Here is a 144,179-nt window from a genome sequence, read left to right as displayed (position 1 = left end):
TGGATATCACTTTGTTGTTAGTCAAAACTCACAAGCGCTGCACGAGGGACGGGCGCGAGGGACGGGGGTTGCGCTAGAGTGAAGCCTCTACCCCCGCGGCCTCTCACCAGGCAAAACCGCGGCTTCACCAGGCGCCTGCGGCCTAGCGGAGCCGACGCAGCACTAACTACACAAGCGCTTCAGAGCAGCGGACTTTTGGACAATTGAAACCACCGCGCCGATTTTATTTCACCAGAGGCGAAGGCAGCAAAACAAAAGACTGATAGAAAAGCATAATAGAAGAGAAAAGAAGGTAAACTGGTATGCAGCGCTGCATTGACAGTCAGTAGGATATAGAGAGTAAACACGATTCTGCCTGACCAATCAGTCGCCTACAATGTTTTCACGTCACGGTATGGACCCGGGTTGGCAGAATAGAACCCCGACGAGGCAGGTACTAAAAGTAGCCCAGCTCAGCCCCAAATCAAACCGAGCTGGGCCGGTTTATACCGGTGGGATGAGACCAAAAGTCGAGTCGAGCGGAGCGGGACCGCGCTACTAGCTGCGGTGGGATTGGGCCAATAGAGCCCAACTGGGGACCCTCCTCCAGGACAGGCTGAGATGCAATCGATGTTCGGCTAAACATTTGACTGTTGCAAATATGGAGATGAAATTGCCACAAAAAAGAGTTGGTTGGTAGTTGAAGGTAAATAAAAATAGTACAGTGGATAACCACAATAATTTTGCACTGTTTTCTTTTTAGAGAAGCATGACATTTCTCACATAGTTATTGAATACCATAATGCTTATTTTCAGATGTGGAGGGAAGGGAAGTAAGATTTGACCTCAAATCCAAGATGGCCGCTGATCCCATGGGTCTAATGTTCAAATGTGCTCATACCAGTTGTGCACTTTTTGAGAAAAGCATGACATTTCTCACATAGTGAGTGAATATCCTACCATAAGGTTTATTTTCAGATGTGGAGGGAAGTCAGATTTGACCTCAAATCCAAGATGTCAATCCCCCGAGTCTAATACCGCATTCAAGACAACTTGGAACACTGGAAAAATTAGCTCTGACCTGTAAAAAATGATTTGAACGCTTGTCGAGGTCGGAATTACATGTCAGAAATTCAGGTATCATTTCAGATCTCCAGTTTGTCTGAGTTGACATCATCAAAGTGTTTTTTTACCTAATTTGAGGTGCAATTATGCAATATGTGTTTATATTGTTTATATTTCGCTCTGATTATAGCAATATGTTGAATTCAACAGCTATTTTACCAATGAAATTAGCTAGCTGAAGTTAGCTGTGTATGTTTTTGTAAATGTATCCTGTAATAACAGCTTGTAGTTATGACTGAGTGCAGCTAACAGCATGTTGGTGTGTTTGTGTGAAGGTGTTGTTGGCTCCACTATGAGTCAGTGTGAGGAGAGAGAGGAGGGGCTCTCTCTGTCTGAGGAACATGACAGCCGGACCAAAGCTAAGAGGTAAGATGAGATAACTGTTCTCTATCTCACAGCTCAGCAGTGACATCATTACAGCTCAGCAGTGACATCATTACAGCTCAGCACTGACATCATTACAGCTTAGCAGTGACATCATTACAGCTTAGCAGTGACATCATTACAGCTCAGCACTGACATCATTACAGCTTAGCAGTAACATCACTACAACTCAGCAGTGACATCATTACAGCTCAGCAGTGACATCATTACAGCTCAGCAGTGACATCATTACAGCTCAGCAGTGACACCATTACAGCTCAGCAGTGACATCATTACATCTCAGCAGTGACATTACAGCTCAGCAGTGACATCATTACAGCTCAGCAGTGACATTACAGCTCAGCAGTGACATCATTACAGCTCAGCAGTGACATCATTACATCTCAGCAGTGACATTACAGCTCAGCAGTGACATCATTACATCTCAGTATTGACATTACATCTCAACAGTGACATCATTACAGCTCAGCAGTGACATCATTACAGCTCAGCAGTGACATCATTACATCTCAGCAGTGACATCATTACAGCTCAGCAGTGACATCAACAGCTTTGTCTTTATACTGTAGTTTCTGTGTGCTTTATACTTGTGCAGAATTGTTTTATTTTGAAAATATCCGACTGGACGTCGTATTGTTATTATCGCTAACTAACACAGGAGTGCAGCCGGTCAGTGCGGTCTCTGCTTCGTGAGCTGGATTAGCTTGCTGGCATAACCAGACGGACCAGACTCCAAAACAGATGAGATTAAAATGTGTCAGACAATGGTTTTGTATGCAGGAGACAAGGCTACAGCTGCAGGATCAAATGGACAAAAAGACTGCAACACCACAAACACGACCAGAGCTCAGACAACAACTAACCATAAAGCACTATCCAGTGGCAGTATGGCCGCCTGTCATTCAACCGGGCCACGCCCTTAATTATGCATAACTTTAAACCTTTATTAAATGTAACCTACTGGTCAAAACCCTGCTTCTCTAACATGTTCACTGCCACCACCCTGTTTGATCAATCCTTAGCAGGATCCAGCAGAAGAGAGCAGACTCCCCTGTACCCAGCTGTGTGGCCATGAAGAGTGACTGGTCTATGGATCCTCCTCATCACTTCAAACATGGACAGCAGTCTACTGAGCAAAGGTAAGAACTGAAAACAGATGAGTTTATTTGATTCTACTGAACAGAGGAAAGAAGTCATGATACTCTGTTGATTTAGTTTCTTCTCTCAAAACATCACATCCAATAATCATAGCAGCATTTACAGTAGGAATGCACCATATTTAACGGACCGATACATTATCATCCAATATGGCCATTTTGCATGAGCTCGTGACGTCACAGCTGCACCTGGTGCCAGGCGCACTAGAGCCAAACATGGCTGCCGGCAGTGTGGCTGTTCCACAGTTTCAGATGATAACAACTAGGGGAAATAGCAAAAGAAAACGTTTTCAATGGCTTCTGTGTGCTTTATACTTGTGCAGAATCGTTTTATTTTGAAAATATCCGACTGGACGTCGTATTGTTATTATCGCTAACTAACACAGGAGTGCATCCGGTCAGTGCGGTCTGCGTCTCTGCTTCGTGAGCTGGATTAGCTCGCTGGCATAACCAGATGGACCAGACTCCAAAACAGCTCAGCAGTGACATCATTACAGCTCAGCAGTGACATCATTACAGCTCAGCATTGACATTACAGCTTAGCAGTGACATCATTACAGCTCAGCAGTGACATCATTACAGCTCAGCAGTGACATCATTACAGCTTAGCAGTGACATCATTACAGCTTAGCAGTGACATCATTACAGCTCAGCAGTGACATCATTACAGCTCAGCAGTGACATCATTACAGCTCAGCAGTGACATCATTACAGCTCAGCAGTGACATCATTAACCCTTCATTATCCAGAGTCAAAGCTCTGTCTGTCTCTGTTGTGTTGAAGGCCAGTCCAGCAGGAGAGAGCAGACTCCCCTGTACCCAGCTGTGTGTCCATGAAGAGTGACTGGTCTATGGATAATCCTCGTCACTTCAAACATGGACAGCAGTCTACTGAGCAAAGGTAAGAACGGAAAGCAGATGAGTTTATTTGATTCTACTGAACAGAGGAAAGAAGTCATGATACTCTGTTGATTTAGTTTCTTCTTTTTATTACAATTAACTATCCAGATTCCAGAAGGGTTTTGCTGAACATATTTTCTTTTGCAGCATTGCTCTGCCTCACATCCATAGTTACATATTCATACCAGAGCTCCTCAGTACAACAACAGCCTTCTGCTGTTGGTCACTGAGCAGCTACCAGAACAGTCTGGGGGTTGAGATCTTTGCTCAAGGTCTAATTGTTGGTAGTTTCACAGGGTGGAGAAAGAGTTACATATTCAAAGTTTACTTTCAAAGTTGTTACTGGGATTCAAACCGGCAACCTACTGGTCAAAACCCTGCTTCTCTAACATGTTTACTGCCACCACCCTGTTTGATCAATCGTTAGCAGGATCCAGCAGAAGAGAGCAGACTCCCCTGTACCCAGCTGTGTATCCATGAAGAGTGACTGGTCTATGGGTCATCCTCCTGTGTTCAAAGATGGACAGCAGTCTACTGAGCAAAGGTAAGAACTGAAAACAGACAAGTTTATTATTTGATTCTACTGAACAGACATAGTCTAGTCAAGTCAAGTTTATTTGTATAGCACATTTCATACACAGATGCAGTTCAAACTGCTTCACATAAAATGATGATGAGGATGACATAAGAAAATAAAAAAAGAGGATAAAATAGACATTTCACAACAGCTTTGTCTTTATACTGTAGTTTATGTGTGCTTTATACTTGTGCAGAATTGTTTTATTTTGAAAATATCCGACTGGACGTCGTATTGTTATTATCGCTAACTAACACAGGAGTGCAGCCGGTCAGTGCGGTCTGCGTCTCTGCTTCGTGAGCTGGATTAGCTCGCTGGCATAACCAGACGGACCAGACTCCAAAACAGATGGAATTAAAATGTGTCAGACACTGGTTTTGTATGCAGGAGACAAGGCTACAGCTGCAGGATCAAATGGACAAAAAGACTGCAACACCACAAACACGACCAGAGCTCAGACAACAACTAACCATAAAGCACTATCCAGTGGCAGTATGGCCGCCTGTCACTCAACCGGGCCACGCCCTTAATTATGCATAACTTTAAACCTTTATTAAATGTAAACGGCTGAGTTATGCAAAAATGTACCCCCCTACAGTTGTTATGAAAAGGTGAAATTAGCTATATAGACCAAAACCGTGTTTCGGTCCAGGCTGTAAAGATGTTTAATTACTGTTGGGGCATTTTAACAGGAACGACAGGACTTCTGAGTCCTGCCTCAAGTGGCCATTCGAGGAATTACAGCTTAAACAAAGACTTCCGCATCTTCAGGGGAAAGGTGGTGGGCTTGCCCCTTGGTCAAACCCTGAGCTAGCCCCCTGGTGGTCACTGAGCAGCTACCAGATCCGTCTGGTAGCCGTCTATAGATCTTTGCTCAAGGTCGAGTGGTGGTAGTTGCACAGGGTGGAGAAAGAATCATTCACTCTGACTTTGAAAGTTGGTACTGGGATTCAAACTGGCAACCTACTGGTCAAAACGCTGCTTATCTAACATGTTTACTCCCACCACCCTGTTTGATCAATCCTTAGCAGGATCCAGCAGAAGAGAGCAGACTCCCCTGTACCCAGCTGTGTGTCCATGAAGAGTGACTTTTCTATGGATCATCCTATTAGTTTCAAACATGGACAGCAGCCTACTGAGCAAAGGTAAGAACTGAAAACAGATGAGTTTATTTGATTCTACTGAACAGAGGAAAGAAGTCATGATACTCTGTTGATTTAGTTTCTTCTTTTTATTACAATTAACTATCCAGATTCCAGAAGGGTTTTGCTGAACATATTTTCTTTTGCAGCATTGCTCTGCCTCACATCCATAGTTACATATATTCATACCAGAGCTGCTCAGTACAACAACAGCCTTCTGCTGTTGGTGACTGAGCAGCTACCAGAACAGTCTGGGGGTTGAGATCTTTGCTCAAGGTCTAATTGTTGGTAGTTTTACAGGGTGGAGAAAGAGTTACATATTCAAAGTTGACTTTCAAAGTTGTTACTGGGATTCAAACCGGCAACCTACTGGTCAAAACCCTGCTTCTCTAACATGTTTACTGCCACCACCCTGTTTGATCAATCCTTAGCAGGATCCAGCAGAAGAGAGCAGACTCCCCTGTACCCAGCTGTGTGTCCATGAAGAGTGACTGGTCTATGGGTCATCCTCCTGTGTTCAAAGATGGACAGCAGCCTACTGAGCAAAGGTAAGAACTGAAAACAGACAAGTTTATTTTTTTATTCTACTGAACAGACATAGTCAAGTCAAGTCAAGTTTATTTGTATAGCACATTTCATACACAGATGCAGTTCAAACTGCTTCACATAAAATGATGATGAGGATGACATAAGAAAATAAAAAAAGAGGATAAAATAGACATTTCACAACAGCTTTGTCTTTATACTGTAGTTTATGTGTGCTTTATACTTGTGTAGAATTGTTTTATTTTGAAAATATCCGACTGGACGTCGTATTGTTATTATCGCTAACTAACACAGGAGTGCAGCCGGTCAGTGCGGTCTGCGTCTCTGCTTCGTGAGCTGGATTAGCTCGCTGGCATAACCAGACGGACCAGACTCCAAAACAGATGGAATTAAAATGTGTCAGACACTGGTTTTGTATGCAGGAGACAAGGCTACAGCTGCAGGATCAAATGGACAAAAAGACTGCAACACCACAAACACGACCAGAGCTCAGACAACAACTAACCATAAAGCACTATCCAGTGGCAGTATGGCCGCCTGTCACTCAACCGGGCCACGCCCTTAATTATGCATAACTTTAAACCTTTATTAAATGTAAACGGCTGAGTTATGCAAAAATTGACCCCCCTACAGTTGTTATGAAAAGGTGAAATTAGCTATATAGACCAAAACCGTGTTTCGGTCCAGGCTGTAAAGATGTTTAATTACTGTTGGGGCATTTTAACAGGAACGACAGGACTTCTGAGTCCTGCCTCAAGTGGCCATTCGAGGAATTACAGCTTAAACAAAGACTTCCGCATCTTCAGGGGAAAGGTGGTGGGCTTGCCCCTTGGTCAAACCCTGAGCTAGCCCCCTGGTGGTCACTGAGCAGCTACCAGATCCGTCTGGTAGCCGTCTATAGATCTTTGCTCAAGGTCGAGTGGTGGTAGTTGCACAGGGTGGAGAAAGAATCATTCACTCTGACTTTGAAAGTTGGTACTGGGATTCAAACTGGCAACCTACTGGTCAAAACGCTGCTTATCTAACATGTTTACTCCCACCACCCTGTTTGATCAATCCTTAGCAGGATCCAGCAGAAGAGAGCAGACTCCCCTGTACCCAGCTGTGTGTCCATGAAGAGTGACTTTTCTATGGATCATCCTATTAGTTTCAAACATGGACAGCAGCCTACTGAGCAAAGGTAAGAACTGAAAACAGATGAGTTTATTTGATTCTACTGAACAGAGGAAAGAAGTCATGATACTCTGTTGATTTAGTTTCTTCTTTTTATTACAATTAACTATCCAGATTCCAGAAGGGTTTTGCTGAACATATTTTCTTTTGCAGCATTGCTCTGCCTCACATCCATAGTTACATATATTCATACCAGAGCTGCTCAGTACAACAACAGCCTTCTGCTGTTGGTGACTGAGCAGCTACCAGAACAGTCTGGGGGTTGAGATCTTTGCTCAAGGTCTAATTGTTGGTAGTTTTACAGGGTGGAGAAAGAGTTACATATTCAAAGTTGACTTTCAAAGTTGTTACTGGGATTCAAACCGGCAACCTACTGGTCAAAACCCTGCTTCTCTAACATGTTTACTGCCACCACCCTGTTTGATCAATCCTTAGCAGGATCCAGCAGAAGAGAGCAGACTCCCCTGTACCCAGCTGTGTGTCCATGAAGAGTGACTGGTCTATGGGTCATCCTCCTGTGTTCAAAGATGGACAGCAGCCTACTGAGCAAAGGTAAGAACTGAAAACAGACAAGTTTATTTTTTTATTCTACTGAACAGACATAGTCAAGTCAAGTCAAGTTTATTTGTATAGCACATTTCATACACAGATGCAGTTCAAAGTGCTTCACATAAAATGATGATGAGGATGACATAAGAAAATAAAAAAAGAGGATAAAATAGACATTTCACAACAGCTTTGTCTTTATACTGTAGTTTCTGTGTGCAGAATCATTTTATTTTGAAAATATCCGACTGGACGTCGTATTGTTATTATCGCTAACTAACACAGGAGTGCAGCCGGTCAGTGCGGTCTGCGTCTCTGCTTCGTGAGCTGGATTAGCTCGCTGGCATAACCAGACGGCCCAGACTCCAAAACAGCTCAGCAGTGACATCATTACAGCTTAGCAGTGACATCATTACAGCTTAGCAGTGGCATCATTACAGCTGTTGTGCTCGTTATTTGGGTGAATTTAGTTAGGTAAAATAAAATATTAATAATCCGAAAATTATTAATATTTCATAAAATTATTAAAATCAAATATGTAATCCTTGATAAGGATTAACCTAGGGGCACCACCGGCTTAATCACCGGACCTAATCTGAATCACCTTTAGTCTAATCTGAAAGGGGAGAGTTCTTACACCTTAGACAATAGTTTACCACAATTCCACAAAATCACTCTGAAACAGTTGAATTCTAATAAAAGTTGACAATATTTATTATATATAAAATAAAAGAGAGGGATTGGCAATACAGTCAGTGAATTCAAGTTGTAACTGAGTTACATTCTAAACATTTCAATGCATGGTCGATAAATGTGAGGTAGGGGTATTTATCTGCATCAAAAGTGTAAAGCACCGGATGAACACTAGAGGGAGGCAGAGTGTGTGTGTGTGTGGGTGTGTGTGTGTGAGTGAGGGGTCTCTCCCCAAAATGGCCGACCCGGAAGGACCGACTAGACACAAAATGGAGGATACGGGGGTGTGCTTTCGGGCCAAAATAGCGATCGGCCCAAGATGGAGACTAAGGGAATGTGTTCTCGGCACAAAATGGCGGTTAGCCGACTAGTAGCTATGTGTGTGAGTATTTAGCGAGGAAGGGTCCGTTCACGCGCTTGCGCACGTGCCCGTGAGTGAGAAATAACACCGTCTAGATGAAAATAGGGCCGCGAGGCTCTTACTTCGCCACGATTAGTTAATCGACTTTGAATTGGCGAAACAAGTTCCTCTCAGCTCGTTGGCTATATTAGATCCACTCCGTGGATCGGTGAAGAAGTAACTGGCTAGCGTCTAAACACTCGGATTCAGTAATGCATGTATAACCCACAGTCACAGTCAGACATAAACAGTCACAGATTCATTCACAGTATCATATCAGTCAATCATGTATATCTAAAGATATATATATCCTCTAACTCTAACAATTCTAAGCCCGGACTTGAGTGATCAATTCAGTCTGCTTACTTGGCTTGTTCGTTCAGCTCTGCAAACGCGGATGCAGGTTTGTTGCGGTCGGACTCGCAAGGTTCCTCCAGCGGGGAGGAGGGGTGCTCGTGGAGCGGGCGGCCGCTTGTCCCGAAGAGGAAGAAGTGGAGGAAGGAGCGGGGGTTTGAGAATAGGCAGTCAATCTCAGCTGGCCACGCTGGGTTCTTGCATCTGCTGTCGTCTCAGTGGAGAAAAGGGGGAACCTCACAGCTCGCTTCTTCGGGTTGAGGGCACTCAGGCGATGCGGGTCGGTTTCAGGATATCAGAGCTGGCTTAGCCCTGAAGTGGAGGTCGTCGGCCTGGTTGCGGCCTTGGCTGCTCGGGTCCGGGCAGGGGGGAAGGGCGGTTTGTCTCGGGATACAAACGCACGTCCTGTCGCGACGATTAGTCACTTAGAACTTCTCAGAGGAGGACCTGTCTGCAGCTAGGCTGCTTAGGAACTGAAGTTTTCAGGCTCCAAACCTGTATATGTTTTGGGGTGCAGGGCGTGTCTTTGCTGTGGTTTAGGCACACCGATTGGTTCCCCTTATCTCGCTGCTGTGGGACAAAGGAATCGGCTCGCATCCCTGTGGTTTTTATCACGGGTGTGGTATTCAAATTGACCCAGATGGCCAGGTATGTGGGGGTTGGGTGCTCCCACTGTCTCCACTAGGACCAGCCAGTATTCAAACAACATGTCTCTCATTCAATGTCAGTGTTCGAACAACATGTCTTTCATTCAATATCACTGTTAATTCAATATCAATGTTAATTCAATATCAATATCAATACTCCAATATGTCTGGCCCAACATCCCCCCGATGGTTGAAAGGGGGTGTTCTGGCACAGTCTTTAAAGCATCTCCAGGGCCATGCGGCCTGCGGGTGGCGACCCATTGGTTGCCTAGTCCGTGAGGCTGAAAGGAGCAAGTTCGTTAGGTCCTACGCTATGTGGTCCTATGTGGGCTCAAGTCCGGGCAGATCACCTGTGTCCGGGCAGGACTTTTCTCAAGCTATTCTATCATTCTATATCACACAAACAATACATTCAGATTGTCATCCTATACTATATCACACAAACAATACATTCCGATTGTCATACTAGTCTACATCACACGAAGCAATACATTCAGATTGTCATACTTCAAGTTTCTTAGGCAGGGCCTGGGCCCGGTTCTCTGTCTTGGTCACTTAGCTCTTCGTGTTTACACGATTTGCATAAGGGGAAGGGAGAGAAGGAGTGTGAGGTAGTGTAATGACCTGGTTACATGTTTGGTGAATGGGGCTCCAGTTGCCTTGGGGCTGAACTAGACTAGTTTGGTCCCTCGGGGGACCGTGTAGAACACCGTCTGATTCATAGGCTCAGTTTAGTGACCATGTCATAGCGGTTGTGTGACAGTGTTTTAGCCTACATGTTCTGCGGTTCAATGATTAGTAGGTTGACAAGGAATCCTATTTCTAGATGCGGTGGATCTATGAAAATTGGGATTGCACTGCCAAGACTATATGCCAAGTGTACCTGAGAGGGCCAGGCCACGGTGGTCGTGGCGGATTTTAAGATTTGTTCAACCAGAGATAGGGAGACTAGGTAGGGGGGTATGTTACCCCCACTCAGACTGGTGACTGAGGAGGATATCTCCCTGTAGGGTCTTGTGTCAAGTCTCTGGTCGCGTGCACATAGGTCTTGTCCTCTCGTACTATGCTGGTTAGAGTCTGTAAGGCATGGAGGTTGAGTCTGAGTTACTGGCAGTAGGGCTCTATGTAGCCTAGGTTAGTGGTTAGTGCATACTGGCGGAGTGAGTGGACATGCACCTATCCTGGCTACCCTACTAAGTCTCGTTCACTACCTCTGTGGTGGGGCTTGCCCCCCCCCCCTTTGGAGGTGTGTACAAGCTGTTAACTGACACTCCCAGTGGCTGCCGCATCAGCGCTGGGTCAGGTGCATGCGTCGGGTTCTGCACCAGAGTGTTGGTTGAACGATTGTCCAACTTAAAGAAAGGAGTGCCGCGCATCGTCACGTTTTGTTCTCTGTGCCGGGGCAACGGCTGGGAGAATGCCTGCCTGCCGGGCAGTTTCTCTCCCGGGCTGATGGCCAGGCGTACGGGAACCTTCGCGGTTCGAGCGGGAACTGACGTGCGGGTTTCGTTTACGGAGAATGCGGGGAGCAGCCGCTCCTGTTTGCACAGGCGGCGGTACAGCTCGGGGCTAGCGGTGGAAACGTTGCGTGCCGGCAGCGATGTGCCAGCTTCCTTGATGACAGCGACTTGTCTGTCTGTGCTAGGCTGGCGGCCAGGTGACGCCCATGGCTTTGGCGTTTGAACCTGAGCCCAAATGCGATTGCTGGAGCAGTCGATGATTGGGACTAGCCGGTCCAGGAGATCCTGGCCAACAGGGCTCGACGTTAACTTTTAAAAGTGGTTGCCGGAGGGGCAACCTGGCAAGAGCTTTTGGTTGCCCGAATAAAAATATGGTTGCCCAATTTTAGTCGCTTTATATTTTGAGTAATTAAGATACTATGCAGTCATAAGCCGGCTTAATAATGACGATGTGACAGAAAAGTAAGTATAATAATCTATAGTATAGTATAATAGGCCTATTCAGTGTGCGCACCGGGTGTAGTAGTAGTAATAATGATAATAATAATAATAATAAATTTGTGTCATTTCGTTTTCTAAACAAATCTTATTTTTTGTTTTTATAATGCATTTGCACTAAAAGGATTTAACTAATATTTGTGAACTTTCATTTTCATATATTTTTCAACAGTTATTGTTCATATTGTGCTTAATTTATTAATTAAAAGCGTTATTGATAATTAAGTAGCCTACCCTCCTCCAGGCCCGGCTCCAGACCCAAGTTACAGAGGGGGCCTGCCCCTAGCTTGGGGGGGCCAAGCTACCCAAGGGGCATCCGGGGGGATTCTCCCCCGGAAGAAGATTTTGTACATTTTAAAGTAAAATTCGTCAACCTGGTGCATTTGAGAGCAAAATGAAGAGGCTAAATCTGTGAAGAACTACACACATCTCTAATGTGTTGTGACTTTACAAATAATTAGGCCTAAACAATCAATATTAAGTGTATTTACACATTGTGCACAAATTGCATTCATTGTGACAAATTTACAATAGTTAATATCCAGCCAGAATCATTGCAAATGGATGTTCAAAGTAACAGTTAGCAATAGCATTGAGTTAATCAATGCCTAATGACAGCCAGATTCCATGTTAAACTTTAAAACAGAAAAACGGAAAAACGTTTTTAGCAAAAAAAAAAAAAAAAAAAAAAAAAAATTGAATGGGGGGGGGGCAGTTTGTTAAATGGGGGGGCCCAGCCCGGTCAGGCCCGGCCCGGTCAGGCCCGCCCCTAACGCCGGGCCTGCCCTCCTCATGTTCATTCAGGGATACTATGATGACAGTGGTTTGGGGCCCCCACTCTGATGTTGCATAGGACCCCAAAAGGCCCAGAAGCGGCCCTGCAATCCCTCTCTCTGTCACCCCGTATGAGAGGCTGACAGGCCAGGGATGCAAATCATTTCTCAGCACATATACGCGGTGGTAAAACGTTTTTGAAGGATGTCCTGATCGAGGTGTATGTTGTAGGCTTGTTGTAGGCTACATGCTTTGCAGTATAGCGTTATGCTGGAATTATGCTTGAAGTTTGGGCTGTCGCACGGAAATGAGAGACACTGAATCTTGACGAGGAAACGTGTGGAGCGTTTATACACTGTGTGTGGGTTTCTGCTCGCGGAAGTGAGCTGGAGTCTTGAAAACTCCACTTTGTCCGCCCAGCCGCGTCCACGTAGTTACACAATTCGGGGTGTGCACAGCCAGGCGAAAACCGTCTGCACAGCAGCCTTGTGGAGGGGCGCGTCTGCTGATTTAACTCACTTTTCCGTGTGGACACTCGCCGATGCGGGAAGCATATGAGACCTAAGCGCTTGTTGTAGGCTACATGCTTTGCAGTATAGCATTCGTTTTCCGTCCCGTTCAAAGACGCACGGGTATTTCACCTCAATGACAATTTCCTCGTCCTTTGTTTCTGTGCGGGGCTGCGGGCGGACGAGGTTCTTCTTGCGTCTTGCAGCCGCTGTGATTGTGTGCGAGCAGCCCCACCTGTCCCAGTCAGTACTCGTTAAACATACCGCACGTGCAGCATGCATCACGTAGGTTCCGACTGGTAATTAGTAACATCGTTTCGATTGTAACAGCAATAAAATGTCACATATATGTCACTCACAACAAGTATTAAAACATTCATTTGGTGTATATTTTGCTGTTTGCTGCTGTACATATTTTGTTGCATGTTAAATCGTGGTTGCCCCTGGGGCAACCAAAGACCGAGAAATGGTTGCCCCATGTTTTTTTTGGTTGCCCGGGGCAACCGGGCAGCCGTTAATGTCGAGCCCTGGCCAATGAGAAGCGGTTCGGTATCGAGAGGGCTGACGTGAATGGGGTGGCGTATAGTCATCCCCTGGAAGGTGATGTCCAGCAGAGCACGCTCAGCAATGGGGGTTCGGTCTTGCGTGTAGCTGGTGATGCTAAAATCACAAGGCTCGATCCGAAGTGGCCTATTGGTGGTGTGCATGGCTTTGCAGACCTTCTCGAAGGTGTTGGCACTCATCAAGCTGATGGAGGCTCCTGTGTCCACTAAGGCGAGGGTGCGAGTGCACCCCCCTACCACCACTGGGGTGTAGATGTGATGGGCGTTGCGGTGATGGCGGTCATCATGGCGTGGCGGCGGCGTGTTGTCACGATTGTGATCATCGCGGCGGCGCCCCCCCTCGCGCGTGCGTGGTGGGGAGTCGTCGCGGTAGTCACGTTCGCTTCTCCTAGTCTCCTGGTGATCGTCCCAGCGGTCGTCCCCCCCCCACCCCAAAGGTGGGGGGCAGTCGTCGCGGCGACGGTCATCTTGGCGACATGGCGGAGAGTAGGCACGACGGCGGTCAACATAGCGATGTCCCCCCTCGCTCTTGCGTTGCGGGGGGTCATCTTGGCGACATGGCGGAGAGTAGGCACGACGGCGGTCAACATAGCGATGTCCCCCCTCGCTCTTGCGTTGTGGGGGGTCATAGCGGTCGTCGTAGCGTCGTGGCGGAGAATAGTCACGATGGCGTTCACCATAGTGGGGCTCCTCCCTGCGCCTTGACGGCGGGGGAAAATCGTCACAGCGGTGGCCGCCATGGTGTTGTGGCGGAGAATAGTCACGGTGGCGTTCACCATAGTGAGGCTCCTCCCTGCGCCTTGACGGCGGGGGAAAATCGTCACAGCGGTGGCCGCCATGGCGTTGTGGCGGAGAATAGTCGCGATGGCGTTCAGTGTGGCGTTCGTTGCCCCAGCGGTCGTCTGCCCGCCGCCCTGTGGGCGGGGGGCAGTCATCCGGGCGTGGGGGCGGGGAATAGTCGCGATGGCAGTGTGGGGAAGCATGGTCGCGGCGGTGGCCTTCGCGGCGAGGCTCCTCCCCCCGCCGTGACGGCAGGGAGAGGTCCTCACAGCGGCGGCTCTCCCAGCGGCGGCCATCGCCTCTCAGCCACGGGGGAGCGCGGTCGCTCCTGTGTCTATTCCCCCCCTCCTCTTGTGGAGGGGAGACTTCGGTCCTACTGTACTCGAACCATGGTTGTTCAAAGGTGGCCTTTTTGTGGCCCCTCTCACGGGTTAGCGAGCCCCCTCGGTCGTCCCTATGCGATTGCCTTAAGGACGTGGACTCGAACGGGGGATTGGGTCCCCTGGCCTCACTGGGCTGGGACCCGAGTACGACGGGCGTGTCGATGTCGTATGGCGAGGGTTCGGCTCCACTACCGAGCCTGTTACGCAGTGCAGCCGGCGTCTGGACGCCGTGCGATGAGGACGCTTGTGGAGGCAGACTTACCTGCCTCTCTTCTCCTGGGACCTGGTGGGGGGTGGACGAGAACGGAGGCTTGTCGGTTTCACGCTTACCGTCATTGCCTCCCTCTCCATCACCCTCTTCCTCAGAATCTGCTTGGGCTGCTCGCAGTTTCCTTTCCAAGTCCTGGATTGTCCTCTCTTGGTCTTCGTTTGAGACCTCCAGGCACGCATTTTGCCTGTCCAACTCAGTTGCTCGGTTATGCAGCTGTGTGTTGGTTTTTGTGTGAAAGGTTTCTCTGTGGAGAACGAGATAAAGCAGCTCTGACAGCATGGTGCAGTTTACCGTATCTGCACTTTTCATGGCGGCTGCTTTTCCTTCCAACATTTTCTCACATTCTTCTTCTGTGAGCTTCCGCAGATGTTCGATCTGTCCTCTCTCAGGAGGAACCGCGTTCATGAGCGCTTCATGTAACAGCTGGTCGGGCGAGGCCGAGTGCTCTGCAGCAGCACTCTGGCCGTTGTGCTGTGACATCTTACCTGCTAGTCATTGCACTTCTTAAGCTTAGGTGGAGCTCGTACCTGTAGCTTGAATGTCAAATAACTTGTATTTGAGAGGCAAACGTAAAATAGGCTTGTGGTCAAACTGTGTTTGCGAAAGTCCTATGGTTGAATTTTAAATATAAGCAGGTTTTAATTCAACTGTCGTTGCCTAATGTTAGGAGTTAGTCGCTATGCAAGCTTGAAATAAGGGGTTCTTAAATCAAAACGATTGAACTGTGTTAGATTGTCCGTGTCAGTCTGAATCTGTGTCAGTCTGAGCGGTGGTAGCTCTGTCTGGCTCCGCTCGTTCTGGCTGGAAGCTGTTTGGGAGGTTATTAGCATTCAGTGCTTGGCATGCGCTTCAGTGGTTACACAATGCAATTTAGGTAATTCAGTGTTTCAGTCAAAATTGTGATATTTGTGGTAAACTCTGCCTGAAAGATGCCTCGGGCGGGGCTCCAAATGTTGTGCTCGTTATTTGGGTGAATTTAGTTAGGTAAAATAAAATATTAATAATCCGAAAATTATTAATATTTCATAAAATTATTAAAATCAAATATGTAATCCTTGATAAGGATTAACCTAGGGGCACCACCGGCTTAATCACCGGACCTAATCTGAATCACCTTTAGTCTAATCTGAAAGGGGAGAGTTCTTACACCTTAGACAATAGTTTACCACAATTCCACAAAATCACTCTGAAACAGTTGAATTCTAATAAAAGTTGACAATATTTATTATATATAAAATAAAAGAGAGGGATTGGCAATACAGTCAGTGAATTCAAGTTGTAACTGAGTTACATTCTAAACATTTCAATGCATGGTCGATAAATGTGAGGTAGGGGTATTTATCTGCATCAAAAGTGTAAAGCACCGGATGAACACTAGAGGGAGGCAGAGTGTGTGTGTGTGTGGGTGTGTGTGTGTGAGTGAGGGGTCTCTCCCCAAAATGGCCGACCCGGAAGGACCGACTAGACACAAAATGGAGGATACGGGGGTGTGCTTTCGGGCCAAAATGGCGATCGGCCCAAGATGGAGACTAAGGGAATGTGTTCTCGGCACAAAATGGCGGTTAGCCGACTAGTAGCTATGTGTGTGAGTATTTAGCGAGGAAGGGTCCGTTCACGCGCTTGCGCACGTGCCCGTGAGTGAGAAATAACACCGTCTAGATGAAAATAGGGCCGCGAGGCTCTTACTTCGCCACGATTAGTTAATCGACTTTGAATTGGCGAAACAAGTTCCTCTCAGCTCGTTGGCTATATTAGATCCACTCCGTGGATCGGTGAAGAAGTAACTGGCTAGCGTCTAAACACTCGGATTCAGTAATGCATGTATAACCCACAGTCACAGTCAGACATAAACAGTCACAGATTCATTCACAGTATCATATCAGTCAATCATGTATATCTAAAGATATATATATCCTCTAACTCTAACAATTCTAAGCCCGGACTTGAGTGATCAATTCAGTCTGCTTACTTGGCTTGTTCGTTCAGCTCTGCAAACGCGGATGCAGGTTTGTTGCGGTCGGACTCGCAAGGTTCCTCCAGCGGGGAGGAGGGGTGCTCGTGGAGCGGGCGGCCGCTTGTCCCGAAGAGGAAGAAGTGGAGGAAGGAGCGGGGGTTTGAGAATAGGCAGTCGATCTCAGCTGGCCACGCTGGGTTCTTGCATCTGCTGTCGTCTCAGTGGAGAAAAGGGGGAACCTCACAGCTCGCTTCTTCGGGTTGAGGGCACTCAGGCGATGCGGGTCGGTTTCAGGATATCAGAGCTGGCTTAGCCCTGAAGTGGAGGTCGTCGGCCTGGTTGCGGCCTTGGCTGCTCGGGTCCGGGCAGGGGGGAAGGGCGGTTTGTCTCGGGATACAAACGCACGTCCTGTCGCGACGATTAGTCACTTAGAACTTCTCAGAGGAGGACCTGTCTGCAGCTAGGCTGCTTAGGAACTGAAGTTTTCAGGCTCCAAACCTGTATATGTTTTGGGGTGCAGGGCGTGTCTTTGCTGTGGTTTAGGCACACCGATTGGTTCCCCTTATCTCGCTGCTGTGGGACAAAGGAATCGGCTCGCATCCCTGTGGTTTTTATCACGGGTGTGGTATTCAAATTGACCCAGATGGCCAGGTATGTGGGGGTTGGGTGCTCCCACTGTCTCCACTAGGACCAGCCAGTATTCAAACAACATGTCTCTCATTCAATGTCAGTGTTCGAACAACATGTCTTTCATTCAATATCACTGTTAATTCAATATCAATGTTAATTCAATATCAATATCAATACTCCAATATGTCTGGCCCAACACAGCTCAGCAGTGACATCATTACAGCTTAGCAGTGACATCATTACAGCTCAGCAGTGACATCATTACAGCTTAGCAGTGACATCATTACAGCTCAGCAGTGACATTACATCTCAACAGTGACATCATTAAAGCTCAGCAGTGACATCATTACAGCTCAGCAGTGACATCATTACAGCTCAGCAGTGACATCATTAACCCGTCATTATCTGTCTCTGTTGTGTTGAAGGCCAGTCCAGCAGGAGAGAGCAGACTCCCCTGTACCCAGCTGTGTGTCCATGAAGAGTGACTGGTCTATGAATCATCCTCTTCAGTTCAAACATGGACAGCAGTCTACTGAGCAAAGGTAAGAACGGAAAGCAGATGAGTTTATTTGATTCTACTGAACAGAGGAAAGAAGTCATGATACTCTGTTGATTTAGTTTCTTCTTTTTATTACAATTAACTATCCAGAGATCAGAAGGGTTTTGCTTAACATATTTTCTTTTGCAGCATTGCTCTGCTTCACATCCATAGTTACATATTCATACCAGAGCTCCTCAGTACAACAACAGCCTTCTGCTGTTGGTGACTGAGCAGCTACCAGAACAGTCTGGGGGTTGAGATCTTTGCTCAAGGTCTAATTGTTGGTAGTTTCACAGGGTGGAGAAAGAGTTACATATTCAAAGTTGACTTTCAAAGTTGTTACTGGGATTCAAACCGGCAACCTACTGGTCAAAACCCTGCTTCTCTAACATGTTCACTGCCACCACCCTGTTTGATCAATCCTTAGCAGGATCCAGCAGAAGAGAGCAGACTCCCCTGTACCCAGCTGTGTGTCCATGAAAAGTGACTGGTCTATGGGTCATCCTCCTGTGTTCAAAGATGGACAGCAGCCTACTGAGCAAAGGTAAGAACTGAAAACAGACAAGTTTATTATTTGATTCTACTGAACAGACATAGTCAAGTCAAGTCAAGTTTATTTGTATAGCACATTTCATACACAGATGCAGTTCAAAGTGCTTCACATAAAATGATGATGAGGATGACATAAGAAAATAAAAAAAGAGGATAAAATAGACATTTCACAACAGCTTTGTCTTTATACTGTGGTTTCTGTGTGCAGAATCGTTTTATTTTGAAAATATCCGACTGGACGTCGTATTGTTATTATCGCTAACTAACACAGGAGTGCAGCCGGTCAGTGCGGTCTGCGTCTCTGCTTCGTGAGCTGGATTAGCTCGCTGGCATAACCAGACGGACCAGACTCCAAAACAGATGAGACTAAAATGTGTCAGACACTGGTTTTGTATGCTGGAGACAAGGCTACAGCTGCAGGATCAAATGGACAAAAAGACTGCAACACCACAAACACGACCAGAGCTCAGACAACAACTAACCATAAAGCACTATCCAGTGGCAGTATGGCCGCCTGTCACTCAACCGGGCCAAGCCTTAATTATGCATAACTTTAAACCTTTATTAAGTGTAAACGGCTGAGTTATGCAAAAATTGACCCCCCTACAGTTGTTATGAAAAGGTGAAATTAGCTATATAGACCAAAACCGTGTTTCGGTCCAGGCTGTAAAGATGTTTAATTACTGTTGGGGCATTTTAACAGGAACGACGGGACTTCTGAGTCCTGCCTCAAGTGGCCATTCGAGGAATTACAGCTTAAACAAAGACTTCCGCATCTTCAGGGGAAAGGTGGTGGGCTTGCCCCTTGGTCAAACCCTGAGCTAGCCCCCTGGTGGTCACTGAGCAGCTACCAGATCTGTCTGGGGGTTTGAGATCTTTGCTCAAGGTCGAGTGGTGGTAGTAGCACAGGGTGGAGAAAGAATCATTCACTCTGACTTTGAAAGTTGGTACTGGGATTCAAACTGGCAACCTACTGGTCAAAACCCTGCTTCTCTAACATGTTTACTGCCACCACCCTGTTTGATCAATCCTTAGCAGGATCCAGCAGAAGAGAGCAGACTCCCCTGTACCCAGCTGTGTGTCCATGAAGAGTGACTGGTCTATGCATCATCCTATTAGTTTCAAAGATGGACAGCAGTCTACTGAGCAAAGGTAAGAACTGAAAACAGATGAGTTTATTTGATTCTACTGAACAGAGGAAAGAAGTCATGATACTCTGTTGATTTACTTTCTTCTCTCAAAACATCACATCCAGTAATCATAGCAGCATTTACAGTAGGAATGCACCATATTTAACGGACCGATACATTATCATCCAATATGGCCATTTTGCATGAGCTCGTGACGTCACAGCTGCACCTGGTGCCAGGCGCACTAGAGCCAAACATGGCTGCCAGCAGTGTGGCTGTTCCACAGTTTCAGATGATAACAACTACGGCTGTCAAACGATAAATTTTCTTAATTGCGATTAATCTTGCGATTAACTATAGTTAATCGTGATTAATCGCATCTTTGTATCGCATCTTTAAAATGCCATTATTTTGCATTTCAAAGCATTTTTAATTAGATATTAATCATTCTTACCAGTGTGTCGTGATTGGGAATCAAATGAATGCAAATAAATGTACTTCGTGATCTTGAATTTTAGATTTATTTTCAATTCAAGAGAAGTGCAATGTAGACAGGAGGTAACAATGTCTACGAAATATATCTTGAATAGAAAATAAATGCACAATTGTAAACAGTGGAGTACACGCTCCAGAACCGATACTTCTGGCGGCGGCGCTGTGGAGCAGTTGAAACCCAAAATAGCGGCAGGCGATTAACGCGACAGCCCTAACAACACTATTGCACTATTGAGGGGAAGCATCTGAGCTGGCATTACGTTAAACCAAAAAGTATTGGAGGCAGTCGCGCACATCCAAAAAACGTAAAGCAGGTGCAGGAACCAAAAAACAGTACAAAGTGAAACACTGGAGCTCCAATTACCTTTTTATTTAGCCATCCAACATTGACGTTTCGAGCTACTGCTCTTCCTCAGACATAAAAATTGTTACAAAGACGCCATGTTTAAATACACCCGTCATGTGATCCAGAAAAGAAACATAAAAGTTACATAAAAGCCACAGATGCACAACAACAGACACACAGTAGACAAATATGTTTACATAACCATCAAGTATATATACAGGGTAAAAATACATATAGATCAGACCCTTAGGGCCCTATCGTTGTACGGCGCTATCGTTTGCGCGCCTCTTATTGCTATCTTCCCAGCGTCTTAAGCTATCGTCTGCCTCCACCGTCCAGTTTTGCGCTGTGATGACACAGGTGTAGGCGTGGCCCGGGCGTGTCGGTGTAGCCTAGGTAAACCCAGCCCCCACGTGACCCAGGTCACGTGGGGGATGGGTTTACCCAGGCTAGTGTCGGTGGCCCTCTACCCTATCATGTGTCTCGCGCAAGTGTCATTTAGCGCTGTGTGGAAGATACCGTCGGTATGTGCCGAGCGCAAAGAGAGGTTTGGGAGTTGCCCGTTCCAAAATAGGCGTTACAGAAAATGTTGGTGTTGGTGTTAGAAAAAAATTGCATTACATTACATTACATTACATTACGTCATTTGGCAGACGCTTTTATCCAAAGCGACTTACAATAACACCTATAAGAAATAAGAAATCGCCTTGGGTGCTCTCAATTTTAACGCCAGGAAATAGCTGGTCTTAGCGCAAATGCAGACGTACGCCTGAGCACAGACAGTCTCTACATCTCCGTGCAGTGCAGGAAGTCCTTGCTTGGATACATTTACTCACGGCCTGGATGTCACTCTCCTCGCGCCTGCACACACTCTTCTCTCCTCGGAATGCCACGTTGAGTTTCAACTATAGCCTGCATTCCAGAAAAAACACACCTTGATTTAAAAATAAGAATTCCTTTGTCATGGTTTTATTAGGCTACATAATTCCCAACCATACAGGTCTGTGGTGTAACATTAGATTACTTTAGGTAGGAGACCACATGCCACACCTCCACAATACTTTTGGGCATAAACACGCCTATACGGAGATGTGCGCCGAGATGACGTGAATCGCAGCGGGCCGACACGCCCACAATTAGGGCTTTGCACGGCGCTATTCCAGCGCAAAACGGGGCGCTAACGCAAAATTAACGCAGTTGGGAAGATGGAGCCCTTAAAGTACATAAGGAAAACAAGATCAGGCCAAAAGGCCATCATACCTTGGGAATGGTATGGTCTAGAGTGGCGCTTCTCAGGGGCGGAGCGACCCTATCAGCCCAGAGGGGGCGAAGCTTTTAGGGGGGCCCACGCCGCCGGCCGCAATTTTTTTTTTGCCTTTTTTGCATATTTGAATCTGTTTTAGCCATATTTAGGGGAATATCTCATTTTAAACACACCAATGTTATTGTCTATTGATTGAATTCCTCTCACACTCACACCACTGACTTTATTAAATAAAGTCATTTTAACACATTGACTGCCAGCCTTTTTTCAATGCTGTCGGTAGGTTCTGCCAGGGGGGTTTTTGAGGATTCTAGGCTCATTTTACAAGAGCCGAGGATTATTTTCTGTTAATACTTCGTGAACACCAATCATCTAAAAATAACTAATAGAATGTGTGCTTTCTCTGTCTAAAAGAGTTAGTTTGTAGAGTTAGTAGTTATGTAAGCATTAGCAGTTGAATACAGCATGGTTTCAGCGTGAGAAAAATTATTCAGAGATAAACGGCTTTTTGTGAAATTCGATAGAACAGTCACTTTAACCATTCATTTTTGGCATCAGTAAGACCTAAACAATAGTTTTGAACAGTAATTTCCTCCATAACAGCAGGAAACTCCCCTCTGCTCAACTCCTCCCTCCGTGGGCGTTCTTCTTGGCTGCAGCGCCATGTCACAAGCACTTTCCTACCTGTGCAAATGCACTTTCTCATACTCTCGACCTCTCAAATAAATTTCTGAATAGAAATTAAATTACTCTAAATTAGAGCGAAAAAGAAACAAAAAAGAATGGGTTGAAAATCCCATTCTAAAAGCCTTTTATGGCTGTTTCCAATTTGGTGCTATTTTGCAAGGCAAAATGGCCTGCTGCACCACAAGCTTGTCACAGTCTCACTGCCCCGCTGCCGCTGTGCGGCTGTGCCTGGCCGCTCCCCGAGGAAGCCCGGCTGGACTCGCCCGCCTCCCGGAGCCCTGGCCGAGAGCTCCGATGAAGCCCCTGCGACTCTGGTCATATTTACGCTGCGTGCCTCAAAGTGTGCTCCATCCGCAATCCACCATGCAAGTTTGCAATCCCCCACAGCCAGGACCCAGGCGAAAGCGAAAGCGTTTTCGCCCCATCCATTTTCATGATAATGGCTTCCATGCTGCTGTCTTGGCTTGCTTGGCTCTCAATAGTCTGAGCACCGTCTCCACTCAGTGGGTCGGCGGAATGGATTGCACACGCCCGGCGGCTCTAACACTATAATAGGAGATGCAAAAGGGCCAGATCAACGATCCACCGTCAAAAAAAAAAAATCGACACGTCGTTGGCAGTCAACAGCTGGATATTGAAAACGTGTTAACACGTCGTTGGCAGTGAATGTGTTAAGTCCGTGAATATGTATTTCTCCACTCTTCTTCTGGGGGCGTGGCCGCGTTTCAACTGCACAGCAGCGCCACGCCCCCAGAAGAAGAGTCTCTGAAAAGGGAAAGATACCGTTTCCGGCTACACAAATAAGCATAGTACTCGTAAACTGAAAGGTAACAAACATCGTTGCCAGACCGGAGTGAGGGAAGACACCCGTGGCTACGTGTGAGTACTTTTGTCTTTGTGATTCGTGCATGTTTGAAGCCAGCCGAGCTTGCTTTGGGTCTGACTTCCACGGAGAAGGGCAAGCCGTGCGCAACTCTAAAGGAGAATCCATTTAGAGTTGCGTGTCGCGGCTACTTGGACCCCATGGCCACTCCTGACACCTGAAGAAAGAAATCAGCACCATATAAACAATAATTAGATGTGAGCACACTGTACACACTCAATGAGATCCAAGATGCACTGGGTGCTACGGGTGTCCTCCTCCCTTGTGTATAAAGGGAGGGCTGTCACTAAGGGCTGAAGAGAATGATCCACAAAGGCAGAGATTCTTTCAGTGACAGAACCCATAGCAGCAATTATGGGGCGTCCAGGGATTGTGTCCACAAATGATTTATGAATTTTAGGAAGGGTGTAAAATACAGGTGTGATTGGATACTCAACTTTCATAAATGCGTGTTCAGGTTTCGTGATAAGTTTCTTTTCAAGGAGCTGGTTGAGTAGACTGTGAACCTGTGTCTTAAAGACAGAAATGGGGTTGTGATCCAACTTTCTGTAAAACTTAGAGTTGTTGAGTTGTTATGGATTTCCCTGTCATATGAGTCGTGGTTGAGGACCACGATAGCACCCCCCTTATCTGCACTCTGAACCACCAATGTTTTATCATCCCTTATATAGCCTTAAGTTCATCCAGTTGTTCCTTAGATAGATTATTCCTCACTTTGTACTCCTTTCTTTTACTAAAGATAGTAGACGCATCCCTCTCAACCAGTCTACAATAAATGTCCAGAGATGGGTTTCTGTACTTGGGAGGTATAAAGTAGGATTTACCTCTAAACTTGCTAGAGGGTTTCAAAGGAGTGGGACTGCTGTTAGGATCATGTGGCTCTGTGTTCGTGGTGGGTTGAAGCGGGACATCCTGTGTACTGCTGCTGCTGCTGCTGCTGCTGCTGCTGAGGACAGAGTTAGTAACCTCATGTGTATGAGCAGTCTCAGAGTGGCCATTACGTTACGTTAAACCAAACCTGACGAGGATGCATTTGATTAGTGTTCATGTTAGCTGCTGTGCCTAGCGAACACTAGCTCAACTGGCGTGGCCTGCTCTCAGGCACTCAGGCTGATCAAACATCCCCGTATTCAAAGCACTTAAACACACAATCCCTGGACGTTTAATTTCAGGTAAAGATGATTCTATATGGTTTACTCCAGCTCTGGGAGTATGAACTCCAAAATCCAATCCACTAACATTATTAAGCTAACCAGGAGTCCCACTATAAACCAAATAGGGACTTTTGAGTTGAGCTATATGCAGAACTGAACAGAGCCATCATCTGTTTGGAGACCAATAATAAGGAAAACAAACACACACATTACCGGTACATTAAAAAAATCTGTCAACATCACATAGTGTCTTTTCTTTCATCTTTCATCTTTCCATGTCTTCCCCATTCACTTCAATAGAACTGGCCCCAATGCAAAATTCAAACAGATCAGTAACATGACAATAAAAGTCTAAATTACTAGGCTGCCTTTTGTCATTGTGTTTTATCTGCAGACTAAGCGGTTCAGTTCAATAAAAGCCTTTATTTTTTGTATTGTTTAATTGAGTGATACTTTACTAAAACAATCATATATATTACCGTAATTCTGCCAATAAGAGCCCGGGCGCTTATTCAATTTGGAGACGGGCGGTAAAAGGAAGACAGGCGGCAATTAGAGTCAGGCGGTTATTTCCATTTGGGCATAATTGAGCCAGGCGATTATTATTTTTTGAACAGAAATGCCTGCTCAGCAAAAATGGAAAGTATCAAATTGCTTATTTAAACCAGTGAGATAGTACTTAGTACACACAAGAGGCTAGGTACAGGCAGTTTAAACCAGTGAGATAGTACTTAGTACACACAAGAGGCTAGGTACAGGCAGTTTAAACCAGTGAGATAGTACTTAGTACACACAAGAGGGTAGGTACAGGCAGTTTTGAACATGCCTAGTATTGTACAACGGACTGGAATGAACTAAAACAATTGATAGCCTTCGTCTTCATCGCCATCATCATCATCATCATCATCATCATCCAACTACTGTATCAGTTCATTGCTCTCCTCTTCCTCTGCCAAGCAGCCATACCATATTTTAAACAAGTAACATTAGCCACCGCTCACACATTCAGTTGTTTGTGTTTCATTGGAAAGAAGTCATAGCAACGTTATTAGTCTCGCTTGCCAGACACTCCCAGCAAAGCAACATAGAAGGCACGGGGTTCCTCTGCCTTTCCGAAGCTCTGCCACTCCGAACGTTAACTGCCATTATTCGGACTGGCGGTCGTTCACCTTAGAAGCCGCAATGCTGACCTTAGGTTTAGGCGTGGGGGTGGGAGAGGTTAGGTTTTGGGTTAGGGTCTGGGGGAGGTTAGGTTTAGGCATGGGGGGAGGTTAGGTTTGGCGTGGGGGCCTGGAGAGGTTAGTGAAAAACGGGGAATATAGACCCCCTTTCTGAGTGCCGATATTTCGGAGTGGCAGAACGTCGGAGTGGCAGCACGTCGGAGTGGCAGCATGTAACCAGAAGGCACGCTAACGTAGCTAGCTACCAAGCTAACGCCAAACAAATAAACAGCACTGCAGCACTAGCGTTAGACAAAACAAGGAGACTTACCAAATAGTAGGTAGATGCCAAGTTTCCAATACATGTCCAGTATAATGGGTATAATCCATACTGCATTTATGATCGCTGTTCCGCTGAGAGAAATTGACTTTTACAAGGCACAACTGAGCTACGTTAGCGTAAGTTGCCCACTGCTCCTGGTTAGACAGCGTCTCCAGCACGTTGCAGGAATCCGTAGCATTAAACAATGCGGTATGCATACTTGAATCATGTCGGTTACAGCATGTATAAATAAAATATAAAACTGTCTGACAGGATGAAACTTCCGCCTGACTGTGTGTGTGTGTGTGTGTGTGTGTGTGTGTGTGTGTGTGTGACATTATATGACCTAATACTTCATGTGTTCTCCAGAGTCCACCAGGAGAGGTCAGAGGGTCCCAGTGGTCAGTCTGTCCAGGAGCTTCAAACAGCCCTAGACTCCATATTTATGGTGTGTAAATGTACAACACATTTTACTGCAGCTACTGAATTACAAAACAACTACTCTGGTCTTATAACAGTCTGTTGTTGTTGTTGTTGTTGTTGTTGTTGTTTCTCCTCTAGTCTCTCCCAAGACTCAAATATTACGTTGCATACTACACAAATGAGTCTGTGCCACTTCACAGCCACTGCTGGGGTTTGAGGGCGGGTCTAGGCGGGTTGAAATTGAATGAGTGACAGGTCATAGGACCAATGAGAGAGCGGCTCGAAAAATGGGCTGCGCCTCCCGTGCAGAGCCATGTAGATATAAGAGTCCCGACATCTCCATTCACTCCAATGGACCAGTTTTTTACTCTCAAGAGTTCCAGGAATTAAGGTCCTGGATTAAGCAGCACTGCCGAGTTGCAGCAAAATAGACAGTTTGTGTTGTACTCTGAAAGGGTTTTTTCCCCCTTGAATCAAATTGTACATTATCAGCTTTATTTTAGCATGCAAAAGTAGCGCCAGACCCATTCCTGGCTGTTCATCGGCTAATGAGTCTCACATTTTGGTCCTCCGCTGACGCCACTCTCTCTCTAGTCTAGAGGACACTACTCCCGTGTCGTCTGATCGCAGATTGCAAAGTCGTTACTGAGTCGTGGAGACTGAATCCACCACTGGCCAATCACTGGCCAAGTGAACGGTTCACTTCCGTCCCCAGCTGGCTGAGGGGAGTGTCCCAGACCCAGAGAGAGATCTGCAGCATGCAGTAACGTAGTGTATCAGCGTAACAACTCTCATGGGTCTGGCGTTGAGACTATTTCTCCCCAAACCCTGTTCCATCAGGAAGTCTCTTGCCTACTTCCTGGTCATTATTGTAGATAAGAATTTGTTCTTAACTAACCTCTTCCCTGGTAAAATAAAGAGTGTTGGTTGACGAGGTCTTCATGCTGCACTCTTTAGACCAGTGGATCTGATGTTATTACAGTATTATTATTTTTCAGAATGTTTAATTCAAATGTTATTCTGTTGCAGCTGCTTGAGGAGAACATTGTCACTTTTGTGAAGAAAGAGCTGAAGAGAGTCCAGCTGGTTCTGAGTCCAGATTACCCAGAATGCTTAGAGTGTCCGAGGGAGGAGGAGGAGGCTTTTCTAAACATCACACTGCTCTTCCTGAGGAGAATGAAGCAGGAGGAGCTGGCTGACTCTCTGCACAGCAGTAAGAGGCTTTAACAGCTTTAACATGATGGAGGGAGGAAGTGGTGGGAAAATGGGAGATATATGATTAGTTAAATATAGACATTTCTCCAGAAAGATTGATTCAATTCCAGATTGCAAAATAATATTCACAATCCTCATGAATCATCAGCTAAAATCATTGATTTATTCATGTGGGTGTATAATGCTGAACACAGTATTATTTAAGAACAAATGCCACCACAGATGCATTTCACATTGGGTAGCACACACAGTCAGGACCTGTTTGTCCACCAGTGATGAGCAGAATAGATGCCATGTGGTTAGGAAAAGTATGCATTCACAGATTAATATTTACACTTCTCATATTTACAGCAACATCCACTGATTGATGTAATTTGTACTTTCAGAAACTCTTGCTGGAGTGTGCCAACGTAATCACAAATCCAGTCTGAAGGAGAAGTTCCAGTGTCTGTTTGAGGGGATTGCTAAAGCAGGAAACCCAGCACTTCTGAATCAGACCTACACAGAGCATTACCTCACAGAGGGAGGGAGTGGAGATGTCAATGATGAACATGAGGTGAGACAGATTGAAGCAGCATCCAGGAAACCAGTGAGACCGGAAACAATAATCAAAAGTGAAGACATCTTTAAACCCTTACCTGGAAGAGATGAACCAACCAGAACATTGATGACAAAGGGAGTGGCTGGCATTGGGAAAACAGTCTTAACACAGAAGTTCACTCTGGACTGGGCTGAAGACAAAGCCAACCAGGATATACAGTTCACATTTCCATTCACTTTCCGAGAGCTGAATCTGCTGAAAGGGAAAAAGTACAGTTTGGTGAAACTTCTTCATCACTTCTTTCCTGAGACCAAAGGAATCTTCAGATTTGACAAGTTCCAAGTTGTGTTCATCTTTGACGGTGTGGATGAGTGTCGACTTCCTCTGGACTTCCAGAACAACAGGATTGTGACTGATGTTACAGAGTCAACCTCGGTGGACGTGCTGCTGACAAACCTTATCAAGGGGAAACTGCTTCCCGCTGCTCGCCTCTGGATGACCACACGACCGGCAGCAGCCAAGCAGATCCCTCCTGAGTGCATTGACATGGTAACAGAGGTGAGAGGCTTCACTGACTCACAGAAGGATGAGTACTTCAGGAAGAGATTCAGAGATGAGGAGCAGGCCAGCAGAATCATTTCCCACATCAAGACTTCACGAACCCTCCACATCATGTGCCACATACCAGTGTTTTGTTGGATCACTGCTACAGTTCTGGAGCTTGTCTTGAAAACCAGAGAGAAAAGAGACATGCCCAAGACCCTGACTGAGATGTACATCCACTTCCTGCTGGTTCAGTCCAAACAGGCGGATGTCAAGTATCATGGGAGTGCTGAAACAGATCCAATCTGGAATACAGAGAGCAGGAAGATGATTCTCTCTCTGGGAAAACTGGCTTTTGAGGAGCTAGAGAGAGGCAACCTAATCTTCTATGAAGCCGACCTGAGAAAGTGTAACATTGATATCAGAGCAGCCTCAGTGTACTCAGGAGTGTTCACACAGATCTTTAAAGAGGAGCGTGGGCTGAACGAGGACACTGTGTTCTGCTTTGTCCATCTGAGCATTCAGGAGTTTCTGGCTGCAGTTTATGTCTTTCTGTCCTTCATCAACACTGGTGTCAATCTCCTGTCAGAAAGTCAATCAACATCCTGGTGGTCAACACTATCAAGAGACAAATCTAAACTAAGACACCTCTACCAGAGTGCTGTGGACAAGGCCTTACAGAGTCCAAATGGACACCTGGACTTGTTCCTCCGCTTCCTCCTGGGTCTTTCACTAGAGACCAATCAGACTCTCCTAAGAGGCCTGCTGACACAGACAGGAAGTAGTTTGAAGACCAATCAGAAAACGGTCCATTACATCCAGAAGAAGATCAAGGTGAATCCCTCTTCAGAGAAAAGCATCAATCTGTTCCACTGTCTGAATGAGCTGAATGACCGTTCTCTAGTGGAGGAGATCCAACAGCACCTGAGTTCAGGAAGTCTCTCCACAGCCAGACTCTCCCCTGCTCAGTGGTCAGCTCTGGTCTTCATCTTACTGTCATCAGAAAAAGAGCTTGATGTGTTTGACCTGAAGAAATACTCTGCTTTAGAGGAGGCTCTCCTGGGGCTGCTGCCGCTGGTCAAAGCCTCCAATAAATCTCTGTAGGTGCATGCATAACTGGATGTCTTCAATATGAAATGCAATATACAGAAAAAACTATTTTCAAATTTCTTGTTCATGGCTAATTCTTCCCCAGGTTGAGTGGCTGTAAGCTGTCAGAGAGAAGCTGTGAAGCTCTGGCCTCAGTTTTCAGCTCCCAGTCCTCTAGTCTGCGAGAGCTGGACCTGAGTAACAATGACTTGGAAGATCCAGGTGTGAAGCTGCTCTCTGCTGGACTGGAGAGTCCACACTGTAGACTGGATAGTCTCAGGTCAGTATCCCTTAAGCCCATGCTACACCAATCAAACCTTCTCCAACAAACACAGACAAACACAGATGTTTGTTTGGTGCCCCGTTGCTGGCTGTCGTTGTTTGGAATTGTTTGGAGATGTTTGGTCAGATTCAACATATTCAATCCTTTATAGAGGTCTTCACTCGGGTATTACACATAATGATAGAATAGATAGTGATAGAATCGGACCCGACCCGGACCCCAATTGATCATAATAAATATGGACCCGGACCCGTACGGGTCTCGGGTCGGGTCCCAGGTCCTAGGATCCGAGTAGCCCCGTGAAGACCTCTATAAAGGATTGAATATGTTGATCAGCGCTGATCACGAGAGAAATGTATGAAAACACAGCGCGCGCAGAGGAGGCTCTCCTGGGGCTGCTGCCGCTGGTCAAAGCCTCCAATAAATCTCTGTAGGTGCATGCATAACTGGATGTCTTCAATATGAAATGCAATATACAGAAAAAACTATTTTCAAATTTCTTGTTCATGGCTAATTCTTCCCCAGGTTGAGTGGCTGTAAGCTGTCAGAGAGAAGCTGTGAAGCTCTGGCCTCAGTTTTCAGCTCCCAGTCCTCTAGTCTGCGAGAGCTGGACCTGAGTAACAATGACTTGGAAGATCCAGGTGTGAAGCTGCTCTCTGCTGGACTGGAGAGTCCACACTGTAGACTGGATAGTCTCAGGTCAGTATCCCTTAAGCCCATGGTACACCAATCAAACCTTCTCCAACAAACACAGACAAACACAGATGTTTGTTTGGTGCCCCGTTGCTGGCTGTCGTTGTTTGGAATTGTTTGGAGATGTTTGGTCAGATTCAACATATTCAATCCTTTATAGAGGTCTTCACAGGTCTACTCGGGTATTACACATAATGATAGAATAGATAGTGATAGAATCGGACCCGACCCGGACCCCAATTGATCATAATAAATATGGACCCGGACCCGTATGGGTCTCGGGTCGGGTCCCAGGTCCTAGGATCCGAGTAGCCCCGTGAAGACCTCTATAAAGGATTGAATATGTTGATCAGCGCTGATCACGAGAGAAATGTATGAAAACACAGCGCGCGCAGAGGAGGCTCTCCTGGGGCTGCTGCCGCTGGTCAAAGCCTCCAATAAATCTCTGTAGGTGCATGCATAACTTGATGTCTTTAATATGAAATGCAATATACAGAAAAAACTATTTTCAAATTTCTTGTTTATGGCTAATTCTTCCCCAGGTTGAGTGGCTGTAAGCTGTCAAAGAGAAGCTGTGAAGCTCTGGCCTTAGTTCTCAGCTCCCAGTCCTCTAGTCTGCGAGAGCTGGACCTGAGTAACAATGACTTGGAAGATCCAGGTGTGAAGCTGCTCTGTGCTGGACTGGAGAGTCCACACTGTAGACTGGAGAGTCTCAGGTCAGTATCCCTTAAGCCCATGGTACACCAATCAAACCTTCTCCAACAAACACAAACACAGATGTTTGTTTGGTGCCCCATTGCTGGCTGTCATTGTTTGGAGATGTTTGGTCAGATTCAACATGTTCAATCCTTTATAGAGGTCTTCACAGGTCTACTCGGGTATTACACATAATGATAGAATAGATAGTGATAGAATCGGACTCGACCCGGACCCTAATTGATCATAACACCGGCACCGGTGACCCCTGTTTCAATCCACGGAGTCAGTGTGGACATCATGGAGGACTACAAGTACCTTGGCGTATACATTGACAATAAACTGGACTGGGCTAAGAACACTGAAGCACTCTACAAGAAGGGGCAAAGCCGTCTCTACTTCCTGAGACGGTTGAGGTCCTTCAACGTCTGCCGGACCATGCTGAGGATTTTCTATGAGTCGGTGGTGGCCAGTGCCTTCCTGTATGCTATCGTGTCCTGGGGCAGCAGGCTGAAGGCAGCGGACGCCAACAGACTCAACAAACTGAACCAACAAACTGGCCAGGGACATTGTGGGGCTGGAGCTGAGCTCTCTGACAGCGGTGTCGGAGAAGAGAATGCTGACCAGGCTACGCTCCGTCATGAACAATGACTCTCACCCACTCCACGGCGTGCTGGTCAAACACAGGAGTACGTTCAGTGAGAGGCTGATCCCACTCAGATGCACCACAGAGAGGCACAGGAAATAATTCCTGCCTGTGAAGTAGCCGGCGTCCCGTGTTGTGCACAACCACGCTCTGACGTATGTGTGCGCATCTGCGGGACAGGTCTACCTGAGATCGTGAGGATTACTTTTTCTTTTCTTCTCTTTTTACATGGAAAACACTGCATTCTGGCGGGCAATGATCTAACGCAGTAACGCAGCCTTTCTTGGATTAATAACTGTAATATAATTACTGTTTTGGAAATTGTAACGCCTTATATTACTTTGTTACTGGAAAAGTAAGTAATTACAGTAACACGTCCAACACTGTTTATATTTCATCGCGTGGTCAGTACACAAGTCACAACATGTACATGTGAGTGTTTCTGGCGCTGTTAGAATTTGTATTTTGGGTGACTGAACGGCAATACCATAAGCCGCTTTCAGACATGCCTTGGAATTCGGGAGTTACAGTATCTAGAGGGCATCCGGATGGCGGTGTATGTATGTATGAACACATTTTGGTGAGCTATGCGAGCTCCCGTGACCCTCCTATTATCCGGAGGTAAGACAACCTCGAGCCCTTGTATCAGGGAAGGATTGTCCCCCCCCCCCCCCTCCCCCCCTCAAGAGCTCCGTGAAGTAGCCAGCTCAGTGAGTGCATGAGGAGAGGGAGAGAGACAGAAAGCCAGCGTGGCAGATTATTATTATACTGTATGTGAATGAGCGAGCAAAAAAAACATCATGCCGTTTCAGTTTTTCCAAATGAAGCTCGAACCTGCTCCGTGTGTGTCAGCCAACAGGCTACATGTTGCTGGATTGAAATGCTCATGGCTTTGATCTTATTTCATTTCTGCATAGCTTCGCACAGCACACACATTTAATTAGCATTTTTGGACGCGAGGGTCGTCCTGCTTCCCAGTATTGGACATTGCTAGGTAGGGTATCTGGATCTGGTTGCGTTCATGCCTTTGATTTAATGTTTACACAGCATTTGTGAAGATTCACGTGTAGAACCGCAAATTCCAAGTAGCGTCAAGTCAGGCAGTATAAACGGAAACTTCAGGGTATAACCTTCGCAATAATAGCAATTAAATGAAGTAAATGCACGTGTAATGTTTTTTTGTGTGTGTTATCCGAAAGATACAGAACAGAGATAAACTGGAAGAATATCTGCTCCCTTCGAAAAGTCAATTTTAACCCGTAGTGAGTCGACCGTTCTGATTTCTTGTTACTAAGCAATACAACATTGATTTTATTTTGAAGGTAAAAACGTCTAGCTTCCTGTATTCTGTATAATTCTAGTGGGGTTGACGCATTTTAGGACTGAACATAGCAAAGACCTGTTTTATTTTTAGCGCTTGAGACTCGAGGAAATCGATGCATCTGGGCGTGAGTTGTAGGGTTGTTTAATTAATTACTAACGTTATGCGCAAACGATTATATGCCGTGAACGTTAGCAGTTATCGCCCATTATCTATTTTTAGCAACTTGTTTTCAGACTCTGCATGTCATGATAGTTTGTTGAATGTCAATGCGATTCACTTAAAGCAGCTACGAGCAAGATTTTCAATTGTTATTAAACAGTCTGAATGTAATATTGATGCATCACATCTTACCCTATAATAGTAGCTGAGACCAAAGCCTTGTGAATCGGAGATTGCTCTCTTGATGATTATAGAGTCTGTGTCTGTCTTCCGGCGGGCCGGATAGACCAGGAAGTGAAATGAAACGTTTTACGGCAGCTGCCTGCCTTCAACCGTTTCGCTCTTCCTAGCAACATACCATAAACAAGGAGAACGCCATGCTCGCTACATCCAGGGGCTTGCTACTCTCGCGAACATCTCTCGTTATATTCTAACAGTTTGTTTGGAAGTAATTTTGTTATTTTGTGGTTATGGCCGAAGTGGCTGCCGCAAACCGTTTCATTTCACTTCCTGATCTGCCCCGGCCGCAGACAGACTAATCATCAAGACAACACTGGCCGATTCACTCGGTGTTCAAGCGAGACTACTCTGTGTTGGTCTCGTCTACTATTAGAGGTAAGATGTGAGGCATCGATATTAAAATTAGACTGTTTAATAACAATTGAAAACCTTGCTCGTAGCTGCTTTAAGGCTATGCTCAGACAGTGAAGTACAGCTGTGTGGTCAGTTTTCACAACTCCCCATTGTGTGGTCATGTCCAAATTCCCCCCACCCCCACCCCCTCTCTACTTTACACCCTACTTTACATGCTCCACATGTATGAAAGCAACATGCCTCATGTCTGAAAGGGTACACTTCACATATCCCCCGGGTCAGGCTCAGGGCAAGGGAATTGGAGGAATAACACTCCAACCTGACAGGAGGAACTAAATACAGTACCAGCAACAATTGTGCAGCCTACACATTTGAGGCCATAGAGACCTCCCAGGAAGCTACAGGATGAGGAACCAAATAAATTTAACTGAGCAAAATATCTCAATAACAAAAAACAATGTCTGACTCAGAGAAATGGAGAGAAATCAATATCATCATTCAAACCAGGGAAGGTGGTTGATTTTAGGGTTACAATCCAAAAAGTTTCTCTTTGGAGGAGATGTTTGAGTCTATCCCCTCCTCTGGCAGATTTGGGGATGACTTTTATTGCCATGAAATGCCATGCATTTCAGTGTTGGGCCTCTACCCTGATGAAGGCTCTCTGTAGCTGAAACGCGTTGGTCTTTTTAATTGTGTAAGATTTAGCCATGCCACAATAAAGGCTTTTAAACTTTTCTACCTGAAACAGAGTAGCCTTGGATTTTTCAAGTTTTTCCTGTACTCTACTCAATTTTTTTACTTTTACAAGGATCCAACTTGAACTTTTTCTCATGCTTCTCTCCACCCTCACCAAAGAGCACCTGTTTCAGTGATTTTACTAAGGACCCACGCAGCGGTTCCTCATCCCTTCTGTTAAATAAAGTTTGACTGAGCTCCAGCTAAATTGTCAAGTATTGCAGCCTGCTTGCCACCCAGGCACTTACTATATGTAGCCTACTTAATTTATATGATCTAAATGTAACCAAACAGGTTGGCTTTGTGCACACAGGATAAGTAGGTTAATTTTCTTTTGGAGAGAGATCCTTTATTGATTTGTTTGGGAAGAGGGTTTACTCTGAACAAATTTGAGAACTGAACTGAATTGAAGAAACTGAATTTCTACCTTTTGCTGTACAGTACCTTCAATACACTGGATATTGGGATTGCATTCTCACTCTGATTATGTAAGGGTTAATGCACGACGAGGTGTCCATTATCAGAAATTATTGGACGACGTGGAGGCGTAAACCGTCCGAGGCGAAGCCGCGAAGTCCAATCATTTCTGATAATGGACACCTCGAAGTGCATTAACCCGCTTATATCATGGTCACTTGCCAAAGAAACAAAACAAGACCATTCATTTATATTTCCATGCATTTTGCAATCAAAATCTAGTTTTCATAACCTTGAATATGAGTTGAGAACCGGCGAGACAAAATAGTCCTCTCGGCTGCTCAAGATTAGGCTATCATTGGATAAAATGGCTGCTTAGTGCCTGCACCTGGCACAATTCTAAAGTCAAGCTAACTAATAATTTAGCCAATTGTATGTAACATACGAAATAAAAACAAACGGCAATGTCTAAGAATGCAACGCCATGTAACTGGCTCGTTAATTCTCGCATTCCAGGAAATTACGTTAACGTCTGCGGGTCTTATAGACGTAAATGGCTCGCGCTGCACTCGGAGGAGACTGAAAACCATCAGCTTTCTATGTTGGAGTCCAGGTATGTTTTGTGCAAGGACGTCTCTCAGTGTGTTGCTGTTAACTGCCCATTTCGTTGTTTTCTTTTTGTTGATCTCGTCTTTTTCCTCTTCGACTTGATTTGTATCAGTGATAGAGGCAGCGGGCGCTCTCCCAGAGCGCCTGGCTGCTGCTTGCTGCAAGTTGTAAACAGAGGGTTTGACAGTTGACAGCTGAGAGCCCGGCTTCTGTCAGCTGACCAGAACAAAAATCAGATTTCTAAATAGCCGTTATTTTAATAAACTGAGCACTCAGGGGTAATCTAAATAGTTACTTTGACTGACTATTTTTTTTTCTAAACTTATAAAAGTGCCATAATTAATGGTGGTATAGCTCTGTCGTGGTCGTAATCCTGGCGCATTGATATGAACGGTGAACAGACCATTTAGCTAGGTGTACATTATCACTGTACATTATCACAAATTAATGGACACCTTGCAGCCAATCAGAATCGAGTATTCACCCAGACCATGGTATAATTAAGCAATATATCACGAGAGCAAGTGTGTTGTGGAGAATATATCCCGCTGATAAGCTGTTATCCCACGAGGCCGCAGGCCGAGTGGGATAACAACTTATCTGCGGGATATATTCCACAACACCACGCAGCTCGAGTGCTATATTGCTTTTATAAAACGGTTTCCAAGTATAATAATATAATAATAATAATACTATAAGTCCGACTGGCATTTTATTCTGATAGAGTCAGTTGAAACACTACTGTAAGGCGGGACCTCTAGCAAGAAGATAGACGTGCGGGTGATTTGATTGGATCGTTCTGGAGACTGAAGTCGACATTGGCCAATCCTGGCGCTTGCTGAGAGCTTTTGCGAAGCCCGACACCAGAGCCGTAAGCCGACACCAAGTAACGTTACGTCTTATTTAGAAATGCGGGGTTAAGAGTGAGGGCGCGCGAGAGAGGGGTTAAGACATTAGCCCGCGTCTATTCTTGTACAAAACATCATTTTCTGCGAAGTATTAGTAAAGTTATAAGCGAAGATCGATTCACAAGGATCTGAAAGTTGTCTCCGCCATTTTGTTTTTGAGGTACTTTTAGTAAGAGAGTTGCGCCATCATGCGTCCATAATGACTCATTGTAAGGACTAGTGACCCTCCATACAGCAGATCAGGAGAAAGCTGTTTGGCTCGAGCACAGCGCTACCTTTTAGTAAGAGAGTTGCCATGGCAACCAATAACCCATGGCCATGGGTTATTGAACTCGGTTACTGGAATTATACAATGGCTGTGAACCAATCAGATTGCTTGATTTGAGAGAGCCGTTTTATAATGCTTGTTAACATTAACATTAACAGCTTGGTGGTTCAAAAAGTGGCGCCCGGGCAAAGCAAGTTGAGTACATTACATTACGTTATTTGGCAGACACTTTTATCCAAAGCGACTTACAATAACACATTTTTGTCAGCAATAGAGCAATCAACTATGCAACACAGTCTATGACAACTACAACTTCTGAAGGAATAGTGGTAAAGTTAAGTTAGTAAGTAGTTAGTAAGTTTTTTTTTTTGTTTTTTTTGGGAGAGAGAGAAAGAAGTGAGTTTCAAGAAGGGCCCAGATGGAGCCTGAAAAGGTGTGTCTTTAGTCTTGAGCCTGACCAGAGATTGTAAGTACAGGGGGGCTGTCTGGTGTACTGCCCTGTAGGCCAGACCAGTGTTTTTAATTTAATGCATGCCGAGATCGGAAGCCAGTGAAGGTCATGGAAGAGGGGAGTGACATGAGATAATTTTAGGTTGGTTGAAAACCAAACGGGCTGCAGCGTTCTGAATGAGCTGAAGCGGTCGGATGTCAGAGGCAGGAAGGCCGGCCAGAAGCACGTTGCAGTAGTCCAGGCGGGAGATGATAAGTGAGTTGTGTCGCTTCCCTGGTGAGAAACAAGCGGATTTTGCGGATGTTGTACAAAGCCCTAGAGGAGCGTGCTGTCGCAGCAATGTAGGGCGAGCAAGACAGCTGGTTGTCAATGATCACCCCAAGGTTTTTAGCTGCTTGGGATGAAAGTACAGTGGTATTGTCAATGGAGATGGAGAGGTCTGCTAGAGGGCAGTCTTTCCCTGGGAGGAAGAGTAACTCAGTCTTACCTATCAGTCTTAGTATTACTGCTTTAGCCCATAGCATACCAATCAAACATTCCCCAACAACTGCCAGCATTGTTGTTGTGCTTTAACCTGATCAACAGATGGCCATTTACATCCTGCTTTACATACAGATTACTATCATTTACATCCTGCTTTACATACAGATTACTATCAGCAGACAAACACCTGTGGGTGATTTTCTCTGTCCATGTATTTTTTTAAACCAGGTGTGATACCAACATTTAGCCTTTCATAGCCCCTGTGAATGACTTTCCATGAGGGCATTTCATTCTTTCCACTCTGTGCTGCCTCAGTTGTTGAAACCTGAAAAAGCAGAAAGGACTTCTAATATTCTGTCGGACAGTGAGTAGGGAACTCTCAAACTGCAGCACATAACCACAGAGCTGACCAGCCAACTGTATGAGGCAGTAACCGTTTTGCTAGAATTTGACGGCATTATCACAACTAATTTCACAGTAGGCTACTAATCAAATCTGACATAGATTCATTTGTGTGTGTGTGTGTGTGTGTGTGTGTGTGTGTGTGTGCAGTTTGTCAGGCTGTCTGCTTACAGAGAAAGGCTGTGCCTCTCTGGCCTCAGCTCTGAGCTCCAACCCCTCCCATGTGAGAGAGCTGGACCTGAGCTGCAATCATCCAGGAGGCCCAGGATTGGAGCTGCTCTCTGCTGGACTGGAGGATCCACACTGGAGACTGGACTCTCTCAGGTATATATTTAAAAAGCATCACCCTCCCCTATTTCCTCCAGTGACCCCTTCCATAAATAACGAACGGTCCCTATTATATGGAAAACCCTTCATAGGGAAGGTTTTGTTTCTGTCATCAAATAGAATACTCTGGTCTGACTTTGTTTGCCCCACAGTGTGGACCATGGTGGAGTCCAGAGGTTGAAACCAGGAATGAGGAAGTGTAAGTGTGTATCTCCTTAATAAATGCACGACCGTCTGTCTGTATGTTCTCTGTTTATCACACATCTCGAGAGCCGTTCGTCCGATCGACTTCAAACTTGCCGAGTGTGTTTCTGAGACACTGAGAAAATGCAGTGTTGAATAGTGCAAATTAGACACGTGACATGTTCAATATTAATACTTTTAGACAAGATTTTTACTATAAGCACCGCCCCACTGGGATGCGCTGGTGAGCAACCAGCGAGCCGGAAGCTGTGTGGCGCTGGCGGAGCTTAATAATATATGTGAAATTTGTGGACCTATAGGAGGTAAATCTGTGCATGGATTTTATTTTCTCCAGCGGATATCTTAAGGCAACACACCACCAAAACTTCAAAAGACAAAGAATGCCGACTGTTGCATCACCTCACATCTCCTGTGTCACGGCCAAAAATGTGCACTTGAACACACTGCAAAGACAACAGTCAACTAGTATAGCACGTACGTTACTGTGACTGCATGAGACCATAGTCAAGTCAAGTTTATTTGTATAGCCCTAATTCACAAGCATGTCTCAGAGAAAATATGTCTAGCTAATTCTAGCTGACACAACAGTAGCAATTACAGTAGTAAGGAAAACACATTGAACAATCATATGATAGAGAAATATAGAAAATATAGAAATATAGAATAGAAAGGGTGCTATGCTTTAGGGTAGAATGGGTGCTATGCTTTAGAATAGTGGGGGAGGAGAGATCAGGAGAGGGAGGAGGTGGGGAGTGTGCAGGGGAGGGAGAGCAGGGGGAATGTGAGAGGAGAGAGCAGGAAAGTGATGAGGTCAATTTCCCACATGAATGGGAAATGTGGGGGAGGAGAGAGCCGGGAAGGGGAGGAGAGAGCAGGGAAGGGGAGGAGGTGGGGAAGGGAGAAAGAGGACAGAGCAGCGAAGGGGAGAAGAGAGCAGGGAAGGGGAGGAGGTGGGGAAGGGAGAAAGAGGAGAGAGCAGAAGAGGGGAGGAGGGAGGGAGAGCGGGGGATGTGGGGGAGGAGAGAGCAGGGAAAGGGAGAAGGTGGGGAGGGAATGAGAAATGTCGGGGAGGAGAGAGCAGGGAAGGAGAGGTGTGGAAGGAGCAGGGGAAGGGGGAAAGAGAAAGATAATGGGTGCCATGGTATAGAATAGAATGGGTGCCATGCTTTATAATACTGGGGGGGGATAGTTCAGGAAAGGGAGGAGGTGGGGAGGGAGAGCAGGGGGAGTATGAGAGAGAGTATGAGGAGAGAACAGGGAAAGGAGGGGATGCCATGCTTTAGAGTAGAATGAGTGGCATGCTTTAGAGTGTGAGAGAGGAGAGAGCAGGAAAAGGGGGGAGCAAATCAGACAATCTGACTACTCTAGCCATTAACCAGAACTAACTAGAACACAGGAAATCTAGCTAATCTACAGCCTAGTCTGCCCTGTCCTATTCTGCTCTAGTCTGATTTTAGCCTGAACACTATAACAGGTCTACAGCCTACAGTTAGGCTGTAGCTAATCTATCGCCTAACCTAAGCTATTCTAACCTACCGGCAACCCTCTACCAGTGATGGAGAGCACCGATGCCCCCCACCCCGGCCCCCGCCCCCACACACATAAGGCGTGGGAGAGAAAGCCAGGCCGGGACACAGCGCCCCCCCCCCCCCCCCTCACCCCCAGTGCGCACCATGGATTGCCTCAGTGACTTGTTGGCTGAGGAGGAACCTTGTGAGGGCCGATGTACTGTAGGGGCCCAACTATGGACCCCCTCTGGGGACCCCCCTCCGGGACAGGCTGAGAAGATGCCGGGCTAACCATTTACAGAGTTTCACATTATAGAAATAAAATTTACAAAAGAACAGAAAATTGAAAATGTAAATAGGAGTCCAACAAAAGCAATATGAAAATGTAGTCTTTAAATGATCCTAAGATCAGGGAAGAAAGTTGAAAGTGTAAAAAGGTAGATTCCAAAAAGAAATAGAAAATTGAGTCTTTAAGTGTTAGTAAGTTCAGGGAATACTACTGTAGCTAATTAGCAAGGTGAAAAGGGGGAAAATGATCAGGAGTTCCACGAGGGTGATCTGAGGGATCCATGAGTCCGCATTGGTGGCATCGACCGAGATGAGAGGAGGGGAGGATAGGGGTCGGTGGTGATGATGAGGCCGGGGAAGGGGGGGAGGCGAAGGAGTAGTGGGCAGATGGGCCAGAGTGACGACAGGTGGCCAGGACGATGACGATCGGAACGAGGGCTGCGGTGGTGGTCGACGGGCAGGCGGGGGTGCAAGTCAGGCCAGTGAAGGACACCTGAGGAGGAGAGAGAGAAGAGGGGAGAGCCAGTACGAAGGAATCTGCGCAGAGGTGGAACTAAGTTTGGCAGCTAATAATTTCCTGCCTATACTGCTGGGACAACTGATACTATACTACAAAATCAAGTCTAGATTTATACTGATACTGCTGGCTTGAGACAGCCCGCTCAGCAGTTCAGGACTGAGTTTATTCAGCGGATATTAGATATTCTGTCCATACTACTAGGATGACTAATACTATACTGCTAATTCAGGTCTAGGTAGTCTAGGTCTAAGTTTATACTGATACTGCTGGCTTGAGATAGCCCGCTCAGCAGTTCAGGACTAAGTTTATTCAGCAGCTATTAGATTTTTTATCTAAGCTACTGGGTCGACTGATGCCATATTATTAAAGGTCCCAATTCGTGCAGCTGTAACCTCTTAAAAACGTGTGTCTCTGGTCCATAAAACGATGATTCTGGATTAATTTGTCGAAAATATAGCAACCCCGTTTGTTGTGACGGAGTTGTCCCTTCCTCATCTCGTTGCGTCCCAAGAATGGTCTGTTTCTATAATATATTCAGAACTAACAGTTCCCATTGGCCGCTGAGGGAGAGCCCGCCCCAGGATCCCAGCGGTCAATCAGATTAGCGTCTGTGGACCAGCACGCTAGGTTGTGTCCACAACTAACGTTAGCAACGCTACGCTAAAGAGGACATCTCAAAATGCCTAGACTTACCGAATGCACCTCCGCAGTTGCTGGATCACGTACAGTTGGCGTCGCTCCAGCTAGAAGTGTTAATTTTGTGGCTATAGACAAAATGGTGCAGGTAGCTTGTGTGAGAGAGACCCACGCAGTATGCTTGAGGACCATCGTGACGTCCCAATAGCCCGTCTGGGGAACAGAGCGTTAGGGGGCGTGGCTTGAAGGAGACTGCAGGGGGAAGCTGGATAGGGACAAATCCAACTGTGGCAGTTCTGAGCTTGTGACCACTCATTACAGGGAGGGATGACAGCAGTATATATGCATTTACAAGTAAAAACAGCTTTTGCACGGAATGGGACCTTTAAATTAGGTCTAAGTCTAAATTTATACTGATATTGCTGGCTTGAGACAGCCCGCTCAGCAATTCAGGATTATATATACTCAACAGCTAATAAATGTTTCCAGAGAATGACACTATCAAACACAACCATATGATTGGGAAAATAAATGGGTTTTGAGTGTAGTTTTGAAGATTTCAATAGAGCCAGCTTCCCTAACTGACCGTAGGACTGTGCATATAAACCAGATAGATGAAACAAAGCAGTGTTTGCCAATATCTGATAAAAAATAGTTGCAAATGGCCCTGCTGTTGTCAGGCCTTGCCTGGTCTTTTGCTTGTGAAAGAAGAAAGGAAGAAGTAGATGCATAAATATAAGGAGAAGCTGAACTAAATGTGTCATGTCATACAGGCTCAAAGGGCTTTCCTGAAGCCCATGCTGTTGTGAAGATTTGGAGTGACATCACTGATGACATTACTCAGGCCCACCTACTTAGCCATCACCACTGAGTGACATCACTGATGATATTACTCAGGCCCACCTACTTAGCCATCACCACTGAGTGACATCATAGTTGTCATAGCCAGCTTTTGTCCTATATCACTTGAAAGTTGCTCATTAAATAGACTCCTCCGACATAATAAACTTAATGACCTGATCTGTCAGAGGACCTATCGAGGACTGTTCTGCTTCTTTTACAACAGCGCCTCCAGTCATTATGTTGCAGTGGAACAAACTGTTAGGCTTTGCTTCTTATCAATGTAAGCTCTTTGGCACAGCGTGTGCACGTGTACGTTTTCATAGAACATAAAAGGTGAAACAGTGAGGAGTAACTGACAGGAGGGGGGCTTTAAAACCCCCATCAGTAACTTTTTCACCTTAATATAACAGCTTTTTAGTCATTGAAGATGGTCCAGTGTATTCTAAGAGGGAGAATGACGCCTCTATTGGTCACACAGCGCCCTCCAAAGGCCTCTCCTGGCACTAAGCATTTTGTGCCTGCGTACCGCGCATGCGCTGTACAGCGGAAGCGCTGTATTCAGTAAAACAAGGAAGTAACTCGGTGCGGATTTGATACGAAAATGATGTTTCACGTAACTATGGATTATTATTTCATCATGTGGTGAGTACCCGATGTCACATGTACATAGAGCTTTCTGGCGCTGTGTTTTGTTGACTTTGAATGGCGATACTGATACAGACTATTGCACCCAGAGGGCGCAGTTTCCCCAATAGCAAAACTTGGAAAAGTTGCTGAATGGGGCTTTAAAGTCGAGCTGAACCCAAAAATAACTTTTCTTTTATTTTAGTTCAAATACCTGGGTATGCAGTGCACCTATGTATGCCAAAGAAAATCACAACAATCTAATTTCTCTAGTTTTTCACACTTTTTCACATCAAAAGTTCATTTTTCAAGATTTCATTCATAACCGTAAACTAAAGTTTGCTGAAGTCACATAGTACTATAACATTTCTACCCCATTTCATCCAATCATATCACGACATGGCAGCTGTCAATCAAATCTTCATTTCAGCATAATTTTCTCTTCTAAATGAAGGAGAAAATGGCGCCTAGTGCCTGTCATCTGGCAGAATTCCTATCCCATAAACTAACTACTAACTTGGCCATTTGTATGTTGATATACACAATAAAGAAAACGGTTATGCCTAAGAATGCAAAGAAATGTAACTGGCTCGTTAAAACTCGCATTCCAGGAATATTGTATTTACCACAATAGCATTAATGGCGCGTGCCTGAGAGCCTGGTTGTCAGGGGTCGCACCTCGGAGATTCCAGGCCGACGGGCTGCACTCTCCGCTCCGGCAGCTGGCTGCCTGCGGCTCACTGAGCTCCACTCAACCACTAAACCTCGCGTCACCAGGCTCTTCCCGAGGAGAGCGCCACAACATGCTGAATCCCACTCGATTTGGGGGTGGAACACGCCAGGATTGGCCAAAGCCCAATCCAGTCCCCAGAATTGTCAAATAAAATCATCGACATGCTACTATGACCCGCCTCTCAACCTGTCATCTCAGACAAGTTATGTTTTCAGTCTGAAACGGACTCTGACCCACGCGTCACTTGGGCTCCGAACGGGTTTGGGTTTAAGCACCACAGACACACTGTCAACCCCTATAGGAATATTATATGGATATTAACACCCTCAGGTCACAGACACACTGTCAACCCCTATAGGAATATTATAGGGATATTAACACCCTCAGGTCACAGACACACTGTCAACCCCTATAGGAATATTATAGGGATATTAACACCCTCAGGTCACAGACACACTGTCAACCCCTATAGGAATATTATAGGGATATTAACACCCTCAGGTCACAGACACACTGTCAACCCCTATAGGAATATTATAGGGATATTAACACCCTCAGGTCACAGACACACTGTCAACCCCTATAGGAATATTATAGGGATATTAACACCCTCAGGTCACAGACACACTGTCAACCCCTATATGAATATTATAGGGATATTAACACCCTCAGGTCACAGACACACTGTCAACCCCTATAGGAATATTATATGGATATTAACACCCTCAGGTCACAGACACACTGTCAACCCCTATAGGAATATTATAGGGATATTAACACCCTGGGGCCAGTTGCACCAACTGGTCTTACACTGGTCTTAAGCTAAGTTGGTCGTAACTTTACGACCTAACAGCTACGCCGGTTGCACCAAGACGGCTTAAGCCTTCTTTTCACTACGACCAGGCATAACTCTTACGCCTGGTCAGGAGGAGGCGTAGCACCACACAGAGATCTCCGTGTCTTATCAGCGGAGACCTTTTTGAGTCCTTACCGTCATCGTCGTAACACAGCCAGTTCTCCGTCTTTGAAGCATGATGTTAGATTACAACGAACTAGTTGTGTGGCTTAGCCTTCCCAAATGTTGCCGTTACTTTTTTAGAATTTAATACATAGAATTGGGAACGTTACATTCAATTTCATTCAGACTGTCTGTCTGGCTCAATCGCCGCCATTTTTCCCCCGGAGCGAGGGAGGGTGGGAGGAGTGTAATGTAGTGATGCACTTACAGTAGTGGCTGAGAGAGCGTAGTGGCACAGTGACGCTCCAAGCAGGTCGCGAGGCACATTTTTGCAACATCATCCAATCAGGGTGCATTCCCTGGCAATTCACATGGACGCGCATTGCTACGACCAGCATAGTTAAGACCAGACGTAAGCCGTGTTGGTGCAACAGGCATAAATCCACTCTAAAGACTGGTCTTAACTAAGATCGACGTAGGAGTTACGACCAGGCATAGTTAACTCATTGAGTGCCAAGGACGTCGATCGACGTCAAAGTAAATAGTGACGTAGAGTGCCAAGGACGTCGATCGACGTCAAATGCGTTTTTTGACGGTGGGACGTGGATCAAAGCCTTCTGCATCTCCTGTACAAATATTGTAGCTATTGGATGTGTATAACCTATTTTACAGACCCATTAGGTGGCGACAGTGCTCTCCAGATTAGAGGAAGGTCCGGGAAACAGCAGGAAAAAGCCCCGTGATCAAAGAGAAACCGCTCATGCTGCAGCCAGAGCCATATAGATTGCTCTGGCTGCAATCTGACATTGGCTGCGAACAGCAGTCAATCCGCGCACACAACTCAGCCCCTCTGTCTCTGCTGTATAGTTTCTCCACACGATTAGCCGCCAGAAAGGCAGCACCCAACGCCGAAGGGCCAAACCTTTCCCTGCAGTCCGGTGTGGCTTTTCCCTGTCGCGCTGGGAACCGCCGCACAAAAACGGAGCACTCCGAAAATAGACTGGGTGCGTGTTAGGCTGTGTGTTAGTGTGGGGAGGAGTTTGCAGCTGAGGGGGGGGGGAGGGGGGTGGGGCACGCAGTGCACCACACAACTACACCACGTCACTACATCAGAAAATATTATAGCTTCAGACTCAGTGAATGTGCTTGAAATGCTGCATTTCAAAAAAGGCGGAATAACTCAGCTTCTAATTTGAAATGTGTCTTTTTGCTCAAAACAGCCTATCTTCTCCGGCTCATAACTAAAGAACGGAAAATGGGATCAATAAACTTTTTTTTGCAGATGATAGAAGAGAGTCTCATCGTTCTTTGTGCGTGTTCGGTGTTTACATAGTAATATCACACAATATTCTGTGGGCCTCGAGAAATCACTGAAAAACGCTCTGAAACTCTGGCACTGGGAGCGTCCGTTCTCCAAAAGTGGCTGGCACTCAATGAGTTAAGACCACTTGGTGCAACCGGCCCCTGAGGTCTAAGGGTATTTTTTTGGCACTGAACGTCACCAAAGTTACATCGGGCGATGTCACTTTCGTGACACAAAACTAGTCAAGTCAAGTCAAGTCATTTATTTATAAAGCACATTTAAAAACTCAAGAGCCAACCAAAGTGCTGTACAGTCAAAAGCATAAAAATACAGGATAATGCAACACAGAGGACAATGCAGCACAGAGGACAATACAACACAAACACAATACATCACATAGGACCGAGGGGACAAAACAGTGGGGAAGGGGCAGGATAAATTACAAGGGAGTGTGTGAGTTAGGGGGTGGGAGAGTCAGGGTTTATTGAAGGCTAGGGAGTAAAAGTGTGTTTTTTATCTAGACTTAAATGTTTCCAGCGAGGGAGCAGATCTAATCTCCTGGGGAAGCTGGTTCCACAGCTTGGGGGCCACAGCCGAGAAAGAGCGATCGCCCCTCGTTTTGAGTCTGGTGCGGGGGGGGACCAGCCGAGCCTGGGAGGAGGATCTTAGAGACCTGGGTGCTGAGTGGGGGGTTAGCAGCTCTGTAATGTAGGGGGGTGCTGCACCCGATAAAGCCTTAAAGGCCAGGAGGAGGATTTTAAAGTTTATCCTAAATGGGACTGGGAGCCAGTGTAGGGAGGCTAGAACTGGGGTGATGTGCTCTCTTTTTCTGGTGCCGGTAAGAAATCTAGCTGCAGAGTGTTGGACCATTTGGAGGCGGGACATGGCTGCTTGACTAATGCCGGTGTAGAGAGCATTGCAGTAGTCAAGGCGTGATGTGATGAAAGCATGGGTTACTCTTTCCAGGTCAACGGGTGAAAGAATTGGTTTTATTTTAGAGATGTTTTGCAGTTGGAAAAAGCAGGATTTAACGACAGCATTTACCTGTCGGTCGAATTTGAGCTCTGGGTCGAAAATTACACCCAGGCTCTTGACGTGGGGCTTGAGGTGGGTGGAAAGTTGTCCTAAGCTGTTTGAGAGTGTCTTGGTGGAGGAGGGGGGGCCGAACAAAATTATCTCAGTTTTGTTCTCGTTGAGCTGTAGGAAGTTGTGGGCCATCCAGCATTTTATGTCCTTGAGACAATCCTTAAGGGAGTCCAGGTTAGCTGTGTCAGAAGGATTGAGAGGAAGGTAAATTTGAGTGTCATCGGCATAAAAATGGTAAGAGATATTGTGTTTCTGGAAGATTTCGGCCAGGGGGAGCATGTAAATAGAGAAGAGTAATGGGGCCAGAATGGAACCTTGGGGGACCCCATATGGTAGGCTAGCTGTGGGGGAGGAGAATCCACCCAAACTGACTGAAAAGGAGCGGTCGCTCAGGTAGGAAGCAAACCAGTTTAAGGCTGACCCCCTGACACCGAGCCTGTGTTCAAGACGATCGACCAGGGTGGAGTGGTCGACCGTGTCGAACGCGGCGGAGAGGTCCAGGAGGAGGAGCATGGCACAGCTACCTGAGTCGATGGTGAGAAGGAGATCGTTGTAGATTTTGACCAGGGCTGTCTCAGTGCTATGGCCTGCCCTGAAACCTGACTGGAATTTATCTAGGAAGCTGTTGTGATGTAAGAAGGGGGTAAATTGTTCCAGGACAGCCTTTTCTAAAATCTTTGAAATTAAGGGTAGCTTGGATATGGGTCTATAGTTGCTAAAGAGAGCAGGGTCCAGGTTGGGTTTCTTGAGGAGTGGCTCGACCAAGGCGTGCTTAAGGGAGGCGGGAACAGAACCAGAGTTCAGAGAGCTGTTTATAATGGACAAAATACTGGGGCCTACTATGTCCATGGAGTCTTTTAGGAGACGGGTAGGGAGAGCATCAAGGGGGGATGTGACAGTCCTCATGCCGGCCACCAACTCTCTGAGAGTGGTTAGAGAGATGGGTTGGAAGTTAGTCAAAAGAGCCGGGCAGGAGGGCTGGGTAGGAGAGGGGCAGGGGAGGGGGGCTGGGTGGGAGGGGGGGGTGGGCAGGAGGGCTGGGTAGGAGAGGGGCAGGGGAGGGGGGCTGGGTGGGAGGGGGGGGGGTGGGCAGGAGGGCTGGTTAGGAGGGGGGGTAGGAGGGGGCGCCGGGCAGAGGGGCTGGGTGGAAGGGGGGGGCGGGCTGGAGGGGGGGCCATGTAGGAGGGCTGGCTACGATGGGGGGCCGGGCTGGGGGGCTGGGAAAGAGGGGGGGTGGGGGTGGACGGTGAGATGGCTGCTCTGATGGTTTCCACCTTCCTAATGAAGAAGTTTAGGAATTCTTCACATTTAGAGGGGGAGGCATCAGGACAGGGGGCGGGGGGGGGGGGAGGTGAAAGAATTTATGGTCGAAAAAAGGACTCTGGGGTTATGGCAATTTTTGCTAATCACTTCTGAGAAGTGCTTTTCTCTCGCCACCTTAACTGCCTCTTGGTATTGTTTGAGGTGAACTTTGAGGATGTCATAGTGGATCTGCAGTTTATTGTGTTTCCACCTGCGCTCAGCTTGCCTGCACCGTCTCCTTAAAACTCTGGTGTTGTCTTCAAGCCAGGGCTGAGATCTAGGTTTAGGCTTTTTAAATTTAAGGGGGGCGACAGAGTCAAGTATGGAGGAGCAGGAGGAGTGTCTCAGTGCTATGCTCAGCAGGAGAGGCCTCAATACTGCAGGTGTTAGGGGCAGTTATGTAGGCAGCACAAAATCTACTGGCAGTGGAGGGGTTAATGAGGCGAGAGGAACGCGGGGGGATAATAGCTTTTGAAGTGGGGACAAAACAAAGAGCATCAAATGAAAAGAAAAGAAAAAAAATGCAATTCCATCGAGGGCCACACCGCATGCGTGGGCCGTATTTTGCCCATGTGTGGCTAAATCAAATCGTGACTGACAGACACCACACGCATCCATCTAGGCAATTTTATCTAGGCAATTTTATTATAGGATATATAACATACTTGATTATCAGGCGGCCTGATAATCTAGTTTGCTGGTATTATGCTGTGTGTGTGTGTGTGTGTGTGTGTGTGTAAGGTATCGGTAGGTGGCACTATGCCGAATTGCATGAAATCTGGCACTGAAATCCGTGAGGTCCCCCTCAGCGCATTCCCCGAGTGTGAAGTCGATTCTCGAGATAAACAAAATTTGTGTTGCCAGTAGGTGGCGCTATGCCAATTGCACGAAATTCAGCACTGCACTCTATCAGGTCCCCCTAAGCCACACATGGGCAAAATACGGCCCACGCATGCGGTGTGGCCCTCGATGGAATTGCATTTTTTTTCTTTTCTTTTTCTTTTTTTCTTTTTTACAGTGCACCTGAACACAACATGCAAGATACCCGCTGAATAAGTGTCCAAATGTTCATGTCATTCTGGGCAATACTCAAAGAAAAACAAAACCACCCCCAAAAACTCAATAAAAGGCAGAATTATGTTAATAAATCTCATCTGCTACAGCCATTTGATTTGTATCACTATTATATCAGAATAGGGAGACTGCTGTGAAAATCAGGAGTGTTGGTAGGTATAATCTCCAATGTGTGGCCCTTCACTTACTTGATGTAAGCCAGTATGGCCCTCAGGAAAAACATGTTTCTGTGTTTGCCAGTAGGTGGTGCTATGCCGAATAGCATGAAACTTGACGTAAGGTGTGTGTGTGGGGGGGTGAGGTGTGTGTGGGGGGGTGAGGTGTCTGTGTGTGTGTGGGGGGTGGGGTGTCTGTGTGTGTGTGTGTGTGGGGGGGGGTGATGTGTGTGTGTGTGGGGTGAGGTGTCTGTGTGTGTGTGGGGGGGGGGGTGAGCTGTCTGTGTGTGGGGGGTGAGGTGTGTGGGGGGGTGATGTGTGTGGGGTGAGGTGTCTGTGTGTGTGTGGGGGGGGTGAGGTGTGTGTGTGGGGGGGGGGGGTGAGGTGTCTGTGTGTGTGTGTGTGTGGGGGGAGGGTGAGGTGTATGTGTGTGTGTGTGTGGGGGGGGTGAGGTGTGTGTGTGTGTCTGGGGGGGTGAGCTGTCTGTGTGTGTGTGTGTGGGGGGGGGGGAAGGTGAGGTGTGTGGGGTGAGGTGTCTGTGTGTGTGTGGGGGGGTGAGGTGTCTGTGTTTGTGTGTGGGGGGGGGTGAGGTGTGTGTGTCTGGGGGGGTGAGGTGTCTGTGTGTGTGTGTGTGTGGGGGGGGGGGGTGAGCTGTCTGTGTGTGGGGGGTGAGGTGTGTGGGGTGAGGTGTCTGTGTGTGTGTGTGTGGGGGGTGAGGTGTGTGTGTGTGTGGGGGGGGTGAGCTGTCTGTGTGTGGGGGGTGAGGTGTGTGGGGGGGTGAGGTGTGTGGGGTGAGGTGTCTGTGTGTGTGTGTGTGGGGGGTGAGGTGTGTGTGTGTGGGGGGGTGAGGTGTCTGTGTGTGTGTGTGTGGGGGGGGGGTGAGCTGTGTGTGTGTGTGTGGGGGGGGGGGGTGAGGTGTGTGGGGTGAGGTGTATGTGTGTGTGTGTGGGGGTGGGGGGTGAGGTGTGTGTGTGTGTCTGGGGGGGTGAGCTGTCTGTGTGTGTGGGGGGGGGGAGGTGAGGTGTGTGGGGTGAGGTGTCTGTGTGTGTGTGGGGGGGTGAGGTGTCTGTGTGTGTGTGGGGGGGGGGGTGAGGTGTGTGTGTCTGGGGGGGTGAGGTGTCTGTGTGTGTGTGTGTGGGGGGGTGAGGTATGTGTGTGTGGGGGGGGTGAGGTGTGTGTGTGTCTGGGGGGGTGAGGTGTCTGTGTGTGTGTGTGTGTGTGTGGGGCGGGGGTGAGGTGTCTGTGTGTGTGTGTGGGGGGGGGGGGGTGAGGTGTGTGTGTGTCTGGGGGGGTGAGGTGTGTGTGTGTGTGTGGGGGGGGGGTGAGGTGTGTGTGTGTCTGGGGGGGTGAGGTGTCTGTGTGTGTGTGTGTGGGGGGGGTGAGGTGTGTGTGTGTCTGGGGGGTGAGGTGTCTGTGTGTGTGTGGGGGGGGGGTGAGGTGTGTGTGTGTCTGGGGGGGGGGTGAGGTGTGTGTGTGTGTGGGGGGGGGTGAGGTGTCTGGGGGGGTGAGGTGTCTGTGTGTGGGGGGGGTGAGGTGTGTGTGTGTCTGGGGGGGTGAGGTGTCTGTGTGTGTGTGGGGGGGTGATGTGTGTGTGTGTGTGGGGGGGTGAGGTGTGTGTGTGTGTGTGGGGGGAAAATGAGCTGTCTGTGCGTGTGGTGTGTGTGTGTGTGTGGGGGGGGGTGAGGTGTCTGTGTGTGGGGGGGGTGAGGTGTGTGTGTGTCTGGGGGGGTGAGGTGTCTGTGTGTGTGTGGGGGGGGTGATGTGTGTGTGTGTGTGGGGGGGTGATGTGTGTGTGTGTGTGTGTGTGTGGGGGGGGGGTGATGTGTGTGTGTGTGTGGTGTGTGTGTGTGTGCGTGTGTGGTGTGTGTGTGTGTGTGTGTGCGTGTGTGTGTGTGTGTCTGTGTGTCTGTCTGTCCTACTCTGGTATGAACATGAGAAAAGGCAGATTGAAGTAGAGTTTGGACTTGAACATGTTTGACTATATAAATGATATCAATGGTGTTAAAAGCAGTGTTATGCTTTGACAGAAACATCAGAATAGCCTCCTTTGTTTCAGCTAAATAAAGTATTAAACAGTCAACTGCTGACATGGAAAGTCCCTCACAGCAGCTTGTGACATCTCTTCATTCAGTCCTGCTGTGAATGAAGATGATGGCTGATAGAATGTGTCACCATGAAAGTGTGAAGAAATTAAAGTTCAAAGTGTTCATAAATCAACAGATAATAAACAGCTCTATTAGAATCAAAAGAGTTTCTGTATTGAGTCTTGTTCTCTCATCAGATGGCTGTGAACTCACACTGGACCAAAACACAGCATACAGACACCTCCTCCTGTCTCAAGACAACAGAAGGGTGACGTGGGTGAGAGAGGAGCAGCCATATCCTGATCACACAGAGAGATTTGACAGCAAGGATCAGCTGCTGTGTAGAGATGGTCTGACTGGTCGCTGTTATTGGGAGGTGAAGAGTAAAGGAACGGTTCTTATAGGAGTGACTTACAGAGGAATCAGCAGGAGAGGAGGGGGTCATGACAGCTGGCTTGGAGGGAATGAAAAGTCCTGGAGTCTGTTCTGCTCTGATGCTGGTTACTCTGCCCTGGACAATAACAGAGACACAGACATACCTCTCCCCTCCTCTCGCTCTAACAGAGTCGCAGTGTATCTTGACTGGCCTGCTGGCTCTCTGTCCTTCTACAACGTTTCCTCTGACAAACTGATTCATCTCCACACGTTTAACTGCACCTTCACTGAACCTCTGTACCCTGGGTTCTATCTGAATGAAGGTGCCTCAGTGTCTCTGTGTTAGATAGAGGAGTGTGAGAGAAACACACTGTGACCAAACACAGCTGCTGACATGATGCTTCACTCTGTACAGGATCACACACACACACACACACACACACACACAGTCTGTTGTTGATGATTGACAGGTTAAAATCTCTTTCTTTTGGACCTTTGTTATGTTTGTATTTTATTCATGTCACCAAACTAAACATCTCTCATGTTTCCAACAATTTAAGGTTAAATTCACATTGTTTGATCGTGTTGCTTTCAAACATTTGATTCTATACTTTTTATATAACTTTGACTTAACATGTGATTACAATGTTCCTCAAATCAAATCATATCTTGTTGATATGAGGTCATGAAGAGATGAGTGTGTAGTGTGCATATAAGTGTCAACATCTGCCATTAAACAAATCTGACCCATTCTGCTTATTTCACTATTATTTAATACAAAACGTGTGTGTGTGTGTGTGTGCGTGCGTGCGTGCGTCTGCGCGCGCTCGTCTGTGTGTGTGCAGCTGTGGCTGAAATCATCCTGATTCATTTGCTGATTGTTGTGGTGAAAACTGTTAGTTTGATGATTTGAGGAGTCAAATGATTTCAGTTAACTTCCAACATGTTGCCACAGCACAGCTGAGCCTCTACACCTCATCTCTAACTGTTTCATATCAAGATTAGAGACACATTTACAACGTTTTGCAATGCGTCCATTCTTCTGTCTAGCGCTTGATATTCACGTGTGTGGTTGTTGATTGGTCAGATTTACAAGTGACCCACGGCCACCACACAAACCGCATTCTGATAGGCTGTTGACACCCCCCACCCCCGCAATGAGCGCCAAAGTGGTTTGGTCCATCCACTCTGTTTTTTTCCCACACTCGGCAGTTTAAACTGCAGCGCGCGACTCTGTGTGTGTGTGTGTGTGTGTGTGTGTGTGTGTGTGTGTGTGTGTGTGTGTGTGTGTGTGTGTGTGTGAGAGAGCTCTCTAGGGAGGGAGAAGTGAAGCTGTGGGGTCATGTGACAATAACAATGGGCGTGGTAAACTATATACAGTTGGAATCAAAGTTTCCTGCATGTTGGTTTTGTATAATGATCTAGTCAGTTGTTTCTCTGGACACATTGATGTACGTGTGTCTGTATTGTAGAGATAACAGAGAAACTGTCATCAAAACAGTCATTCTTCTACATCTATTTGTGTTCACTTCTTGGATATTTAATTTATTTAACAATTCATCAGTTTGCTTGGGACCACCTGGAACCCCCACAAAGACCCCTGGTGGTCCCCCCGGACCTCACATTGAGAACCACTGATCTGGATTAAATTAAATTAAAAGAGAAACCTTAATTAGGGAAACTAAAATAACAAAACATGACTACACAGTAAATGAGTAAATGTGTAGTTATGTGATGTCTGTCTGTCAGCATCACAGTCTCTCATATTCTTCAACTGCTCTCTGGCTCCCTCTGCTGCTGACAACTGAGGAAACTTTATTTGTATTTCATATTTTATGTGCTCATATTCTGTTTTATTTCCCTGCTGAGTCCGAGCTGCAAAGGTCTAATTTTAACTGATAAATCTATAATTGATTTAGTTTGAAGACTTCACACTCAACACAAAGCAAGTCAGCAGACGAGGAATATGAAGAGTGTTGCTGTTAGAGTCACGATCAGCAAAACTTCCCTGCATGATTCAAAGTTATAAAAACAATACAAAGTGCTGAGTGTTCAGTTGATAAGTTAGTGCAAAAAGGCTGCACAGTAGCAATGAAGTGCTACTGCATCAACTAATCAAGCTGCTTTCTGCCTTCCCTCAGTCATATCATGTCATGTCAAATATCATCTGAAGAAGTAGCCTAACACATGGGCGTACACCGCATGCTTAGTGAGAAAGACAGTGGTGTTTGGCAATAATATAAATACATTAATAATGATGTTTTATTTCTTTAGCACTTTTGCAGGTAGAGTTATGAAGTGTTTGACAGGGAATAAAACAAGTCAAAGCTAACAGGAATGAATTGAAAACAGATTAAAGAAGGATCAAATTGCAAAATGCAAGAGAGCAACAGGTAGAAACAAATTGTTTATCAAATATCAAATGAGTCGTGTGCATGGTTTGGCTCAAATTCATTTCAACCAGTGAAGTCAAGCTTCTGTCCATTGGTCAGTCATAGAGTCTTGATTCTCATTGATTTCTTTCAAGACAGCATGTATGAACCTTTTTCAAGATTTTATTCTCAGTTTGTGGATTGAATCCAGCAGCTTAACTGGCTGAATAGAAAGTGAATTGACCCTTGACCCTGTGCCATGCTTCCAGGTTCAGCTCACGCTGACATCACTGTCTCCTGATTTCCCTCTAGATTAAGATGAAGCTCTGCCTCTTTTTTTTTAAACCAGGAGCTTTAGTGACTCAATAATAAGAGCTCTGTTTACACTCCTATGTTACAATGTTACAATTGACGGTGTTACAAGGTTAAAAATTCACTTAGCAGACACTTTTATCCAAAGAGACGTACATCTGAGCTTTATACAACACAAGCAATGATCTAGTCAGAAGACAACAACATGAGGAAGTGCCATGAGGCCAAGCTTGAGTCTGAATGGACCCAGGTGTCACCAGGCAGCACAGAGTGCAGAGGATTTATTTATCATTCATGTCCCTCATTCATCACCATTCATGCTATTAACATTCATGTATCTATCATCTCTTTTTCATCCTTCATGCTCATCAAGTGTGAAGGTGTTGGTTAAAGAGATGCAGGGTCTGGAGTCTCTTCTTAAAGATATAGAGAGCTAGGCCATGTTCAGACTAGGAGGCCAAATCTGATTTAATAATAATAATAATAATGATTGGATTTATATAGCGCTTTTCTAGACACCCAAAGCGCTTCACAGGAATCATTATTCATTCACATTTGTGAACTTTAGTGACCTATTAATGACTTTATCCAGATGGGTTTTATGAGTCTGGACGCTCCAAGTCTGATTTGTGTCACTTGTCCCAAACCACATATGGAGGTAGTTTCAAATCTGCTTCAAATGTGCTTTTGACTGATGTGTCTTCAGTGCGGATGCGCAGATCCACCAAATCTGATTTGAACGTCACTCGCAACTCGTCATCAAATGCTTCTGCGCAGGAAAACCACATCACCAACATACGTATTTACTGACGCCCACGTCGTTACCATAACAACCCATGCAGATAGGCTGATTTGTGGCAGTGCGGTCACACTCCCAAATCAGATTTGGGAAACCAATCAAGATAATGATGATTAATGACTTCATCACCAAATTGGATTTGCCTGTAATGTGAGTGGCCTCATGCAGGCAGGAATGATAGGGAGAGCTGGGTGTCTTCAGCATAACAGTGATATGAGAAGAGGTAGGACCTCAACCAGCAGAGGGCAGATCCTGAGATACCAAGCTCAGTGAGTGTGGAGAGGAGGATTAGGTGGCTAACTGTGTCTGACAGATCTAGCAGCAATAGAGCCGAGGACTGACCAGCAGCTCTAGCCAAACGCAGTGACTCCATTACTTACCATTACCATGTAAAGAGATCTGAGCTGGTAGAAGCTCATCTTCTGCACGATGGCTTCTTCATATAACTCAACTTCTACACGCTGTTTAATCATAAATATCCAGATAGCTTCTTTTTACAATACCAATTGAAGACAGTGGATTACTTCATCTGTTAGAACAATTGGAATATGAGTTTACACACAACAAACCTAATGAGTGCCTAGTAAACCGTAAGAGACATTTGCAATAACACAACTCATTTCTCACCATTAAACTTAAACGTTGCTGTTCATTTTGACTAGCGGCTGTATATCCAAAACCTAACCTTCCTTTTAACTCTGCTCTTAATGTTGTCACTCTGTAACCATGGTAATCCTTGGCTATCAATGGTAAGCCATGGTAATTGTTGGTAAACATATTGGTAATGAATGGTAACCCTTGGTAACGTTTGGTGAACCATGGTAACCTTTGGTAACACTTGTCCCTCTGTGTCTCTTGCTCCTTCCTTCCTGTCCCGCTAACTCAATCAAAAAACACCAAACCGTTCCAAAACGCGGCTTCCTGTGGTGGTGGCCATCTTTGTTTTGGGTTTTGTCTGACTCTCTCTGCCCGCCTGACTGACCTACTGATTGGCTGACTGGCTCGCTGTGTGGTTGGTTGGTTGGTTGTCTGGCTGGTTGATTGGTATCCCCGAGGGCGGCAATGCCTCTCCTGTCCGCCTGCCGTCCAACACCTGCCAGTGTTGTTGTTGTTTCACTCATGAATGTCTTTTTTTTTTACATTTTTACTTTTGATCCACCTTATTTTTGAAGCCTGGCTGTCAAATGATTATGGGTGCAAGGTCCGGTCTAGAACATGACTGATGCAGCTGGGTAATGTAGCCTACTTGGCCGAGGGTCTGCCTGCGGGCGGCGCTCGTGCTCTGCGCATTTCCTCAACAAACTCTGTGAAAAAAAGTTGCTTGTCACAAAGAAATAACAGTCGTTTGACGACTTATTTGAGGGAATGTAATAATGTTATCTATCAAGATGTTTCCAACCTATAATCTCATATGACACATCAAGTGGTCCGGACCATGGTCAGTGCGTCTGTACACTGACCATGCATTAAGACAAGAAGGAACACTGACGGACCACGTGACAGACCACACTGACCACCTGACCGACCACACACTAAGTGATCCGGACCATGGTCAGAGCGTCTGACACTGACCATGCACTGACCATGCATTAATATAGCCTACCCACTATGCCCACTATAGTTTTTGATATATTAAAGGAACACTCCGCCCATTTTCAACCAGCTTTGTATCATTAGAACATCAGTAGTATATCAGAAAACTGTAAACGGTTTTGAAGTCTGTCATTAAATTGGACAGTTATTGAGTGTTAAAGTGTGGACCAGTGACATCACTGGTCCACACTATCTCAAATTAATAACTCATTAACTCAAATCAACTCTCAATAACTGTCAAACTAGATGAATGATGAATAGTTTGACAGTTATTGAGAGTTGATTTGAGTTAATGAGTAATTAATTTGAGTTAGTGTGGACCTTAACACTCAATAACTGTCAAATTAAATGACAGACTTCAAAACCGTTTACAGTTTTCTGATATACTACTGATGTTCTAATGATACAAAGCTGGTTGAAAATCGGCGGAGTGTTCCTTTAACGTTTGTTTGGCACAACTCATACTATTAACTGCCGTGGGGTTCCGCATTTCTGGGTGGCAAGTGACGTCACGCTGATTCGTCCTATACTATGAATCGACCATATAATTGTCATTAAAAAAAATTTACACTTGCCAAAATGTTGTTATTAGTGTAGAAAGCATTTCAACAAATAACACACCGTCTCCTTTGTAGGTCTATTTTCATTCAAACATTAAACTAGAGGTTCATCTTAGTGTTCTTATGTTCATTATGTTGGACATAGTTCAATTTCTACTTCAATTTTTATGGTAAAAAAAAATAACTTTATCGTGCTTTTACTTTGAAGGCAAAATCACTAAACCGGAAGTGCAATTCCTGCTGAAGCAAAACAATCCTGCTCATTTGCTAGTCTCTCTCTCTCTCTCTCGCGCGCGCGCTCTGTCTCTCGCTCTGTCTCTCGCTCTCGATCTCTCTCTCTACTAACTTTATCATGCTTTTACTTTGAAGCTTTTACTCATTTGACGCTTAGTCTCTTAGAACAGACGAGTTGGCTTCCGCAATTTTCAAATGCTTCCGCCATACCGTCTGTACTTCGTAGGGGAGAATCATGCACCAACCGGAATGGGAAGTAGAAAGGCGGGTCTTCCGCTCATTAGTCCAATCAGAATCCAATATGCGCATTTTTCGTGGACCCACGTGTCGTGATTGGTCGGATTCTGTCGAACTTCTTTCCTGTCTGAAGGTTTTTTTTCCCAACTTCCTTGTGCATGTTCTGGGGGTGTAACGTACAGACTGTATATAGCTGCATTCGCCGGATGTAGATGAGACAGTCTGTTTTAAGAGACTATTTGACGCTAGTCTCTCAATTCAATTCAATTCAATTCAAAAGGCTTTATTGGCATGGAGAACATAAGTTTACATTGCCAAAGCAAGTGTGCAACAAAACAAAAAGTAACACAATTTATAACCGAAAGGTTAGCACAAAACTATAATAGTAACAATAATAACAATAATATAAACTATAATGTTAGCCTGTTATAATAGAGAGATATGTAAACATTTCGGTCTTGCAAACAAATATGTACATAGGCTAGGTGACAAAAATTTAAAAGTTTAAAAATAGGATAAAAGGAGTTGAAGATATCTGTACAGTAGCCTAGGCCAGAGGTTCTCAAATGTTTTTCAGCGAAGGACCCCTTACAAGATAGAAAATATACTGGGGACCCCCCCATTCTGATTTGTGATTTTGGGCTAAGCTTAATTGTTTCCATGGTAACGTGCTTGACTTTTAAATTGATAGGTTTGTTAGATTAGAATTTAATCCATGAACCATTTTAAATTTAAAGCATAAAATATTTTTGTTGAACTATGAAGCTTTTGCAAAAAAAAATATAATTTTTATTTTTATTTTCCTGAAAACCTTTCGTGGACCCCCTGGCAAAGTGCTACGGACCCCTGGGGGTCCCCGGACCCCATTTGAGAACCACTGGCCTAGGCTATGTTAACCTGACGCTGCCAGATGGACGGTTTAGCTCCACATTTCACTAAACGTCGAGAGAATCTCTTTTGATCTCGCGAGGTTATTCATCTTGCAAGCAAGGTTAAGGCTATAGTGTCTGATGTACAAGATGTGCAGAGGGCGGAGCCTAAGCTTGTGGTTGTGTTCCATATCCTTTTCCTGTCACAACCGCTCACAAACCTTTCGCTAGTCTCTCTCTCTCTCTCTCTCTCTCTCTCTCGCTCTCTCTCTCTCTCTCTCTCTCTCTCTCTCTCTCTCCGCCCTCTCTCTCTCTCTCTCTCTCTCTCTCTCTCTCTCTCTCTCTCTCTCTCTCTCTCTCTCTCTCTCTCTCTCTCCGCCCTCTCTCTCTCTCTCTCTCTCTCTCTCTCTCTCTCTCTCTCTCCGCCCTCTTCTCTCTCTCTCTCTCTCTCTCTGTCTCTCTCATCTCTCTCTCTGTCTCTCTCTCTCTCTCTCTCGCTCTCTCTCTCTCTCTCTCTTGCTCTCTCTTTCTCTCTCTCTCTCTCTCTGTCTCTCTCTCATCTCTCTCTCGCTCTCTCTCTCTCTCTCCGCCCTCCGCGAGTTCATCATTTCCTTGTTCGTTGTGGCGCAGATTATCTTCTCCAGGTAAAGGTAGGCTATTGTAACAGTACTTTACTGACACTTTTACTCTAATTTAACTCTTTAATGAGACTGTTAACACTGTTAAAACTGTTAGCCTTTTTGCTTATTTAGACTATCAACACACCTAGAACTGACAGAGGAGAATAAGCAGTCTGTCTCTCTCTCTCTCTCTCTCTCTCTCTCTCTCTCTCTCTCTCTCTCTCTCTCTCTCTCTCTCTCTCTCTCTCTCTCTCTCTCTTTCTCTAAAAGATAGACAACAAAATGTTGGTTTTTAATAAATCCTACTCTTGAGAAAAAAAGTTTTTTTTTTTTTTCCAGTGTGGAACAATGCGCTCGTGCTAGGAAACTAGTTGATTGTGGTTCAAGCTCAGTCTGAAGTGGCTGTTGATGGACTCCTGTGAGTTTGCTGTCAGTTAGCCTCAATGCGTTGAGGCTATATATATCATCTCTTGCTATTGTAAAATGGAAGAACTTCTTGTCACATGTCGCTCTTCAGTCAGAAACCATTTTGATATTGCAGACTGTGACGTCAGACAGATTTTAGATGCACTCTCATAGACCCTTCTCACGGGGCCCATTTTGTGTCGAAAAGGCAGGGTAAACACAGGTGCAAGCAAAACACTAATGAGGGTTTCAAACTTCTTGATTGGAATTTGGAAACCCTCATTAGTGTTTGCTTGCACCTGTGTTTATTCTGCCTTTTTCACACAAAATGGCCCACGTGAAAAGGGTCTATTCTCACTCGTCATTGAATTATATAGTGTAAACTCTTCTTCATGTGTGGTGTGTTTCAATTCTGGTTCCACCATAAAGCAACAAGGTTTGTAGCTTTCCTCTGCTTTACAGGCTGCTCGCCGTCAGCCACATGTTTGAACGTCTCTTGTGACATAACGTTGCATTTTGCTCCTGATGTGTCGACTTTCATTTCTGTTGACCTGCCATTTATATGTATTGTGACGAATCCTTCGTCCTTCTCATTTGCATATGAATTGACACAGTCAACACAGTTATCGACCTCGACACCGTCCACATAAAACGTTTCATCTTCATATGTGGGCTGCTCCACTGTCACTTCATGCACAGACTGTCTGTAAGGCTTTCTGTTTGTACTGCTTTGGCTGCGTGGTTTAGACTTGCAGCAGCTCTTGTAGTGGTTTAGCTCGTTGCAATGATGACACTGTTGTCCGAAAGCTGGACACTTTTCCCGCTTAGCAGCATGACTACCTCCACAGTTGTTGCATCTTGTGATGGCTTGGGAGAATGGCTGTGGTTTTGACTGGTGCTTTCTGCCTTGAAATGGCCTCACTGCATCGACACTGGTGGCTTGTGTGGCTAGCGTCTTGCTATTTTCTTCTGTCATCTCATGGATTCGACAGAGTGAGATTGCTTTGGCAAGTGTTAGTTCACTATCTCTCAGCAGAGATTTTCTTAAAGAGTCACTAATAATGCCACACACAATCCGGTCACAGATTAGCTCGTCAGTCAAATCTCCAAAGTGGCACCTTTTTGCTTTCATCTTCAGATCACTGAAAAATGACTCGATACTCTCACCTTGCTTCTGGTTTCTCGAGTGGAATTTGTGTCTTTCCATTGTCCTGTTGCTTTGGGGATTGCAGATCTGTCGAAACTTCCTCTTCAAACACTCCGGGTCCTCCCTGGACTCCGCACGGGCAAGCACTGCTCCGTCGTCCCCGGGTGCACGCACCTCCGCTGCATAAACAAATTAACACTCCCGCTCAACTGCTTCTGGTCCAGCGAGGTTAAGGAGTATATAAGCCTTTGTCTTCGCAGGCTTGTCATAATGTGCTGCTGCAACAAAAATATCATACTCCCTCTCGAAGTTTCGCCAGCTTTCTGCAACGTTTTCATCAAAAACAACGGGGTCCGGTCTGCGAACGCCGTCCGCCATGTTGTCTGACTATCGTCTCGTCTCTCCCCGGCAAAAATAAACAGGTTGTCAGGCGAAAAAAATACTCACACAGGCGATGAGTTCGTACCTAATTCTGACACCATGTAAACTCTTCTTCATGTGTGGTGTGTGAGTCACTGATCACACTGTGAACTGATTACTAGTTTTAATAGCGAGAGTTGCGTGCAGATACATTGGCATGTGATATCGAACTGGCTACACGCTACCGGTACTCAGACACACACCGGGCTAGAGGCACGCTGATAGGCTTAGCATGTAAACACTACGGTGGCCCACAGTAGACAAACATGACATGCGATTATCAAATCATCTACATATAGTATATAATATAATGATATAACATCTAAATTACTCCTCCATGCATTATTGTGTGCTGCTCTGCAGTTTACTTCACTGTAGATGATGTGGTTAATGTCTCCATCTAGTGGACAGACAGTAGTACTCTTTCAGGTAGACCATTATGATGTTAGACTAGACTAGACACGAAGTTATGAGGCCACACCCTCATATCACATGAACACACCCAGAACTGACAGAGGAGAATAAGCAGCGTCTGTCTTCTCACTCTCTAAAGAAATATATTGGGGGCAACTTTTGCCCTCACGGTCTAAAAATTGGGGGCTTTAACAACATTTTGGGGGCACTTTAAAAATAGTAATTAGTGCATAAAGTTGCTAAAGTGTAGTGTGAACAACAGCGCTGTTTGTGTGTGTGTTCTTCATCGTTGTCTTCTGGCATCCAGCTTGCAGGTGCTGAGTGTCTGATACAGATGGGATTTAAATGTATTGAATGAAAATACAATTATCAAAATGTTGGGGGCAATTTTTGCCTCATGATCATGTTTTTTAGGGGAATTAATCTGAGATTTCTTGGGGGCATTTTTGCCCTGTGTGTGTGTGTGTGTGTGTGTGTGTGTGTGTGTGTGTGTGTGTGTGTGTGTGTGTGTGTGGCCCCTGGCTAAATTCCTACACTGGCAAACACATAGATAAATACAGCTGTGAGAGAGCAGAATAGACAGGGTATATTATAGACAGGGTATACTGTCTGGGGCTGGGCGATATGGTTGAAATCAGTATCACGAATAGTCACAGGGGTCAGTTTAGAAACATAATGTATATCACAATATGGGGCATATATTAAGCAAAATTAAAATTTGGTACTCCAATTAATTATCGTATTATCATATATTATAATTACCTGGCGTTATGATGCCACTGAATAGACGACAAACGATAGTACTGGATTATCGCCCTTTGGCACAGCTGCTACTCAATCAGTCAGCTGTAGACATTCTGACTAGTCTAACCTTAACCAGAACTAACTAGCACAGAAGAAATCTAACTAATCTACCGCCTAGTCTGCCCTGTCCTGACCTACTCTAATCTAGTCTAATCTTAGCCTGAACACTATACGATCACGGCTAATCTGCAGCCTAACCTTTCCACCTGTGAACTTATAGCCCCTGGATTGCCTCACCTCAAAGGAGAGGAGGAACCTTGTGAGGGCCGATGCAGCTTAGAGGCCAAACATAGAGCCCAACTGGGGACCCTCCTCCAGGACAGGCTGAGATGTAATCGATGCTCGGCTAAACATTTGACTGTTGCAAATATGGAGATGAAATTGCCACAAAAAAGAGTTGGTTGGTAGTTGAAGGTAAATAAAAATAGTACAGTGGATAACCACAATAATTTTGCACTGTTTTGTTTTTTAGAGAAGCATGACATTTCTCACATAGTTATTTCAATAATGAGAGACTAGTAGAAAGTATAACAAGCTTTAATGAGACAACATATTAATTTTGGCGTATGACTCCATGATATGATGACGCTCTCCTGAGATGATGAGAGGGCGTCGTCAGTGAAGAATAGGATAGGAAATCCCCCATAGGGAATTCTTCTATCAGGAGTCATGACCGATGGTGGTGTCAGGGGAGGAGGTGGGGCAAAACAACTGCTTCAGCGATGATGATCAGCAACTGAGAATGACACATACACAGCACATAGCAAACAGAGTAAACATGGACCCTGATATACTACGCTGATTAGGTGATTGGGATCAGCTGGAGAGGAATACCTTGGGCTGATTGGTTATTGCCACATGTGTGGTAAACTGTGAATGGGTGAGGGGACAGCATCAGAGAAAGGGGGCGAGCCTAACAATGAATAGGTTATACGACCTCAAAGAAAGGGGGCGTGCACTGTGATATGACGAGATTGGGCGTTGCTGTTAAGTAGTCTTCATTATTGAAAATAGTCTAAGACTTCATTGAATACCATAATGCTTATTTTCAGATGTGGAGGGAAGGGAAGTAAGATTTGACCTCAAATCCAAGATGGCCGCTGATCCCATGGGTCTAATGTTCAAATGTGCTCATAACAGTTGTGCACTTTGTGAGAAAAGCATGACATTTCTCACATAGTGAGTGAATATCTACCATAAGGTTTATTTTCAGATGTGGAGGGAAGTCAGATTTGACCTCAAATCCAAGATGGCTGCCAATCCCCAGAGTCTAATACCGCATTCAAGACAACTTGGAACACTGGAAAAATTAGCTCTGACCTGTAAAAAATGATTTGAACGCTTGTCGAGGTCGGAATTACATGTCAGAAATTCAGGTATCATTTCAGATCTCCAGTTTGTCCGAGTTGACATCATCAAAGTGTTTGTTGACCTAATTTGAGGTGCAATTATGCAATATGTGTTTATATTGTTTATATTTCGCTCTGATTATAGCAATATGTTGAATTCAACAGCTATTTTACCAATGAAATTAGCTAGTTGAAGTTAGCTGTGTATGTTTTTGTAAATGTATCCTGTAATAACAGCTTGTAGTAATGACTGAGTGCAGCTAACAGCATGTTGGTGTGTTTGTGTGAAGGTGTTGTTGGCTCCACTATGAGTCAGTGTGAGGAGAGAGAGGAGGGGCTCTCTCTGTCTGAGGAACATGACAGCCGGACCAAAGCTAAGAGGTAAGATGCGATAACTGTTCTCTATCTCACAGCTCAGCAGTGACATCATTACAGCTCAGCAGTGACATCATTACAGCTTAGCAGTGACATCATTACAGCTCAGCAGTGACATCATTACAGCTCAGCAGTGACATCATTACAGCTTAGCAATGACATCATTACAGCTTAGCAGTGACATCATTACAACTCAGCAGTGACATCATTACAGCTCAGCAGTGACATCATTACAGCTCAGCAGTGACATCATTACATCTCACCAGTGACATAATTACAGCTCAGCACTGACATTACATCTCAACAGTGACATCATTACAGCTTAGCATTGACATCATTACAGCTCTGCAGTGACATCATTACAGCAGCGGTGACATCATTACAGCTTAGCAGTGACATCATTACAGCTCAACAGTGACATCATTACAGCTCAGCAGTGACATCATTACAGCTCAGCAGTGACATAATTACAGCTCAGCAGTGACATCATTACAGCTCAGCAGTGACATCATTACAGCTCAGCAGTGACATCATTACAGCTCAGCAGTGACATCATTACAGCTCAGCAGTGACATCATTAACCCTTCATTATCCAGAGTCAAAGCTCTGTCTGTCTCTGTTGTTTATTTATTACTTTATTACAATTAACTATCCAGATTCCAGAAGGGTTTTGCTTAAAGTCCCTGGAAACCAGAAATATCTTTTTATTATTTAGCATTTTGAGTTCATCACATCACAGGAACCTATGTTAATAAGCCACCAGCCAAATTTGAACGATGATGAACGTCGCAAAGTATATCAATTTAGGTTTGACAGTCATGGCAAAAGTCATGAGAATCAATTACATTTTAGAGTGTATTTTCTCCCGCAGACTGTGTAGGCGTGTCCCGTCTGCAGCAGGTATTTTCCTCTCTCTCTAGGAGGAGACTGCTCGGAGGAGACCTCTCTCTCCGTTAACGGAGAGCGAGAGAGAGAGAAGGAGAGAGAGAGAGAAGGAAAGAGAGATGGAGTGTGTGTGTGTGTGTGTGTGTGTGTGTGTGTGTGTGTGTGTGTGTGTGTGTGGGTGTGTTCGCTCGTTGCTCGGCGAACACACTCCCCGCTGCGCTGCGAGTGCACAGCGCTACTGTGTGTGTGTCAGTGTGTGTGTGTGCGCGTGCGTGCATGCGTGTGTGTGATTTGATTCAATCTTATGACGTGATAAGATCATGCATTTTAGCACCGCGCGCTCCGCTCTCTTCAATGAGGAAATGGAAATCCAGACCTTGTAGAAAAGTGTCAATTTTTGGTGCTAGGGTTGAAAGTAATTCTCTCTCTTTTCAGAGGCACACAATTACTCACATAAGACCCTAAATTGAATAGTTTTTTGTGGATTTTGGTTTCCAGGGACTTTAACATATTTTCTTTTGCAGCATTGCTCTGCCTCACATCCATAGTTACATATATTCATACCAGAGCTGCTCAGTACAACAACAGCCTTCTGCTGTTGGTCACTGAGCAGCTACCAGAACAGTCTGGGGGTTGAGATCTTTGCTCAAGGTCTAATTGTTGGTAGTTTCACAGGGTGGAGAAAACCCTGCTTCTCTAACATGTTCACTGCCACCATCCTGTTTGATCAATCCTTAGCAGGATCCAGCAGAAAAGAGCAGACTCCCCTGTACCCAGCTGTGTGTCCATGAAGAGTGACTTTTCTATGGGTCTTCCTATGAATTTCAAAGATGGACAGCAGTCTACTGAGCAAAGGTAAGCAGGGGTGCAAACTTGTCACCTTTCGGCGAAATTCGCAGAGTTTTTGAAATTGGGGTGGGGGGGGATGTGCCGGGCGCTGTCTGGCGCTGACTTCTGAGTTGTCAAAAATAGATTCACACTGATCACGCTATGACTGAGTGTGTGTGCCACAGCGTGCTGTCAATCTCTCCCCCCGCATCATGCACACACAGAAAGGGAGGGAAATAGCAAAAGAAAACGTTTTCAATGGCTGTGTGCTTTATACTTGTGCAGAATCGTTTTATTTTGAAAATATCCGACTGGACGTCGTATTGTTATTATCGCTAACTAACACAGGAGTGCAGCCGGTCAGTGCGGTCTGCGTCTCTGCTTCGTGAGCTGGATTAGCTCGCTGGCATAACCAGACGGACCAGACTACAAAACAGATGAAGTTAAAATGTGTCAGACAATGGTTTTGTATGCAGGAGACAAGGCTACAGCTGCAGGATCAAATGGACAAAAAGACTGCAACACCACAAACACGACCAGAGCTCAGACAACTAACGATAAAGCACTATCCAGTATGGCCGCCTGTCACTCAACCGGGCCACGCCCTTAATTATGCATAACTTTAAACCTTTATTAAATGTAAACGGCTGAGTTCTGCAAAAATGTACCCCCCTACAGTTGTTATGAAAAGGTGAAATTAGCTATATAGACCAAAACCGTGTTTCGGTCCAGGCTGTAAAGATGTTTAATTACTGTTGGGGCATTTTAACAGGAACGACGGGACTTTTGAGTCCTGCCTCAAGTGGCCATTCGAGGAATTACAGCTTAAACAAAGACTTCCGCATCTTCAGGGGAAAGGTGGTGGGCTTGCCACTTGGTCAAACCCTGAGCTAGCCCCCTGGTGGTCACTGAGCAGCTACCAGATCCGTCTGGGGGTTGAGATCTTTGCTCAAGGTCGAGTGGTGGTAGTTGCACAGGGTGGAGAAAGAATCATTCACTCTGACTTTGAAAGTTGGTACTGGGATTCAAACCGGCAACCTACTGGTCAAAACCCTGCTTCTCTAACATGTTCACTGCCACCACCCTGTTTGATCAATCCTTAGCAGGATCCAGCAGAAGAGAGCAGACTCCCCTGTACCCAGCTGTGTGTCCATGAAGAGTGACTGGTCTATGGGTCATCCTATGAATTTCAAAGATGGACAGCAGTCTACTGAGCAAAGGTAAGAACGGAAAGCAGATGAGTTTATTTGATTCTACTGAACAGAGGAAAGAAGTCATGATACTCTGTTGATTTAGTTTCTTCTTTTATTACAATTAACTATCCAGTTTCCAGAAGGGTTTTGCTTAACATATTTTCTTTTGCAGCATTGCTCTGCCTCACATCCATAGTTACATATATTCATACCAGAGCTGCTCAGTACAACAACAGCCTTCTGCTGTTGGTCACTGAGCAGCTACCAGAACAGTCTGGGGGTTGAGATCTTTGCTCAAGGTCTAATTGTTGGTAGTTTCACAGGGTGGAGAAAGAGTTACATATTCACCCTGACTTTCAAAGTTGTTACTGGGATTCAAACCGGCAACCTACTGGTCAAAACCCTGCTTCTCTAACATGTTTACTGCCACCACCCTGTTTGATCAATCCTTAGCAGGATGCAGCAGAAGAGAGCAGACTCCCCTGTACCCAGCTGTGTGTCCATGAAGAGTGACTTTTCTATGAATCATCCTCCTAGTTTCAAAGATGGACAGCAGCCTACTGAGCAAAGGTAAGAACTGGAAACAGAGTTTATTTGATTCTACTGAACAGAGGAAAGAAGTCATGATACTCTGTTGATTTAGTTTCTTCTCTCAAAACATCACATCCAATAATCATAGCAGCATTTACAGTAGGAATGCACCATATTTAACGGACCGATACATTATCATCCAATATGTGTGTGTGTGTGTGTGGTGTGTTCGCTCGTTGCTCGGCGAACACACTCCCCGCTGCGCTGCGAGTGCACAGCGCTACTGTGTGTGTGTCAGTGTGTGTGTGTGCGCGTGCGTGCATGCGTGTGTGTGATTTGATTCAATCTTATGACGTGATAAGATCATGCATTTTAGCACCGCGCGCTCCGCTCTCTTCAATGAGGAAATGGAAATCCAGACCTTGTAGAAAAGTGTCAATTTTTGGTGCTAGGGTTGAAAGTAATTCTCTCTCTTTTCAGAGGCACACAATTACTCACATAAGACCCTAAATTTAATAGTTTTTTGTGGATTTTGGTTTCCAGGGACTTTAACATATTTTCTTTTGCAGCATTGCTCTGCCTCACATCCATAGTTACATATATTCATACCAGAGCTGCTCAGTACAACAACAGCCTTCTGCTGTTGGTCACTGAGCAGCTACCAGAACAGTCTGGGGGTTGAGATCTTTGCTCAAGGTCTAATTGTTGGTAGTTTCACAGGGTGGAGAAAACCCTGCTTCTCTAACATGTTCACTGCCACCATCCTGTTTGATCAATCCTTAGCAGGATCCAGCAGAAAAGAGCAGACTCCCCTGTACCCAGCTGTGTGTCCATGAAGAGTGACTTTTCTATGGGTCTTCCTATGAATTTCAAAGATGGACAGCAGTCTACTGAGCAAAGGTAAGCAGGGGTGCAAACTTGTCACCTTTCGGCGAAATTCGCAGAGTTTTTGAAATTGGGGTGGGGGGGGATGTGCCGGGCGCTGTCTGGCGCTGACTTCTGAGTTGTCAAAAATAGATTCACACTGATCACGCTATGACTGAGTGTGTGTGTCACAGCGTGCTGTCAATCTCTCCCCCCGCATCATGCACACACAGAAAGGGAGGGAAATAGCAAAAGAAAACGTTTTCAATGGCTGTGTGCTTTATACTTGTGCAGAATCGTTTTATTTTGAAAATATCCGACTGGACGTCGTATTGTTATTATCGCTAACTAACACAGGAGTGCAGCCGGTCAGTGCGGTCTGCGTCTCTGCTTCGTGAGCTGGATTAGCTCGCTGGCATAACCAGACGGACCAGACTACAAAACAGATGAGGTTAAAATGTGTCAGACAATGGTTTTGTATGCAGGAGACAAGGCTACAGCTGCAGGATCAAATGAACAAAAAGACTGCAACACCACAAACACGACCAGAGCTCAGACAACAACTAACCATAAAGCACTATCCAGTATGGCCACCTGTCACTCAACCGGGCCACGCCCTTAATTATGCATAACTTTAAACCTTTATTAAATGTAAACGGCTGAGTTCTGCAAAAATGTACCCCCCTACAGTTGTTATGAAAAGGTGAAATTAGCTATATAGACCAAAACCGTGTTTCGGTCCAGGCTGTAAAGATGTTTAATTACTGTTGGGGCATTTTAACAGGAACGACGGGACTTTTGAGTCCTGCCTCAAGTGGCCATTCGAGGAATTACAGCTTAAACAAAGACTTCCGCATCTTCAGGGGAAAGGTGGTGGGCTTGCCACTTGGTCAAACCCTGAGCTAGCCCCCTGGTGGTCACTGAGCAGCTACCAGATCCGTCTGGGGGTTGAGATCTTTGCTCAAGGTCGAGTGGTGGTAGTTGCACAGGGTGGAGAAAGAATCATTCACTCTGACTTTGAAAGTTGGTACTGGGATTCAAACCGGCAACCTACTGGTCAAAACCCTGCTTCTCTAACATGTTCACTGCCACCACCCTGTTTGATCAATCCTTAGCAGGATCCAGCAGAAGAGAGCAGACTCCCCTGTACCCAGCTGTGTGTCCATGAAGAGTGACTGGTCTATGGGTCATCCTATGAATTTCAAAGATGGACAGCAGTCTACTGAGCAAAGGTAAGAACGGAAAGCAGATGAGTTTATTTGATTCTACTGAACAGAGGAAAGAAGTCATGATACTCTGTTGATTTAGTTTCTTCTTTTATTACAATTAACTATCCAGTTTCCAGAAGGGTTTTGCTTAACATATTTTCTTTTGCAGCATTGCTCTGCCTCACATCCATAGTTACATATATTCATACCAGAGCTGCTCAGTACAACAACAGCCTTCTGCTGTTGGTCACTGAGCAGCTACCAGAACAGTCTGGGGGTTGAGATCTTTGCTCAAGGTCTAATTGTTGGTAGTTTTACAGGGTGGAGAAAGAGTTACATATTCACCCTGACTTTCAAAGTTGTTACTGGGATTCAAACCGGCAACCTACTGGTCAAAACCCTGCTTCTCTAACATGTTTACTGCCACCACCCTGTTTGATCAATCCTTAGCAGGATGCAGCAGAAGAGAGCAGACTCCCCTGTACCCAGCTGTGTGTCCATGAAGAGTGACTTTTCTATGAATCATCCTCCTAGTTTCAAAGATGGACAGCAGCCTACTGAGCAAAGGTAAGAACTGAAAACAGATGAGTTTATTTGATTCTACTGAACAGAGGAAAGAAGTCATGATACTCTGTTGATTTAGTTTCTTCTCTCAAAACATCACATCCAATAATCATAGCAGCATTTACAGTAGGAATGCACCATATTTAACGGACCGATACATTATCATCCAATATGGCCATTTTGCATGAGCTCGTGACGTCACAGCTGCACCTGGTGCCAGGCGCACTAGAGCCAAACATGGCTGCCGGCAGTGTGGCTGTTCCACAGTTTCAGATGATAACAACTAGGGCTGTCAAACGATTAATTTTCTTAATCGCGATTAATCTTGCGATTAACTATAGTTAATCGCGATTAATCGCATCTTTGTATCGCATGTTTAAAATGCCATTATTTTGCAAAACATCCCTGTATTCAAAGCACTTAAAACACACAATCCCTGGACGTTTCATTTCGGGTAAAGATGATTCTATATGGTTTACTCCAGCTCTGGGAGTATGAACTCCAAAATCCAATCCACTAACATTATTAACTCATTGAGTGCCAGCCACTTTTGGAGAACGGACCAGTGCCAGAGTTTCAGAGCGTTTTCAGTGATTTCTCGAGGCCCACAGAATATTGTGTGATATTACTATATAAACAGCGAACACGCACAAAGAACGATGAGACTCTCTTCTATCATCTGCAAAAAAAAGTTTATTGATCCCATTTTCCCTTCTTTAGTTATGAGCCGGAGAAGATAGGCTGTTTTGAGCAAAAAGACACTTTTCAAATTAGAAGCTGAGTTATTCCGCCTTTTGTGAAATGCAGCATTCCAAGCACATTCACTGAGTCTGAAGATAATATTTTCTGATGTAGTGACGTGGTGTAGTTGTGTGGTGCCTGCGTGCCCCACCCCCCTCTCCCCCCCTCCGCTGCAAACTCCTCCCCACACTAACACACAGCCTAACACGCACCCAGTCTATTTTCGGAGCGCTCCGTTTTTTTGCGCCGGCTCCCAGCGCGACACGGAAATGCCAAACCGGACTGCAGGTAAAGGTTTGGCCCTTCGGCGTCGGGTGCTGCCTTTCTGGCGGCTAATCGTGTGAAGAAACTATGTAGACAGACAGACAGAGGCAGAGGGGCTCAGTTGTGTGCGCGGATTGACTGCTGTTCGCAGCCAACATCAGCTGCAGTCAGAGCCATCTATATGGCTCTGGCTGCAGCATGAGCGGTTTCTCTTTGATCACGGGGGTTTTTCCTGCTGTTTTCCAGACCTTTCTCTACTGTGGAGAGCACTGTCGCCATCTAATGGGTCGGTAAAATAGGTTATACACATTCAACATGCCCCAAAATTTTACAGGAGATATATTAAGCTTTGATCCATGTCCCACCGTCAAAAAACGCAATTGACGAACATACTCGTCCTTGGCACTCTACGTTACTAAACCAATTGACGAACATACTCGTCCATGGCACTCAATGAGTTAAGCTAACCAGGAGTCCCACTATAAACCAAATAGGGACTTTTGAGTTGAGCTATATGCAGAACTGGACAGAGCCATCATCTGTTTGGAGACCAATAATAAGGAAAACAAACACACACATTACATTAAAAAAATCTGTCAACATCACATAGTGTCTTTTCTTTCATCTTTAATCTTTCCATGTCTTCCCCATTCACTTCAATAGAACTGGCCCCAATGCAAAATTCAAACAGATCAGTAACATGACAATAAAAGTCTAAATTACTAGGCTCTGTTTTATCTGCAGACTAAGCGGTTCAGTTCAATAAAAGCCTTTATTTTTTGTATTGTTTAATTGAGTGATACTTTACTAAAACAGTCATATATATTATATCAGAAGTGCTCTTTGTTTTATGTTCACAGTAGTGATGTCAGTTAGATTTGGTTAGGTCAGAGCTATGGAATAGTCTTTTAACACCTTGATTGCCAGCGACGAGTGTACTCGTCAAACACAATCCAGCTGTTAACTGCCAGCGACGAGTGTACTCGTCAAAAAAATCGTTTTTTTTTTTTTGACGGTAGGTTGTGCATCTAAGCCTTTTACATCTCTTATATAGGTATTGGACGTGTACAACGTGTACAACCCATTCCACCGACCCACTAAGTGGCGACAAGGAAGGAGGAAGGCAAGCAAAAAGCAGTGTGACTGAAGCCATTCTCATGAAGGTGGATTGGCGAAGGCGCTTTTATTTTCGCGCTGATTGCTGGCGATACGGGATTGCAAATTTACATAATACATTACAGGTGGAACACACTTTGAAACACGCAGCATAAATATGACCAGAATCGCAAAAGCTTCTCTCAACCAAAACTCCAAGAAGCAAGCGAGTCCATGCCGACTTCCTCAAACAGCAGCCGTGCAGATCGACAGGCACAGGACAGCAGCAAAAGCACTGAGACTGTGACGGCCGCTGCAGGCAAGAAGAGGGAGGAGTTGAAGCAACTCTGCCTCTCGCTCTCTCCCTCTCTCTCTCTCTCTCTCTCGCTCTCTCTCTCTCCCTCCCTCCCTCTCTCTCTCTCTCTCTCTCTCTCCCTCTCCCCCTCTCACTAGGATTAAACCTAGTGCGTCTCCCTCCCGAGAGGGAGGGAGAGAGAGAGAGAGGGAGGGAGAGCGAGAGGGAGGGAGAGAGAGAGAGAGAGAGAGAGAGAGGGAGGGAGAGCGAGGGGGAGAGAGAGAGAGAGAGAGAGAGAGCGAGAGGGGGAGGGAGAGAGAGAGAGAGAGAGAGCCAAAAATGAATGGTTAAAGTGACAGTTCTATCGAATTTCACAAAAAGCTGTTTATCTCTGAATATTCTTTCTGACGCTAAAACCATGCTGTATTCAACTGCTAATGCTTACATAACTACTAACTCTACAAACTAACTCTTTTAGACAGAGAAAGTACACATTCTATTAGTACTTTTGAGATATTGTATGTTCACAAACTCCAAGCAGAAAATAATTCTCGGCTCCTGTAAAATGAGCCACAATCCTCAAAAAACGGCTTGGCAGAAGCTACCTACAGCAAGAAAAAAACGGCTGGCAGTCAATGTGTTAAATCACCCATCTTTGCTCAACACATCTGTCTTTTGTCACCCCAGAGCCCTGTACTACGAAGCTAGTTTAATGCCTTATCCGAGTAAGTTTGAGTTTAAACCTGGTTTAGCCGTACTACAAAGCAAGTTAACTTTCAATCACCATGGCAACTGACGCTGCAAAGCTAACCTGGTCGCGACCAGGTTAGCTTCAGAGGATAAGATCAAAATCCATGACAGACCCATATAATCGGCTCTCTGGAGTCACTCACCGTTCATATAAGATCGCCATATGAAAAATAGATTGCAGTCAACTGAGAATATAACAAGAAAAACATTTGTGGCTCTGTAGGCTACATAATTAAATTAAGCCTACTTACCACTTTATGTCTTAACAGCTCAACGATGCGTGGAGAAATATGATCACTATTAATCACCGCGGCGCATATCATGAATGGACCCTCAAATGGAGTGAGGGTGATATTCTCCTACATGCCAGAAAAGCCTATACATATAATATAGATATGGGATAAATATGGATAGCCCCAATACTAAATATGCAGGCTATTCTTGCATCTTTCAGCTGGAACTGTGTCCTGTAGGCTGTATGCCAATATATGAGCAAAAATAGGCTAGTTTTTATCAATGATAACTATGCCCGCATCGTCTCAATTCAGTTCAGCAGTTTTCTCTTTTATAGTAGGCTATTAGGCTTTATACTAGGCTATTTTATATATGAATTATTCGATCAGTGCAACCACACACATGAGTGATAGAGATCATTATTCATTGAGCATGCGTTTCTAAATCTATGGTCTAAATAGGCTTACAGATTGTGGAAATGTATAGACTGAGATTACACATTTACATTTGTTGCTGCTGTATCAATGTATGCAGCTGTATCAGACAGAAATCGCTGATCAAAGTAGCCTAAATCAAATGACTGATGTGAATACAAGCTGCTGCTTTAGACAGCCCTTCAGCAGACTATCCAACGCGGATTTTCATTCTGACATTAAATCGCGGATACATTAAATATCCGCTAAAACTCTGATCATGGAACGAGGAAATGGGTGTGGAAATGGGTGTGGGCGTGGATCAACTCAGCTGTTCATAATGTGATTGGCTAGCGCACCTCTTTCGCGTGGACGCGCGCCTGTGCACGAGCGAAAAACGTGCGCGTGCACAGGCAGATCCCAGGTCCACTTACCTAGTAAAAAACCAGCGTCGTAGTATCAGTAAACTAGATAGCTTTGATCCTGTTCAGTCAAACCAGATCAAAGGGACTTATCGCGGATCTGTTAAACTAGTTTCGTAGTACAGGGCTCAGGTGTGCATAAAATACAGGTTAAGAAGTTATTTCTTTAAATACAAAGATGTGAAATAATTATCGGTTATTGTATCCGTTATTGGCCAGGAGAAGCAGATATTTATCGGTTATCGTATCGGCTGAAAAAAATCCATATCGTGCATCCCTAATTTACAGTGGATTTCACTGTGTGTGTGTGTGTGTGTGTGTGTGTGTGTGTGTGTGTGTGTGTGTGTGTGTGTGTGTGTGACATTATATGACCTAATACTTAATGTGTTCTACAGAGTCCACCAGGAGAGGTCAGAGGTTCCCAGTGGTCAGTCTGTCCAGGAGCTTCAAACAGACCTAGACTCCATATTTATGGTGTGTAAATGTACAACACATTTTACTGCAGCTACTGAATTACAAAACAACTACTCTGGTCTGTTGTTGTTGTTGTTGTTTCTCCTCTAGTCTCTCCCAAGACTCAAATATTATGTTGAATCCCTGCACTCCGCATACTACACAAACTAGTCTGTGCCACTTCACAGCCACTGCTGGGGTTTGAGGGCAGATCTAGGCGGGTTGAAATTGAATGAGTGACAGGTCATAGGACCAATGAGAGAGCGGTTCGAAAAATGGGCTGCGCCTCCCGTGCATATAGTCCGGGAGCCATGGGGTTGAACCTCGCTTCGTCGGATAAAGTTTTTTTCTCTGCTGATTCTTGTAGTTTGGGGGTACCTATTCAAAATACAGGAGGGTGCCCGGTGAGTACCCTTGAGCATTTTCAGATATTAACCCCTTAACTGCCAAAATTCCAGAAAAATAGGGATTTATGGGATTTCATGCAAAATACTCAAATCAAATGCATCCCATTTGTTTTCTCCAATGTCTATTCATAAAGGAGGTCATGTACAATGTATTTCATTCCACATTACATAATATTAACCATTTTAGGCCGTGCCAGCAAAACAAATGTTTTATGACTATAGGGGTCATGCTGGATGAGAACATCCATTGAGCCTTTGCTCATTGGCATGTAGAGATTCAGAGTAGATGATACACTCTGGGAGGTGTGAAGGGCACATTTTGCTGCTGATGGTCTGATGGTAGTTAAGCCTATTTGGATCTTGAGCGTCCTACCCTGAAACATGCACAGAACATTGTGCATGGCAAACCAGGCACTTCACAGTTGCACTTATTGGAGATAAAGGGTTTTGCAGCCACACCTGATCATCTCCAAAATGTAGTCTGGGACAAGTTTGCAATCTTCCGGTAGAGTGGTTGGGCTCAGTGACCTGTTGCATGTGTCTTTTTTTCCATAAAAATTCATCAGTGTTCAATGCTAGTGGCAGATTTACATTGATATTTCAATATATTGCTTGAAAGTGGGCCCTCTTAACATTCTCAATGAATGCTTCATTCGCTGGCGGTAGAGCAGCTAAGTTTGGAGCAGACGTGTCCTTTAACATTATTTTCCTCCCAGAGAAGTAGCCTTGTGTGTGACATGTCTGGGCTCTCTATACCAGAACAGGCTGAGATGAAGGCAGTGGCTTGGTCGGGGACCTGCTGGAATGGTGCAACCACATTGCTAATGGCAGATAGTTCGTACAGTTTTGAGGACTTTTCCTAATGCATAGTAAGACGCTACAGTGTCACATCCCAATATAACATGGGCTGGTAAAAGGTTCTTCACAATTGTGAATGCTTGGCCAGTGTTGACTTGATGTCCACTATTGCCCTTGTGGGGCGATTCCATGATGTGTGATCTACATCCAGTCCTTCCTGATGGTAATGGTGAAGGAGTAGGATGAACACATCTGTGTCATCAGAAACCACTGAGATTTGATGGGCTTCTCCAGCACACATCAGGACCTTTTGGACAATGATGGTGTCAGTTTCTTCCTGTTTTTTTTTATTAGAATATTTCCCCCCCGATTGTGTATCCCATTTTTATCCCCCTTAGTGCTAATTTACTTTTATTTATCCTGGTTGCTGCTCCACCCTCTGCCGATCTGGGGAGAGCCGAAACTGGCTCCATGCTTCCTCCGAGACATGGGCAGTTAGCCAGCTGCTTCTTTTCACCTGACAGGGGATGCTTCACTGGTAGGACATAGCACGTGGGAGGTTCACGCTATTCCAACCGGTTCCCCTCCCTCCGAACAGGCGCCCTTAACGACCAGAGGAGGAACCACATTAGCAACCAGGATATTGCATGTTTTGGTGAAGAGGGTTCCTATATGAAGGAAACCCCCGGGAGGCATGGGGAGAACATGCAAACTCCACACAGAAAGGCCCTTTTGATGACCACACCCAGGCGGTGGGCACTCGAGGACATGTGGACGGGCACGCATTCCTTCAGCGCTCACAGCATCCCAGGTGAGAATTGAACCCAGGACCTTCGAGCTGTGAGGCGACAGCGCTTACCACTGCACCACCGTACCTTCCTAGTAAGGAGTAGGATGAACACATCTGTGTCATCAGAAACCACTGAGAGAGAGACTGGCTTCTCCAGCACACATCAGGACCTTTTGGACAATGATGGTGTCAGTTTTTTCCTGTTGATTAGATCATATTGGCTCCTTCTTCCAACCTGATCTCAATGTGGCATGGCTCCTCCCCTGTCACCTCACCTGTCACATGGCTCCTCCCCTGTCACCACCAACTTGTGTTTGCTTGTCGTCTGTAGAAGGAAAAGCTGATCCTTCCTGGGTTGGTTCCTCACATAAGAGCTAAGAGATGGTGCTTCTAGCTGACCCCTGTCTCTGTGACATCTCAGGTGATGGACTTGATACAGTACTGTAATCAGAGTACTTGCCAAAGATGAGGTAGGCGTCATTGTCTGATAGGTATGAATTCAGCCGTGTCTTAACATTTTTGATGAAATCAGCTATGGTGCCATCAGCTGGCCAGTCCTGCCATCAGCTGGCCAGTCCATTACCCTTGAATCGATGGCATTTAGGTCATAAATTGTGGAGTTGTCAACTTGGATTGATTTGGTCATTTTCATTGTCTTTACTTTGTATGAGATGGTGTTGTAAAATCCCTCTGGCCAGGTCTTCTCAAAATCTTCTAACATTGACCCCCCCCCCCCATCTTTACGGCACTGTCACTGGTGTTGGTGATCTTGATGTTCACGATGGTTTCCCCTGGATGTTTGTTGGGATCCAATGGATGGAGGCAGGTTTCCAGTTTCTGACAAAGTCCAGCCCTGTCCTTGACTTTGGCATCTGCTTAACCCATGGCTTTAGCCTCCTCCTTGTGATAGAGATGAACCTTTGTGGTATCTGTCTCATCCTCTTCCATCTCCTTCATGTCTGACTCAGTCTTGCAGCATATGTGGTGGCTCAGGGCCCAGATCTTCAGTGCCTCTGGCTTCATGGTTATTCCAATGATCCCTCCATCACTGTGGCCGTACCTCATGAAAGTGGTTATGAACTGGTTGATCCACAGGCCATTCCATATTCCACTAATGTGTCACATCACAGGCTGCCCCTGGAGAAAATTCCTTTGTGAACGAAGCTTCTCCATGGAACGAAGATAGTAGAGGCCATACCAGACATGGTTGACATGGCCAGCTGCAAAGTAGTAGGTAAGCATCTTCTGGAATGTGGTCAGATGAAGAAGCAAGTCACCCTCATGTTCAGCCCAGATGTATGACATCAGCATCAGCATCATTGGTTTCACCAAGACCTAAACCCAAAGTCTGGCTGTTCTGGTCTGACTAACAATTTTTATCCTCTGAAGGCTCTCATCAGGTCATCTGCTTTCTGGAAATTTCTTACCGGAACTCCAGAGAGCCCACTATCAGCCATCAGTGAACATAAAGCCCCAACAAAACTCATCAATGCGTGCATATCCCCAAGACGCTTTAAGCAGCACAGCCACATCTAGTGACATGTGTGTCTGTTTGAGGCGAGATGTGTGAGCCGAGATGCAGTGTCCCAGCCATTTTGAGTGGGGTGGCCCAGGTGGGGCACAGACTCAAGCAAGGGTGGCACTGATTGCGGCATTTAGGAAGGATGTAGAAAGGTTTTCCCTCACCAAAATTTAGCCTAACATCACTCTAGCTTAGCTTAACAATTAGCCCGCTACACCCTCTGAAAGACAGTATTGTTGGCCATAGATGCCAGCACCCTCAGGATTTTGGGGTGGCCAATTAGATTTAAGGGGTGACCAGTGCCACCCCTGGCCACTCCCTAGAAACTCCCCTGCCGAGATGTGTGCACAGGATTTAAACAGTGCACGTAGACCCCTGTCCCCCGGCTGTACAAGGAATTGAGAGTGGAGACAGAAAGTGCCGCACATGGCGTGGGAATCAAATAGGCTACATTATACATGACCTCGTTGCTCCTTTATGAATAAACATTGGAGAAAGCAAATTTGATGCATTTGATTTGAGTATTTTGCATGAAATCTCATAAATCCCTATTTTTATGGGATTTTGGCACTTAAGGGGTTAATATCTAAAAATGCTCAAGGGTGCTCACCGGGCACCCTCCTGTATTTTGAATAGGTACCCCCAAGGTACAAGAATCAGCAGAGAAAAAAACTTTAACCGACGAAACAAGGTTCATCAAAAAAACAGCCTTTGGCTCCCGGACTAATAGCCATGTAGATAGAAGAGTCCCGACATCTCCATTCACTCCAATGGACCAGTTTTTTACTCTCAAGAGTTCCAGGAATTAAGGTCCTGGATTAAGCAGCACTGCCGAGTTGCATAGACAATAGACAGTTTGTGTTGTACTCTGAAAGGGTTTTCCCCCCCTTGAATCAAATTGTACATTATCAGCTTTATTTTAGCATGCAAAAGTGCGAGACCCATTCCTGGCTGTTCATTGGCTAATGAGTCTCACATTTTGGTCCTCCGCTGACGCCACTCTCTCTCTAGAGGACACTACTCCCGTGTCGTCTGATCGCAGATTGCAAAGTCGTTACTGAGTGGTGGAGACTGAATCCACCACTGGCCAATCACTGGCCAAGTGAACGGTTCACTTCCGTCCCCAGCTGGCTGAGGGGAGTGTCCCAGACCCAGAGAGAGATCTGCAGCATGCAGTAACGTAGTGTATCAGCGTAACAACTCTCATGGGTCTGGCGTTGAGACTATTTCTTCCCAAACCCTGTTCCATCAGGAGGTCTTTTGCCTACTTCCTGGTCATTATTGTAGATAAGAATTTGTTCTTGAAGGAGAATTTCGTTTTTTTTAACCTGGACCCATCTCCTGGCAATAATTATGATTTGGCCACTCACCCAGCGATGTCCGCGGCGTTATTAACCTTTGTTATTTCGAATCCCACATAGGTTACGCCAAACCCCACATAGGTTACGCTAAAACCACCACCGCAAAGCGTCCTACCTGTAGTTGGCCAGTCGGCAGGAAAGTATCGCGGGACTTTACGAGACTTGGTGACCGAGATCACGTTTGAGGCAAATTGATCCCTGGGAGACTCCAGGAAATAGCCTGGGGCGAAATATCACTCTGGTGGATGTTGAGGGATCACATTACGACGATATGTGGCGAAAACGGGAATAAAAATAGCTATTTAGATGCAGGAAAGACAGGCTCACACTTGGCCCCAAATCAGCTCCATTTTACAACTGACTTGGACGCTATTGATCTCAAAACAACGCTAGGACGGCCAGAAACGCCACGGACATCGCTGGGTGAGTGGCCAAATCATAATTATTGCCAGGAGATGGGTCCAGGTTAAAAAAAAACGAAATTCTCCTTTAACTAACTTCTTGCCTGGTAAAATAAAGATTGTTGGTTGATGAGGTCTTCAAGCTGCATTCTTTAGACCAGTGGATCTGATGTTATTACAGTATTATTATTATTTTTCAGAATGTTTAATTCAAATGTTATTCTGTTGCAGCTGCTTGAGGAGAACATTGTCACTTTTGTGAAGAAGGAGCTGAAGAGAGTCCAGCTGGTTCTGAGTCTGGATTACCCAGAATGCTTAGAGAGTCCGAGGGAGGAGGAGGAGGCGGTGGACAGTGAGGAGGAAGAGCAGAGGAGGAGCAGCACAGAGGCTTTTCTAAACATCACACTGCTCTTCCTGAGGAGAATGAAGCAGGAGGAGCTGGCTGACTCTCTGCAGAGCAGTAAGAGGCTTTAACAGCTTTAACATGATGGAGGGAGGAAGTGGTGGGAAAATGGGAGATATATGATTAGTTAAATATAGACATTTCTCAAGAAAGATTGATTCAATTCCAGATTGCAAAATAATATTCACAATCCTCATGAATCATCAGCTAAAATCATTGATTTATTCATGTGGGTGTATAATGCTGAACACAGTATCATTAAAGAACAAATGCCACCACAGATGCATTTCACATTGGGTAGCACACACAGTCAGGACTTGTTTGTCCACCAGTGATGAGCAGAATAGATGCTATGTGGTTAGGAAAAGTATGCATTCGCAGATTAATATTTACACTTCTCATATTTACAGCAACATCCACTGATTGATGTAATTTGTACTTTCAGAAACTCTTGCTGGAGTGTGCCAACGTAATCACAAATCCAGTCTGAAGGAGAAGTTCCAGTGTCTGTTTGAGGGGATTGCTAAAGCAGGAAACCCAACACTTCTGAATCAGACCTACACAGAGCATTACCTCACAGAGGGAGGGAGTGGAGATGTCAATGATGAACATGAGGTGAGACAGATTGAAGCAGCATCCAGGAAACCAGTGAGACCGGAAACAATAATCAAAAGTGAAGACATCTTTAAACCCTTACCTGGAAGAGATGAACCAACCAGAACATTGATGACAAAGGGAGTGGCTGGCATTGGGAAAACAGTCTTAACACAGAAGTTCACTCTGGACTGGGCTGAAGACAAAGCCAACCAGGATATACAGTTCACATTTCCATTCACTTTCCGAGAGCTGAATCTGCTGAAAGGGAAAAAGTACAGCTTGGTGGAACTTCTTCATCACTTCTTTCCTGAGACCAAAGGAATCTTCAGATTTGACAAGTTCCAAGTTGTGTTCATCTTTGACGGTGTGGATGAGTGTCGACTTCCTCTGGACTTCCAGAACAACAGGATTGTGACTGATGTTACAGAGTCAACCTCGGTGGACATGCTGCTGACAAACCTTATCAAGGGGAAACTGCTTCCCGCTGCTCGCCTCTGGATGACCACACGACCGGCAGCAGCCAAGCAGATCCCTCCTGAGTGCATTGACATGGTAACAGAGGTGAGAGGCTTCACTGACTCACAGAAGGATGAGTACTTCAGGAAGAGATTCATAGATGAGGAGCAGGCCAGCAGAATCATCTCCCACATCAAGACTTCACGAACCCTCCACATCATGTGCCACATACCAGTGTTTTGTTGGATCACTGCTACAGTTCTGGAGCTTGTCTTGAAAACCAGAGAGAGAAGAGACATGCCCAAGACCCTGACTGAGATGTACATCCACTTCCTGCTGGTTCAGTCCAAACAGGCGGATGTCAAGTATCATGGGAGTGCTGAAACAGATCCAATCTGGAATACAGAGAGCAGTAAGATGATTCTCTCTCTGGGAAAACTGGCTTTTGATGAGCTAGAGAGAGGCAACCTAATCTTCTATGAAGCCGACCTGAGAAAGTGTGACATTGATATCAGAGCAGCCTCAGTGTACTCAGGAGTGTTCACACAGATCTTTAAAGAGGAGCGTGGGCTGAACGAGGACACTGTGTTCTGCTTTGTCCATCTGAGCATTCAGGAGTTTCTGGCTGCAGTTTATGTCTTTCTGTCCTTCATCAACACTGGTGTCAATCTACTGTCAGAAAGTCAATCAACATCCTGGTGGTCAACACTATCAAGAGACAAATCTAAACTAACACGCCTCTACCAGAGTGCTGTGGACAAGGCCTTACAGAGTCCAAATGGACACCTGGACTTGTTCCTCCGCTTCCTCCTGGGTCTTTCACTAGAGACCAATCAGACTCTCCTAAGAGGCCTGCTGACACAGACAGGAAGTAGTTTGAAGACCAATCAGAAAACGGTCCAGTACATCCAGGAGAAGATCAAGGTGAATCCCTCTCCAGAGAAAAGCATCAATCTGTTCCACTGTCTGAATGAGCTGAATGACCGTTCTCTAGTGAAGGAGATCCAACAGCACCTGAGTTCAGGAAGTCTCTCCACAGTCAGAATCTCCCCTGCTCAGTGGTCAGCTCTGGTCTTCATCTTACTGTCATCAGAAAAAGAGCTCGATGTGTTTGACCTGAAGAAATACTCTGCTTCAGAGGAGGCTCTCCTGGGGCTGCTGCCGCTGGTCAAAGCCTCCAATAAATCTCTGTAGGTGCATGCATAACTTGATGTCTTCAATATGAAATGCAATATACAGAAAAAACTATTTTCAAATTTCTTGTTCATGGCTAATTCTTCCCCAGGTTGAGTGGCTGTAAGCTATCAGAGAGAGGCTGTAAATCTCTGGCCTCAGTTCTCAGCTCCCAGTCCTCTAGTCTGCGAGAGCTGGACCTGAGTAACACCGACTTGCAAGATCCAGGTTTGAAGCTGCTCTCTGCTGGACTAGAGAGTCCAAACTGTAGACTGGAGAGTCTCAGGTCAGTATCCCTTAAGCCCATGGTACACCAATCAAACCATCTCCAACAAACACAGACAAACACAGATGTTTGTTTGGTGCCCCGTTGCTGGCTGTCCTTATTTGGAATTGTTTGGAGATGTTTGGTCAGATTCAACATGTTCAATCCTTTATAGAGGTCTTCACAGGTCTACTCGGGTATTACACATAATGATAGAATAGATAGTGATAGAATCGGACCCGACCCGGACCCCAATTGATCATAATAAATATGGACCTGGACCTGGACCCGTACGCGTCTCGGGTCGGGTCCCAGGTCCTAGGATCCGCGTAGCCCCGTGAAGACCTCTATAAAGGATTGAACATGTTGATCAGCGCTGATCACGAGAGAAATGTATGAAAACACAGCGCATGCAGAGGAGGCTCTCCTGGGGCTGCTGCCGCTGGTCAAAGCCTCCAATAAATCTCTGTAGGTGCATGCATAACTTGATGTCTTCAATATGAAATGCAATATACAGAAAAAACTATTTTCAAATTTCTTGTTCATGACTAATTCTTCCCCAGGTTGAGTGGCTGTAAGCTGTCAAAGAGAAGCTGTGAAGCTCTGGCCTCAGTTCTCAGCTCCCAGTCCTCTAGTCTGCGAGAGCTGGACCTGAGTAACAACGACTTGGAAGATCCAGGTGTGAAGCTGCTCTCTGCTGGACTGGAGAGTCCACACTGTAGACTGGATAGTCTCAGGTCAGTATCCTTTAAGCCCATGGTACACCAATCAAACCTTCTCCAACAAACACAGACCAGCACAGATGTTTGTTTGGTGCCCCGTTGCTGGCTGTCGTTGTTTGGAATTGTTTGGAGATGTTTGGTCAGATTCAACATGTTCAATCCTTTATAGAGGTCTTCACAGGTCTACTCGGGTATTACACATAATGATAGAATAGATAGTGATAGAATCGGACCCGACCCGGACCCTAATTGATCATAATAAATATGGACCCGGACCCGTACGGGTCTTGGGTCGGGTCCCAGGTCCTAGGATCCGAGTAGCCCCGTGAAGACCTCTATAAAGGCTTGAACATGTTGATCAGCGCTGATCACGAGAGAAACATATGAAAACACACAGCACATGCAGAGGAGGCTCTCCTGGGGCTGCTGCCGCTGGTCAAAGCCTCCAATAAATATCTGTAGGTGCATGCATAACTTGATGTCTTCAATATGAAATGCAATATACAGAAAAAACTATTTTCAAATTACTTGTTCATGGCTAATTCTTCCCCAGGTTGAGTGGCTGTAAGCTGTCAAACAGAAGCTGTGAAGCTCTGGCCTCAGTTCTCAGCTCCCAGTCCTCTAGTCTGCGAGAGCTGGACCTGAGTAACAACGACTTGGAAGATCCAGGTGTGAAGCTGCTCTCTGCTGGACTGGAGAGTCCACACTGTAGACTGGAGAGTCTCAGGTCAGTATCCCTTAAGCCCATGGTACACCAATCAAACCTTCTCCAACAAACACAGACAAGCACAGATGTTTGTTTGGTGCCCCGTTGCTGGCTGTCATTGTTTGGAATTGTTTGGAGATGTTTGGTCAGATTCAACATGTTCAATCCTTTATAGAGGTCTTCACAGGTCTACTCGGGTATTACACATAATGATAGAATAGATAGTGATAGAATCGGACCCGACCCGGACCCTAATTGATCATAATAAATATGGACCCGGACCCGTACGGGTCTTGGGTCGGGTCCCAGGTCCTAGGATCCGAGTAGCCCCGTAAAGACCTCTATAAAGGATTGAACATGTTGATCAGCGCTGATCACAAGAGAAACATATGAAAACACACAGCACGTGCAGAGGAGGCTCTCCTGGGGCTGCTGCCGCTGGTCAAAGCCTCCAATAAATCTCTGTAGGTGCAAGCAGAACTTGATGTCTTCAATATGAAATGCAATATACAGAAAAAAATATTTTCAAATTTCTTGTTCATGGCTAATTCTTCCCCAGGTTGAGTGGCTGTAAGCTATCAGAGAGAGGCTGTGAAGCTCTGGCCTCAGTTCTCAGCTCCCAGTCCTCTAGTCTGCGAGAGCTGGACCTGAGTAACAACGACTTGGAAGATCCAGATGTGAAGCTGCTCTCTGCTGGACTGGAGAGTCCACACTGTAGACTGGAGAGTCTCAGGTCAGTATCCCTTAAGCCCATGGTACACCAATCAAACCTTCTCCAACAAACACAGACAAGCACAGATGTTTGTTTGGTGCCCCATTGCTGGCTGTCGTTGTTTGGAATTGTTTGGAGATGTTTGGTCAGATTCAACATGTTCAATCCTTTATAGAGGTCTTCACAGGTCTACTCGGGTATTACACATAATGATAGAATAGATAGCGATAGAATCGGACCCGACCCGGACCCTAATTGATCATAATAAATATGGACCCGGACCCGTACGGGTCTCGGGTCGGGTCCCAGGTCCTAGGATCCGAGTAGCCCCGTGAAGACCTCTATAAAGGATTGAACATGTTGATCAGCGCTGATCACGAGAGAAACGTATGAAAACACACAGCACGCACAGAGGAGGCTCTCCTGGGGCTGCTGCCGCTGGTCAAAGCCTCCAATAAATCTCTGTAGGTGCATGCATAACTTGATGTCTTCAATATGAAATGCAATATACAGAAAAAAATATTTTCTAATTTCTTGTTCATGGCTAATTCTTCCCCAGGTTGAGTGGCTGTAAGCTGTCAAAGAGAAGCTGTGAAGCTCTGGCCTCAGTTCTCAGCTCCCAGTCCTCTAGTCTGCGAGAGCTGGACCTGAGTAACAACGACTTGCAAGATCCAGGTGTGAAGCTGCTCTCTGCTGAACTGGAGAGTCCACACTGTAGACTGGAGAGTCTCAGGTCAGTAACCTTTAAGCCCATGGTACACCAATCAAACCTTCTCCGACAAACACAGACAAACACAGATGTTTGTTTGGTGCCCCGTTGCTGGCTGTCATTGTTTGGAATTGTTTGGAGATGTTTGGTCAGATTCAACATGTTCAATCCTTTATAGAGGTCTTCACAGGTCTACTCGGGTATTACACATAATGATAGAATAGATAGTGATAGAATCAGACCCGACCCGGACCCTAATTGATCATGATAAATATGGACCCGGACCCGTACGGGTCTCGGGTCGGGTCCCAGGTCCTAGGATCCGAGTAGCCCCGTGAAGACCTCTATAAAGGATTGAACATGTTGATCAGCGCTGATCACGAGAGAAACGTATGAAAACACACAGCGCGCACAGAGGAGGCTCTCCTGGGGCTGCTGCCGCTGGTCAAAGCCTCCAATAAATCTCTGTAGGTGCATGCATAACTTGATGTCTTCAATATGAAATGCAATATACAGAAAAAACTATTTTCAAATTTCTTGTTCATGGCTAATTCTTCCCCAGGTTGAGTGGCTGTAAGCTGTCAAAGATAAGCTGTGAAGCTCTGGCCTCAGTTCTCAGCTCCCAGTCCTCTAGTCTGCGAGAGCTGGACCTGAGTAGCAACGACTTGGAAGATCCAGGTGTGAAGCTGCTCTCTGCTGGACTGGAGAGTCCACACTGTAGACTGGAGAGTCTCAGGTCAGTATCCCTTAAGCCCATGGTACACCAATCAAACCTTCTCTGACAAACACAGATGTTTGTTTGGTGCCCCGTTGCTGGCTGTCGTTGTTTGGAATTGTTTGGAGATGTTTGGTCAGATTCAACATGTTCAACCCTTTATAGATCTGCCATCTCAGCTGCTGACGAGCTCCCGTCCCTGGAGGCTGCTGACCACCGGGCCAAACTGGGGGCAAAGCGTAAGGCTCCGCCCCCGGTTAGTTCCACTCCTGCCCAGCGGGCGCCTTGGTCGCTGGTCGGTCAGGAAAAACATAGCCGAAACCCCCGTCCTTGCTCCAACCCATCCCCCGCCCCTCAGGTCACCACCAGCAATAAATTCTCCATCCTGGATATGCAGGAATTCCCCTCACTGCATCACAATACTCCGCCTGTATCTCCGAATTCGCCAATTACTCCCCCCCCCCCAGCCATTTACAATCTGACCGCCTCGGATGCAGAGCATCGCTTTCAACAATGTCCCCCCTCCTCGCGGATTGGTTCCACTATTATTAATTTCACCCCCCATCCTGCCCCCATTTCTCCTACTGGGGTGACTGATGCCGCTGCCAACTCTCCACCTGGCGCCAGCATCACCCAAGCGGCTGCTAAATCCACCTCTGGTCAGGGGGGGAAGCGACGGGCATCGTCGTCCTCCGCCCGCCGCAAAACGTTGAGGTTAGCGGTCATCAGCCGGTCTGGGGGGCTTCCTCAGCACCAATCAATTGAGCCCCCTCCCAAGCAAGTCACCAGTACCTCCTCATCTAATCACCCTCCTGTCCAGATTACCAGACCAAAATCCTCACCTCCATGTCCTCTCTTCCCCCCCACTACGTTAATCATTGGCGATTCAATAACAAGGGATATGCGCTTTTTTAACGCAGTCACACACACCCTCCCTGGTGCTACAGTCCCCGTCATCACAGACAAACTCCGAGTCCTCTTGCCCTCTCTCCCAGCCTCCATAACATCCATAATCATCCACGTGGGGTCAAACGATGCATCCCGTCGTGAGTCTGTCCGCACCGAAAACGATTTCAACCTTCTACTTAATCTCTTAAAAGGCAGTGAAAAGTCCATCTTTGTTAGTGGCCCCATCCCCTGTTTTGGCCGCGGATGTGAGCGTTTCAGCCGCATCCTCCAGCTGCACACCTGGCTCAAATCTGAATGCGGATCGCGCAAATTGTCCTTCATTGATAATTTCAATCTATTTTGGGATCGTGCTTCTCTGTTTGGCAGAGACGGGATTCATCCGAACAAACGTGGCAGCCAAATGCTGCTTTGCAACGTCCAGCATGCGGTTCATTCTCTCCCACGCGCATGACTGTATTCGGAGCACCTCCAGCATTCTTCCTCACCTGCTTCATACCCGGTCAGTATTGTGCCCATCCCCTGCACCAGCTCCCCCTATTGCCCACCCCCGGTACCACAGCCTACAGCTCATCTCTCCCTCCAATCTGTAGCCATTTCACAGCATACCTCAGATCCTTGTGTTCATGATCCCGACTTCCATGCTATCGTTGTCTTATCCCCCAGTGTTATGCGTCTTCCTCGACATGTTTCGAGACCAAGGGGCGTTACAGAGGATAATCTGAGACTCATCACGGCAAATCCTGCTCCTTGTGCCCCCAGGCCTGACATGTTACATGACTTGAATTCGCCACAGGAGTTTCGGGCTTCTTGTGGCTTGAAGCTCTTACATTTAAATATCAGGAGCCTTCTCCCCAAAATGGACTTTATTTCTGTTTTGGTTAATGACACCACCCCAGACATTCTTGTCATCTCAGAAACATGGTTGAGTAGCAAAGTTCTGGATTCTGATGTTGCCTTATCCGGTTTCAATCTCTTCAGAATTGATAGGAGGGCCAAAGGGGGCGGGGTCATTATTTACACTCGAGAACACTTAGTCACCTGCGCTCTCTCAGCCTCCTCCATCCCAAAATGTTTTGAGTGTATAGTACTGGATATCTGTGTAGGAGGCGATGCCCATATCGTTGTCACTGGCGTTTACCGCCCACCCTCTGCACCAAAATCAGCTCTAATCGACCTTGGGAATATGTTGTCCAACTTCGTCTCCTCTGAATTAGTAGTCTTGGGTGACTTGAATCTGGACTGGATCTCAGAGACCTCCACCAGTTTAAAACAGCTTTGCCTGGAACTAAACCTCTCTCAACTCATTCATCACCCCACACGACCAAACGTAAAAAACCCTTCGAAATCTACTTTGATTGATATCATATTAACCAACAGACCCCTCAAATACCCCCAGAGCGGCGTTTTCCCCCAGAGCATCAGTGATCACTGCCCCATAGCCTGTGTCAGGACATCAAAAATGTCCATACCCAAAGGCCATGTCACCAAAAAACGCAATTTCAAAGACTTCTCGGAACAGGGTTTTGTACATGATCTATTTCACTCAGACCTAAATCGATTATCCTTAATCCCCGACCCAGAATTAGCCTTGAAACATTTTTCTCATATTTTCACCACTATCACTGATAAACATGCCCCCTATAAAAACTTTAGAGTAAAAAATCGCACAAGCCCCTGGTTCACAGATGAAGTTTCATCTGCCTTGCGACTCCGAGATTCCGCCTGGTCCACTGCCAGATCCACCGGCACCCCGACAGATTGGTCACATTTTAGGAAGCTACGGAACAATTGCATCAGTACAATCAGGAAAGCCAAATCCAATTATTACTTAACCTCCCTCACTAACGCTCAAGGAAATACAGCCAGTTTTTGGAAAACCATTAAATCAATGAAAACCACGCCCACCTCCGCTCTCCCTCCTCAGATCAACGGTGAGAATGGAGTCATTTCGGACAAATCGCAGATATGTGATACATTTAATCAACATTTTGCATCTGCTAGTCATTTATTTGATAGGCATTCTGCCAGTTCTGCTCCCGTGACTCATACCCATGACCAAACGGGAAAGCACGCGATCACACCACCCCCCTTCACCCTCATTGATAGTTTCTCATTTAGACAATTAGATAACCATGAAGTCCTCAAAACCCTCTCACATCTGAACATTAAGAAATCTAAAGGCGAGGATGACATAGCCCCATCTCTCCTACGCCTTAGTGCTCAGTTGATCTCCGCTCCGCTTGCCCACATCTTCAACTTGACATTCACTTCCGGTGAAATTCCATCTATCTGGAAAACTGCTCAGGTCACACCCCTGCTTAAAGGAGGTGACCCCAGCGACCTGGATAACTATCGTCCCATTTCTAGACTGTGCTGCTTAGCCAAGGTTCTGGAAACCTTGGCGAACCAACAACTTCGGGACTACTTAGACACATATAATATCCTTCATCCCCATCAATCAGGGTTTAGACCCGGTCATAGCACCATTACCGCCACATCATTAGTTATAAACAATATTCTGAATTGCCTCGACAGCCGCCAGCATTGCGCTGCCCTATTCATTGACCTCTCCAAAGCCTTTGACACAGTGAACCATGGAATTTTATTAAATAAACTGTCCTCCATCGGCCTGGACGATCTCTCCATCAGGTGGTTCTCCAGCTACCTCTCTGGGAGAAAGCAGGCTGTTGTTGTCGGTAACAACAAATCCAGTCCTCTCTTAATTGACAATGGTGTCCCGCAAGGATCTATCTCTGGCCCAATCCTTTTTACCCTATACATAAATAGTATTTACTCCCCCTCCGGTCATAGTTTTGTCCATTATTACGCCGACGATACAATTCTATATTGCTTCGGGCCCACTCCTGCACAGGCCGCTGCAAGTCTACAGACTGCTTTTGACACCTTCCAACGGTCTCTGCTTGACCTCAAACTAGTCCTAAATTCAAAGAAAACAAAATGGATGTCATTCTCAAGATCCCCCATTCCCAGCAACAACATTTACATCCGTACACTTCAGGGTGAACAGATAGATCAAGTTAATTCCTATAAATACCTCGGCATCTGGCTGGACTCAAAACTCTCCTTTCACACTCACATAGAATACTTTACAAAAAAGCTAAGAATAAAAATAGGTTTTCTGTATAGGAACAAATCCTGTTTCTCACTTTCTACTAGGAAATCTTTAGTACAGTCACTAATAATGTCGGTTTTCGATTATGGAGACATCTTATATATGCACGCCTCCCCCTCCATTTTGAAGCCGCGAGACGCAGTATATCACAGTGCTCTGCGTTTCATCACAGGTGACGGCTTTCGTACTCATCACTGCACTTTATATAATAAGGTGGGCTGGCCCTCCCTGACGATTCGAAGAGAGCAACACTGCTTATTATTCATTTATAAAGCTCTAACCGGAAAGCTCCCCTTGTACCTGTCCTCACTCCTCACCCATATCAACATAAGTCATCAAACACGCTCACGTTCTCACATCAGACTGTTTACTCCGCGTGTGAGGTCGGAGCAAGGCAAGACTGCCTTTTCTTATTATGCCCCAGACAAATGGAACAGTCTTCAGAACACATTGAAATTGGACCATTTTGTCTCCTTTGAAGCCTTCAAAGCGCTCTCACAGAGCACTCTGCAGGAGGAATGCTCGTGTTTTTGAGTGTGAATATTGTAATCTTGTCTGTCTGTAACTTCTGTATATGTTCTTTTGTAACAGGGCGCTCTTGGAAATGAGAGCTCGCTCTCAAGTGCTTCCCTGTATAAATAAAGGCTAAATAAAAAATAAATAAAAAATAGAGGTCTTCACAGGTCTACTCGGGTATTACACATAATGATAAAATAGATAGTGATAGAATCGGACCCGACCCGGACCCCAATTGATCATAATAAATATGGACCCGGACCCGTACGGGTCTCGGGTCGGTTCCCAGGTCCTAGGATCCGAGTAGCCCCGTGAAGACCTCTATAAAGGATTTAACATGTTGATCAGTGCTGATCACGAGAGAAACATATGAAAACACAGCGCGCGCAGTGGAGGCTCTCCTGGGGCTGCTGCCGCTGGTCAAAGCCTCCAATAAATCTCTGTAGGTGCATGCATAACTTGATGTCTTCAATATGAAATGCAATATACAGAAAAAACTATTTTCAAATTTCTTGTTCATGGCTAATTCTTCTCCAGGTTGAGTGGCTGTAAGCTGTCAAAGATAAGCTGTGAAGCTCTGGCCTCAGTTCTCAGCTCCCAGTCCTCTAGTCTGCGAGAGCTGGACCTGAGTAGCAACGACTTGGAAGATCCAGGTGTGAAGCTGCTCTCTGCTGGACTGGAGAGTCCACACTGTAGACTGGAGAGTCTCAGGTCAGTATCCCTTAAGCCCATGGTACACCAATCAAACCTTCTCTGACAAACACAGATGTTTGTTTGGTGCCCCGTTGCTGGCTGTCGTTGTTTGGAATTGTTTGGAGATGTTTGGTCAGATTCAACATGTTCAATCCTTTATAGAGGTCTTCACAGGTCTACTCGGGTATTACACATAAGGTTAAAATAGATAGTGATAGAATCGGACCCGACCCGGACCCCAATTGATCATAATAAATATGGACCCGGACCTGGACCCGTACGCGTCTCGGGTCGGGTCCCAGGTCCTAGGATCCGCGTAGCCCCGTGAAGACCTCTATAAAGGATTGAACATGTTGATCAGCGCTGATCACGAGAGAAATGTATGAAAACACAGCGCGTGCAGAGGACGCTCTCCTGGGGCTGCTGCCGCTGGTCAAAGCCTCCAATAAATCTCTGTAGGTGCATGCATAACTTGATGTCTTCAATATGAAATGCAATATACAGAAAAAACTATTTTCAAATTTCTTGTTCATGGCTAATTCTTCCCCAGGTTGAGTGGCTGTAAGCTGTCAAAGAGAAGCTGTGAAGCTCTGGCCTTAGTTCTCAGCTCCCAGTCCTCTAGTCTGCGAGAGCTGGACCTGAGTAACAATGACTTGGAAGATCCAGGTGTGAAGCTGCTCTCTGCTGGACTGGAGAGTCCACACTGTAGACTGGAGAGTCTCAGGTCAGTATCCCTTAAGCCCATGGTACACCAATCAAACCTTCTCCGACAAACAGAGATGTTTGTTTGGTGCCCCGTTGCTGGCTGTCGTTGTTTGGAATTGTTTGGAGATGTTTGGTCAGATTCAACATGTTCAATCCTTTATAGAGGTCTTCACAGGTCTACTCGGGTATTACACATAACGATAGAATAGATAGTGATAGAATCGGACCCGACCCGGACCCTAATTGATCATAACACCGGCACCAGTGACCCCTGTTTCAATCCACGGAGTATACATTGACAATAAACTGGACTGGGTTAAGAACACTGAAGCACTCTACAAGAAGGGGCAAAGCCGTCTCTACTTCCTGAGACGGTTGAGGTCCTTCAACGTCTGCCGGACCATGCTGAGGATTTTCTATGAGTTGGTGGTGGCCAGTGCCTTCCTGTATGCTATCGTGTCCTGGGGCAGCAGGCTGAAGGCAGCGGACGCCAACAGACTCAACAAACTGAACCAACAAACTGGCCAGGGACATTGTGGGGCTAGAGCTGAGCTCTCTGACAGCGGTGTCGGAGAAGAGAACGCTGACCAGGCTACGCTCCATCATGAACAATGACTCTCACCCACTCCACGGCGTGCTGGTCAAACACAGGAGCACGTTCAGTGAGAGGCTGATCCCACCCAGATGCACCACAGAGAGGCACAGGAAATAATTCCTGCCTGTGAAGTAGCCGGCGTCCCGTGTTGTGCACACCACGCTCTGACGTATGTGTGCGCATCTGCGTGACAGGTCTACCTGAGATCGTGAGGATTACTTTTTCTTTTCTTCTCTTTTTACATAGAAAACACTGCATTCTGGCGGGCAATGATCTAACGCAGTAACGTAGCCTTTCTTGGATTAATAACTATTAATCTGTTCATTAAGTAATATAATTACTGTTTTGGAAATTGTAACGCCTTATATTACTTTGTTACTGGAAAAGTAAGTAATTACAGTAACACGCCCAACACTGTTTATATTTCATCACGTGGTGAGTACACAAGTCACAACATGTACATGTGAGTGTTTCTGGCGCTGTTAGAATTTGTATTTTGGGTGACTGAACGGCGATACCATAAGCCGCTTTCAGACATGCCTTGGAATTCGGGAGTTACAGTATCTAGAGGGCATCCAGATGGCGGTGTATGTATGTATGAACACATTTTGGTGAGCTATGCAAGCTCCCGTGACCCTCCTACTATCTGGGGGTAAGACAACCTCGAGCCCTTGTATCAGGGAAGGATTGTCCCCCCCCCCCCCCCCCCCCTCAAGAGCTCCGTGAAGTAGCCAGCTCAGTGAGTGCATGAGGAGAGGGAGGGAGACAGAAAGCCAGCGTGGCAGATTATTATAATATGTGAATGAGCGAGCAAAAAAAACATCATGCCGTTTCAGTTTTTCCAAATGAAGCTCGAACCTGCTCTGTGTGTGTCAGCCAACAGGCTACATGTTGCTGGATTGAAATGCTCATGGCTTTGATCTTATTTAATTTCTGCATAGCTTCGCACAGCATACACATTTAATGAGCATTTTTGGACACGAGGGTCGTCCTGCTTCCCAGTATTGGACATCGCTAGGTAGGGTATGTGGATCTGGTTGCGTTCATGCCTTTGATTTAATGTTTACACAGCGTTTGTGAAGATTCACGTGCAGAACCGCAAATTCCAAGTAGCGTCAAGTCAGGCAGTATAAACTTCAGGGTATAACCTTCACAATAATGGCAATTAAATGAAGTAAATGCACGTGTAATGTTTTTTTGTGTGTGTTATCCGAAAGATACAGAACAGAGATAAACTGGAAGAATATCTGCTCCCTTCGAAAAGTCAATTTTAACCCGTAGTGATTCGACCGTTCTGATTTCTTGTTACTAAGCAATACAACATTGATTTTATTTTGAAGGTAAAAACGTCTAGCTTCCTGTATTCTGTATAATTCTAGTAGGGTTGACGCATTTTAGGACTGAACATAGCAAAGACCTGTTTTATTTTTAGCGCTTGAGACTCGAGGAAATCGATGCATCTGGGCGTGAGTTGTAGGGTTGTTTAATTAATTACTAACGTTATGCGCAAACGATTATATGCCGTGAACGTTAGCAGTTAACGCCCATTAGCTATTTTTAGCAACTTGTTTTCAGACTCTGCATGTCATGATAGTTTGTTGAATGTCAATGCGATTCACTTAAAGCAGCTACGAGCAAGATTTTCGATTGTTATTAACAGTCTGAATGTAATATTGATGCATCACATCTTACCTATAATAGTAGCTGAGACCAAAGCCGTGTGAATCGGAGATTGCTCTCTTGATGATTATAGAGTCTGTGTCTGTCTTCCGGCGGGCCGGATAGATCAGGAAGTGAAATGAAACGTTTTACGGCAGCTGCCTGCCTTCAACCGTTTCGCTCTGCCTAGCAACATACCATAAACAAGGAGAACGCCATGCTCGCTACATCCAGGGGCTTGCTACTCTCGCGAACATCTCTCGTTATATTCTAACAGTTTGTTTGGAAGTAATTTTGTTATTTTGTGGTTATGGCCGAAGTGGCTGCCGCAAACCGTTTCATTTCACTTCCTGATCTGCCCCGGCTGCAGACAGACTAATCATCAAGAAAACACTGGCCGATTCACTCGGTGTTGAGATGAGATGAGATGAGATGAACTTTATTGTCCCAGAGGGGAAAATTGTCTTGGGCATATAGTCCCATACAACAGCCACATATCGCAAGTACATAGAGGTTTTGACACTATACATACAACAGACAGAAAAAAACACATCGAAACATACAGTGTAGTCCCTTGCTAACATGCACTTCCACTGGGAAATTGTGCAAGTGGTGTAGTATAAAAATAAAGACAGCGAACACTGGTTGGTTCATTGGTTCAACACTTCATCCTAATTGCTCGTAAGCATATTGCACAAGTCATCATGGGTTTATTGCACAACCCTCATTGCAATTTCCCATATGATAATGTAAAAGAATAGAAGATAAAATAAATACAATTTTTGGAGGTACAGACCTCTCCTCAAGAGCAGTGGGGTACTCAACTAAATAAAACCAGTAACTCAATATAAAAACAAGAGTAAGAATAAAAAAGAATTAAGAGAATAAAATAAAATAAAAATAATAAAAATAGTAAAATAAATAAAATAAAATAAAATAATAAAATATAAAAAAGTGAGAAGAAACCAACCTGCATATGACCTGGTTTTTAAAAGAGGTTACAGCAGCAGTGAACAGCCTCCTACGACTGGGTCCTTACCCGCTCTTCTTGTGGGGAGCACCCTCTTTGGGGAAGGGGCAGTGCCGCCTGTTTGTTCAGCAGTAACAAAGAAGTGGGTAGGAAAGAGAGCTTGAAGCGATTACTCTTACATCTATACGCTCTGTATCGTCTGCCCGAGGGCAGCAGATCATAGTCACAGAATAAAAGGTGAGATGGGTCATTCAGAATTCAAGCGAGACTACTCTGCGTTGGTCTCGTCTACTATTAGAGGTAAGATGTGAGGCATCGATATTAAAATTAGACTGTTTAATAACAATCGAAAACCTTGCTCGTAGCTGCTTTAAGGCTATGCTCAGACAGTGAAGTACAGCTGTGTGGTCAGTTTTCACAGCTCCCCATTGTGTGGTCATGTCCAAATTCCCCCCACCCCCGCCCCCTCTCTACTTTACACCCTACTTTACATGCTCCACATGTATGAAAGCAACATGCCTCATGTCTGAAAGGGTACACTTCACATATCCCCTGGGTCAGGCTCAGGGCAAAGGAATTGGAGGAATAACACTCCAACCTGACAGGAGGAACTAAACTAAGTACCAGCAACAATTGTGCAGCCTACAAATTTGAGGCCATAGAGACCTCCCAGGAAGCTACACGATGAGGAACCAAATAAATGTAACTGAGCAAAATATCTCAATAACAAAAAACAATGTCTGACTCAGAGAAATGGAGATAAATCAATATCATTCAAACCAGGCAAGGTGGTTGCTTTTAGGGTTACAATCCAGAAAGTTTCTCTTTGGAGGAGATGTTTGAGTCTATCCCCTCCTCTGGAAATGCCATGCATTTCAGTGTTGGGCCTCTACCCTGATGAAGGCTCTCTGTAGCTGAAACGTGTTGGTCTTTTTATGCCTCCGCCGGCGAAGCCAGGCCGAAGGCATTATGGATCCGGGTTGTCCGTCCGTACGTACGTACGTACGGCCGGCCGTCCGTCCGTCCGTACGGATGTTTGTTAACGCCATATCTGAGGAACGCCTTGATGGAATTTCATCAGATTCGCCTTAAACATTCACTTAGGCCCAAGGATGATCTGATTAGATTTTGGTGGTCCAAGGTCAAAGTTCAAGGTCACTGTGACCTCTCGAACGCCATTTTCAAGCTTGTTAACGCGATATCTGAGGAACGCCTTGATGGAATTTCATCAGATTCGCCTTAAACATTCACTTAGGCCCAAGGATGATCTGATTAGATTTTGGTGGTCCAAGGTCAAAGGTCAAGGTCACTGTGACCTCTCGAACGCCATTTTCAAGCTTGTTAACGCGATATCTGAGGAACGCCTTGATGGAATTTCATCAGATTCGCCTTAAACATTCACTTAGGCCCAAGGATGATCTGATTAGATTTTGGTGGTCCAAGGTCAAAGGTCAAGGTCACTGTGACCTCTCGAACGCCATTTTCAAGCTTGTTAACGCGATATCTGAGGAACAACTTGACAAAATTTCATCAGATTCGCCTTAAACATTCACTTAGGCCCAAGGATGATCTGATTAGATTTTGGTGGTCCAAGGTCAAAGGTCAAGGTCACTGACCTCTCGAACGCCATTTTCAAGCTTGTTAACGCGATATCTGAGGAACAACTTGACAAAATTTCATCAGATTCGCCTTAAACATTCACTTAGGCCCAAGGATGATCTGATTAGATTTTGGTGGTCAAAGGTCAAGGTCACTGTGACCTCTCGAACGCCATTTTCAAGCTTGTTAACGCGATATCTGAGGAACAACTTGACAAAATTTCATCAGATTCGCCTTAAACATTCACTTAGGCCCAAGGATGATCTGATTAGATTTTGGTGGTCCAAGGTCAAAGGTCAAGGTCACTGTGACCTCTCGAACGCCATTTTCAAGCTTGTTAACGCCATATCTGAGGAACAACTTGACAAAATTTCATCAGATTCGCCTTAAACATTCACTTAGGCCCAAGGATGATCTGATTACATTTTGGTGGTCAAAGGTCAAAGGTCAAGGTGAGCTCTCGAACGCCATTTTCAAGCTTGTTAACGCGATATCTCAGGAATGCCTTGACGGAATTTAATCAAACTTGTCTCAAACATCGACTTGGACTCAAGGATGAACTGATTACATTTTGGTGGTCAAAGTTCAAGCTCACTGTGACCTCTCACACACCCAATTTCCAAGCTCTGTAACGCAACATCACAGGAGCGCCTTGACGGAATCTCTTCCAATTTGCCTCAAATGGCGATTTGGACTCCAGAATGAACTAATGCGGAGGCATAAGTCCGCGTTGCGGTCGTTCTAGTTAATTGTGTAAGATTTAGCCATGCCACAATAAAGGCTTTTTAACTGTTCTACCTGAAACAGAGTGGCCTTGGATTTTTCAAGTTTTTCCTGTACTCTACTCCATTTTTTGACTTTTACAAGGATCCAACTTGAACTTTTTCTCATGCTTCTCTCCACCCTCACCAAAGAGCACCTGTTTCAGTGATTTTACTAAGGACCCATGCAGCGCTTACTCAACCCTTCTGTTAAATAAAGCTTGACTGAGCTCCAGCTAAATTGTCAAGTATTGCAGCCTGCTTGCCACCCAGGCACTTACTATATGTAGCCTACTTAATTTATATGATATAAATGTAACCAAACAGGTCGGCTTTGTGCACACAGGATACGTAGGTTAATTTTCTTTTGGAGAGAGATCCTTTATTGATTTGTTTGGGAAGAGGGTTTACTCTGAACAAATTTGAGAACTGAACTGAATTGAAGAAACTGAATTTCTACCTTTTGCTGTACAGTACCTCCAATACACTGGATATTGGGTTTGCATTCTCACTCTGATTATGTAAGGGTTAATGCACGATGAGGTGTCCATTATCAGAAGTTATTGGACGACGTGGAGGCGTAAACCGTCCGAGGCGAAGCCCAATAATTTCGGATAATGGACACCTCGAAGTGCATTAACCCGCTTATACCATGGTCACTTGGCAAAGAAACAAAACAAGACCATTCATTTATATTTCCATGCATTTTGCAATCAAAATCTAGTTTTCATAACCTTGAATATGAGTTGAGAACCGGCGAGACAAAATAGTCCCCTCGGCTGCTCAAGATTAGGCTATCATTGGATAAAATGGACGCTTAGTGCCTGCACCTGGCACAGTTCCAGAGTCAAGCTAACTAATAATTTAGCCAATTGTATTTACGAAATAAAAACAAACGGCAATGTCTAAGAATGCAACGCCATGTAACTGGCTCGTTAATTCTCGCATTCAAGGGAATTACATTAACGTCTGCGGCTCTTATAGACGTAAATGGCTCACGCTGCGCTCGGAGGAGACTGAAAACCATCAGCTTTCTATGTTGGAGTCCAGGTATGTTTTGTGCAAGCATGTCTCTCAGTGTGTTGCTGTTAACTGCCCATTTCGTTGTTTATTTTTGTTGATCTCGTCTTTTTCCTCTTCGACTTGATTTGTATCAGTGATAGAGGCAGCGGGCGCTCTCCCAGAGCGCCTGGCTGCTGCTTGCTGCAAGTTGTAAACAGAAGGTTTGACAGTTGACAGCTGAGAGCCCGGCTTCTGTCAGCTGACCAGAACAAAAATCAGATTTCTAAATAGCCATTATTTTTAATAAACTGAGCACTCAGGGGTAATCTAAATAGTTACTTTGACCGACTAATTTTTTTTCTAAACTTATAAAAGTGCCATATTAAGCGTTAACGGTGGTATAGAGCTCAAACGGCTCTGTCGTGGTCGTAATCCTGGCGCATTGATATGAATGGTGAACAGACCATTTAGCTAGGTGTACATTATCACAAATTAATGGACACCTTGCAGCCAATCAGAATCGAGTATTCACCCAGACCATGGTATAATTAAGCAATATAGCATGAGAGCTAGTGTGTTGTGGCAAATATATCCCGCTGATCAGTTGTTATCCCACGAGGCCGCAGGCCGAGTGGGATAACAAGCAGCAACACACGCTGCTCGAGTGCTATATTGCTTTTATAAAACGGTTTCCAAGTATGATAATATAAATATAATAATAATACTATAAGTCCGACTGGCATGGTATTCTGATAGAGTCAGTTGAAACACTACTGTAAGGCGGGACCTCTAGCAAGAAGATAGACGTGCGGGTGATTTGATTGGATCGTTCTGGAGACTGAAGTTGACATTGGCCAATCCTGGCGCTTGCTGAGAAGCTGAGAGCTTTCTGGAAAGCCCGACAGGCAGCTCGAGCGCAGCGCTGCATTCTCAGCGCTTGCTGAGAAGCTGAGTGCTTTCTGCAAAGCCCAACACCAACTAACGTTACGGGGTTAAATGCGGGGTTAAATGCGGGGTTAACAGCCTTTTTTTGCAAAGAAGACATTAGCCCGCATCTATTCTTGTATAAAACATAATTTTCTGCAAAGTATTAGTAAAGTTATAAGCGAAGATTGATTCACAAGGATCTGACAGCTGTCTCCGCCATTTGTTTTTTTTGAGGTAACCAAAGGCTTTTAGTAAGAGAGTTGCCATGGCAACCAATAACCCATGGCCATGGGTTATTGGAGTGGGTTATTGGATTTATACAATGGCTGTGAACCAATCAGATTGCTTGATTTGAGAGAGCCGTTTTATAATGCTTGTTAACATTCTGCTTGGTGGTTCAAAAAGTGGCCCCCGGTCAAAGCAAGTTGAGTATCCATTTACATTACATTACATTACATCATTTGGCAGACGCTTTTATCCAAAGCGACTTACAATAACACATTTTTGTCAGCAATAGAGCAATCAACTATGCAACACAGTCTATGACAACTACAACTTCTGAAGGAATAGTGGTAAAGTTAAGTTAGTAAGTAGTAAGTTTTTGTTTTTGTTTTTTTGGGAGAGAGAGAAAGAAGTTAGTTTCAAGAAGGGCCCAGATGGAGCCTGAAAAGTTGTGTCTTTAGTCTTTTCCGAAAGATCGGGAGTGATTCGGCCGTCCTGACCGAAGGTGGAAGCTCGTTCCACCATTGAGGTGGCAGGGACGAGAAGAGTCGCGAACGGGATGAGCGACTTTTGAGCCCCCGTAGCGAAGGAGGGGTGAGGCGTCCTGCACTGGTGGAGGAGCGGAGGGAACGGTGAGAGATTTGGAGCCTGACCATAGATTGTAAGTACAGAGCGGCTGTCTGGTGTACTGCCCTGTAGGCCAGAACCAGTGTTTTGAATTTAATGCGTGCCAAGATGGGAAGCCAGTGAAGGTCACGGAAGAGGACAGTGACATGAGAGAATTTGGGTTGGTTGAAGACCAGACGGGCTGCAGCGTTCTGAATGAGCTGAAGCGGACGGATGTCAGCGGCAGGAAGGACGGCCAGAAGCACGTTGCAGTAGTCCAGGCGGGAGATGATAAGTGACTGGACCAGGAGTTGTGTCGCTTCCCTGGTGAGAAACGGGCGGATTTTGCGGATGTTGTACAGGGAGAACCTACAGGAGCGTGCTGTCCAGGCAATGTAGGGCGAGCAAGACAGCTGGTTGTCAATGACCACCCCAAGGTTCTTAGCTGCTTGGGAGGGAAGTACAGTGGTATTTTCAATGGAGATGGAAAGGTCTGCTAGAGGGATGTCTTTCCCTGGGAGGAAGAGTAACTCAGTCTTACCTATCAGTCTTAGTATCCCTGCTTTAGCCCATAGCACACCAATCAAACATTCCCCAACAACTGCCAGCATTGTTGTTGTGCTTTAACCAACCTGATCAACAGATGGCCATTTACATCCTGCTTTACATACAGATAAGATTACTATCAGCAGACAAACACCTGTGGGTGATTTTTTCTGTCCATGTATTTTTTAAACCAGGTGTGATACCAGCCCTTCATAGCCCCTCTGAATGACTTTCCATGAGGGCATTTCATTCTTTTCCTCTCTGTGCTGCCTCAGTTGTTGAAACCTGAAAAAGTAGAAAGGACTTATAATATTCTGTCAGACAGTGAGTAGAGAACTCTCAAACTGCAGCACATAACCACAGAGCTGACCAGCCAACTGTATGAGGCAGTAACCGTTTTGCTAGAATTTGACGGCATTATCACAACTAATTTCACAGTAGGCTACTAATCAAATCTGACATGGATTCATTTGTGTGTGTGTGTGTGTGTGTGTGTGTGTGTGTGTGTGTGTGTGTGTGTGTGTGTGTGTGTGTGCGTGTGCGTGTGTGTAGTTTGTCAGGCTGTCTGCTTACAGAGGAAGGCTGTGCTTCTCTGGCCTCAGCTTTGAGCTCCAACCCCTCCCATCTGAGAGAGCTGGACCTGAGCTACAATCATCCAGGAGGCCCAGGAGTGGAGCTGCTCTCTGCTGGACTGGAGGATCCACACTGGAGACTGGACTCTCTCAGGTATATATTTAAAAAGCATCACCCTCCCCTATTTCCTCCAGTGACCCCTTCCATAAATAACGAACGTACTATATGGAAAACCCTTCATAGGGAAGGTTTTGTTTCTGTCCTCAAATAGAATACTCTGGTCAGACTTTGTTTGCCCCACAGTGTGGACCATGGTGGAGTCCAGAGGTTGAAACCAGGAGTGAGGAAGAGGAAGTGTAAGTGTGTATCTCCTTAATAAATGCACGACTGTCTGTCTGTATGTTCTCTGTTTATCACACATCTCGAGAGCCGTTCGTCCGATAGACTTCAAACTTGCCGAGTGTGTTTCTCAGACACTGAGAAAATGCAGTGTTGAATAGTGCAAATTAGACACGTGACATGTTCAATATTAATACTTTTAGACAAGATTTTTACTATAAGCACCACTGGGATGTGCTGGCGAGCAACCAGCGAGCCGGAAGCTGTGTGGCGCTGGCGGAGCTTAATAATATATGTGAAATTTGTGGACCTATAGGAGGTAAATCTGTGCATGGATTTTATTTTCTCCAGCGGATATCTTAAGGCTGCAACACACCACCAAACTTCAAAAGACAAAGAATGCCGACTGTTGCATCACCTCACGTCTCCTGTGTCGCGGCCAAAAATGTGCACTTGAACACACTGCAAAGACAACAGTCAACTAGTATAGCACGTATGTTACTGTGACTGCATGAGACCATAGTCAAGTCAAGTTTATTTGTATAGGCCTAATTCACAAGCATGTCTCAGAGGACTTCACAGAAAATATGTCTAGCTAATTCTAGCTGACACAACAGTAGCAATTACAGTAGTAAGGAAAACACATTGAACAATCATATGATAGAGAAATATAGAAATATAGAATAGAAAGGGTGCCATGCTTTAGGGTAGAATGGGTGCTATGCTTTAGAATAGTGGGGGAGGAGAGATCAGGAGAGGGAGGAGGTGGGGAGTGTGCAGGGGAGGGAGAGCAGGGGGAATGTGAGAGGAGAGAGCAGGAAAGTGATGAGGTCAATTTCCCACATGAATGGGAAATGTGGGGGAGGAGAGAGCAGGGAAGGAGAGGTGTGGAAGGAGCAGGGGAAGGGGGAAAGCGAAAGATAATGGGTGCCATGGTATAGAATAGAATGGGTGCCATGCTTTAGAATAGTGGGGGAGGATAGTTCAGGAAAGGGAGGAGGTGGGGAGGGAGAGCAGGGGGAGTATGAGAGAGAGTATGAGGAGAGAACAGGGAAAGGAGGGGATGCCATGCTTTAGAGTAGAATGAGTGGCATGCTTTAGAGTGTGAGAGAGGAGAGAGCAGGAAAAGGGGGGTGCAAATCAGACAATCTGACTACTCTAGCCATTAACCAGAACTAACTAGAACACAGGGAATCTAGCTAATCTACAGCCTAGTCTGCCCTGTCCTATTCTGCTCTAGTCTGATTTTAGCCTGAACACTATAACAGGTCTACAGCCTACAGTTAGGCTGTAGCTAATCTATCGCCTAACCTAAGCTATTCTAACCTACCGGCATCCCTTGACCAGTGATTGAGAGCACCGATGCCCCCCACCCCGGCCCCCGCCCCCACACACATAAGGTGTGGGAGAGAAGGCCAGGCCGGGACACAGCGCTCCTCCCCTCACCCCCAGTGCGCACCACATGGATTGCCTCAGTGACTTGTTGGCTGAGGAGGAACCTTGTGAGGGCCGATGTACTGTAGGGGCCCAACTATGGACCCCCTCTGGGGACCCTCCTCCGGGACAGGCCGAGAAGATGCCGGGCTAACCATTTACAGTTTCACATTGTAGAAATAAAATTGACAAAAGAACAGAAAATTCAAAATGTAAATAGGAGTCCAACAAAAGCAATAGGAAAATGTAGTCTTTAAATGATCCTAAGATCAGGGAAGAAAGTTGAAAGTGTAAAAAGGTAGATTCCAAAAAAAAAATAGAAAATTGAGTTTTTATGTTAGTAAGTTCAGGGAATACTAGGTAATTAGCTAGCTGAAAAGGGGGAAAATGATCAGGAGTTCCACGAGGGTGATCTGAGGGATCCATGAGTCCGCATTGGTGGCATCAACCGAGATGAGATGAGGGGAGGATAGGGGTCAGTGGTGATGATGAGGCTGGGGAAGGGGGGAGGTGAAGGAGTAGTGGGTAGATGGGCCAGAGTGACGACAGGTGGCCAGGACGATGGCGATCGGAGCGAGGGCTGAGGTGGCGGTCGACGGGCGGGCGGGGGTGCAAGTCAGGCCAGTGAAGGACACCTGAGGAGGAGAGAAAGAAGAGGGGAGAGCCAGTACGAAGGAATCTGCGCAGAGGTGGAACTAAGTTTGGCAGCTAATAATTTCCTGCCTATACTGCTGGGACAACTGATACTAGACTACAAAATCAAGTCTAGATTTATACTGATACTGCTGGCTTGAGACAGCCCGCTCAGCAGTTCAGGACTAAGTTTATTCAGCGGATATTAGATATTCTGTCCATACTACTAGGATGATTAATACTATCCTGCTAATTCAGGTCTAGGTGGTCTAGGTCTAAGTTTAGACTGATACTGCTGGCTTGAGATAGCCCGCTCAGCAGTTCAGGACTAAGTTTATTCACCAGCTATTCGATTTTCTATCTAAGCTACTGGGTCGACTGATGCCATATTATTAAATTAGGTCTAAGTCTAAGTTTATACTGATATTGCTGGCTTGAGACAGCCCGCTCAGCAATTCAGGATTATATATACTCAACAGCTAATAAATGTTTCCAGAGAATGACACCATCAAACACAACCATCAAACACAACCATATGATTGGGAAAATAAATGGGTTTTGATTGTAGTTTTGAAGATTTCAATAGAGCCAGCTTCCCTAACCATATAGTCCATGGGCCAGACCAGATATCGGTATCACTCAAGGTGGCAAAATCTAGTCACATTTTTTGAAAAGGTATGTCCATAGATGATATTTTGGTATGATAACCTTTGCTAAATGGTAGCTTTGTCACAGTTATCAGCACATGAAGTTAACCACCCCCTACAATAAATTGGTATCTAGGCGCTGGTGCATATCCTACTTTAGGCTCATTTTCAGGACCTTTACTCATGTTTTATGAAGGCATGTTTGGTCTAATTTTAAAGGGTAGACTCATAGGTTCATTTAAGCACAGTTGTGAGTCTGTCTAATAAACATAGAGGTCACATGGGCTCTTCAAAGTGTCAACAACATTCGTTTTGCCACCATTTCCGCCTAAACTATAGTTTATATTTGAGCATTGTGACATGTAGGAACATCACTGACACAAATAACAAAACCTGAAATACTCACAGGACTGTAACAATTCAGGAAATGTATCATCTTCCCATATTATCCCACCATGAAGGCTGATTGTGGGCCTTAAAGCAGAAGATGAACCCGGGCCAGAATTTTCACTAATTGGTACCACCCAGGTTGGCAAATTCTAGTTTTGTATTTTGAAAAGGTCTGTACCTTTAGATGATATTTCAACTTGATAAACCTTCCCAAGTGGTATATTAGTCACAGTTAACCCTCAATGACACCAAATGTTGATCCAAAGAAAGAGTCAATCGTGTCACTTTATTTGAACAGAACATGTGATAGAAAAAAATCAAGAATTCTAACTTTCAATCATTTATTTAACCAATGATCTTTATCATCACCACTATCACAAATATCATATTAAACAGTCTTCATATTCTGTTTTATTCATCATCATCATTATCATCATAGTCATCCAGGGTCACGGCAACTTCTACATCCAGGGGGAGCATACGGGTATCCGCCTCCTCATGGGAAGACTTTAGCTCTTCAACAACATTACAATCTTTTTTGTTGAGACAATAGCATGTCTCTCCACAGGTTGCAAATAGCTGCTTGTCCTGAAGCTTTACCCAGTTCTGTGGTAGCTTTCACTGGTCCACAATGAATGTTATCAAGGCAGTTTTGCTGTCTGGATTACTTAAAAGCTTTCTCCACTGCACGACATTGTGTCCTGGGGCAATGTTCTTCCATTGAGTGCTACTACTTGCTGAACCACAACTGCATCTCTCGGCATTCTTGATTGATGTTTTCCAGTACACATCAAACACCACATCTATTCAGTTACTGAGTAACTGAAAGAGAGAGAAAGAGTAACTGTTACTCTTTCTCCTTCATGCAACGCTAGGTTCAACACCAGCAACCAGCAATCTCTCCAAAAGTCTTGCCATCATTTTTCAGCATGAGTGTCTCCAATATCTTCAACTGCAATGTTGATTTCTCTAACTCGCTAGCGAGCGCAGCGGCTTTGTTGGTTTTCCGCAATGAGACATCTGGATTGAAAGTGACCAAGGCAGTGGACCATGAGCCAGGACATCTTCAATGTGCAGATCTTTACTTTGCGAAGCAATGATCATATGCCCCAAAATATTTGCTTTCAAGACCAGCGCCTTGTTTTGTGTTTGGTTTCCTCTATCTCTTTTTGTGATGCCTGAGAATGTCTTCAGATTCTTTTTTTCCCCACTTTGTCATGGAACTTGGTTGCTGGTTACTCTTTCTCTATCATATGATTGTTCAATTTGTTATTATTACTACTGTAATTGCTACTGTTGTGTCAGCTAGAATTAGCTAGACATATTTTATGTGAAGTCCTCTGAGACATGCTTGTGAATTAGGGCTATACAAATAAACTTGACTTGACTGACTTGACTTGGTGACACAGCAATTCCTGTGGAAAGATTGATGACATTAGACTGATCTGGACCTAGAGGGTTTACCCAGCTTATCTCCATAAGCTCTATAAAGGCATTCACATCTGCCCTATCCTTCTCTATTCTGGGCTTCTGTAGATCGTGATGACTGAAACAGTCTGTGGACTTGCCTCAGATACTGACTTCTGTCTGAAGTGACTGCACCAGTTTTCAGGCTGAAACCCTTGGTTCCTCCAGCAGTCTAATTGTCCTTGTTTATGGTCTCCTCAATTGTCTGGTCTACCATAATTGTTAGGATGACGTCATCATTCCTACTTTGACGTCGTCATTCCTACTATGATGTCATCGATCACTGATGATGTCATGATTCATAAGTGTCTTTCATGCCTTTCGCTGGTGATGTCATAACACAGGTGATGTCATATTCGGGTCTATAAGGGCCTGTTCCTGCAGGTCCTCTCTAGTGATTCATAAACTCACATCAAGGATCACATCAATCTCTGCAACCGTTCCCCAACCTCGAACAAGTGCAGACTCAGCTATCAAGTTCCACAACACCCCAGCTTCTCAAGACTTCACTTACCAAGTTTGCCTTGGCCATCAACTACCCGCGAATAGATCCACATGTCTAACACCGATCCTGAAATGGATTTAGCGGGCAAATTTCTCCCCCCGATCAAGGAGGAGGACCATGAGGCGCCAGTTTCCCCGTCGGCCGCCTCAGCTGATCCACCAGGCGACTCAACGAAAGGTCTTGTCTCCGAGGAGACCGTACAAACCATGGTTACCATGATGTCACGCCTGCTTGACACCCAGAAAGATCTGCTTGACACCCAGAAAGATCTGCTTGACACCCAGAAAGATCAGGCTTCTAACGTCGCCCTCCAGACGAACCGGCTAGATATGTATGAGTTTCAGAGCATGAATCACACTGAAATGGATTTAGCGGGTACCCCAATCAAGGAGGAAGACCCTGAGACGCCAGTTTTCGCGCCGGCCGCTTCAGGTGAACCACCAGGCGAATCAACGAGGGGTCTTCTCACCTTGGAGACCTTGCTGGCAGCGATGTCATCGTGGCAGTCCCGACAAACACAGACCGCCGAGCTTGTTTCCGGCATGGGTGTGGTACTCACGGAGACACAACGGCAGCAAATGCTCCATTTTCAGGAACTGCTCGACAGACAGGAAGAAGCAAACAAGGCCCACCTGGCCCTGGCTTCCAAGGCCGAGGATCGGTACGCCCTCCTGGTAAAACGGCTAGATCGTCTCGACGGACTAAACCCTCCTGAGGGTGTCATTCTGCAGCCTTCTCCTCCTCCTGCCCCAGCTTCCGAGGGCACTGTCGTCCCGGAGGTTTCCAGACCTGCTACCCCCCCAGCCACTGTGGCCGTTGCTTCTAGCCCTGCCTCTCGGTCGCCTTCAGCTGCTAAGCGCATATTCTGGGGGGGAGTTCGCGTCATCCCAGAGCAGGGGCAGCCACATTCGAGTCCCAGCAGCCATCTGTACCGTGATCTGACCGGCAGGGTTCGCATCACACCAGAGGAGAGGCAGCGCCGTTTGGACACCCGGAGCTGCCTGTACTGTGGTCGAGCCGGGCATTACCTCTCCTCCTGCTCCCGGCGTCCAGTAAGTGGCCCACCGCTCGCCGGCCTGGGGAACTCTCAGTGGATCAAGGCTCTAAGAGTCCAGCCCCAAAACCCATACGGTTGGGCAGCGTTCACGTGACCCAGGAGTGGCAGTGTGTCTCCAAGAGGGTTAAGGAGTTGGAGAGGACTGTCGATCGTCTCATTGGGAAGTTCAATCACTGCCTGCAGATCAGCTCCGTCCCCCCGCAGGGGGCCCCCGAGTCTGCTGGCCCTGAGGCACAACCTGTGGACCTTCCCCTCGCCGAGTCTGAACCCGTACCTCAGCAGCAGGCAATTCCAGTTCTTGACCCACACGTAGGTTCCAGCTTGATGCTGGGAGGTCCCCGTAGTGTTGTCAGCCCTCGGTCAAGAGCAAGAGCAAAGAAGAGGCGTTTAAAGGAGGAGACGGTGGGTGACCTCCCCAAACTACAGGTCGGGAGGGCAGGCCTCGCTGAGTCAGATCCCCCTGTGGCTCTGCCTTCGGAGACGGCGGCATTTGACCCTTTTGATGGTCTCCAGCCTCCCATGTTTGGATCGTGCCCCGGGGGATGGCCGGCTCCAGAGGATCCACCGGACCCGGTAGAAGTTCTGTCTACGTATCGGTCTATCTATGGCTTCGATATCCAGTATTAGGGAGGAGCACCTCCACTGTCCTACACCCCCTTTGGGGTCTGACCACCTGCATCTAACCACCTGCTGATGTCATGATTCATAAGTGTCTTTCATGCCTTTCGCTGGTGATGTCATAACACAGGTGATGTCATATTCGAGTCTATAAGGGCCTGCTCCTGCAGGTCCTCTCTAGTGATTCATAAACTCACATCAAGGATCACATCAATCTCTGCAACCGTTCCCCAACCTCGAACAAGTGCAGACTCAGCTATCAAGTTCCACAACACCCCAGCTTCTCAAGACTTCACTTACCAAGTTCGCCTTGGCCATCAACTACCCGCGAATAGATCCACATGTCTAACACCGATCCTGACAATAATCTTTCCAATATGGAATAATTTGTCTGCAGGACGTATGCACCGTCATCCAGTGTATGTGATGCCAACAATCTTTGCTACCTGCTGTTCTGCACCAAATGTCCTCGAGTGCCCACCACCCGGGTGGAGTCGTCAAAAGGGCCTTTCTGTGTGGAGTTTGCATGTTCTCCCTGTGCCCCCTGGGCGTTTCCTTCCTATAGGAACCCCTCACCAAAACATGCAATATCCTGGTCACTGAAGTGGTGCCTCCTCTGGTCGTTCGGGGCGCCTGTTCGGAGGGAGGGGAACTCATTGGAATAGCGTGATCATCCCACGTGCTATGTCCTACCGGTGAAGCTTCCCCTGTCAGGTGAAAAGAAGCGGCTGGCTACACTGCCCATGTCTCGGAGGAAGCATGGAGCCAGTTTCAGCTCTCCCCAGATCGGCAGAGGGTGGAGCAGCAACCAGGATAAATAAATAAAAAATTAGCACTAATGGGGGATAAAAAAACAACAACTGTTTAATATTATATTGGTGATAGTGGTGTTCTGTTCAAATAAAGTGACAAGATTGTCTCTTTCTTTGGATCAACGTTTGGTGTCATTGAGGGTTAACTGTGACTAAGATACCACTTGGGAAGGTTTATCAAGTTGAAATATCATCTAAAGGTACAGACCTTTTCAAAACACAAAACTAGAATTTGTCGACTTGGGTGGTACCAATTAGTGAAAATTCTGGCCCGGGCCCATCTTCTGCTTTAAGGCCCACAATCAGCCTTCATGGTGGGATAATATGGGAAGATTTTAGGTTTCCTGAATTGTTACAGTCCTGTGAGTATTTCAGGTTTTGTTATTTGTGTCAGTGATGTTCCTACATGTCTTAATGCTCAAATAAAGACTATAGTTTAGGCGGAAATGGTGGAAAAACCAGCACGTAAATACCAATTTATTGTAGGGGGTGGTTAACTTCATGTGCTGATAACTGTGACAAAGCTACCATTTAGCAAAGGTTATCATACCAAAATATAATCTATGGACATGTACCTTTTCAAAAAATGTGACTAGATTTTGCCACCTTGAGTGATACCAATAAGTGAAATTTTGGGCTTTGGCCCATGGACTAATAGGACTGTGTATATAAACCAGATACATGAAACAAAGCAGTGTTTGCCAATATCTGATAAAAAATGGTTGCAAATGGCCCTGCTGTTGTCAGGCCTTGCCTGGTCTTTTGCTTGTGAAAGAAGAAAGGAAGAAGTAGATGCGTAAATATAAGGAGAAGCTGAACTAAATGTGTCATATCATACAGGCTCAAAGGGCTTTCCTGAAGCCCATGCTGTTGTGAACATTTCGAGTGACATCACTGATGATATTACTCAGGCCCACCTACTTAGCCATCACCACTGAGTGACATCACTGATGATATTACTCAGGCCCACCTACTTAGCCATCACCACTGAGTGACATCACTGATGATATTACTCAGGCCCACCTACTTAGCCATCACCACTGAGTGACATCACTGATGATATTACTCAGGCCCACCTACTTAGCCATCACCACTGAGTGACATCACTGATGACATTACTCAGGCCCACCTACTTAGCCATCACCACTGAGTGACATCACTGATGATATTACTCAGGCCCACCTACTTAGCCATCACCACTGAGTGACATCATAGTTGTCATAACCAGCTTTTGTCCTATATCACTTGAAAGTTGCTCATTAAATAGACTCCTCAGACATAATAAACTTAACGACCTGATATGTCAGAGGACCTATTGAGGACTGTTCTGCTTCTTTTACAACAGCGCCTCCAGTCATTATGTTGCAGTGGCTTTGGTTCTTATCAATGTAAGCTCTTTGGCACAAATGGTGATGTGTGTTGTTACAGCGTGTGCACATATACGTTTTCATAGAACATAAAAGTGAAACAGGGAGGAGAAACTGACAGGAGGAGGGGAGCTTTAAAAACCCCCATCAGTAACTTTTTCACCTTAATATAAGATGGTCCTGTGTATTCTAAGAGGCAGAATGTCGCCTCTTTTGGTCACACAGTGCCCTCCAAAGGCCTCTCCTGGCACTAAACATTTTGTGCCTGCGTCCCGTAAACAGCATGAGTGGCATACCGTGCATGCGCTGTACAGCGGAAGCGTGTTCAGTAAAACAAGGAAGTAACTCGGTGTGGATTTGATACGAAAATGACGTTTCAAGTAACTATGGATTATTATTTCATCATGTGGTGAGTACACAATGTCACATGTACATAGAGCTTTCTGGTGCTGTGTTTTGTTGACTTTGAATGGCGATACTGATACAGACTATTGCACCCAGAGGGCGCTGTTTTCCCAATAGCAAAACTTGGAAAAGTTGCTGAATGGGGCTTTAAAGTCGAGCTGAACCCAAAAATGACTTTTCTTTTCTTTTAGTTGAAATACCTGGGTATGCAGTGCACCTATGTATGCCAAAAAAAAAATCACAAAAATCTAATTTATTTAGTTTTTCACACTTTTTCACATCAAAAGTTCATTTTTCAAGATTTCACTCATAACAGTAAACTAAAGTTTGCTGAAGTCACATGGTACTATAACATTTCTACCCCATTTCATCCAATCATATCACGACATGGCAGCTGTCAATCAAATCTTCATTTCAGGATAATTTTCTCTTCTAAATGAAGGAGAAAATGGCGCCTAGTGCCTGTCATCTGGCAGAATTCCTATCCCATAAACTAACTACTAACTTGGCCATTTGTATGTTGAAATACACAATAAAGAAAACGGTTATGCCTAAGAATGCAAAGAAATGTAACTGGCTCGTTAAAACTCGCATTCCAGGAATATTGTATTTACCACAATAATGGCGTTAATGGCACGTGCCTGAGAGCCTGGTTGTCAGGGGTCGCACCTTGAGATTCCAGGCCGACGGGCTGCACTCTCCGCTCCGGCAGCTGGCTGCCTGCGGCTCGCTGAGCTCCACTCAGCCACTAAACCTCACGTCACCAGGCTCTTCCCGAGGAGAAATCCCCAGTCCCCATAATTGTCAAATAAAATCATCGACATGCTACTATGACCCGCCTCTCAACCTGTCATCTCAGACAAGTTATGTTTTCAGTCTGAAACGGACTCCGACCCACGCGCCACTTGGGCTCCGAACGGGTTCGGGTTTAAGAGTCAGAGTCAGTCAGTTTATTTACCATTTGCAGTCAAAACTACATTGGAATTGGGGTGCAAGAGCTTAAAACATAGACACATATATGACAAATCATGACAACATAAAAGAGCATATAAAAAGACAAACAATAAAAAAGTTTAAAAAGTAAGGTAAAATAAGAGAATAAAACAATAAAATGAGACAGGTACATCTGTGGATAAAGGCCCGAGTCATCCAGCTCACTTTTAACACATTGACTGCCAGCCGTTTTTTTTTTGCTGTAGGTAGCTTCTGCCAGGCCGTTTTTTGAGGATTCTGGCTCATTTTACAAGAGCCGAGGATTCTTTTCTGCTTGGAGTTTGTGAACACGAAGTTCACAAAAGTACTAATAGAATGTGTGCTTTCTCTGTCTAAAAGAGTTAGTTTGTAGAGTTAGTAGTTATGTAGATATTAGCCGTTGAGTACAGCATGGTTTCAGCTGTCTGAGAGTGAAAGCTGAGATAATCGCAGTTTTGTGAAATTCAATCAAACAGGCAGAACAGTCACTTTAACCATTTATTTTTGGCATCAGTGAGAGATCAGACATCCAAACAATATAGTTCCGAACGCCCTCTCCTTCAACTCCTCCCTCCGTGGGCGTGTCTAGTGGCTTTCAGCCTGCGTTTGTCACAAGCGAGTGCTCTGCTGCTGCTGCTGCGAGTTTGAGCAGCCTCCCTCCCTGGCAGCGAGTTTGAGCAGCCTCCCTCCCTGGCAGCGAGTTTGAGCAGCCTCCCTCCCTGGCAGCGAGTGTGGATAGGGCTCACTCGTCTCTTGGGTTTGAGAGCCCCGATGAAGCCCCGTGCGACTCTAGGCTTTATGCTGCCCACCCAGTCCATTTCTGGAACCCCCCACCGCAGCAGCGCGAAAGCGTCCCCGCCTACAGTATGAGAATGAGGCTCGTTCGTTTCTGGGTTTTCGGAATGCGTGCGATTCTGGCCTTTCTGCGGGCGTTTCAAAGTGTGTTTCACCCATAATATATTATGCAAATTTGCAATCCCCCGTGTGCTGCTGCTGGCGCGGCCCGAGAGCGGCGAGTCTGGTGACTGATGACTGTAAAATCGGCAAGCCATTTCCTTGAGAATGGAGGAAGCAGCCGCGGGAGGCGGCTGCTTTTGGTTGTCGGGAGAGCACCGTCGCCACCTAGCTGGTCGGTAAAATAGATTATACACATTCAATACTTCCAATATCTCCATAGGAGACGCGGGGGGCATTGATCCACGTAGCACCGTCAAAAAAAAATATATTTTTTTTTTGACGACTCAACTCGTCGTTGGCAGTGAACGGTTGGATTCTGTTTGACGACTCAACTCGTTGTTGGCAGTGAACGTGTTAAAGTGCAGGAATAAAGTGCACTCAATAATACAGCGATAAAAGTTAACAAGGATCTGGCTGTTGTGGGCGAACTCCTTAAGTCTTCTTAAGAAGAAAAGATGTTGCTGAGACTTTTTAACAATCGCTTTGGTATTTGAGTGCCAGCTAAGATCATCCGAAATAGTGACACCAAGAAATGTGATACTTTTTACCATCTAAACCTCTGTACCATTGATTATTATAGGATGGTGAGGTGCCTTTGTACGGCGGAAGTTGACGACGAGCTCCTTTGTCTTGGAGGCATTAAGAATGAGGTTGTTGGCCTCGCTCCACCTGACTAGTTTTTCTACCTCAGATCTGTAGTTAGACTCCTCATTTGAGCTAATGAGCCCAATGACAGTGGTGTCATCCGCGTATTTAACTATCAGGTTGTTGAGGTAGTGAGCGATACAGTCATGGGTAAAAAGAGTAAACAAGAAAGAGCTAAGAATGCATCCTTGCGGCGAGCCAGTGTTCAGAACAAGTATGTCAGACAGATTATTTCTGATCCTGACTCTTTGAGGCCTCATGATTAAAAAGCTAAAAATCCATTCACAAAGATCATCACACAGACCAAGATTTTGCAGTTTACGGATCAGAAGTGAGGGAATGATCGTATTAAAAGCAGAGCTATAGTCTATGAAAATCATTCTGACATAAGCTTTACTTTTATCCAGATGTTCATATACAGAGTTCAAAGCTATAGAGACTGCATCCTCAACTGATCTGTTTTTCCTATAAGCAAACTGCCAAGGATCAAGAGTAGAAGGAATCTGACATTTAATGTAGTCCAGCACTAAACGCTCCAGACATTTCATAAACACTGATGTTAGTACAATGGGTCTGTAATCATTGTGACATGTGACAGGAGATTTCTTTGGGACTGGGACTACAATGGACTCCTTGAAACTTTTTGGAACAATGCGACGCTGCAGTGACATATTAAAAATATCTGTCAGCACAGGGGCAAGCTGCTCAGAGCAGGACCTGGCAACTCGGGGAGGAATGCCGTCCGGTCCAGCGGCCTTCCCCACCTTGATCCTGGACAGAACCTTTCGAACCTCGTGTTCAGATACAGTTAGCCCAGACAGCACCACAGGCACACTGTCAACCCCTATAGGAATAGTATAGGGATATTAACACTAGGTCTAAGGGTATTTCTTTGGCACTGAACGTCACCAAAGTTACATCGGGCGATGTCACTTTCGTGACACAAAACTAAATCAAATCGTGACTGACAGACACCACACGCCCGCCCATCCATCTAGGCAATTTTATTATAGGATATATAACATACTTGATTATGCGGCCTGATAATCTAGTTTGCTGGTATTATGCTGTGTGTGTGTGTGTGTGTGTGTGTGTGTGTGTGTGTGTGTGTGTGTGTGTGTGTGTGTGTGTGTGTGTGTGTGTGTGTGTGTGTGTGTGTGTGTATCGGTAGGTGGCACTATGCTGAATTGCACAAAATTCAGCACTGCACTCTATCAGGTCCCCCTAAGCCACACATGGGCAAAATACGGCCCACGCATGCGGTGTGGCCCACGATGGAATTGCATTTTTTTTCTTTTTCTTTTTTTCTTCTATTTTTTTACAGTGCACCTGAATGCAACATGCAGGATACCTGCTGAATAAGTGTCCAAATGTTCATGTCATTCTGGCCAATACTCCACTTCTGTTATAACATTTCATTTCTAGCGGCCCTGGGGCCACATTTGACCCCCAAAAACTCAATAAAAGGCAGAATTATGTTAATAAATCTCATCTGCTACAGCCATTGGATTTGTATCACTATTATATCCGGAGATTAACAAGAAATTACCAATCACAACGGGAGAGAGGGTTAAAAATAGGGAGACTGCTGTGAAAATCAGGAGTGTTGGCAGGTATGATCTTCAATATGTGGCCCTTCACTTACTTGATGTAAGTCAGTATGGCCCTCAGGAAAAACATGTTGCCCACACCTGCCCTAACCGCCTTCCCCAAGTTTGAAGTTGATCGGACTAACGGTTATCGAGATAAAGCGCTTTCTGTGTTTGCCAGTAGGTGGTGCTATGCCGAATAGCATGAAACTTGGCGTAAGGTGTGTGTGTGGGGGGGTGAGGTGTGTGCGTGGGGGGGGGTGAGCTGTGTGTGTGTGGGGGGTGAGGTGTGTGTGTGGGGGGGTGAGGTGTCTGTGTGTGTGTGGGGGGGTGAGGTGTCTGTGTGTGTGTGGGGGGGGTGAGGTGTGTGTGTTTGGGGGGTGAGGTGTGTGTGTGGGGGGGGGGTGAGGTGTCTGTGTGTGTGGGGGGGTGAGGTGTGTGTGGGGGGGTGAGGTGTCTGTGTGTCTGTGTGTGGGGGGGGTGAGCTGTCTGTGTGTGGGGGGTGAGGTGTGTGTGGGTGAGGTGAGGTGTCTGTGTGTGTGTGGGGGGGTGAGGTGTCTGTGTGTGTGTGGGGGGGGGGTGATGTGTGTGTGTGGGGTGAGGTGAGGTGTCTGTGTGTGGGGGTGGGGTGAGGTGTGTGTGTGTGTGTGTGTGTGGGGGGTGAGCTGTCTGTGTGTGTGTGTGTGGGGGGGGGGTGTCTGTGTGTGTGTGGGGGGGGTGAGGTGTGTGTGTGTGGGGGGGGGGGTGATGTGTGTGTCGGGGTAAGGTGTCTGTGTGTGGGGGGGGGGGGTGATGTGTGTGTGGGGTGAGGTGAGGTGTGTGTGTGTGGGGGGGGGTGAGGTGTGTGGGGGGGTGAGGTGTCTGTGTGTGGGGGGGGGGTGATGTGTGTGTGGGGTGAGGTGTCTGTGTGTGGGGGGGTGAGGTGTGTGTGTGTGGGGGGGGGTGATGTGTGTGTGGGGGGGTGAGGTGTCTGTGTGTGTGGGGGGGGGGTGATGTGTGTGTGTGTGGGGGGGTGAGGTGAGGTGTGTGTGTGTGTGTGTGTAGGGTGAGGTGTCTGTGTGTGTGTGTGGGGGGGGGTGAGGTGTGTGTGGGGGGGTGAGGTGTCTGTGTGTGTGGGGGGGGTGATGTGTGTGTGGGGTGAGGTGTCTGTGTGTGGGGGGGGTGAGGTGTGTGTGTGTGGGGGGGTGAGGTGTCTGTGTGTGTGGGGGGGTGAGCTGTCAGAGAGTGTGTGTGTGTGTGTGTGTGTGGGGTGAGGTGTCTGTGTGTGTGTGGGGGGGGGTGAGGTGTGTGTGTGTGGGGGGGTGAGCTGTCTATGTGTGTGTGTGTGGGGGGGGGTGATGTGTGTGTGGGGGGGGTGAGGTGAGGTGTGTGTGTGTGGGGGGGTGAGCTGTCTGTGTGTGTGTGGGGGGGGGGGTGATGTGTGTGTGTGGGGGGGGTGAGGTGTGTGTGTGTGGGGGGGTGAGCTGTCTGTGTGTGTGGGGGGGGGTGATGTGTGTGTGTGTGTGAGGTGAGGTGAGGTGTCTGTGTGTGTGGGGGGGGGGGGGTGAGGTGTGTGTGTGTGTGTGTGTGAGTGAGGGGGTGATGTGTGTGTGTGGGGTGAGGTGTCTGTGTGTGTGTGTGGGGGGGGGTGAGGTGTGTGTCGGGGTGAGGTGTGTGTGTGGGGGGGTGAGGTGTCTGTGTGTGTGGGGGGTGGTGTGTGTGTGGGGTGAGGTGTCTGTGTGTGTGTGTGTGTGTGTGGGGGGGGTGTGTGGGGGGGTGGTGATGTGTGTGTGTGGGGGGGGGGTGAGGTGTCTGTGTGTGGTGTGTGTGCGTGCGGTGTGTGTGTGTGTGTGTGTGTGTGTGGTGTGCGTGTGTGGTGTGTGTGTGTGTGTGTGTGTGTGTGTGTCTGTCCTACTCTGGTATGAACATGAGAAAAGGCAGATTGAAGTAGAGTTTGGACTTGAACATGTTTGACTATATAAATGATATCAATGGTGTTAAAAGCAGTGTTATGCTTTGACAGAGACATCAGAATAGCCTCCTTTGTTTCAGCTAAATAAAGTATTAAACAGTCAACTGCTGACATGGAAAGTCCCTCACAGCAGCTTGTGACATCTCTTCATTCAGTCCTGCTGTGAATGAAGATGATGGCTGATAGAATGTGTCACCATGAAAGTGTGATGAATTAAAGGTCAAAGTGTTCATAAATCAACAGATAATAAACAGCTCTATTAGAATCAAAAGAGTTTCTGTATTGAGTCTTGTTCTCTCATCAGATGCCTGTGAACTCACACTGGACCCAAACACAGCAGGCAGACACCTCCTCCTGTCTGAAGACAACAGAAAGGTGACGAGGGGGAGAGAGGAGCAGCCATATCCTGGTCACCCAGAGAGATTTGACAGCAGGGCTCAGCTGCTGTGTAGAGATGGTTTGACTGGTCGCTGTTACTGGGAGGTGAAGAGGAAAGGAACGGTTCTTATAGGAGTGACTTACAGAGGAATCAGCAGGAGAGGAGCGGGTGCTGACAGCAGGCTTGGAGGGAATGAAAAGTCCTGGAGTCTGTTCTGCTCTGATGCTGGTTACAGAGCCTGGCACAATAACAGAGACACAGTCATACCTCCCCCCTCCTCCTCTCGCTCTAACAGAGTCGCAGTGTATCTTGACTGGCCTGCTGGCTCTCTGTCCTTCTACAAAGTTTCCTCTGACAAACTGATTCACATCCACACGTTCAACTCCACCTTCACTGAACCTCTGTACCCTGGGTTTAGGTTAGACTGGTCTTATGGTGCCTCAGTGTCTCTGTAGCCCTTTTCCCACATGCGCTTTGTACCGCAAAATGACCGGAATGTGGTCTAATGCCTGCATGTGAGAAAGGCGCCATGCCGGTATAAGCGCGACCCCGTCGTCCCCGACATTTCACCACTTTCGACCTAGTCAGAAGACCGGTATGCTCTTAAGGGGACGCAAGTGGAAACGGTTCCAGTCATTTTCCGCGACAGCGGTCCTTCAATCATGGGCGAGAAGTAGCCTACACACGTTGCTTAATGTTCCAGCGGGCATAATCTAATCATTCGCGCACATTAAAGCAAACTGGCGAAATGATCTTGTGATAGCCTAATAAGAGCAGTAGCCTATGTCAGCTTGCTGATTTCCGAAGGCAACCCCGGACACATCAAACGAAGCCAGTCTGCTTTCTCTACATACATACAAGCGTTGAGCAGCTTGCAAGCCTTTCTCGCTGTGTCTGTCTGTGGCTGCTGCTCTCGAGCAGAGAGGGGAGGGGTAAATCGGCTGTGTTGATTATGCTGGCGGCTTGACGCTGCTCTTAAGTCAAACGAGTGTGATTTATTGTGTGACAACTGACAAGCGAACTTATTTCGAGTTTTGCCGACCCCCCAAATAAGCTCCCCCCTCCCCCCGCCCCCACAACATACAGGCAAATTCGCTGATAGATTCCCACATGCGCGAGCCGAAGTGTGAAGGGAAATGTCCGATATTGACTTACAGGTAATTTTCCGGTACGCATGTGGGAAAACGGCTTGTGTTAGATAGAGGAGTGAGAGAGAAACACACTGTGAGCAAACACAGCTGCTGACATGATGCTTCACTCTGTACAGGATCACACACACAAACACACACACACACACACACACACACACACACACACACAGTCGTTGATGATTGACAGGTTAAAATCTCTTTCTTTTGGACCTTTGTTATGTTTGTATTTTATTCATGTCACCAAACTAAACATCTCTCATGTTTCCAACAATTTAAGGTTAAATTCACATTGTTTGATCGTGTTGGTTTCAAACATTTGATTCTATACTTTTTATATAACTTTGACTTAACATGTGATTACAATGTTCCTCAAATCAAATCATATCTTGTTGATATGAGGTCATGAAGAGATGAGTGTGTAGTGTGCATATAAGTATCAACATCTGCCATTAAACAAATCTGACCCATTCTGCTTTATTTCACTATTATTTAATAAAAAACGTGTGTGTGTGTGTGTGTGTGTGCGTCTGCGCGCGCTCGTCTGTGTGTGCGCAGCTGTGGCTGAAATCCTGATTCATTTGCTGATTGTTGTGGTAAAAACTGTGAGTTTGATGATTTAAGAATAAGGAGTCAAATGATTTCAGTTGACTTCCAACATGTTGCCACAGCACAGCAGAGCCTCTACACCTCATCTCTAACTGTTTCATCAAGATTAGAGACACATTTACAACGTTTTGCAATGCTCCTTTCTTCTGTCTAGCGCTTGATATTCACGTGTGTGGTTGTTGATTGGTCAGATTTACAAGTGACCCACGTGGCCACCACACAAACCGCATTCTGATAGGCTGTTGACACCCCCCACCCCCGCAATGTGCGCCAAAGTGGTTTGGTCCATCCACTCTGTTTTTTTCCCACACTCGGCAGATAAACTGCAGCGCGCGACTCGTGTGTGTGTGTGTGTGTGTGTGTGTGTGTGTGTGTGTGTGTGTGTGTGTGTGTGTGTGTGAGAGAGCTCTCTAGGGAGGGAGAAGACGTGAAGCTGTGGGGTCATGTGACAATAACAATGGGCGTGGTAAACTATACACAGTTGGAATCATAGTTTCCTGCATGTTGGTTTTGTATAATGATCTAGTCAGTTGTTTCTCTGGACACATTGATGTACGTGTGTCTGTATTGTAGAGATAACAGAGAAACTGAGATCAAAACAGTCATTCTTCTAGGCCTACATCTATTTGTTTTCACTTCTTGGAAATGTAATTCATCAGTTTGCTTGGGACCACCTGGAACCTCCTCAAAGACCCCTGGTGGTCCCCCCGGACCTCACATTGAGAACCACTGATCTGGATTAAATTAAATTAAAAGACAAACCTTAATTATGGAAACTAAAATAACAACACATGACTACACAGTAAATGAGTAAATGTGTAGTTATGTGATGTCTGTCTGTCAGCATCACAGTCTCTCATCTTCTTCAACAGCTCTCTGGCTCCCTCTGCTGCTGACAACTGAGGAAACTTTATTTTTATTTCATATTTTATGTGCTCATATTCTGTTTTATTTCCCTGCTGAGTCCGAGCTGCAAAGGTCTAATTTTAACCGATAAATCTATAATTGATTTAGTTTGAAGACTTCACACTCAACCCAAAGCAAGTCAGCAGACGAGGAATATGAAGAGTGTTGCTGTTAAAGAGCCACGATCAGCAAAACTTCCCTGCATGATTCAAAGTTATCAAAACAATACAAAGTGCTGAGTGTTCAGTTGATAAGTTAGTGCAAAAAGGCTGCACAGTAGCAATGAAGTGCTACAACTGCATCAACTAATCAAGCTGCTTTCTGCCTTCCCTCAGTCATATCATGTCATGTCAAATATATCATCTGAAGAAGTAACACATGGGCGTACACCGCATGCTTAGTGAGAAAGACAGTGGTGTTTGGCAATAATATGAATACATTAATAATTATGTTTTATTTCTTTAGCACTTTTGCAGGTAGAGTTATTAAGTGTTTGACAGGGAATAAAACAAGTAAAAGCTAACAGGAATTAATTGAAAACAGATTAAAGAAGGATCAAATTGCAAAATGCAAGAGAGCAACAGGTAGAAACAAATTGTTTATCAAATATCAAATGAGTTGTGTGCATGGTTTGGCTCAAATTCATTTCAACCAGTGAAGTCAAGCTTCTGTCCATTGCAGGCCCGGCGCCACGAGGGGGCCTCAGGGGGCTTAGCCCCCTCAGTTCAATTTTCGGCCCCCTCACTTGAAAAAAAAAAAAAAAATGTTTTTTTTGTTTTTTTTAAATAACAGTTAATCTATAAAGGCCAGTTAGGCAATGTTTGTACCTGACATGTTTAGGCTGCTGTTTCTGCAGTCTTCATCAAATTTGATCAGTTTAAGTTGATGTAGGCTACCCCCTGTAAACATAGCTCTGTTGTTTCAGAATTGGCAGGGAAGCGCTATTTGCTGTGCTTTGGTTGTCACAAGGTGTCAGAGATGTAGCTATTTATTAAATTTGAACCTATGAACCCTTGAACCTCTATTAATGCCTTAATCTGCTGCTGTGAAATAAATGTTTTATTTGATTTTAAATAGTAGTCTTTCTTGTGTTATTGCGCTTTTCAGAGGTTATTATGGTTAAAAAGTCCAGAAATAGGCATAGCGGGTATATAACCTATGTTTTACGATATAAAAATATCATATAAAAAAAAAAAAAAAAAAAAAAAAAAAAAAAAAGTCAGCCCCCTCGCCAGTTATAACAGCCCCCTCAGTCATTTCATCCTGGCGCCGGCCCTGGTCCATTGGTCAGTCATAGAGTCTTGATTCTCATTGATTTCTTTCAACACAGCATGTATGAACCTTTTTCAAGATTTTGTTCTCAGTTTGTTGATTGAATCCAGCAGCTTAACTGGCTGAATAGAAAGTGAATTGACCCTTGACCCTGTGCCATGCTTCCAGGTTCAGCTCACCCTGACATCACTGTCTCCTGATTTCCCCCTAGATTAAGATGAAGCTCTGCCTCTTTTTTTAAACCAGGAGCTTTAGTGACTCAATAATAAGAGCTCTGTTTACACTCCTATGTTACAATGTGTGGGGGGGGGGGGGTGTAGACCTGAATGAGGGAGTTCAGGTAGGCAGGAGGGGGTGTAGACCTGAATGAGGGAGTTCAGGTAGGCAGGAGGGGGTGTAGACCTGAATGAGGGAGTTCAGGTAGGCAGGAGTGCGTGTAGACCTGAATGAGGGTGCAAAGCACACTGGATTAGCAGCACATGCATGTGATGTTCTCATGTTGTTCCACCAGACGGCGCTCTCGGTTTGTTGTTGGGATATTAGTGGCCTGTCTTCTTCGTGGGTAGAAGGAGACCGGAAGAATCAGAGAGCCGGTGGCGATAGAATAAGTGACATGTGCCTCTAGCAAACTACAAGTTAACTAAAAGATTTATAACGCTACTCCCTTTGTGCTGTGGTCTCATTTTGAAACTTTACAGAGTGTAGTCATCAATGGTCAAACGTCGCCAAGTCGCAGATGATCACCAGTGTGATGTAATGGGCTTTTGTACCTCATGAGTATCCGTAGTTGATGACACTGTACGTAACACGGAAGCAAACAGAACGTGATACTGAGCTGAACTGCATGAGCTGCGTGATTTCTAACCCCACATAGGATAAGCAATAACCACGCCCTGTGGCGCCGGGATTGGCCAGGAGCATTGAAGCTTGGGACTAAAGCACCTGGGGTTTTTCATCTTTTAAAATAAAGATGTTTAAAAAACTATTGCTTGTTACATTTTCAGTGCTGTACCTTTTCTCTGGGTAAGAATTGAGCTTGAAATTAACGATACATTATATTATATGAGCTATGAACGTGAACACAACACCGTTTATATTATTGCATGTTTTTGTAGATTGTGTACATTGTGTAGATTACAATTATTATGCTTATTATTATTATTATTACTATGCTAAGGAAGGTAGGTGACCATAATTCATTTCAATGTCCGCTCTCAATATCGCTGTCTTCTCAAGAGCTATTCAGTTGGTTCATGAAATCGCTGGGCTGCGTGCCCTCCAGTGTTGCTCCTGGCCAATCCCGGCGCCACAGGGCGTGGTTATTGCTTATCCTATGTGGGGTTAGAAATCACGCGCATGAGCTGTATACTGAACTGCACGAGTAGCTACTAAATTTATGCTGATATAAAGTCGTTGTCAAGCCTCATTAATATTACAACCAGTGTCTTTTGCTAACAGCGACCAGAACAGAGGTATGTTTACTATTTGTTTTACATTCAAATTATCAAACAGAGGATTTCATACCTGGAAAAGATTATTACATATTGAAAGCCTTTTGTCTACGACGTATAACAACACCATGCTCTATTTTTGGAGCATTTCATGTTGTCTCACACAAAAATATATGGTTTAGAGATCATTGACAGTATATTTTATTGTACTTACAAATGCTCTAACCTAGGTCAGGGGTTTTCAAAGTCTGAGACTGTGGGCCGCCCCCCAGACAAGGGTTGGGAAAAGGACCCCCCCCCCCCCCCTCGCTCAATTGCCTATGCCTATGGGATCATGATTATTTGAGTCCAGACACTCAACATTTGTGACAAGATAGCTTGATATTACTGTTTAACATACATCAGACGACACCAAATACATAGAAAGGCCTGTCTGATGGTATTTATTTGATCTGACTCTGGGAAAAACTCTCAAATTCCCCAAAACTACTGTATATCTGAACTACGGTATCTCTTTAACCAAATCACACTCATTCAGTCTATTCTATGTGACAACCTTTTAAAAACTAATGTACTATTTTTTCACTTCCATTCACAGAGTCTCGCCTGAAACTGCTTGGAGCCCTCCTGGGGAGGCCTGCCTCCCACTCACTTTAAAAACCTCTGATCTAGATCAAAAGCGACTGGGTTTAGACTGGTCCAACCTGGGCTGGAATTGTCAGTGAGCGCCTAAGATGGTTTTACACTCTTCTTTTCCAGAGGAGTTGTTTTCAGCCATGGCGCTGTACACGAGAGCTGCTGAGATCCTGGAGAAAGCTGAGCAGAAGCAGGGCGCTCTGAAGACTCTGGTGTACGACAGCGGCTTTGAGAACATCAAGCAGCTGTTCGCCCTGGTGTGCGAGACCCAGAAGTACTCGTCCATCCTGCAGGAAATCATCAGGTCCACCAAGCTGCTCAAACTGAGCCGGCTGAAGATGAGCCTGGCCAAAGTGCTGGTGTACGACCTGCTGCTGGGCCGGGGGCTGAAGTGCGGCGGTGCCTGGAAGGCCGTGATGATGAAGCACCGGTCCAGACTGCAGGCGGAGCTGGCCCGCATCAAGATCAAACACAAGGTCAGCAGGAACCAGGACCTGCTCCCTGCCACCAGCGTCCAGCCACCCGAGGCCGAGCAGCTGCCCAGGTATCAAGGGTATTAGAGTTAACTGAAGCTAAACGAACTGAAAATATATTGTGTTCTTACAAAACTAACTAAAATAAAAAATATACAGAACATTTCTTTAGTTTTAGTCTTTGACAAAATTTGGTCAAATTTGTCAACAGAAGCATGAGGAGGCATTGATGCATAATGTATGTATTGAGACTAAGATGTCTATATAACTCTGAGTGAATTGCCTTCACAGTGTTGTTGCCCTTGGCAAATACCCCCACCACCCCATTATATATATATATATATATTATATATATATATATATATATATATATATATATATATATAAAGAGCAAACCCACTCTGGAAACTAACTAACTAACTAAACTGAATTGAAAACAAAAATCAAAAACGAAATAAAAACTTGATGACGAATACTAAACTCTAAATATCTCTGCCAGGTATGTGCGCGTGAACACCCTGAAGACCACGGTGGACGATGCCGTCGACTACCTGAAGAGGGACGGGTTCTCCTACCTGGGACAGGCCTGGAGGCTGGAGGACCTGAGCCTGAAGAAGAAATCCTTTGTGAGGGATCTGCACCTCTCGGACCTGCTGGTCTTTGCTCCTAAGACGGACTTCCATGACCACTTCTTGTACAAGGCGGGTCACATCATCCTGCAGGACAAAGCCAGCTGCCTCCCTGCCCACCTCCTCGACCCGCCGCCCGGCAGCCACGTCCTCGACGCCTGCGCCGCCCCGGGCAACAAGACCAGCCACCTGGCGGCCATCTTGAAGAACAAGGGGAAGCTGTTTGCCTTTGATTTGGACGCCAAGCGTCTGTCCACCATGTCCACCCTCCTGCTGCGGGCGGGGGTCACGTGTCAGCAGCTGGCCAACCAGGACTTCCTGAAGGTGGATCCTGACAGCCCGCAGTATAAAGACGTGGAGTTTGTCCTGCTGGATCCCTCGTGCAGCGGATCAGGTAGGATTCAGTGTTTGATCTCATAGTTGGTGGTGCTGCTGCAGCGATGAAGCGCGAAGCAGGCGAGACCTCGAGCGCGTGTTTGCTCTCACACGCGAACCAAAGTACGAGGTACAGTAGAAATGAGCACGGTCAGCTGAGTGGGCGCTGGAAATACTGGAAGCGTGCTCTATTTCTAGTATGCTATAACACTAATAATAATAATAATAATAATCATCTAGTATGCTATAACACACGATCAGTAACACACGATCAGTAACCCCATGTTTAGTTTACAACAGTCCTGGATCAGATTTGTATTGCTTTCGGTCAGCCTGCACCTCATCAGTAACCTGACGCTGCCAGATGGTTTGTGTGTCGTGTGTTCGTGATCTCATGATCTCGCGTGAATCCAGCTGCCTCGCAAGGTTTCCTCATCAGTGATTGTGTGCATTTTCCCCTCTCATATCATTTGCTTATGACGTGTGTGTGTGTGTGTGTGTGTGTGTGTGTGTGTGTGTGTGTATTTTGCAGGTATGGTGTGTCTGCGTGACGACGCCTCCTCCACTGACAGGGAGAAGCAGCAAGCTCGTCTGGCCTCCCTGGCCTCCTTCCAGCTGCGCTGCCTGAACCACGGCCTGCGCTTCCCCCGCCTGCAGCGCCTGGTCTACTCCACCTGCTCCATCCACAGCCAGGAGAACGAGGAGGTCGTCACTGCCTGTCTGCAGCAAAACCCCGGCTTCAGGTAGGTCTACTCCACCTGCTGCGGGCTAAAGGTGTCCGGCTGCATTTTATATTGCAATTACAGCGTTTCCGTTTTTGCAAGTGGACAGTGTTTGGGACCGCACTAACGTGCAGTTTGAATATCTGGATTATGAACAGTAAATATTGAACCCTCCCCTGGACGTCTCTGTCTCCCCCTCAGGCTGGTTCCTCTGCTGGCCCAGTGGCCGGAGCGTGGGCTGCAGCCGCTCAGCCAGTGCCTGCGTGCCAGCACCAGCACCACCCTCACACACGGCTTCTTTGTGGCTCTGCTGGAGAAACACTGTGAAGACCAGGAGCAAGCGCTGCACATCATGTAAATATTGTCCAGTGATTTAAAATTTAAATCATTTAAATTTTAAATGATTGTGGAAATCATGATTTTTTTTTTTATCCTGTGCAATCTGTACTCTGTAATTTGTAAAGTAAAACCTTTAGGGGAAACTGTCTATTCTATTCGAGCCAATTCCACCTAAAAGTCTTACTTTACAAATGCAATAGACTTATGCATTTTGGACACTTCCCCTGATAATGCAAATTAATTAGAAGTACCGTAGTCATTTGTTTTTGATGTGTGATTTCCTCTTCCAGACACCTTTCTGTCATCAAAGAAATCTAGGCAGGAGTGTAATCTATAAAGGAATGTTTTGAATGTATTTTCGCTGATAGACTCCCAGGTTGAGGACCACAAGAACAGTCAAGTTAGTCCGAACCATCTAAAACACCTGAACTGAATTCACAAGGTTTCCACACAACAGCATCAACATGTTTGCTTCCCTCCCTCTGCTCTCTAACAGTGACTCCGGTCCAGAGGAGACACCCTGCCGCCCGTCTGTCTGTGAGGAGAAGCCTGCTGCCTCTCCAGGAGAGCCAGCAGCCAGCGAGGAGGAGGAGATGGAGGCGACGGAGGACAAACCTGAAGTGCACGCCGTCGGTATGCCAGCCAAGAAGAAGAGGAAGAGGAAGAAGAAAAAGAAGGCAGCCAAAGCAGAGTGAAACTGAACATTTAAAATGGAGAGACTGCCACCGTGTTGTCTGGAGGGGAATGTCATGCACAGGGCCTATACCTTTCCAATGAAACATCTGGGGAATGGAACTGAAAATAAAGATTTTTTTTTACTCTATAACATTGCCTCTGTCTGTGCCCAGGGTTCCTATGAAAATATGGAATTTGATTAGACTATTTTCCAGATCTGGAAAAAGGAAGAGTATGGGAAAATATTTGTTTCCAGACTATTGTCTTGACTATCTGACTATACATTTTTCTAAATATTAAAATAATGAATTTATTCAAATATTTGTTTTTATTTTTTCAAACAGACAAACTCACGAAACGTAAACCCCCCTTTCCCACATTGAGACACAAAAATAAAATAAAAGACAAAACAAAACAGCAACATACGTATAACTGATGACCACTACCTCACACAGTTCCCATCACCACCTTATTATAGAAACATAAAAAAGTAGACAGAATATCATTTTACTCTATTGTAGCATATTGAGACTCAAAATAATTTAAAAATGGTTGCCAGACTTTAAAAAACTTTTGCACAGACCCTCGAATTGAGTATTTCAACTTTTCAAGTTTTAGATGAGCCATCACTTCTCCAACCCATTGTTTATGTGTAGGAGGTATAACCTAAACCTGAATCCACCAGATGGGGGGGGCATTGTTCAACAATTCAAATGTGAACCAACCTACATCCATATGGCAGCTTCAGGTTAGGTATAACCAACTTCCGCTTGAAAATTCTGAATTTAGACAAAATAAATTGTTAAGTAATCAATTGTTAATTGTTAACAGTTAATGGCCACACTGGGTTAACCCATTGATACCTGATGCAGCATTTGCATGTATATCCCTCATTTGCGGTTCGCGGTCTTAAAGGGAATGCTGCATCAGGTATCAATGGGTTAATGCTGAACTTCAACACATGAAAACAAGGCACAGACAGAGTATTGTAGAGAAAAAAGGCTTTATTCCATAACATTAACATAACATTTATTCTGTAACATTCTCTGGATATTTCCATCAGTTAAATAAACAATGCGAGAAAAGAGGTCCGTCCACCAGAAGCAGCTTGATCAAGATGTTGACCAATACTTGACCCAATTGATGATTACAAGGATGGCTTCTGATTGGACGAAGGTGTTTACATTCATTAATTACGTTCAATTGTTGCTGTAACCGTATGTTGAAAAAATCTGCCCAACGCCTGACTCCTGTGACATAACATCGTATCGTGACATAACATCGTATCGTGACATACGTGTACATTGAATGTAGGTCAGCTGCTTAACTCGTGTCAAATGAAGATGCAAAACGCGACAGTGTGAAAACAATTCAACATCACAGTTCAGTCATTTGAAGCATCACTGACCTACAGAAAAGCAAACGCAAACAAAACAGTTTGCAGGCTGAAAAAAAAAACGTTTTACTGCAAAGTGAACCTGCACCTGGTGTCTCACAAACGAAAACAAGTCAGCAGGAGAAATAAACTATTAATCAGAGGTATTATTTTGTATCGTTCAAGTCATTAGCGTTCATATAGTGTGTCCATAAAGGCCGACTGGTTACATCCTGGAGCACTATTGGGAATGTTTGTCAGATGATCTCAGGTCTGACATACTAACCATGAAAAGGGGAACAAGGAACATCAAGAGGAACATTTCAGTTTGAACCAAACCAACTGATCATAATATGAAGAGTAGACACCAAATGACACCAACAAATCCTGCACCTGTTGCACTGATTTAGCTGTTGATGATATTCCCGGGCTGTGTCGATTCTAAATATCATTCTAAAGCTAAACAGACTATCCCCCCCTTCAGGAAGTGAAAAGTGAGTGGGATTGTGTCACAGTTGGGAGAGCTCCGCCTACCAATCGTCTGGGCACTAATTGTCAAAAATAGTTGTTTGAACGGCGGCTAACAAACCAAACCAAACCGACGGCCCTCTGTCACGTGACCAGAAATGGCGCTCTCCCCCCCCCCCCCCCGCTATTCTCCGTAGTGAAACAAACTGGAGATCACTTTGTAACATGGAGAGATTTTCCCCCGAGCAACGTTACATTATATGACTCCATTTTATCTGTTTACAAGCACAAGACTTCTGCCTACCACCGGCCTTTCTGCACGAAGGGACACTAACCTAACTAACACTAACACTAACCTAACCACTTTGGATTGTTGTTGTTTTACTCTCTCTAAATGAGTGGTGTGGATATAGACTGAGAGGCCATTTACACCTGGCATTAACATGCGTTTTCTGCCATCAGATTGCAATCCGATTGTATTTTATCACTTGAAAGTACAGGTGTAAACACCCCCAAAACGCATTGAAGAAGGATTGCAATCTGATCGGCCAAACCACCTCCGGAGGTGGTCAGACGCATTATGACAACATTTAACACAAGTGTAAATGCAATGCGTCCTCTCAAAACGCATTCAGCAAAACTACCATACGGAAATACACCGCACCGGTGTGTGCCCTCATCTCGCCGCTGTGTCAAATGCGCACACACACACAGGCAGCCTGTCACCGGACCGGCTAAAAATTCTCTTTCTCCCCCCCCCCCCCCCCCCCGCTCCGTTTTTGCACAACACTCTCTTTCTGCTAGGTAGCGTTGCTTCAAAGTTTTGCTGCGAAGGTTTTGCCACGGCTTATCGAACCCTTTCTCCCTCATTTTCCTTTCATTTTCCGCTCCTTTTCCAAAGGAGAAGTGTTGATATAAAAGAGAAATTATGCTCTCAATTGTATAACGTTGTAATTTAGGATGTTACCTGAACGCAACACAGGTGGTTACAGCCAATGACATGCACGGAAAACGTATGTGTGTGTGTCTCGGACCCAGTGTCTCCCAGCTCCATGGGAGAAGAACCTACAGAGAAAACTGCTATATCGACACGTCTGAAAAACTACCTCATGAGAGCGCAAAAGCTTTTTGCAATATTTGGGAGGTTTTTCGAAATTTACGTGTTTGCATTACCCGATTTTTATTGCGATATTTAGTAATGGAAACACGGCTTACAGACAGGCCAAGGACAAGAACAAGAAAAGTGGCAGGGGCAGAGCAACGTGTCCTTTTTATAAAGAAATAGATGCAGTGCTGCGTGATCGGCCATCGTTTTGTCCAGGTGAAGGGGACGTTCACTGTGCATTTGAGCTTAACAATAACCTCTATTTCCCTGTGCATGTATGCAAACATGCATGCACACGTTCAGGGGGCGCGCGCGTGATGACGTTCGAGCTGGAGAGCAATCGGATTGCAATCTGTTCACCCAAAACGCATGTTAGTGCCAGGTGTAAATGGAATCAGGCTGAAGTGATAAAATACAATCGGATTGCAATCTGATGGCAGAAAACGCATGTTAATGCCAGGTGTAAATGGCCTCTGAGACCTGAGGCTGGTGTCAGTAACGTGTGCAAGCTGGACGTATTATTAGGTGAAGTATGCAGTTTGTGCTGAATGATGGAATGAGCTGGAGGCACTTCAGTGTTTGGCGACGCCGTTGGTCTTCTTTGCGTTCTTCCCTCTTAGGGAGTCTCTGTACAGAAGCAGCCTCTCTGTGGTGTGTGGGGGCAGACGGCTCCTCTTGGCCCGGACGATGCATGTGGCCATTGGACAGAGGCGGTCGAAGCCCCCCGAGGTGGCCGGTACGGCCAGCAGCTTCCTGACAATGTTCTGCAGCCGGGGGAAGCGGTTAGCACACCTCCAGAACGGCAAGCTGGAGTTAGCGCACAGCAGCGGCTCTGACAGGTACATGTCCAGCTCAGAGATCTTCTTCTTTTTGGCGGGTGGCTGGAGAAAGTTGAAGATGGAGTCGGACTTGCGCTTGACGTCGTTTTCGCCGTCTCCATCGCCGCCGTCGGTGTCGTCTAAGCCGGCGCCGGAAGCGTCCGCGATCGAGTTGGACTGGCTCTCCTCTTCGTGGTCCTGCTTGCTTTGCGTTCCCTCGCCTGTCGTCTGTTCAGCTGCCTCCACAGTGGGAGAGGCCACGGCGTCCATGTTTTCCACTGTCTCCTCCACCGTCTCCTCCACCATGGAGCGAGCCTGGGACTTTGACAGAGCCATTAGGAACATCTCTCCTTCCTGTTTGGCATCAGGGAATGGCTGGAAAAAGGCAGTCAGGGTTAGAGTTTTGCTTCCAAGGCCAGATACAAACTGTGATTTGTACTTTGACAGATTACATTTAAACTCAAAGAACCATTGTTGCAAAACGACAGAACAATTATTTGTGGATGACGTTCTCTCACTCATAGATCTACCACAGATTGGATGGGGCATTGCTGTTACACTGTGTAACAGAAGGCAGCCATCTTGCCTGGGTCACAGGTATGGACAGAAATGTAGCTTTTAACATCTGAAAATATGTTGAATGCTATTTTATTTTATTTTTATCTTCACTACTGAGACTTTTCCGGGTGTTTGGAAAGCAGTCAAACCATTGTTTTCTTTTCCATTAAATCTATAGGATCAGATGTGGCAAAAGAGCTATTTTGTCTGAGAAACAGAATTTTGTCTATGTCATACTGCCCCCCTCTAAAGCCATTTTGGGCCCACCATCTCCCATCTCTCTTTGTCATCGTTCAATTGATCTACTTTAGATCAAGGATGACAACAAACTTCATACATCTGTCCAAACTCCATACCTGCAGTTTGATCCTGGGGTCGAGCACGGCGGCGACGATCAGGTCCCTCTGGAGGATCATGGACTGGAAGTGGGTGTGGAGGCCCATGCGCAGGCCCTTGGAGAAGTGGGTGTAGCTGGTGCTGCGGTTCTCCAAGCTCTTATCCAGGCCAACGATGGAGGGGATGATGAAGGAGATGGTCACCCCATTTCCCTGGAGGACCTGGGTTTAAAGTAAAGCAGTCAGTCAGTTTCTACCAACAATATACTACTGGTTACAAATTAAATACATCTCAAATCTAAATTATCCAACATACAAAAACAAAAAACAATAAAATAACAAAAAACTAAAACTGTTGTCAGGTGTGAAACCCACCAGAAGTAGATCTGCAACCCATGTAAAACAGCATGCTCTGCTCTCTAAGGCTATTGGAACTAACTTGCCTAGGCTGAGCTTTGCCTATGTTGGCACCTCGTAACTCTCTTACCTGGATGGCTTCCTCAAAGGGCTCGAGGAGACCCAGGATGTCGACCACCTGTTCCCGCTTGGCCTGGACCAGCGGCGGGGCACTGGTGGTGTCCTTGGCCTCTATTCGAGCCTGGGCCAGGACGGATGTGATGGCGCTCCAGGCCGTCTCCTGGACCATCCGGCGCATGGAGATCATCATGGAGTTCCAACGGCAACTACTGGAGGGAGGGGACAGAGACAGGCCGCACTCCTTCAACAGCACCTGAGAAAGAAAACGTGTGACGGCCATATAAGTACCATGCGTCTCTAGAGACAGAAATTGTTTTTTTTTATCTCGCTAAATTCTGTGATTCCCCATTGAAAAAGTATCTGTCAGTTTACTAAAGGAAATGTTCTGGGGACATGATGGGTGTATAATGAAATCACTACATTAAATAAAAAACTATCCGATTGGAATTTAATCACCCAAAATGCATTTTAATACAAGGTCCCTTTACACCTTGTATTAAAACACCTGGGTTGTAAAGCTTTACCTGAAAAAAATACAACACAAGCGTATTTCTCCTACCTCGGTCCAGTAGGCGCTGCTCCTGAAGAAAGCCACCACATTGTGGACCTGGGAGAGCAGGTTCTCCACAACCCTGGAGTTCTTCAGTGCCTCCTTGATCACCAGCTGCAGCATTTTGGCCACACAGCTGGTCCCGGTTCCCATCTGCAGCTCTGAGAAGGGCGACTCCTCCGTTTCGGACAGCTGGTCCGACAGAAAGGCCACCAACTCGTCTCCGTCCGGTTCCCCCCTGTGAGACGAGCACATGATCTTGTAGTCGCAGAACAAGCTGTTGGCCGCCACCGCTTCCTTGGCCTGGTTGGGGAGGACGTAGCCGATGTTGTGCGGGAAAATGCCGTAGCTCAGCAGCACGCCTTCCAGCTCACGGGCCACGGCGCCGCTCAGGTTCTTGCGGCCGAGGCGACGGAACGCCACGGTGGGATGACGGATCTGCCAGCTGTCGTTGAGGTAGTGGAGCTGCACGGCGACGATGGGCTCCTCCGACGATTGGCCACCTGCCCACAGGTCAAAGGTGACGTGAATGACGCCCTCCCCGCCGCTGGCGGTGGCCAGGCAGGCTTTCAGGTCGTGGATAAACTGGGGCTTGACTTTCTTCTCCACGTCCTCGTACAGATGCTGGCCCACGGCGCGCTGCGAGAGCTTGCTGTACTGAGGACCAATGATGGTGCTCATGAACGACCTGAAGCCTGTGCCTTCCACAAAACTGAGAGGAACAAAGAGAAGATGACAGGTTGATATTGTACATCTTCAAACTATTCTCAATTTAACTGACGGTCTCAAATTGCGTGTTTTTCCAGTGAAAGTCACCTGAGAGGCAGCATGTCCTCGGCAATCATCCTCAGCGCTGCCTCAGTGAGCTTCCCCTGGATCTCCATCTGGACCGGTGCAATGGCTGGGCTGGAGCTGGAGCTGGAGCTGAGGGGGCGCGAGGAATACTCCTTCCTCGATGGTAAGGTCTGTGGAGGAGGGACCTTCTTCTGCTTGACTTTCTTCTCCTCCTTCGGCTTTGTCTCTTTCTTGGGGTTGAGCTACAGGACCAGTAAAGAGTAGGAGTTAAAAAGTGAAGAACTATCTTAGCCCTACATATTATGCATACATGCTTGCCAGCTGTGTGTGCCTTGGCAAATAAGCACTTTTCTATGACAGGTTAGGAATCCTGAAGTTAAATTCAATACATTTTAAGGCTTTTTTTAAGACCTTTTCAATATATTTTAAGACATCAACGCCAGCAATATTGGTGTAAATCACAAGTTTCATCACAATAGGATATATAGATTCTTTGGACAACAGATATTTGCTGATAGCACAAAGTCTGCCACAATACGATTTCGATTCAATTCAGGGGGCTGCGATCGATATGAGACGATAGCATACAGTATGCCCACTTAACGCAATCAGCATAATAGCTACACAATTTAATTAGCCTAGGTAAAGCCAGCCCCCACGTGACCTGCTCTCTCAGTTCCCAGTCACTAGCGTGACTGTAAGCAGGTGAGCCTGAGAGCAGGTCACTGGGGGCTGGGTTTACCCAGGCTACAATTTAATACCTCATCAAATAGTGATTAAGACTTTTTAAGGGCCTTAATTTTCCCTAAATTGATCTATCAACTTGAATACTTTTCAAGACCCAGTCATGAATACATATACAACACGTCTGATCTTGTAGCCACACCACATGACTACAGTGAGACACATCAATGGCTTGGGCATCGAGAACAACAAAACACATTGATCATCGAATTGATATAGTGTCATTGAAATGTAATGATTATAGCATTCTAACCGCCACAAGAGGGACGCGGCCACTCGTCAAAGGAGGTGCCGGCTCAGTGTCTAGAACAACGTCACACTTGAAGTCTACCTGCAAGACAACAGACCACACCAACTTGAATGTAGAGACTTCTATTGTGCATGTATGTACTATACAGCATGGCATTAGTATTATGTCATCTGTCTATTAGGCGTGTGCGATGTCAACCAAAGTGCCATCGCGATGGTTCCACAGTGACACATCACGATGGACGATGGCACCCTTGTTGACGGTGGGGGTGGGCAGACAGCGCGCCACACTCAGCAGAGAGAGGGCAGGCGGAGGGGCTGGTGCTGAAACTGTGACCAGAGCTGAAGCTATTTAGCATATGTTGGATATTTTTTAAATCAACGATGGTCCGATGTAGAAGGCTCGGAGGTGGATGGGGGTCGGCCCATCGACCATGGTCGACGCCATCGTGCCAACCCTACCGTCTATGGTGCGCATGTTATTAATGCTGTATGTTGTTAGAAGGCCTGGGGCTGTGAATCTTCACTGGCCTCACGATTCGATTCGATTACGATTCAGAGGGCTACGATTCGATTCGATTACGATTATCGATGCATCTTAAATCGCTGCATCACTTCTTTCCGCAATACATGATTTATTTTTTCTCACTTTCTTTTTTCTCACTGTGTGGCTACTTTTAAAATAAAAGTGCATTTGGAATTGCATTGTATTATGATCCATAATTAAAATAAACAACTGCATGTACTTCAATTATGTTTTATTTGATTATTAAAAAAAATAAAATAATAACAATAATAATTTAATAATCGATTTTTGACATTTGTGAATCGATGCAGAATCGTGCACGTCCGCATCGCGATGCATCTTATAATCGATTATTTTTGACACCCCTATGGGTCGCATAACATCAGGACCATTTAGGTCAGTTGCCCATCACAGAAAATGCATTCAAATACTTTCCTGTGATTGGCCAAACATTATGGCACTCATCGCATTGTCCTCTGTGCCAAATACCACCCATGTGTTACCAAACAGGCTAAAACAATGCATACAAAGTATTTGCAATTACTATGCGCCCCAGTTCAGATTTTTAGACAAGTGCTAATCTCAATGATCTCCGAGTATCGTACCTCTCCGTGCTCAAACTGCTGGATGTCGACGGTGACGCTGTCAAGATCTTCATTGAATAAACCCAGCTCGGCTTTACGTCTGATGGTCGCGTTCCAATGGTTCTTAATAGCATTGTCCGTCCTGCCAGAGGGATTGAAAATTAGCATTGACACCTCAGCATCGTTACTTATATTAGGTTTACAGCAATCTGATGCATGTTTATGTCGAGTCAACGGGATTAGATACACATATATACAGTATATACCGGTATACACACACACACATATATATATATATACACACACACACACACACACACACACACACACACATATATATATATATATATATATATAGATACACACACACACACACACACATTATATATATATATATATATATATATATATTTTTTTTTTTTTACTGTGTGTTTTTATTGGACCTTGTGTCTGCTAATAAAGATTGATTGATTGATATACACACACACACACACACACACATATATATATATATATATATATATATATATATATATATATACTGTATTACAGTACATCATCTTCTTTCTGATGGACCATCCACCTTGTCGAACATCAAGACTAATGTCAACGAATCAACCACTGCTATGTGCCCCACCTTCCAGGGAGAAGCCTGGCGATCTCGGCCCACCGGTTTCCCAGAATGCTTTGGGCTTTGTAGACGATGAGGTCTTCCTCGTTGCTCCAGTTTGACTTTTTGACAAGCGGGTCAAGGTGGTTGTTCCAGCGCTCACGACACTGTTTCCCCTGCCGCCCCTTCAGGTTCTTAGCTACCACAGCCCAGTTTTTGGTGCCATGCTGGGCAACAAGCTCAATCACCTAAACGGAGAAAACAAATATGGACACAAACGGAAGGGGTGGATACGATTGATTTCATCATTTTCCAAAGCAGAGTAATTATTTCCATAATTCTGTTAGTCCCTGAAGCGCAATTAGAAATGATTCTTAGTGTTTGATTTAACCTGCTTGAAGTACCTGATGATGTTTGACACATTAGAACAGCTCATACAGTGTCTAACAGAAAAGTATACAAACTTGACTTTCAAACAACATTCGTGAGAGACTGAAGAAATGTTGCGTCCTGGTCCTGTGGTCAAATGAACTGGTGCTTAAAAGATGAGTAACATGATCGTGAATAGTTAACTGGTCAGCCTCAGAGATTGTGTGACTCATTTCTCACCTTCTCATCTTCTTCCTTGGTCCAGCTGCCCCTGACCACGTCAGGATCCAGGTATTTTTTCCAGCGGTCCATACACTGGAAGTCTGTCCGCCCCTGTGACAGCAAAAATAAATCCCTTCTGAAGATTAACTTTTACTGCCTTTCTGTCATGGTTTGGATTCTGCGCACTTGTAATCTGATTTCTTAATGTTTACCATTTATTTTTAATCACCCCCCCCCCCCACACACACACATGAGTGCTACATACATAGTTTATTACTGCTATGAAATTTTTTATAGAAACAAATCTGAAAAATAATCAAATAAACAAATGAATGAATGAACGGATGAATGAAGGAATGAATGATGTATGAAATGCAAGGAAGAAGGAAGGATTCATCATGATGAGATTCCTAATATAAATGGCACTGCAACAGTTACTCACAGGTAAGAAACTGGCGATGGTTTTCCAATCTTTCTTTCCAAAGTTGCTGATGAGGATTTTGAGATTTTCGTCCTGTAAATTGGAGGACAACAACAATTCAGATACAATGTAATCAAATACAATGTAATCAGATACAATGTAATCAGATACAATGTAATCAGATACAATGTAATCAAATACAATGTAATCAAATACAATGTAATCCTTAAAAGATAGAATTGAAATTCTGAGTTAGCAAGCAAGGCCATAAAAGGTATTATTCTGAATTATAAAACGGCTCTCTCAAATCAAGCAATCTGATTGGTTCACAGCCATTGTATAAATCCCGTAGCCCACTCCAATAACCCATGGCCATGGGTTATGAGTTGCCATGGCAACTCTCTTACTAAAAGGCTTTGGTTACCTCAAATGACAATGTAGAAAAAACAAATGGCGGAGACAGCTGTCAGATCCTTGTGAATCGATCTTCGCTTATAACTTTACTAATACTTCAAGAATAGACGCGGGCTAATGTCTTCTTTGCAAAAAAAGGCTGTTAACCCCGCATTTAACCCCGTAACGTTAGTTGGTGTCGGGCTTTGCAGAAAACTCTCAGCTTCTCAGCAAGCGCTGAGAATGCAGCGCTGCGCTCGAGCTGCGTGTCGGGCTTTCCAGAAAGCTCTCAGCTTCTCAGCAAGCGCCAGGATTGGCCAATGTCAACTTCAGTCTCCAGAACGATCCAATCAAATCACCCGCACGTTCTTGCGGTCCCGCCTTACAGTAGTGTTTCAACTGACTCGATCAGAATGCCATGCCAGTCGGACTTATAGTATTATTAGGGGTCCAAGCACGAAGTGCGTGGATCCCTATTGTATCTGTTCCGTTTATTATTATTAGGGGTCCAAGCACGAAGTGCGTGGATCCCTATTGTATCTGTTCCGTTTATTATTATTATTCTTTTTTTTTTTATTCTCCGCTAAAACAGTATGCACGGCAAAAACCGTAAGGGGTACAGTAGCCAGACTTTGCACATAGGTTGGAAATGTGCCCCACTACTCAGAGACAAAAAATTAGCCATATTGGCCAGATGGTGGCGCTATAACAGACCATTTTGCGTTATGGTCCATATCTTCTGAACCGTGTGGCGTAGAATCAAAATTCCACTTCGGCTGTATTCCCTGGATCAATACGCATCTATCCATATAGGCCACGCCCATTTGCGTGTGCCTAGATTTTCCGCCATCTTGGACTTTCTCAAAAAAAAAAAAAACGAACTCGTCCTAGGCCATTTGCCCAAATGAGCCCACACTTTTTGTGTGTCATCTCTGGACTTCCCTGATTTAAAATCTTAGAAAGAATTTGGATACGTGAAACCGTCTTGAAATGATAAATGTTTAAACTTTTGTGTATTTACTTTTGTTCTTTTCCTGCCCTAAAAGTGTGTGGATCTCAGAAACCATACACCCCCCATCACCCAAACTTTCCACACAGGTTCACGACATCACCCACTACTCAGAGTAAAAAAATTACACCAATCCACCAGATGGTGGCGCTATAACAGCCAATTTCATGTTTGTCGGTCCATAACTTCTGAACTGCGAGCTGTAGAATCAAAATTCCACATCTACTGGTTTCCCTGGAGCATCATGTATCTAACCCACTAGGCCACGCCCATTTCTGTGTGGTAGATTTTCCGCCATTTTGAATTTGATCAAAAACCTACTTTTGCGAGCTCCTCCTAGACCGTTTGGCCAAATCACACAAAACTTTTTCTGGGTCATCTATGGGCTACCCCGACCTAAGGTTAGTAAAGGATTTTGGATACGTGAAACCGTTTTGAAATGATAAATCTCTAAACTTTTAATGAAACACACGCCAACACTAAATTGCCCACAACTCATTAACCGGTCAATTACAACTACTGCTGCTACTTCTGCTACCACTCCCACTACTACCAACACTACTACTACTACTATTACTACTTCTGCTACTATTACTACTACTACTACTAATACTACTACTACTACTACTACTACTACTGGAAGTTGGAATGTAGCATTTTGGGTGGGGTTAATGTGTTTTGGGGTTCTGCATCTGCTGTAGCATAATACATAGTTGGTTTAGATGTCACACAGTAATGCCCGATCCACAAAGACTTGACACCCACGTTTGAATAAAAACAAGTTTATGCCATAATAAGGTTATATCCATGCCTTGTCATTGCTGTGGAAGGATGGTGTAGGGGTAAAGTAGCAGACACCAAAGCTGGAGGTCCTGGGTTCAAACCACGGCCAGGTAACTGTTTTATTTTTTGAAAATGTAGAATAAAGGTTAATCTGGATATAATTATGTATAACGCTGCTGAATACACACTGTGTACATAGCAGAATAACTGAATATGCCTATTTATGGTAACGTCATATTTCGACGTCCTCTTGACATTCCTGTGTAGATGTCTAAATGATCCCCAAATCGGCTGTGATTTGGCCTAGTCCTGGACGTCACTGAAAGATGATATCAGAACATCATCATGATGTAATTGTGTTTGCTGGGAGCCTTCTTTCAGATATATGAAAGGAAAAACATTCCAATACATTATTGTGTCTTCAGATGTGAAAGGTCCAAAAAGAGAATTAAATCTGAATTATCCTTGTCACTCATGTGTCCAGCTCAGTGGCCTTGTGGTCTGAATGTCCGCCCTGAGACTGGGAGGTCGTGAGTTCGATCCCCGGCCGAGTCATAGCAAAGACTATAAAAATGAGACCCATTTGCCTCCCTGCTTGGCACTCAGCATCAAAGGGTTGGAATTGGGGGGTTAGATCACCATATGATTCCCGAGCGCGGCGCTCACCGCTCCCCCAGGGGATGGGTCAAATGCGGAGAACAAATTTCACACATTGTGTGACAATCAGTGGGACTTTACCTTTACTTTACTTCCATTGTAACAGCACAACCCACACCAATTAGTTCAAACATCTCCATTCAGGGCAGACTTTTAATGTAAAGTGGTGGATTATGTGTGTAATACAGACATGTCCTTAATGGTAAATGGACTGCATGACAAGCTGCAATGCAGGGTGCTGGCTATAGTCATCAAAAGCACACACACACACACACACACGCACACGCGCACACACACACACACACGCGCACACACACACACACGTACACACACGCACACACATATACACCACACCTGCACCTAATTCTGGACTGATCACCACACACCTGCACTTAAGACGCTAATCAGCCTCTACACTCAGTGTGTGTCCGTTACTGCAGTAGAGGCTGTGTTGGTGTTTCGGTCCTTTGGTGTTTAGCCTCCCTTCAGATGCATTATTAAGTAAGTTGTAGTTTTGTTAGCCATTGTTGAATTGCCATTCCAAGCCATCCTGATCTTAAAGGTGAATTGCATATGTTTTTCTCTTTAGCCATGGTTAAAATATATTGTTTATTGTTTGTTTGATTGTTATATTGTTTTTTATTGCTAAACATACTACTTCCTATGACTATTTTGTCTGTTTGCACACGCACACGCACACGCGCACACACACACGCACACGCACACGCACACGCACACTAAAATGGCCACCACTGGTGTACTTCATCTCCCAGAGTGCTTCACTCACTCACTTGTGGATTGTGCCACGTGGGTGGGGAGATGGGTGGAGCTATGGCTATAAAAGAAGTGCAAAACTTGCCCCAAACCCCAGTCTGCTGCTACAGAGGTGCTGTGAGCCAGTCCAACTCATGCTGACCTTAAAGGTGAATTGCATATGTTTTTTTCTTTAGCATGGTTAAAATATATTGTTTATTGTTGCTTTAATTGATTGTTACATTGTTTGTTTATTGCTAGTTTGATGTAATTTGGATTGCTTGTTAACATTGTGTATTTGGGTAAATAATTCTGTTTGTGTTCTTATCCACAGACAACATGCTGATTGCCTCACTGTCACTTTTGATGTTGGGAAAATAAAATCACCCTGCACCTTGTCCTGCTGTGTGCCTGCCATCTTTCCTTGTGGTTTTATCTGGGTCCAGTGCTGAGGGGTCACATTGCCCTCACCTGTTCATAGGTGTGACACTCATTAACCGCTCATCCTGGCTGATATTTTACCACATGTTGAGCAGAGTTGCTTTAACTTAAGAACACATAATTTGATAATTGTAAACTCAGTTCACCAATGTTTACACTGCAAAATGTATCACCAATGTATTTTACATGAAACAGAAGTTGGCGGGCTTGTAATCCTGCAGTGTGACTGACATCACTCTGAGCCAATCAGAGTTGGGCTGTGGTCAGGCTCTGTACCAGGTGCACTGAATCACTGATGAATGGAGATGGTGCAAGACAGTTGGCAGTATAGAGGGAACGTTTTTTAACATCCAATTCAACTTATCTTTGAAACCTGCTGAATGAAACCTCCAACTGGGTACTGTACTCCAACTGTACTGGGTAAAGCACTCTGGACGCATCACACACAGAGATAGAACTGTACTCTAACCACAACAGGCACAGAGCTGTCTGCTGAGTGAAGTTGACCATGAGCAAAAACATACAAATAAACAAATAGATAGAATGCTTCCATACTGCTCACCTGGTGTAATCAAACTCTCCACCAGCCCTGAGATGCCAAGTTGACTTGAAAATGTCATTTACACCCTGATTCTAGCTTAAATGTTCACTGTAGCAAGGTTGTACCTTAGTTGGTGTAATTCAGCCGCTAGCTCCAGTGCACATTGCCACAGACATATACACCTATACACACACACACACACACGCCACACACACACACACACACATACACACACACACACACACACACACACATATACACACACACACACACATACACACACACACACATATACTCACACATATACACACACATATATATACACACACTTACACAGATATACACTAACACTACTATTACTACTGCTACTACTGCTTGAACCTGGTCAGGTCACCAAATCTCAACCAAACTTTGTGCACTTGTGCACATACCAACTCTGATTAAATGTGCAATTCAGTGTCTATATTATCTGACATACACCCCCCAAGTCACCGGAAGCTTGGACCCCGCATCGCCGCTTGCGGCTATATTTATTATTATTATTATTATATTATCATACTTGGAAACCAAGTATTCACCTGCGGCCTCGTGGGATAACAGCTGATCAGCGGGATATATTTGCCACAACACACGCAGCTCGAGTGCTATATTGCTTAAGTATAACCTGCTGACTTTTGGGACCTCAGATGAAATTTAGCTTCCTAGCTAATTCTGGGACAATTTCTGACTGTCCATTGTCCCTGCCTGCCAAATAAATAAAATAAATAAATCCATTTTGATGTTCATTTTTCTCAAGGAAGGTTCGCTGACCAACCATGTATGTATACTTTTTTTTAAGTGCTAGCCTGCTACGGTTCAGTGAGCAGCCGGTTTTGTAATTCTGGCAATTCTACTTTAAATCGTGACAGGTTTTCAGGATTTTCAGCTAAATGGCTAAAAAAAAATAATGTCAAGGTGTTGTTGTATGAGAAACAATTGTTAAATGTCACTCACCTCCTCCTGTGTCCATTTGACTTGGTTCAACTTCTTGTCTGCTGAGTCCGAGTCGGTGTCAATATACAGATTATCGTCTTTGTCTTCGTCCATGCTGAAAACACACAAGTAAACAAAAATG

At 45.5% G+C, this 144,179-nt stretch overlaps 4 protein-coding genes across 4 annotated transcripts; 3 read left to right on the top strand and 1 right to left on the bottom strand.

The window, feature by feature from the left end:
• Positions 1–26,334: 26,334 nt before the first annotated feature.
• Positions 26,335–53,038, top strand: LOC310794818 (NLR family CARD domain-containing protein 3-like; the record flags this gene model as incomplete). Its single annotated transcript, XM_083656873.1, has 8 exons — positions 26,335–26,362; positions 28,003–29,800; positions 29,896–30,069; positions 30,598–30,771; positions 31,308–31,481; positions 38,608–38,781; positions 38,937–38,983; positions 52,300–53,038. The coding sequence occupies 8 exons, from the start codon at positions 26,335–26,337 to the stop codon at positions 52,821–52,823; spliced, it is 3,093 nt and encodes a 1,030-aa protein (XP_083512999.1). The 3' UTR covers positions 52,824–53,038.
• A 16,248-nt stretch (positions 53,039–69,286) lies between these two features.
• On the top strand, positions 69,287–120,265 carry LOC310794549 (uncharacterized protein; the record flags this gene model as incomplete). Its single annotated transcript, XM_083656519.1, has 14 exons — positions 69,287–69,324; positions 70,404–70,509; positions 70,969–71,029; positions 78,144–78,160; positions 81,878–83,652; positions 85,176–85,349; positions 85,888–86,061; positions 86,600–86,773; positions 87,312–87,486; positions 92,597–92,733; positions 93,266–93,439; positions 102,860–103,033; positions 103,184–103,236; positions 118,973–120,265. The coding sequence occupies 14 exons, from the start codon at positions 69,287–69,289 to the stop codon at positions 119,500–119,502; spliced, it is 3,762 nt and encodes a 1,253-aa protein (XP_083512645.1). The 3' UTR covers positions 119,503–120,265.
• Positions 120,266–124,326: 4,061 nt separating this feature from the next.
• Positions 124,327–128,411, top strand: LOC310795170 (28S rRNA (cytosine-C(5))-methyltransferase-like). Its single transcript, XM_083657220.1, has 6 exons — positions 124,327–124,454; positions 125,032–125,613; positions 126,042–126,565; positions 127,079–127,289; positions 127,470–127,622; positions 128,104–128,411. The coding sequence occupies exons 2-6, from the start codon at positions 125,168–125,170 to the stop codon at positions 128,300–128,302; spliced, it is 1,533 nt and encodes a 510-aa protein (XP_083513346.1). The 5' UTR covers positions 124,327–124,454; positions 125,032–125,167; the 3' UTR covers positions 128,303–128,411.
• A 3,391-nt stretch (positions 128,412–131,802) lies between these two features.
• On the bottom strand, positions 131,803–136,204 carry LOC310794548 (uncharacterized protein; the record flags this gene model as incomplete). Its single annotated transcript, XM_083656518.1, has 8 exons — positions 131,803–132,423; positions 132,963–133,163; positions 133,429–133,671; positions 133,978–134,680; positions 134,785–135,005; positions 135,761–135,838; positions 135,989–136,046; positions 136,140–136,204. 8 exons carry the CDS (start codon positions 136,202–136,204, stop codon positions 131,803–131,805), a joined length of 2,190 nt encoding a protein of 729 aa, XP_083512644.1.
• Positions 136,205–144,179: the final 7,975 nt, after the last annotated feature.

The sequence above is a fragment of the Poromitra crassiceps genome (assembly GCF_964638095.1).
Source record: "Poromitra crassiceps genome assembly, chromosome: 20".
NCBI classification, from domain to species: Eukaryota; Metazoa; Chordata; class Actinopteri; order Beryciformes; family Melamphaidae; genus Poromitra; species Poromitra crassiceps.
Note: the sequence above shows the minus strand (reverse complement) of the source record. Positions and strands in the feature narration are given on the sequence as shown.

What these genes read in the sequence shown, in the direction of transcription:
- LOC310795170 (XM_083657220.1), top strand. Translation starts at nt 125,168, where the DNA reads ATGGTTTTACACTCTTCTTTTCCAGAGGAGTTGTTTTCAGCCATGGCG. An exon ending in GAGGCCGAGCAGCTGCCCAG is followed by an intron (nt 125,614 to 126,041) that starts GTATCAAGGGTA and finishes TATCTCTGCCAG; the next exon opens with GTATGTGCGCGTGAACACCC. An exon ending in CAGCAAAACCCCGGCTTCAG is followed by an intron (nt 127,290 to 127,469) that starts GTAGGTCTACTC and finishes TCTCCCCCTCAG; the next exon opens with GCTGGTTCCTCTGCTGGCCC.